This window comes from Cervus canadensis, chromosome 18 (genome assembly GCF_019320065.1).
Source record: "Cervus canadensis isolate Bull #8, Minnesota chromosome 18, ASM1932006v1, whole genome shotgun sequence".
In the NCBI taxonomy this organism is placed as follows: Eukaryota; Metazoa; Chordata; class Mammalia; order Artiodactyla; family Cervidae; genus Cervus; species Cervus canadensis.
Genome location: NC_057403.1, coordinates 51,388,208 through 51,527,523, shown reverse-complemented (window position 1 = coordinate 51,527,523; position 139,316 = coordinate 51,388,208). Strand labels below are relative to the sequence as shown.

Genomic DNA, 139,316 nt, shown 5'->3' with positions numbered 1-139,316 from the left:
GTGGGGGCACAGGTGGGCCTGCCCAGCCCTGTGGTCACTGGCCTGGGACTCTCAGAGACTCCATGGGGTTTGTGGGAAGGGTCTGGAAGATGCAGAAGACTTAGGGGTGTGCAGTGCCAGCTGCCAGTCCCGAACAAAGGGAAGTCATAGGGAACCGTTGTGCAGCCTGGGTCCTCCTGGTGGGCCCGCTTCCCAGCCCATCCCCGCTGGCCCGCCCACCTTGGCATTGTTCATCCTAGCTGTGCGGTAGGGAAGAGGTAGGGTAAGCACAGGAGCAACCCGCTCTTCTGCCCCGGCAGACAGAGCAGAGCTGGAGCCCAGCATTTGTGGATGGCCACAGTCCAGCCCGCTCTCCCCTGGAAGGCGCTCCAGGTCCATCAGCATACAGGACGCCAGCTCCCCCTCCCCACTCCTGGCCTGGATACTGGACATCCGGTCTCTCATCTCCACCGGCCCACCTTCCCCGTCAGGGTGCCCCCTCCTCTGCTCTGCCCTCATTCCTCCTGGCACCCCCCCATCACCTGTGGGCCTGCCTGTCTCCCACTCGCCTGTCCCCCGTGAACAGGAAGCTGATTCTGGTGCTCGGACCTCTGTCCTCCAAGCTGTACAGCGCACTCAGCAGTCCCAGCTTCTATTGCCAGCCTCATCCTGATAGAATTGGGGGCTGAACTGAGCATGGTGGAAGGAGGAGGGTAGGGGGGTAGTGAGCACTGGGAGACGTTCTTGCAGGTGCCTGGGGTCCCTCTCTGGCTAGTTTATCCTCACCTTTCACTTAGTGACCATGGCCAGGGTGGCAGACACTGTCCTTGGGGACTGATTGCAATCTTGTACTTCATTCAGTTCCATCATTTCCTTGGTTGGAAGGAAAGGTGGGCCTGTACGGTTGGGTAGGTTGTTCACTGCACAAGGGCACCCAACTATATACTATACTCTGCTCACCAGGCCTCCGCTTGCCCAGGCTGTGTCCATCCTGGGGGTGCCTGTTCTGCACTCTCAGAGATCCTGGAAGCGTGAGTGGTGGCCCCGCATTAGATGTGTGAGCAGTGCACGCAGAGCTGTCCTTGTTCCCGAGGAGGCCACACGCAGTGCAGTCACATGCGCAGCCTGGAAGCTGCCCTCCCATAGGACCAAGGCCTCTGTGCCTTCTGACTTGGGATTCCCTCCTCCCTCCTCAAACGCTGTCAAGTCTCTAGGCTCCTCAGCCTCCTTTGGTGTCCACATCACTGGCCCCCCTTGGCCTGGGTGTGTCCCACCAACTTGGAGGGAGGGTAGGAGGCAGGGTGGGGCCGCTCAGGGACCCTCCCCCAACCGATGTGCTGGGGGCCAGGGCCTGGCTGCGGTCAGCACAGAGAGTTCCTGCGTCCAGATGGTCCTTGGAGCCTACGGCCCCGCCCCTCACACCACGGCCTGTGGTTGCCAGTCCTGAGTCCTGGAGACCAGAAGTGAGATCAGTGACTGAACTGGCAGGACTCAGGGCTGTGACCCCAGCATCAAAACGTAGGCTTCCTGCGATTACTCATCCCAGCTCTTGTCAGGATTGAAGTGGTCTCTGAGAATTATATCCTTGTCTAAATAAAGCCAGCTTCTCAGAGCACAGCTCCAAATATAAGCTCCCTTTATGACCATGGGGAGAGCCTGAGAAGGGGGGTGAGCAGGCAGGGCTCATCTGGGGAACCCTGGGGGTCACCTACTGCATCCTGACACCGTCAGCCTAGGCCCCAGCCTTCCCATCACCCAGCACTTGAAGCAAGAGGGGCCACCACCTGCCACCCAGGAGCTGGCAGCCCAGCAGTTATGTGCCCACACCAACAGCTCCTCCCTTCCCAGGTTGGGGTGGGAGATCCTCCAGTGAAGAAATGAGTTTAAAGGGAACTCAGAGCCTACGGTCAAGTCCCACTCAGCCTCCCCAAGGCCAGAACGAGGCAGTGGCCCCTTGGAAGCCCAGAGAGGGCCAGGGGAGGTGGTCTTCAGGGTGTGGAATGCAGCTGTTTGTCCTGGTCTTGGCCACTCCACCTGGACCTGGGGTCCGCAACCAGTGGAGGAGGGCAGGGCCATGCTGGTGACAGCAGGAGGCGAACGTGCTACAGGTGGACAGAACCGGGCCCCGCGCCCAGGCAGCCTCCTCTGCCATCCCCAGGCCCTCCTGGCCAGCGGGAACCAGCAGCAGGCCGTCTGCTGCGGCCTCTGTCCCGACTCTGGGCTGTTCGCAGACTTGCATCCCAGCCAGCGGCCAAACAGACTCCACATTCATGAGCAGCCTCGAGTCTTCCCAAAGGCCCAGCCTTACAGAATGTGACCATTGCATTTTCCGAATTCCTCTGGGACGACGGGGCCAAGGTGGCCATGTGTAAGCAGGGCCTGCTCCTCTGGGCCTTGTATGTGTCCAGCAGAGAAGCTGCAGAATGGGGCCTCTCTGGGTTCCCGGTTGGGGGGGCTGGGGGAGCGGTCAGTGTCGGATGGCCACGGCCACGGCCAGACGGGGCGAGGGAGCCAGGCCCAGGCCCTGGTACTGGAGGAGGCAGCCCTATTGGTGGAGGCTGTGGGCTGGTGGGTGTCCTGTGTCCATCAGCCTAGCAGGAACCTTTTCTTTTAAAAACAAAACATAATTCGTGCACCATAAAATTCACCCTTAGAAAGTGTACACGTCAGTGGGTTTTAGTATATTCACAGGGTTGTGCAACCATCGCCACCGTCTTGTTCTAGAACATTCTCGTCACCCCAAAACGAAACCCGGACCCACTGGCAGTCCCTCCAGCCCCTCCCCCAGTCTTGGCAACCACTTAGCTGCTTTCTGTCTTTGCCCATCCTGGATGTTTCACACGAACAAAACCACACCGTGTTTATCTTTCTGACTCTCTTCACTGGGTGCTTGCCCGGCGCATCCACGTTGTAGGTGGGATGGGCACTTTGTTCCTTTTCATGGCTGAATAATATTCCAGACTGTGGATGACCACACTGTGTGGATGACACCGATATGAACACATGTGCACAGGCGTTTGTGTGGACGTGTGTTCTCGTCTCTCCTGGGTAGACGTCCGTAGGGTCAGGTGGTCACTCTAACCTGTCACTCTGAGGAGCTGCCGGAACATTCCTCATGGCAGCCACACCGTTTCCTATTCCCACCTGTGGGTAAGGCCGTGGGGACCCCGACCCTCTTCCTGTGACGCGGAATCCAGGACCAGGAGGTGGAGGCACTGACTCGGGTCACAGATTCAGCCTCTGCCTGGGTGCGGAGGCAGGATCAAGGCCAAGGGCAGCCGCCACAACCCTGAGGCCATGTCCTTAAGGAACAGCCCTGTCCTGCAGGAGGCTCTGTCCTCTGGCCCCACCAGTCCCTGAGATGTCTCCCCTGAACGAAGGGGAGACCCGGGCCCCTCCAGGGAACCCCGCTGCTCTGCCAGAAATGTGCGCTTGCTCGCCACTCCCGCCACCTTGCCCAAGGGGCTTTTTCTCAGGACGGGGGAGGGTGGTGCCCTTGGAGAGAGACCAAGCACATGACTCAGGGACCACTAGCTCTGAACCAATCCCAGGAAAGCCCGAAGTCACTTACTGAAGTCAGGTGAACCTGTAGAGTGTTAGCTCAGGTCCGTCCCAAAGTGGACCCCGTAACCCATCCTGCGGTTGTTTCCACGGTTCCAGAACACACAGCTGGAAAGATGAATCCGACAACTAGTGGCGTCTGGGACACCCGGGGAATGGGAGCAGGCGGTGTCCTCCCTGGCGGCCCTGCGACCCCTCTGGGTGCTGGGCTCCCTCTGTGCCCCATGCCTTCGTCCAACAAGCATTTGTGCAGGGCCGCCCGGGCTGGGCTGGGCCCCAGGCACCGCCCCACCTCACCCCCACAGGAGCTCAGCGTACCTGGGGCAAAGTTGCGAAGGGGACTTCTGTGCAGGGTCGGGGAGGCCACGAGGAGACGGTGTTCCGGGGCTGATCCCAGGAAGAGAAGAGCAGAACCCGGTGACAGGTTACCAGCCTGTGCGCCCAGCCCACCTCCTGGCCTGTAGAGTCCATGAGAAGCCAGAGCTCCGCGGCCCGCACCCCTGCCATGCGTGCCGTGTTCTGCTCAAGGGAGCCGTAGACCATGGCCTGCCCGTGTTGCCATGTGAGGCCCTGTGCAGCCATCAGAGCAGGGGCATGCGCATGTGTATGTGTGCACATGTGTGCCTGTGTGCGCATATGTGAGTGTCACGTGCTTGCATGACAGTGTGTTGTGAGTACTGTATGTACACGTATAGTACATTACCAGAGTAACGTTACCAAAGTAATTACTTACAGGGGTAAGTTTAACTGTTCTGAGAGCCACATTTAAAAACAAAAAGTGACAGGAGTGAAATTGATCGTATTTAATACGATATGTCCAAAAAGGCATCTCTCCAGCATGAGGTCGATACACGATCTGTGAGGCAGTTTAGGTTCTTGAGGTCTGGCGTGTGCTGGCAGCCGCCCTGCCCTGCTGTTCTCCAGGTGCCTTGCAGTTGTGGCGCGCCTGACACCACCCCCAGCACAGGGCCCTCCCCTCTTCAAGCCCACCTCACCTTCTCACCTGCTTCCTCCAGGAAGCCTCTCCAGACTGCATTTCCTTCTCTGGGCTTTGTGACCCCGGATCAGACCCTGTCTCACCCAGGCCTGCTGAATCAAAAATCACTAGAGGAGGACCTGGGGCCTGCGTGTTCATAAGCTCTCCTGGCGACTTGAAGGCTTTACCCACGTTGAAGTTGGAGACCCTCCTAAGCCCTTATCTCTTTGTTCCTAGGTGTCATGTTTTAGGTACACCGGACAGCAGCTGTCCACACACACAGCACTTCTTGCCCACTGCCATATCATTGCACGTGCTGTTTTTCTCTCTTTGGGACATTTGGAAAGCTCCTATTCATCCTTCTAAACCCACCACCAACATTGCCCTGCCTTTCCTCTGAGGTTTACCTCCCAGGGAAGCATGAGTCCTCTCCCCTCCATTCCTCCTCCTTAATTCCACCCTGTGCATGATGGGTCTACCTCTGAAGTCCCTGGTGTGCTGGGACCTGGTCCCAGCTCTCCTCTGAGCTCCCAGAGCCTGGCTGGGCCCCCAGCATGAAGCGACCTCCAAGCATGGATGTGGAATGAATCTGGGCATGCGTGGGTGGGTTGGTCTCTGCAATCTCAGTAAACATCTGGCCACAGGGCCTGGCAGGAAGTTGACCTCGAGGGTACCACTCAGCTGGCAGCCGTCTATAAATACATTCTAAACTTGGACCAGCCCACGTGCATTCCTGCTCCCCACCCTGGAGTGCCCTTCCCAGCGGAAGAAAGGCAGCCGGCAGCCCTGCAGGCCTGGCCAGGGTGGTCGCTCCCAGCGAGCCGGAGCATGTCCGCTCTGGGGTCAGCTCAGGGCCTGGCGCATCCGATTGTTATCTGAGCACACTGGCTGGCAGGCTAGTGCCCAGGCTGCATTTAGCTCTGAGAGAGGCTCCCCGTGCCGGCAGCATGCTTTTCTTGGATGTCTAGGCTATGTTTATGCCGGGCTGGTGCCTGGGGAGTAATTAAAGCTTCAGAGACTCCCAGAGGGGCCTGCCTGCCCTGGATAGGTGCTGGGTCTGTGCGCGCAGGCCCGAGGCCCTGTTCCATGCAGTCTGTTGAGCAGAGACTGAAGCTGGGCTGTACTCTGGTGGCTCTGAGCTAAGCCCCATCAGGGGACTCCGGTGCGTCGGGCAGGACGAGGGGTCTGGGGGAGGGTCAGCCAGCCTGGGCTTCTTCGGTGCGTCACCTCCTGGACGCTCAGCCCTCCTGCCCACAGTCCCCACTCACGGTTTTGCCACCCAGCACCTGTATGGCCTGCAGTGGGTCTGAAAGGGCTCTGGCCAGCCAGGCCTGGTATCCGGCAGCCGGCGTCATGCTCCCCAAAAGTGGAGTGGACGCCTCCCGGCAGCCCGGCCTCTTGGACACACGCCTTCATCAGGGACTGCCAGCCCCAGAATGTAGAGCAGTGATGGGGCCTGGGAACACGGCACTGTGGCTGGAACGCAGTGCAAGCCCTGGGGACCGCTCCACGTCCTGGTGGCTGGGCAAGGAGGGGGACAGGCGGCGCCAGCCTCCACGGTGTGTCTGACCCACATCTTACCTGTCGTCTGTAAGATCGACCCCAGAGGCACTTCTCATTTCTCTGGGTTTAGCGGGGGAGGGGACAGCACCGTGTGCGCCCAGAGCAGCCTGGGAGGCAGGGTTGGGGGTCACGCTCCCGTCCCAGCTCCCCTGGGATGTCACGCCCCACGTGTCCTGGAGCCCGGCTGTGGCTGGTGGGATCATGGCCCCAGACGTCAGGGGACTGGCAGGTTCTGGCGGGTAAGGGAAGGAGACACGCCGTGTCCAAGGGAACTTGGGGCTCAGGGACTCCCAGCCCCGTGGTTTCCATGAGGTTTCCATCCTCACGGTCCCCACAGGCTGCTGTGCCCGCCCCAGGCACCCACACCTCTCAGCCTGCCCCACACCGCCCCCCACCCGCTCCCCTGGACATCACCTCCACCCAGGCAGTTCCCCAAGCCTGGCTCAGCCTAGACCCTACCTGGGGCAGATCATGCAGGCAGGGCCTCAGGAAGTTGTGGCAAGGAGGATGTTTCTCTGACAGCCACAGCCAGCCAGTGGGGAAGCGCTGCAGGGAGTGTGAGGTGTCTGGAGGTGGAAGGCAGAGGTACAGGGGTGGTTGTATTAATGGATGATATTTTGTTACAATAGAGCACCATGCGTAACATAGAGTTGTATACATTGTATCATGCAAAGTGTAGAACCATGCCTTTAAGTATATACTTGATGTTTATAAACTGCACACTGGGGCTCCTGGGATGGTGTGCCATTCCCAGGCACCACCTGCCAGGCACCATGTTAGAACTTTGCCCGGATAACTGATGTTTCTCTCATTGTACCCCTCTGGGCAGATTAAGACACTATAATTCCCACTTGAGGCTCCAAGGCTACAGTGACTTGTCTGAGTTCGCACACCCGTCGAGGGGAGCTGGGGTTGGAACCAGGTGTCAGCTCCGGGAGGCTGTCTGTCCATCCCACCATGTGGCCCCCACCACCAAGAGCATCACTGCACGGAGACTGTCCCTCCTCTCTGGACACCTGTCCCCGAGGGCCACAGCCCTGGGCTGTCCCCAGTGGACTACGCTACCTCAGTCCCTGCTGGTCATCTCACACCCAGGCCCCTGCACAGGCAGAGTCACCCACAGGGATGTCCGCTGTCCATTCACTCATTTTCGGTTCCCATCTTACACCCCCTCTCTGAGCGCTTTCTCCTCATCATCCCACTTTTAGTTGGACCTTGTTGTGTGCACCAATTACCTTGAGTACAAGTGGCAGAACAACTCTTGACTGGCTTGTGGGGCTGAGAAGGCCCTGGGATGGTAGGATTCCTGGGCGATATCTCAGAAGTCTGCCTCTCTGCCTCTGGGCTCTATCTTTGCTGTGTGGGCCTCGAAGGAGACCCTCCTGAGGGAGCAGGGAGGCCTCTGTCCCACCTGCTATCCCAGCCTCTCCTTATGGAGGTGTGCCCACCATGCCCCGGTCTCTGTGGTCTGAGCATGCCCCGGGGCAGGTCTGGGTCGTGCGCCCTCCCCCGGACCGGCGGTGGGAGCGGCCTGAGTCTCTCCCTTCCCCATCCTCCAGCCCTCATCATGGGGTCTGGATCGTGGGTCCCTCTCCCAGCTGTTGGGGAAGAGAGGGTGAGGGCAAGGGAGGTGGGGAGGGCACAGCTGTGCACCCTCCTAAGTTAGTAATCTTTGCTCTGACACATAAACACGAATCCGAATATTTATGTAGGTGTCCTGTATGTGTGTGTGAGATAGACTGATTCTGTCTAGGAGACTTCTCTTAGACACAATTCAAGGTTTCAGTGACTACAAACATTGGAAGACCCCAGGCTCAGATGACCTCAGACCCTCGTTGCAGACACGCTGGCGTCCGGGCGTCTGGGAGTGATGGTCAGTAGAGGAGCCCGGCCCTCATACCCCAGCCTTCCCATTTGGGGTTCAGGCCCCTGGGCGTTAGGGTGCCCAGAGCCCGGGCACAGGTCAGAGGCATCCCTGTCCCGGCCAGCTGGGTGGCGCGTGGCAGATGGCGCCCCTCTCGTCAGCACACTGGGCAAAGCTTCGTCAAAGAAAACAAAACAAAGGCCTTAAAAGCACTTTCTCTCAGCAAATAAAGAGTGCCAGAGGAAGCGAGTGTTCTCTCCCTCGGACAGGCCTTTGATCCCTGCCTCCCGCTGCGGAGTCACAGGGGCTCCTGCAGTGACCGTGGGGGGCAGCAAGTGGGGCGCGGGGCCCTCCCCACATCTCTCTCAGGCCCCCTGCTTCCCCGCTCAGGACACATCTGAGTGCAAAGATGCAGTCGTCGGGGAGGAGAACAGGCTGACCGATGCCCCAAGGCAGGGTGACAGGAGTTCTCAGATGAACTTGGATCCGCGTCCTTGGCAGCGGCCCGGAGCGTCTGGGACAAGGATTGTGACCAGACGGTCAGCTGGGACCCAAGTCACTTTCCCACAGGAAAACGATCATTTTCACGGGTCCTGGGACAAAACCGATAAAGTCACAGCAGCTGTCGCTGGGCTGCGCTTACTGTGCCGAGAACTTGAGTTGCACCCTCCTGTTTAACCCACCCCACACCCCACTTAGAGAAGAAAGCTAAAGCTGAGAGGTGCCGAGGACTACAGCTACCCGCTGCCGCGTAACAAGCAGCCCCAGCCTAGGGGCTCACACGACTGTGATTTATCCGTGTTTGTGCTTCTGTGGGTGGGCAGCAGGGTTTCTGCTGGTCCCACCCAGGCCCCTCAGAGGCAGCATTTGGTTGGTGGGTTGGTAGGCAGCCAGCCGGTCCCAACTGGTGGTGCTCACGTGGCTGGTGGTTGGTGGTTTGGGCAGAGGCCAGCTGAGAACACCCCAGCCGGGCAGCCCCTCTCTCCTGGGTGTTCCTTCTCCAGGACCCAGCCCAGGGCCACCTAAGGGGGAGGGCTGAGTAGGGCTCACAGGCCAGCAGGCACCCTGGGACCCCCAGGGCAAAGCACCCAGGAGGTGGGAGCCACACTCCAGTCCCCACCCCTGCTAGACTCAGGGTGACAAGCATAGTGTGACCCCAGACAGTTCTGACCACCTCCCTGGACCTCAAGTCCTCCACGAGAAGCTGGGGATGACGTCATCCTGGCAGCTTGCAGGTTAGTGTGAGAATCAGCCCCCCGCCTGCCTCAGATGGATGTGGCAGGTGGGGTGAGCGGAAGATGCAGTGAGCTGCTTCCAGCAGCATCTGCTGTGGTGGCCATCACTGGGGAGCCCAGAGCCACCCGCCCTCATGGCAGAAAGGGACTGGGGCACCCCGGGCGTCCTTGACCGCCAGCATCGGCACTCATGAGCCCGGATTCTGTCCCAGCCCACGGCAGCCCCTGAACCTCAGGGACCTCCGGACCCTAGCTTCCACCTGGGTCTGGCAGCTAGAAAATCGGCTCTACTTTCCAGATGCGGGGGACTGAGGCACTGCCTGCTAGGAGAGGGGTGCAGACTCTGACTTTGAGGGTGACCTCTGCTCTCCCAGGCGTACCCCATCCCAGCCAGCACGGAAGGAGCAGGTCCCACGGCCTCTGTGGTTCTCGGAAGCACTTCACTGGTGCCTGCTTTCCGGAACCTCCAAGCCCAGCGGCCTCCTCAGGGCCCGGAACCCCGCCTCTCCCATCAGTCCCTCCTCTCAGCTGTGAAAACAGAGCAGCGGCCACAGGAGAGCTGGCTCAGCCCCGGGTCAGCTGGGGGCTGCAGTGCAGGGACCCCAGTCAGAGGCTGACAGTGAGCTGAGGTCACACCCCAGCTCCATCTGAACCTCCTGGCATCTTGGTAATTGGCAGTCACCCTGCTGTCAGGGTGCTGCAAGAGGGTCTTCTAGGACCCTAGCATAGCAAATTACTACAGCCGGGGGCTGAGCCTGCCCAGGGAAGGGCTAGGAATGAGATGGGGCTGGGAAGGGGCCTGGAAGCAGAAAGGCCGTCTGTCCCTCTGGGCCCTCTGACAGGCCAGGTCCCAGATCCAGTCTGGCTCCCGCACCCCCAGCCCCTTGCCACGTCTTTGGCCCCCAAGGCCCTGGGGCCCTCCATAGGCTCAAGCAGAAAAGGGGTCCAGACCTTCAGTGGTTTTGTATGGTCCCTCCACTACGGATCACAGAGCTGACCAGGAGTCACTGGGGAGAAGGGGGGTGTATCCCCTTCCCAGCCTTGGGACAGAGCGTTCGGTAACAGAGGTGGTGTCTCTGCTGTGGGCACCCGTGCCATGCAGCACCAGTCATGGTGGGTCCGCTCTCAGGGGAGGGGGGGTTCACAGGGCGGGGGAGGGGGGCAGTTGCTTACTCCAAAGCATCATAGCACCATCAGTTCTGCTGCAAGCCAGGGGTGTAATATAGCACTCAGGGCCCTAAGACTGGAATTCTAGTCCTGGTGATGGATGTGTGGTTAGATGATGATGGATGGTGAGTGGATGGATGGATAGATGGATATTGGATAGGTGGATGGATGATGGATGGATGGTAGGTAGATGGATGGATGGTGGGTGGATGGATGGATTGATGATAGGTGGATAGATGGTAAATGGGTGGGTGGTGAGTGGCTGGATTGATGGTGGGTGGATGGATGGATATTGGATGGATGGTGGATGGATGGATGGTAAGTAGGTAGGTGGATGGACAGTGCATGGATAGGTGGCTAGATGGATGACTCCTTTTGCCAGGCATTGTGCTGAGCAGCAGACACAAGGGTGAACCCTTCAGGCTAGTCCCTGCCCTCCAAGAGCTTCCCATCTGGCTCAGAAGGCTGAGTGACCAGGTGGACGGGTGGCTGGAGGGCTCTGGGCACTGGGAGTGGACACTGCCCTGCGGCACAGTGATCAACTCCCTGAAAGAGGGTGTGGTGGGACGAGGGTGCCGGATGGACATGTGGGGTTTGAAGAGTCCTGTGGATGCAGACATCCCAGTGGGGCCCAGCCCCTAGTCAGTCTTGACTCCTCCCACAGTCGACCTGGGCCCACACCTGTGCCCCAGGCTTCCAGCGTTCACCTCTCTCTGAGTCCTCACATCCCTACCAGGAGGAGGGGGTGCAGGGGTGTCCACACCTGCCTCAGGGCCTTACTCTCCTGAGTCCCTTTATCCAATCCGGCCTACCTCCCATCCATCACCCTCACCCAGTCTCCTCTCCTGGTGGAGAAACATCTGGGCAGGGTGGGGGGTGGGGCGCCCAGAGTCAGGCAGCCAGTTAAGCTTTTAGGACTCTGCTGATTCTCTCATCTGACCAGCCCAAAGGGAACAGAAAGGCACCATAAAAAGGCCAGTTTACCCTAAGAAGATAAGACCATAAATGCCAGCACCCAGCCACACATACCAGAGCTCAGATATGTGGGAGATACGTGTAGATCAGGACACTCAGCTTTTACAAGGTCCAGACATGGGGAGGGGAGGGCGGATGCAGTCAGGGCGCTGCAGAGCTGGCCGTGGAGGGCAGTCCTGGGGACGGGTGGAGTCAGGACCCTCAAGCTGTAGATCTCACCGAGAACGAGGCGCACCCCAGTAGGGGACCCTTTCTATTTTGCTATTATTATAAATTTATCACTTGGATTCTTTTTCTTTTAGTACCCTTTTACTCTGAGAAGTACCCAGTTTGGACTGTACATTCTCTGGTCTGCATCGAGGCCAGGAAGGGACCACCCCCTGCCGCCCCCTGCCATCCCCCACTGAGGGACCCTCTTTCCAGAAACCTTTCCTCCTGGAGCCAACAAAGCAGATTGCCCAAGATCCCTGGCAATCCTGGGGTCCTTAGAAAAACAGTTGGAATTTGTGTGGCAGTAGTTGTTTTATAGGATAGCTGTTTTCAGGTATCTATGTTGCACCTTTTTAAATGTCAACAAAGGTAGTGATAAAGGCACCCTGAGCGGCCCATTGGCCGCTGCGATGGTTACTGACACCTGGTCGCCTCCCCCCTCGGTTATCCTTGTTGTGTTTTTGAAGCAAATCCCAGATACAGCACCGTTTCATCTGCGAAGGTGTCAAGAAGAGCAGTTGGTCCTTCCGAGACGAGACAAGGGGGTGCTCAGTTGTGGGGGCATTTCAGTCAGCATGTCAGTGAGTTTCCGGCGTGAAGGGTTGTCTGCCTTTTTAACCTAAATGAGAATGAGTCAGTGGCTGTCCCGTTGCCATATCCCTGCACAGTCTCAGAGGGACTGTGCGCAGTCCTGCACAGAGGGAGGCCTGGGCCCCCGGAGCTTTGGGTGTCCAGGAGTGTGGGGGGATGGTTTGGACATCTCTGGTGGCAGGACGTTGCCTCACAGCCCATTGGAGGCAGGAGGCGTGTGCCAGTGTGTGAACCAATGCACTCAATGAGGGCAATGTTTCTTCTGAGTTGGCAGGTAGGGGACAGCGGGGAGCTGTGGGAAGGAGGTTCGGACCATGGGGAGAGGCAAGGCCAGGTGGCTGAGTGAGGAGAGCAGTAACGAGCAGATCACAGGGTGCTCTGGGCCGCTCATGAGAGCCAGCAGCTGATGCCCAGAACAAAGCTGTCGCCCAGCAGGGTAGTCTGTGAGTCCCCCACCCCACCCCACCCCATCAATATAAACCCCACGAGTTTATATTGATCAGGATGCTTTTCAGCTACCGGGTAACAGAACTCAACTCAAAATAGGTTAAATAAAAAGAAGATTGTTGGTTCACCTAACTGACTACGCAGGGCATGCTTCAGGCATAGCTGGATCCAGGTGCTCAAATAGTGGCATCAGAATCCAGTCTAATAGAACAGCGGAGGGTCAGCCCCACCAAAGTCACACAATCAGAGCACGGGGTGGGTAGAGAAAACCCAAGGTGCTATTGCCAGGAACAGGAGGATGTGCTGGGCAGGCAGGAAGCAGGTGTTCTCACCACGGGAACATCCACAGGTCCAGGGGTGGTCCAGGGCTAGAAATAGGGCAGAGCCAGAAGGGTCAAGCCCCAAACCCGGGGTGCGGCCACAAGCAAGATGGGCACCGCAGACTGGGAGCCCTGGGTCAGGTCCACCTGGTATGTTTAGTTGCCCACAGCAGTTTTAAAATCATAGAATTCCACAAGGCTGTCCAAGTTTCTGGTGGAAACCAAGAGATGCATCCACGCTGGGCCCATGATGCCACCAGGAAAACAGTCGTATCAGGGAATGCAGCCAGAAGCCCCTGCTGGCCGCAGTCTCCAGCGTTCCCTATTGCCCACCCCCAGAACACCCGCCTTGCCTGTGTTCTCACCCCTTCCATTTGGGCACTTGCGTCTGCACTTCAGGACCTAGAGGGGGTACCAAGGGTGGGAGAGGCTGAGAGAGTGTGGGCCCAGGGCCCCAGCCAGGTAGCATGAACAGGAACAGAACAGAGGGTGCAGGGGGCCCCACAGGCCCCCAGGAAATGCAGACAAAGTTTAGAGTATCCGGGCAGTGACGGCCAGCTCCTCCCAGCCACCCAACGGGGCCACCGTGTCCTGGCCATCCATCTCCTGCCCAGTCAAGCCCTGCTGGTCTGCTCCAGGGCCCAGGCCCAACGTGCCCTCCAGCCTGCAGCTCTTGGCCCCAGAAGCAGAAAAGCCCTGCAGTTCAACAGATCAAGATGGTTCCTACATTCTCCTCCCACCCACTCCCCAAAAGGCACACACTCATACACACACACGTCTTGGCAGCTGGCGAGCGCTAACGTGGCTGAATTGCTATTGGGGACTTTGAAGGAAGCTAATTAAAACCAGCTGAGATGTGAAAAGCTGGAAGGTGGCAGGAGCCAGGGACAACTTTCCATGGGGCTCCGGAGCCAACTCTCTGCCACCGCCAGCCGTAGTGTCCAGCCAGGCCCCGCGACAGCCCAGCCTGGCCAGAGGAGGGACCGGCCAGGAAACTGCCCCTGCACGAGGCCGAGAGCTGCACGCGGGGTTGAGGCAGGAAGGCAGGGTGTGGGGGTCGGGGTGGAGTGGCGGAGGGGCCACAAGGCTGCTCACCTCTGTGCCTGCGGGGTCACCAGCTGAGGCTCCAGGAGCAGTCCTGCCCTTCCCTGAGGGTGCTCTGCAGAGCACCCCACAGCCCCATCCCCCGTGGCCGGGGCTGGGGCCCCACACCTTGCACTCAGAGGAGCAGAGTGAGCTTCTTCAGAAGGTCCCTGTTGCACCCTGTTGATCATCAAAGCAATTGCCACTCCATGTCAGACACAGATGTTTAAAAAGTGAGCCGGTGAGGCCCCATCCCTTCCAATCCCCACCGCAGACTTCCAGAATTCTCTCCATGAGCACAGGCTGGCTTCTGTTTGCTTTTTACGAGATAGATCTCACTGCGCGCACGCCATGGGCACCTTGCTTCTCCATTAGGGTGGTACGGGGTTGGTACTGTTCCCATTGAGTGCATTTGTTCTCACACTGGCACACAACTCCTGCCTCTAGCAGGCTGTGAGGCAATGTCCTGCCACCAGAGATGTCCAAACCATCCCCCCACATTCCCGCCCCCCCCCCACCGCTGCTCCACCCTCATCTCTGCGACAGCCCCCCAGGAGCACCTGGGAGTCTGTGCTGCAGTGACCAATCCTGTCAATGGCGTTTGGGGCTGCCAGGTTGCTTTTCTGTTTCTTCCAATCTTTGCATAACCTTTCCAATCTTAGCATAAACATGTTATTTTAGAAAAAAAGGGGGGGGGGAAATCATCAGGCTGTGCCTACAGGCTTGGAGGTGGTTGCACATATCAGTCAGTCCTACCGATGCCCGAGGCAGTCTGTTGGGATGGCACCCGGCCTTTGCTCCCCAGCCGCCGTGACCCCAGCGGGTGCCGGCAGTCGGCCTCAGCGGGGCGAGTGGCAGAGCCTTAGGGGACCATGTCCCCAGGCAGAAACGGCTGGCCCAGAGCTCCCGTGTGCATGAGCCAGTGCACCTGCCTGCACGTGTGCGTGCACACCAGAGTCCCCCGCCTGTGTGTGCACACTCAGATGCATGCACACACACCGCCCTAATTCTCGCCTCCCCCAGAGCCTACCTGAGCAGGAACCTTGTAACAGGCACCATCTGCTGGACACTTGGGCCAGCGGAGGGAGTCACCAGGCCTCCAAGAACCGGCTCAGCCAAGGCACCACCACCGCCCCCCCAACAAGTGGAGCCCCAGGGGTGGGAGGGCCAGTGGTGTCATACCCATTTTTCTGGTGGGGAAGTGGAGTCCCAGAGAGATGCTTTCCTAACATCACTTTAAAACATCTACACTTTCTTTATCTTATAGCCAGGCCTGTCCATTCAACCTCAGGGCAATGGGAGAGATTAGCTAATATAAAAATGATGATAATGGAATAATAGCTTGCAGCCACTGAGGCATAGAACCAGCTCACTGGTTTCCATACAGTGTCTGATGTCACCCCACAGACCATGGGAGGTAGGGATGACCCGTTTACAGGTGGGTGAATGAGGCTCAGAGAGGTTAAGTCAGTTGCCTGAAGTCACACAGCAAAGAAGTGGTGGTGCATGTGCTCTCACCATGACACCATAATGCCTTTGGTCCCAGTCTCCCAAGAGGGGGCTGCCTGGCCTGGGCCCCCAGCTTGTGAGTGGGGCCAGGACCCCTCTCTCTGGGGTCAGCCGGCCTTGGGCTGCCACTCACACCATCTTCCCCTACAGATAATGGTCAGGGTGGTCCCACACAGGGGAGGCTACAGAGCCCAGAGGCCAAGGGCAGTGTCTGGCTTCTTAGTGCATGCACTGGGCTCCCTCCCACTGCCCAGGAGACAGAGAGGGGACCATGGGGACATGCTAGCTGGGCAGGCGATGGGACAGACACACTGTCTCCCCTTCCTCTTCTGTCCACTGGACCGGAGCCCATGACAATTGCATCGTTCAACCCCCGAGGCTCTGGTCCCTCACCCCAGAGCAGCGGTCCAGGGCAGTGTCACTCCAAGTGAAAGTCATCCCCAGGTCAGGGTCACTCCAGTTCAGGGTCACCCCAGGTCAGAGTCAGCTCGGGTCAGGGTCACCTCCAGGTCAGGGTCACCCCCGGGCCAGGGTCACCCAGGTCAGGGTCACCCCCAGGCCAGGTTCATCCCAGGTCAGGGTCACCCCCGGGCCAGGGTCACCCAGGTCATGGCTGCCCCCAGGAAGACCACCTTCCTGCAGCAAGGTGTGCACTGCCCTGTCCTTCCCTACCCTACACTCTCCCCACTCAAGAGCTTCGAACAAGCTGGGTCTCCAAGGTCCCCCCTCATGAGAGGAGAAGCCCCCAGTGGACTGGGAGGGCAGGACCCCGTGTGACCGGGCCCTGTGCCCACAGCCCCAGAGCTGCCCCTCTTGCTCTGGGGAGGGACTGACCTGGATGACTTGCCCCTCCAGGCCCACGGCAGCTCGGAGACCTCGGCTGGGCACACAGTCAGACACAGGCAGCACCTGGACTGGGGCTTCCCCTCCCTCAGAAGGGAGCGAGGAGGATAAATCCTGGCCACCAATGTCAGCACCAGCCTCCTGCTCTCACTGGCTGTGCCGTGATCTCGAAAGCCAGCTATTAGTACCTTCTGAGCCTCAGCATCCTCACCTGTAACACAGAGGAGGGAATTCACAGCCACTGAGCAAACACTACACCAGGCCTGGGACACCTGGCATCTCCTTTTGTCTCAGCGCAGTGCTGGGAGGTGGGGACTGGTCGGCAGGGTGGCAGGAAGGCTGTTACCGCGCATGTGCCGCACCCAGGCTGCCCCCCACCCCGGTAAGACAGTGGGAGAGACAAGCTCGCCGCGTCTTGTTCCCTTTGTAGCTTGGCGCCCAGGTAGCTCAGAGCTTAATTTGGCCCTCCCAACAGATTTTGGCTTCTGTCCTGACAACCTGTGGTGTAGGCACCATTTTTCCTGTGCCCCTTTTAGTCCTGGCTGGGGCAGAATTACAAGCTTTAAAGAAAGAAATTGGTGGGAGGGGAATTAAAGATGGAGGAAGAGAGGCAGGGGCTGCTGCCATCAGACCAGTGTGAGGGGACAGCCCTAACCAGCAGTCAGGGTCAGCACACTCCAGGGGCTCAGAGTCAGCCAGAGTCATTCCTGCACACACCCATGAGCACCAGCTGTATGCACAGCACTGCCTCCGGCATCTTCTCTCTCTCCTCCACGTGTGTGTGTGTGTGTGTCTCAGGCCCCCTTCCAGTCCCCAGTGCTTGGCTCACACAGGCTTCCTGCCTGGATGGGGCTTGCCCTCCTCCAACCGCTGCAGACCCTCACTGGCTCAAAGGCGGCCCCCTCCACCTCCACCTCGAAGGCCAGAGGGAGAAGACTCTGGGGCCGGGCTCCCCACGGCCATCAAAGAAACACATGGTCACAATGCCTTTTCAGTCCCTGCAAAATATTCCGCTGTCTTCCTTTCTTCCCTCCTTTTCTCCAGCTGATGAAAGAAAAACAGCCCGAGGGCTGGGGAGGGAGGGGCGTTCTGCGGGTCTCAGCCAGCGCCACCCTCGGAGGCCAACAGAGCCAGGACTTGTCTGGGATGAATATCCGCGTTATTTGGGCTGCACCCCTTAGGGCCGGGGCCCCTTGCTGGCCAGCCATCCACTTCGGGCCCCTCTGCAGGGAGGCAGGGACATGGGGGCTGTGTCTCCCAGGCTGCCAGCAGGGGTTATGACTCCAGAGACCCCCAGAGTGCAGTCCGTGGAGGTCCCCTGGGGGACCCTGGGCTCGGGCGTCCCTGATCTCACTCTGGCTTAGTTCCCCCCAGCTCTGCAGGTGCAGTGTCAGGGCCCCGGGGGCGCCACATGAAATGGGTGGAGGACAGAGGTGGGGACACGTGACTGTGGAGTCTGAGGTCACCCGGGCAAAACCAGGGTCTGTGATGGAGGCTGGCAGCCCGTCTGCTTGGGGAGCCACTGCAGAGCGGTGGGGGCACAGGGGTCCTCAGGGTGGCGATGTTCCCTCTCACATGCTGTGTGCGTGTCTTGTGTACATGCGCACACATGCTATAAAAACATACGTGCTTTATGAATGTAAGTAAATACACACTTTTATACGTATGTCCACTTCATGATGAAATTTAAAATAAAGCTGGATAAAGCAGGGCCAGGAGATATTAACAGAAAGTGCCGGGGACCCGGGTCAAGGTGGTCAAAGGACCCAGTGGTCAGAGGTGCCACTGGTCAGCCAGCACATGGGCAGGGAAGAGCCGTCCGCGGCTGTCTAGGGAGCAGGGCTCCAGCCAGAGGAGGCTGAGGTGAAGCCCCGGGCTGGGTGAACGAGGGCTCCGGGTAGGGCCCCTGCCCTGGAGGCTGTGGGGAGAACGGACTGGGGAAGGGGCAACAGGGGTGCAGGGGGGTGACCGCAGTGGCCAGTCTGCCCCCACCTTCATGTGGCATCTCCTCCAGGTCTGTCTCTCCTTTCTCTTCTAAGGACAGGGCCACCCTGACCTAGGATGGCCCATCTTGACCACCCCTACAGAGACCCTGTTCCCAGTAAGGCTGCATTCCCAGGTGCCTGGGGCGGAGGTGGGGGTGGGTGGTCAGGACCTGCTGACATCTTTGAGGGGACACAGTCCAGCCCACCCACCTCCCACCACTCACACTGCCTGGGTAAAGCAAGGGCACACAGACCTGAAGGAGAATCATACCCGTTCAGACTCTGCAAGGAGGGGTCCAGACCCCAGGCAGCCATGGCGGGGAGGTCTCTGAGGGACGTTCCCAGAACAGGGACCCTGGAGGGAAAGGCCCCAAGGCATTCTAGAAGGCCCAGGAGGCAGGACCCCGATAGTCCAGGGGCTCACAGCCAGGATGGGACTTGATTCCAATACCAGCAAAGCTGTGGAGCATTTGCAAAGGGGGATATGGCCCCCATCTGTGCTTGGAAAGACCCCCTGGCTGCTCTGGGGAGAGGGAAGTGCGAGAGGCCCCAGGGAAGCTGGGGACAGAGCATTGCAGACAGGAGATGGTCGCCTGGTCCAGTGAGAGAGGGGCACCAGGGATGCAGCCAGACGGAGACCAGCCCAGGTCTCCCGGCCTGCGGCCTGTAGGCTGTGTGTTCACGGGCAAGTGTCCCAGCCCCTCCCGGCCCATCTGCAGTGAGGATGAAGGTCCCCTTCTTGTCACACAGCTGGACAGGACCAGTGTGTCATCCAGGACTTCAGACCAGCCCCCCCGCCCCCAGTGTCCTGGAGACCGAGCAGACCCCTGCACCAGCCAACCCTGCCCTCCCCGGGGAGGAACCCCACCCTTACAGGCAGCTGCCAGCAGCAGGTCTGGAAAGGACCAGCCTGGGTGCTTGTGGTGGGCGGTCGGTGACAGACAGCTGCTGGCGCCTCCTACATGGGAGGGGAACCTGAACACATCTGTCCCTCCTGGAACCTAGGCCAGCCTCAGGCCAGGAAGATGCCCGGGTGCGGGCCTGGCACACCCCCACCCTCCCTCAGGCCACAGTGCTCAGCTTGCCCTCGGTCTGCAGAGCCTCCCCGGGCCCTGCCCTCTCTGCAGCCTGCTGTGTGGCCTGGGGCACAGGGCATAACCTCTCCGACCCCCACTTTGCCAGTGCAGGATTTTCCCCCTCCATCAGGGGTTCCAGCAATCCTAGAGCTTTCCAGGGCGTCGCAGGCCTTCACCAGACGTGGCGTCAGGAGACCTGAGTTCACATCCTGAGCACCCTAAACCTGGCCCCCTAGGGGGGACATGGAGGGGCACGGTGTCCATCCTTTCCCTGGCGCCTGGTGGGGAGCCTGGCCACAGATGAATGAGTGAGGGAGCCGGTGACTGAACTCATCCCCCCACTGAGGGCACAGCCTGGGGGGGCCTCCACCCACAGGAAGGTCACGGGAGACCAACCACAGCCCCAGTCGCCCCAGCCGCTTCAGCCCACAGTACTTATTTTGTCTTAGGTGAATTTGCTGCCAAAGTTTTAAAATGGGGAGATTTCACTTTAAAACCTGGATTTCTGGCCTTTCCTGAGAAATCAGAGGGCTGCCTCTGTGCTGGATTTCCCGGCTGAGCAGCTGCCCGGCGGGCGGGGCAGGCAGGGTGGGTGCCAGGCGCTCCTGCAGCCGTGGACCCGTCCGCGGGGAGGAGAGCGGGTGCCGGTGGTCTGGCCTCTTCCCCTCCGTGAAGAAACACATGTTGATGCGGGCAGGGTGCTTGGCTCCAGGGCACGGAAACGCTTATACTAAGGAAAAGCTCAGTCCAAGGGGAGAAACAGCCGAATCCACAGTGTGTCCGAGAGGATGGGACTGAGTGGTGAATCGCACACAGCCAGGTGAGCCCAGGGACTGCCCGACCTGGGGAGGGGCGAGGCAGGAGCAGGGGACAGACCCAGAGGGCTCCCCCTGGAGCCCCCCTTCCCTTTCTCCACCCTCGGGGGGGTGCGGACAGGACAGCAGGCACTGAGCGAGGGAGCAGCCGTAAATGAGAGGCTGGGACCGCGCCTTCCGGGAAGGGCCGTCGCTGCCCGCGGGGGCCGGCCGGCAGCCCTGTGTCTCAGCACCGAGTCGTGTGAGTGAGGGCCTGTCCCGTCGGCCTGCGGCCCCTGCTCCACAGCCCCTGGCTGTGCGCCCACCCTCGGGGTCTCAGCTGCCCCTTCTGTGCAGAGCTGGTGGGTGCGAGACGGGGCCTCCCTGCCCAGCTCCAGGCGAGGTTGCCGCCGGGTGTCGTGCCCAGGCAGGGGCGGGTGGCTTGGTGCTGGCGCAGCTCCGGCCAGCGCTGCCTCTGGCTCTGTGGCCTCGGCCTTTCCTTCTGTGGACAGCGGTGCCCCCTGCAGCCGGCCCTGGATGCGCTCTGGGGACAAACAGGCTGGGGAGGTACCCCGGTCCTGCCCCCTGCCCCACCCCCACCACGTTCTAGGAGGCGAGGTGACAGGTGCCATCAGGGGAGGGCTGGCAGGGAGGGCACAGAGGGGTCTTGGCGAGGCGGGGACCCTGAGCTCAGGCAGGGCAGCACAAGTCATGGACGGGGAAACAGCCTGAGGCTGAGGAGGAGCTGCCAGGCCCCTCAGTCTCAGACGCCGGGGCCTCTGGTTCCCTGCACTTGTCACACCTCGTGCCCCTCGACCATCAATCCCAAGGGTCACCAGGAGGAAGGAAGGGGCTCCCTGCCTGGTTCCCCTGCCAGCATGCATTCCCCCCAGAAGCCTTGGAGTCTGATGCTCCATGGCTCCCCAGTGCCCACGCTTCACCCCAACATGCTGAGTGCTCCCCACACATGGGCACCTGCGGGGTGGGCCTCAGGAGCCGGGAACAGATGTGGCCGACCTGGCAGGGATAATGAGAAGGAAGTGTGTGTTCCTCCCCTGCCCCCCGCCGGAGGAGCCCGGGGCCCCCAGAGTGCAGGTGTGATGCCGGGTGGGGAGTGAGCTGGCCAGGCGGCAACTCCCGGGAGACGGACAGACAGTGGCAGTGACAAGGCCCTCAGGTGGTCAGGGCCTGTGAGGGAGCAGGACAGAAGGTCCCACAGCTGCAGTGGGAGGCTGGGGGCCTGCAGGGCCACATCTCCCTCCTGCCCTCCACCCTCTGGAACAGCCAAGCCCCGCAGATGCCCTCAGGGAGGGCAGCCTCCTGCCCCTGGGACCAGGGGCTCCGTGGTGCCAAGCCGCTGCAGCCAGAGGCCCACAGCCACCCCGATCGGCCCCTTCTGAGCTCTGATCACCCACCACAGTGAGGGCACCCGGGGGAGGCTTTTCAGAGGGGCTTGGTCAGCCGGGTCTGGCTGGCCAGGGCAGAGCTCGGCCAAGCGCTTGGAGCCCAGCTGCCCAGAGACAGCCAAGGCCGTGCTGTCAGAGGACAGGCTCGCGGGAACGTGAGGGGATTGTCCTTTCCCGGGCCACTGCCAGCCGTGTGGGCACGGCTGGTCCCATTTAGGCACCAGGATGATGGCAGACGTCCCTCACCACCGAGGAAGCCCCTGGAGCAGCTGGGACCCGCAGCGGGACTCCAGCCCCCCAGGTCCTCTCAGGACACAGCCTGGCTTGTCCGCAGATGATAAGGCAACAGGAGAGTGGGCAGAGCTTGGAAGTGGCCGAAGCGGAGCACCTATCCCCCAGCATGGAGGAGCCGAGGCCCCCACATGCCAAGTCTCGATTTTCTCATCTGTAAATTGGGTTGAGTGCCTGCCTGCTTCCCAGCCGTGGGGCCATGAGCCCAGTGGGCAGCAGGCATCTCATTGAATCGATTGCCCGGGGTATGTCACCTGACACACGGCCCCCCACAACCCCCGATGCAGCAGATCCCCAACTGTCCAGGGCCCCCCACCTGGCTGCTGCCCAGTGGGCTTCACTAACCCTCTGGTTCTGAGGAATGAAATCATAATCACTTTTAATTGAGAAAGGAGGCTGATAGGATTCTGAACTTGATAGGACAGTAATTAAGCTGCCGAGGAAGCTCATTAATCTTGTCACTCAGGAGATAGCTCGTTAAAGCCCGCCATCCCTGCATCCCCGCCAAGCACAGTGACCTCTCCGCAGGCCCCTGCTTCTCACGGGAAGGCCCCGTGTGGGGTGACATGGTTGCTTCCAAAAGCCAGAAGGCTTCCAGGCCCTGTTTGGGGGTCTCAGGCACAGGGTGGGAATTCCAAGGTTGTGTCCCAGTTCATTTACTTCCCTCAGCCTCAGCCTCCTCTCCTGTAAAATGGGTCTGATGTATACTCCACCCCAGGCTGGCTGGCAGGTGAGATGATGGCCTGGGGCTCACTGTCCCGAGGCCTGGAAGAGCCAGGAGCAAGCCCGGCCCAGGGAGGCCCATAGAACATACAAAACAGGCCCGATGCATTACAGGGTCCCACCGCCCCTCTGCAGCCTGGTCCCTGCTGTCTGTCACACGTCAGGATCACAGGGTGTCCAAGCTTCCCAGGCACACTCTGGCCCCAGCCCAGGCTTCAGACCAAGACTCGGCCTCTGGGTGCTGGTCCTCGACCCACCCTGAACAGCGGAGTTCTGGAAGCCCGTCTCTCATGTGAGGGCCGTGGAAAGGAGAGGGTGTGGACAGAGCCCCTCTAGGCACCGGCGCTGTAACGACAGTGCCCGCGGACTCTGCGTCACAGGTTGACAGAGGACTGCCAATGTTTATAACCAAGAGTCACATGTGGATGATTGGAGGGTCAATTGGAGGCAAGGATGGAGACAACCTTTCCTACAAAATCAAAAGTGCCCAGAGCCTTGAACACCCTTCAACCTCCAGAATGTCTCAGCCTGGCCGTGACCCCAGGCTCCAGGACAAGGGCAGGCCCAGGGGCTGCGGGGGCTTTTTCAGAACCACTACACCCCATTTGGAGTGATGTCGCCCTTCCCTTCTCTGGGAGGCCAGGAGCTGGGCCTCCTCTGGCCCCCAGCTTCTGTTACCGGCTGATTCGAGTGTCGCTGGGCTGCTGCCCTCCTGGTCTCTGCTGCTGTGTGGCCTTGGGCAAGCTCCCCCCTCTCTGAGCTGCCATTCCCCACTTGTGCAGGGAGCTCCCTGCGCGAGGTGCTCCCAGGGGTGCTCATGTGGAGTTCTGGAACCAAGCTGCCCCCAGGTCCCTCTGAAGAAAGTGCCCCATTCAGCATGGCTTTCAAGGTGGCCTCCGCGGAGACCCGGCCACTATCTCTTGTGCTTGCAGCCCCACCACCCTCCCTGCCCTGAGCAGCCTGGCATGGACGAGCTGCCTGTCGGCTCTGGGATGGTCGGCGCTCACTCCATTCACCTGGGACTTGGGTGGGGGTTTCCCGGGGCCACTGAGCCCCAGTATGCTCCTGCAGATGGGACCCCGGCAGTCCTGACAGTGGTGGGGTGGGGGGAGAGACCCTCCAAGGCCAGGCAAGGGGCAACCAGAGTTCCTTGGACAGAGCTTGGTACACTTAACTTCTAGGGTGTAAGACCTGCTCCCAAAACATCAGCCTCACCAACAAACATTCCTGGACCCGGGCACTATGTGGAGAGATGGGGAGCCTGAGGGTGCTGTCTGTGCACCCCCACACCTGCCTCCCCCCAGCAACTCCCCACCTGCTGGCTGCTGCACACAGAACATCCTGAGGCCCCATCTAGAAATGCGGGCCAGAGGCAGAGAGCGGGCAGCCCTGCACAACCCTGGGAGGGGTGTGGGGGCATGCGTGTGGTGTGCGCATGTGCATGTGTGCATACATTCATGCGTGTGTGCAAATCCGTATGTGAGGGTGTGTGTCCCCATGTCCGTGGACTCATCTGCCTGTGGGTGCCTGTGGGCCCAAGCGTGTGCAGCTGTGTGTCCTGCACACCCCCTGGTGGCCCCCCAGACCCTGAGCCCCAGGTGAGGCCTGGGCCCCAAGGTCCCCAATGCGTGTTTCGTCCTGTTCCGTGACATTGTGCTTAGGTGGGTGGGGGCGCGCCCGCTAACAGTGACCACAGCGCTCCCGGAGGTGCCTGGCGAGGTCAGCTGGCGGGCTGGGCAGACCCAGCTCCTCTGCTGCCGGGCTGGTCTCCCGGGGGGTTTGCAGAGGGGCAGACAGTGGGGCCTGAGCAGCGTGACCTGGGCACCCATCGGGCAGCCTGCTTGCGGAGGCGTGTGGTTTGGCAGAGGCAGGCGGCAGGGGGGAAGCGTGTTCCCCAAGAGACTGACAGGTGGGCCTCGGGGCAGAGGCTTCCTGGCGCAGGTGGCCTTGGAGCTGGACCAGAAGGAGGGAAGGAGGGACACCCCCAAGGGCCCGGCCCGTGCAGGGGTCTAAGCAGGAGCCGCCTGGCATGCGGCAGCACAGAGGGTGGCAGGGGTGAGTAGGTACCAGGGAGGTGGCGGCAGATGAGAGCAGAGGGCAGGGGGGCGGGAGGGTCCAGGCAGCCTGTGTAGCCCCCTCGACGGGTGGGCACTGAAGCAGGCGCTCAGGAATGATGGCACGAGATCCCCCATGGCCACGGGCAGTGCTGAGGGCTCCTGCCTGGGTCCCAGTGTCCTGACCTCTGCAGACTGTTCACCTGTCTTCCTCTTGAGTCTCCAGCCCTTCCCTGCTCAGCCTGTGGGCCAGTGTGGTCCCTCCCATCCTGCTGTTTGGGCACCGAGGTCCTTGGAAAACTGCTGGTGTCCAAAGAGCACCAGTCAGCACAGGCGTCAGGGGTAGCCCTTCCTGGGAGTGGTGGCCAGGCCCAGAATCACCTTTGATTTCGGCGGCTCTCCTGAAGCCAGGTGGTCAGCTGCGCCAGCAAGCACGTCCATATCCACACAGGCCCTTGGGATGTGCCAGATGAGACACTGCAGTCCGGCAGCTGAGGCCAGGGCGCGGCTTCTTGGGCAGAGCCAGGCGTGGACAGATAGCCCTCATCTCTTCCTGTGTCCACCCTGCCCCAAATCGTTCTGCACCCCCTGGTCCATCCTCCTTCAAGGCCCTGCTTGGACTTCCAGGGCTCCCAGCACTGTCAGAGTTAAGGTCCTAGTTCTGCGTCATGTCCAGAGTGCAGCCATGTGGTGTCAGCAGGCTGTGGGACTTGTTCTAGGAGGAATCAGCCAAGAACTAAGTCAGGAGCCTTTTCACACCCCCCCTCCCCGCCCCGAATATGGGTCTCAGAGGAACAGGAGGGATGGAGGCATTCGCGGCTTCCGTGGGCAATGGGTCCAGCCTTTCAGCACGAACCCCTGGCAGCCCCGCGGCCGCCTCCCTGTCAATTGTGAAGACATCGTTTTCTCCCCACGTGCTCCTCTTATCTGCCTCCTGTTAAAGGATCTCAAATATGCACCCCGATAAGGTGGAACGCACCCCCGCTTCCCAGTCCCATCCAACACCAGCCTCCACTTTCCCCCAAAGTAATTAAGATAAATGCAGCTGATAATTTGCCCAGGATTCTTAAACAGACCCTCGGGCCATATCTCAGATATAATTTTACCTGCTAAGGTTTATCTGAGCACTCGGGTAACAGATAGTTTTTAAGCAAAGCGGCAGCTTCTGAAGCAAAAGGAAAGGGGAATGTTTGTAAAATAAATGTCACAAGGAGCCGCCACAGCAGCCCCTCAGTGTGGGCTGTGCCGACCGAGACCCCGCCTCATCTGGGCCGGCCACCCTGCTCCGCTTGCTGGCCAGGATTTGGAGCCCGTCGTGGGGCTGGCTGGGAAGGGAGCTGGGCTGGGCATGGAGGGGACACAAGAGAGCAGCGTGTGGGGGAGGCTGGTGGGGGGCAGTCATGGGGCGGTGCCCAAGGCTGTGCCCCTCATGCTTTTCCAGCCACACTAGTCAGGGATGACCTGGAGCGGAGATGATCCGGTTGAGCTGGCTTGCAGGGTGTCCATCAGGGATTAGGCTGGCGGGGGGTGTGGGGGGCGGGCTGGTCCAAGCCACGGGCCAGCAGTGGTGCAGGCACGGGTGGCCAGGCAGCAGGGCCAGTGTCCAGGGAGGCACAGCTCAGGGCACTTGGCCTGGACGGGCAGCCAGAGGCAGGCAGGGGTCTATAAAGGGGCCCGGGTTGGTGCCTCCCAGGGGAGCATTGTGTCTGGGGGTGGCAGAGGGTGGAAGGGGATGCCAGGGTGGGGGGCAGGGTCCTACTCCAGGCTCTGCCTTAGACAGGCCAGTCTTCTGGGACCCTCAGTTTCCCCATCCACACCTGGTCAGGCTGGAGCCTGGCTGCCCATCACAGCCTGGTCTACCTAGCAGCACCTACATCTTGCCTCCTGATCGGTGTCTAGGATGGGGGGGCGGTGGGCCTAGAGTGTGTGTGTCCACGGCATCCCTGATCCGCCAGTAAGACCCCCGGTGGCTGCCCCCTCGCCAGCCTGCTCACCAACCCAGTTTCACCACACCTCCTGGCCAGGGGACCCATCCCCCACACCGTACCTGAGGGACCCTTACCCAAGGCCTGGCCACACATGGCCGAGGGTCACCTCCTCGGAGGGGCTTCTCAGACCCCTGTGCCTGCTACTGTCAGCCGGACCCTGCTTCCTCCCTCTGCCGTGGTCACGACCGGCCACTGCAAGCTCCATCCCAAAAGGCGTCACGCCATGCTGCCCTCACCCCATGGGGACCAAACCCCTCTCCAAGCCTCTGTTCCCACCTGTAGCAGGAGTGAGCACTGACCACGAAGGGGGGCCATGAGGTCAAGGTGGTGTCCACACGGTCCTCTGTGGTCACTGCCGTTGCCTCTGCATCATCCCCTAAAGCTGCCAGCTCCTCAGGGAGGGACAGATGATACAGGAGAGGGGACAGCTGCCCAGCCTGCCCCCGCCCACACCTGCTCCCCATGCCTGTCCGGTCACCCAGTGCCCAGCCAGCAGAGGCCACACACGGGCGCCGCCAGGCCAAGGCCAGGATGGAGCAAGCGTGCAGCCTCCCCTCACAACCTCGTCCAATGCTGACCACTTCCCATGGCCAAGACAGGACAAGGGGACGAAAGGGCAGACGCCTCTACCCCACCTCACTGTGGGCCTCGCCCCTCACAGGTGGAAACCAGAAGGGCCAGGTTCCTGCCTGTTTAGAAGGTGTGGCCCCACCCTGATGAGACAGACATTCTAACGGGGAAGTTAAACACACCCACATCTGGGCAGGTCGGCAGCAGGGAGACCGAGGAGACCGCAGGGCCAGAACCAGGTCTACTGCCGGCCAGAGGTCCCGAGTCACAGAAGATGGGCGGCCTGAGGGGTCAGCAGCCCCAGCCCCTCATCTAGAGCAGAGGAAACTGAGGCCGCAGGGCCCGGGGAGCTTTGGCAGCAAGGGGGGTGGTGGAGCAGAAAGCTCTGACCCAGCAGGGCCATCTGTGCTGAGCTGCCCAGACACCAGGTGTTGGGGGACAGCCCCCTGCCGAAGGCTCCCAAAATCATTCCTGCTTCACCAGTGGACATACACATAACTGAAAGGGCTTCTTGGAAGAGGCAGGCTGTAGAGGAGCCTGGAGGAGCAGTGACTGCATTCAGAGTCAGCGTCTGCGGGCTTAGTGTGCGGTTCCGTCCAGCCTCCCAGCCACAAACCTTTGAGGCCAGAGCTGTGGTCATCCCATTTTATAGCCAGAAGTGCTAGAGCCAGGATTCAAGTCCGGGCCGAGCTGACCCCCTTGCCAATGGTCTCCCTTTAGAAGTGAGTGGGAATTGGGAAGGTGGGGGAGAAGGCGGGGGCATCTGCGCAGGGGCACTGCTTAGACAAAGGCCTGAGAGGGTCCAGGGGAGTGGGCAGGAGTGGGCAGGAGGGCCCGGATCAAGGACAAGAGGCCATAGCTGAAATGGGGCAGGTTGAAAGGAGAGGTGAGGGCAGAGGGTCAGGAGCAGAGCCTGGACTCTGCTGCAGCCTGGGGTCCATGGGGAGGGGGCACCGGAGGGCAGGGGCCCAGGCCTGCAGCAGGACACCCCTCACCAGGAGCTGCCACCCATACCCAGCTGGAGCCAGCCAGCACCACCGAGGGCTTGAGTTACCCAGAGGCTGGGGCCAGGTGGTGTTTCTGAGTGAAAAGGAGACGCCTGCACTCCTGGAGTTCCCGGGGGCAGGCCAGGGTCTGGGGGATTGGATCTCCCCACTTCAAAGGGGCCCCAGGCCTGCTGAAACCCACACCGGCCAGAACCAGGGGGCTTTGCCAAGAGCCTGGGCAGGGATGGGAACCCAAGACCAGGCAAATGCTGCCCCCTGCCTGCCCCACTGTCTGAGCACCCAGGACGGGCCGTCAAGTCCCTGAAGGGGCAGCCAGGCTGGGGTGCCCTGGGTGCTGCAGGCAGAATGTGTGGCCCATTAGCTCTGCCCACAGGTCCGCACATGGAGCAGGGCCACCTCAGGAAGAGAGGGGCCCTGAGGTGGGGCCAAAGTGCAGAGCCACTCGGTCCTGCACAGGGCAAGCATGGTCCCCGGAGCCCTGCCTCACATTGCCCCATGTTTGCTGCATGCTATGTGACTTGGACAAGTCACACAATCTCTCTGAGCCTCAGTTTCCTCATCTGTGGTTCCTGTTGATGTTTCACAGCAGAGGCAGAGGCAGTCACTCACCACCATGTGACAGACGCCTGACCTAGTGTCTGGCAGAAATGGTGAAGATCTCTGAATGCATGAAGGAGTGAGTGACTGAATGAAGAAGTGAGTGACTAAATGAAGAAGTGAGTGACTGAATGAAGGAGTGAGTGAATGAATAAGTGAATGAGTGAGTGAATGAATAAATGAATGAGTGAGTGAATGAATAAATGAATGAGTGAGTGAATGAATAAATGAATGAGTGAGTGAGTGAATGGGAAGCTGCAGGGAAGATCTCTGCCTCCTGCAGGCCCTCCCCAGGACTTGGCCTGCCCCACTCCAGGCAAGGGCACGCTTCCCGCCCTGTGATGCCAGAAATCTCCACATCTCAGGATTCTCCACATCTCGGGGGTGGGGGGGGGATGCAAGTCGGCACAACCACCAAGAATTGTCCTAGTTGTTCCCTAATGCTGTGTGACACATAGCAGCTTGAAATCTACGGGTTTCTGTGGGTCCGGAATTTGGGCAGGTATTCTTTTCATCAGTCGCCAGTCGCCACGTCCAGCCCCTGTTGCAGGGGAGGGACTTGGGCTCCACCTTTTGGAGGGACGAGGATCAAAGAATTTGTGGCCAAATGTTGAAACCACAACAGTGGTTAACCTGACCATGTCTTTAGATCACAAGTGCATTTGCCCTTGACCATGCTGTTTCTTCCTTGTGTTTGTTCTGCTGGTCTCCTTACACATGTTCATTGCTCTACTACTTATAAAGGCCCAGAGAGGACAACCCAGCACCTGTCCACCCAGAAGGGTCTGGGTGTAGGCGTAGCTGTTCCGCAGAATGTTCCATAGCTGTGTGTTGGTGGAGAGGTGGATAGACAGACATCAGCCAGGAGTTGCTCTAGGGGTGCTGTGGAGGTACCACCAAGGTTCAGATGCAAAAAGTAATGCACAGTGGACTGTGTGTGCAGTGGACTGTCTCTTGAAGAAAGGGGGAGAATGGAAATATTTATTTACATTTGCTGGTATTTGCATCAAGAAACTCTGGAAAGAAACACAAGAAGCTGCTTCCTGTGCTGACCCAGCAAGGCAGGGAAAGAGTATCCGTGGGCTGGGGGTGGAGATGGGGGCATTGTGGAGACCTCTCACTTCAGACTTTCGAACCACAGGAACCTGTGATCTATGCACATGAAATACCACAACAAGAAACGTAAAATCACCCTTAACCCAGTGCGAAGGCAGCCAGCTGACCCCAGCCCTGCAGCCCAGCCCTGCCCCCGCCCCACCAGGGCTGGGGGTCCCCCAAGCTCACCCAGCTCCCCACAGCCCTGCCCTCAGCAGCTTTCCGGGGGCTCTGCAGGCGCTATGCTCCCTCGCCAGCTCCCCCTGGGGCTCTTGGTCCCCAGCCAAGCACCAGAGTGATGCTGACATGCTCCCCATTTTCTTTGCAGCCAAGAAATCCCCACCCACAAGGAAGCTGCGCAGCAATCCAGCTGAGGGCCGACTCCCAGGTTTGTAGAAGGGATGGCCGGCGTGGACACCAGAGCTGCCCGGCCCGGCCCCCACCTGCCCCACTGCCCCGTCTCCCTCCATCTTGCTCGCTTACTCGGGAAGTGCATCTCACCCATAAATCAGGGGTGACAATAACGCTCTGACCTCTCAAGCCACTGAGAGAACGAGAGGAGTGATGGGACGCACTCTGTGCCCTGGTCCACAGCAGGGCCCACGGGAGCTCAGGCCTCTGTTCTGCCATCATTATCCGTTCAGCACACGGCACCCAGGAGCCCTGCCCCCAAGGGCTGTCAACCCTTGGAGACCTTGAAAGGGGAGCTGAGGACTCGCCTGGGGCAATGCAGCCCAGAGCAGGGGCAGGCCTCCACCTTGGAGGGAGGACCTCCCCAGTAGGCAGGACTGGCCTGGCTGAGGAAGGGGCAAGGTGGGTGACAAGATGCCCTCTGCTGTCCGGCACCTGGACCACACCCCCTGAGTCGAGGAGTCCCTGCCCTGACCTCAGAGCTGGCGGCTGACCTCCCTGGACTGCCCCAGGAAAGCCAAGGAAATAAGTGAGGTGACCAGCCAGCCCCAGGCTTCCTCTGAGAATGAGACCCCCAGCACTGGGGTGGGAGTGGGGTTGTGGGGTCACAGAGACAAGAAGGGGGGCCTGGGGCTCCCCTCACCCAGCGTCTCCCTGCACTCCAGAAGCTCAACGTTTGGGGTGGGGCTTTTCTCCAGAGGCCTGTGGGGGCTGAGCTTCGCTTGAGGGTCATGAGCACACGGCACACACGTGTGCCCCAAACAGCAGGTCAACTCAGGGCCCAGGAAAAGGAGCCATCAGCTTCCGGAGGCTGGGGGTCCGCTGCAGGGGCAGCAGGTGGGAGCCTTGGCCAGACCCACCCTCTGTCCTTCCTGGGCTGTTTGCCCTGGCATCTAGTGCCCATTACCCGCACTGTGAGGCCTCTGCAGGTCTGGAAGCAACGTGCCACATGGGGCCTTCCTGCTCAGGGCCCGGCTGGCGCCCCGCAGGGCTGCTCGGGGGTGGCCAGGGTCTTCCCACACCTCCGGCCCCCAGCAGCATTCGCTCTCTTTGCCTTCTTCCTCCCCACCCCCAGCCCACCCCCACCCACTAAGCCCTTCCTCAGTCTGGCAGGAGCTCATCTTCCCTCATCTCTCGAGGGACCATCGGAGCCAAGCCGCCACCCCTAAAAGGGAAGGCTGTGTGCCCACCACTTCTGCTCCAGCCTGCCACACCACCACAGAGCCACAGAGCCACTGTCCCCCACTTACTCTGTCCTTTTCTTGCAGGCTCATCAGGACCATGCGAGCAGGCTTCTCCAGGGCTCCTCGAGGGGCCAGGATGGCCACCCAGCCCGCTTTCTGCGGCCCTCCTCGGACCACAGCATCCTCCTAGCGCCCAGGACGGAGGGGCCATGCCTGGGGAGCAGCCCCTCGGAGCGCCACCCCCAACCATGACTGGAGACCTGCAGCCCTGCCCGGCGGCCAGTGGCACGGGGGGCCCCCTGCGGCCCCCCGGAGAGATCAGTGCCCTGGCCAACAGGACCACCAAGGCCATGGGCAGCAGGACCCAGGCCATGGACGACCCCAAGACCCAGGTGCAGCAGGCTGGGAAGGGGGTGGCCGAGGCCCCGCTGCCCAGAGCGCAGGCCCTGAGCAGCGGCCCCGGCAAGGCCAGCGGCCCCCAAACCCCAGCGGGGAGCAACCTCGTGCAGGCTCGTGTCCGGCGGGCAGGCAGGGCAGCCGGCAGCCCCCAGCAGCTCTACAGTTTGAGCATCGCCAGCACAAGGCCCAAACCCACCCTGGATGGGAAGACCCCTGAGGGCCTGCAGCCCAAGGCCCTCCGGCCCCTAGACGCAGAGATGACCCCAAGCCAAGGGACCAGAGCCGGTCTCAGGCCCGGCCGTCCCAGGGCCGAGGCCTCCCCTGCCCCGGAGGAGCTCAACTTCCAAAAGTGCTTCCAGGAGACCCCCTCCAGCTTTACCTCCACCAACTATACCTCACCGAGTGCCACCCCTGGGCCCCCACCCCTCAGGGCCCCCCAGAGCAGGGGCACTAGCCCCTGTCGGCCAGCCTCCTACCTGGAATTCCAGGCCGGTGGGGCTGACGCCTGGCCTCCCCCAGCTGAGAACAGCTTCCCAGGTGCTAGTTTTGGGGTCCCCCCGACTGAGCCGGAGCCCTTTCCAGAAGGCAGCAGCCCCGGGGTGGCAGCCTTTCAGTACCCCTTCCCAGAGCTGCAGGGGGCCGGCCGGAGACCCTTCCCAGAGGACACGGCCGGGCCCAAGTACCCCGAACGGGCAGTGGTGCTCGCCTTCCACCAGCCTCGGGGAGCATGGCCGGAAGCAGTGGGCACGGGCCCGGCCTACCCCCTGGCTACCCGCCCGGCCCCCCCACCCCCACCCTGCTACTCCAGCCGACCCGGCGGCCTGGAGGCCCCCAGTGACCTTGGCGGTGTGCTCCCTCCCCCTAGTGCTGCTCATCCGGCCTCCAACCCCTTCTCGGAGAGCACAGCCACCTTCCGGGACAGTTTGCACGAGACCATGACCAAAGTGCTCCCTGAGAGACCTCCTTCAGCCCATGAAGGGCTAGGGAGCCCCAGGGGGCCCCCAAACTCCTTGTCCCAGAGGCAGTTTCCAGGGCAGGCCTATGGAAGCCCCGGAGCCAGTGGAGTGGGCACCAGCCCAGGGCCTCGGGACACAGAGCTGGCCGCCTCAGGGCCTCCCACCGCCAGACTGCCCCCGCTGTGGGACCCCGCCCCGGCCCCTTACCCTCCACCTCCCCTGGGTCCCCCAGCCACCACGTTCTTCGAAGCCCAGCCCAGCCCAGGCCAGCGGCTCAACCTGCCCCAGAGCCCCCCGCTGCCCTGGCCCCAGGTGCTCCCGGCCGCCGGACCCGGCTCCCACCGAATGGAGATGCTGAACCGGCTGCCTTTCCCCCCAGGGGCCCCCGAGTGGCAGGGGGGCAGCCAGGGAGCCCCGGGTGCTATGGGCAAGACAGCCGGGCCGGGCGAGAAGCTGGCCGTCCTGAGAAACAGCCCGGGCCAGCACAGCAGTGGCTCCCCTGGCCTGTTTGCCTACAATGGGCTGAAGGACCCGGGAGCCCAGCCCCTATTCTTTGGGGCAGCCCAGCCACAGGCCTCACCCCGGGGACCCCCCGGCCTGCCCCCACCCAGGGTGGTGGGAGCCTCCCCCAGTGAGTCCCCCTTGCCCTCCCCGGCCACCCACACGGCCAGCAGCACCTGCTCATCACTCTCTCCACTGTCTAGCAGCCCAGCCAACCCCAGCTCGGATGAGAGCCAGGTGCCTGGGCCGCTCGCACCCTCTGCTTTCTTCCACCCGGCCCCTCACCCCCAGGAAGCTGGCAGCCCCTTCCCATCCCCTGAGCCCTCACACAGCCTCCCCATCCACTACCAGCCAGAGCCAGCCAAGACCTTCCCTTTCCCCACAGAGGGGCTGGAGGAGACCCCGTTCCCCAATTCGGGGCTCCAGGCGGGCAGTGCAAGCCTGGAGGGCTTCCCCCAGGGGCCGCCCCCCTACTCCGCCCACCACTTCCCCCTCAGCAGCGCCAGCCTGGACCAGCTGGACGTGCTCCTCACCTGCAGGCAGTGTGACCGGAACTACAGCAGCCTGGCCGCCTTCCTGGGCCACCGGCAGTTCTGCGGCCTGCTGCCAGCCAGGGCCCAGGACAACCACCAGCAGCCCCCGGGTCTCCCCGTGACCCCCAGAGTGCCCGCCGGCAGGACCCCAAGCCCACTCAGCCACACCAGGACAGCTCCCTTCCTGCTGGGCGGAGACCTCCGGCCCGATGGCAGAGACGACCCCATGAGGACGAGCTTCCTGCCCAGCTCCACCGCCACCCCCTTCCCGCTCCCCACAGGGGACCTGGACTTGGAGGACGCTGCCAAGTTGGACAGCCTCATCACGGAGGCACTCAATGGCCTGGAGTACCAGTCTGACAACCCTGAGATCGACAGCAGCTTCATTGATGTCTTCACTGACGAGGAACCTTCAGGGCCCAAGGGCCCCGCTGCCGGGCAGCCCCCCAAGGCCAGGCTGGGGGCAACACCAGATAACAAAGCCCCAGCCCCAGCCCCACCCCCAGCAGCGGATGTCCCGCTGGAGACCCAGCCCCGCCAGCCTGGGGATGGGGGCTACCCAGCCGGCCCCAGGCCCAAAACCCGCTCCCTGGGCCCAGCACCTGCAGAGACAGATGGGGCCAGCCTGGCTGGCCAGCAGAGGAGAGGAAAGCGGTTCAAGTTGTTTCAGAAAGAGCTGGACACAGTTAACACCACCAAGAGGCCTGGCAGGGGCTCCAGGGCCGCCCGCCTGAGGCCACGGAGGAAAGGCCGGGCTGAGGCCCGCCCACGGGATCTCAGAACCCAGGCCCCCAAGAGCCACACAGACCCCGGGGGCCGGGCCCTGCTGGTGGAGACCAGGAGCTCCCGGCGCCTCCGACTGTCCCCCGGCCAGGATTGCAGGCGGAGGCGGGCACGGGGCGGCACCTGGAGCAAGGAGCTCATCCACAAGATCGTGCAGCAGAAGAACCGGGCAGGTGGGCGCAGCCCAGCCCCAGGTGCCTTGGATGGCGGGCCCCAGCACTGCGACTGCGCCTCCGAGTCTGAGGAGGAGGACGGACCGCGGCCCCCGGGCTCCCGCTTCAGAGGCCGGCCCCGCCCCAGCGGCCGGCGATGGCGCCGGGGCGAGAAGAGGAAGGAAGTGGACTTGACCCCAGGCCCCAGAGAGGACGGGCAGCAGCAGAAACCCAGGAAGGTGGTGAAGCAGGAGGCTGCGAGGTCTGGGGGCTACCCGGGCCCCGAGGAGCTGGGCAGGCCTGAGCCAGGCCCCAGGGCCCAGGGCCCGTCGCACAGCCCAGAGGCTGGAGTGGACCCGGAGGAGAAAGGCCCCCAGCTTCTCCTACAGGATCTCACTGGTGCCGAGACCCCAGAGGAGAGTCCTCCGCCTCCGGGCTTCCCTCAAGACACTGAGACCCCTGAAATCGCTGATGACCTTCCTCCTGATGCCATGGAACTTCACAAGGAGGCTCCAGACTCCTCTCCAGCTCCCTGCAGGGGAGGCGGCCCCTGCCCCCCAGCCCCCGAGCGACCACAGCTCCACAGGGAGGACACAGTGCTGCCCCTCGCAAGCTCACCCACATTGGGTGCACATCGGTGCTTGGAGCCAGTCACCTCTCAGGACAGAGAGGACCTGCCTGCCTCTCCATCCGGAGAATCACTGGTGCCTGTCGCTAACGCTGTCCACACGGTCCACTTGGACCCTAGCACCCTCTTTGTGAAGAACCCTGGTCTTGGAGAGTCCATGGAGGCTCCAGCTGCCAGAAAGGGGCCTCAGCCCTACAGCAGCCCCCGCAGTGAGCTGTTCCTCAGACCCAAAGACCTGGCCGGCTGTTTCCACAAAGACCTGGGCTCCCACTCCTCAGCCCCAGACAGCCCACAAGCCATTAGGGCACGCCTACGCCAGGATGACCACAATGCCAGTTCCCCAGATCCAAAGCCACCCAGGAGCCCGCCCTACACAGGTGTCACAGACCCAGGCAGAGACCAATCAGCGCTGGCCTTGGAGCCCACGCCCCTCCCCTCGGGGCTGCCCGGGGACAACTTCCACCCGCCAACCTACGGCAGCCTCTCTGGGCACAGGGACACCCCTGAGCTGCGTGCGTGTGCTGCCACTCCCCCGAGGAAACCCCAGCTAGACCCACCGTACCCCTCGCTTCTGCCTGAAAGGGGCTGGTCCCTGCTGGAGGAAGTGTCCCCGGTGCCACCCAGCCATCCGGGCTTTTTTCCCAGCCTCTTGGGGGAAAAGACTCTCAGTCAGCAGTGTCCCAGTGAAGGGTCCGTGGCCACCAGCCTTAGCGCTCTGCCCGCCAGGGCTGTCGAGGGTAGCACCACAGCTACCTGCGACCTGTCCGAGGAGGAGTTGGAGATCAAACGGCTGGTCACGGAACTGGAGAGTCAGCTGCAGAGCAGAGAGCCGTGCAGGGCCAGCACCACTGGTCCCGGGGAGTCGAGTCCACACGGGGAGGGGGCAGACACCACGGGGGGCGCCCTGGCGAGCCCCCAGGAGGAGTGGCCCTCACCCTTGACCCTAGGAGAAGCAGCCTTGGCCCCCAGCACCCACAAGGACATGGTTCCTCAGGGTCCTTCCAGCCCCGTGGGGGCCAGCCTCAGTTTCCAATTAGTGCAGAAAGCCAGAGTCTCAAAGACAAGGCTCCCCAGAGCCGAAGGAGGCCAAAGGGCCCACCAGGAAGTCTGCGTACCGGACCCCGTGTCAGATGTGGGGAGTTTAGCGAAGCGCTGCCCAAGCCTGGAGCCTTCTCTTCCTAAGGGTCACGGGGCTCCCAGAACACAACATGGCCAAAGCCTCCCGCTGCTCCTTCCCTGCCCACCGAGAGGGGGGCTTTCCCCGGGACCCCGCAAGGCACCTGGGCCCTGTCAAGATCCTCTGGAGCTGGAGGCATTCAGCAGCCCCACTGCCCACCTAGCGCCTGGCTTGGCATTTCGGGGTGCCGAGCTTCTGCCTCTGGGCGCCACCCCATCTTCTGCTGCCATCCATAGCAGTGTCCCCAGGGGACACTCTGTAAGCAGCACAGGTGAGCCAGGAGGAACAGGTCTCCTGCCCCTTGTCGCAGCAGGCCCTGGCCATGAGGGCAAGGAGGAGTTTGTGCCAGAAGGAGTCTCTCCAAGCTGTGCCTCTGCGCCCAACCCCAGCCCGGGCAGGAGGCTCCAGGACCCAGCCTCCAGCCCACTTCATCAGCTGCAGCTCCTGGTGGCCAGAGCGGCTGAGGGGGGAGATGATGCCCAGGTCTCAAGGGCAACCCCCCCTGCTGACACCCAGAGCCCTCTGCACAGCAATCCCTCAGATCTGGGAGGTGATGGCAAGGAAGGAGGGACAGTGGCCCACAGCCCTGCCCTGGGCTCCCTGGGAGACATGCAGATGACCACCGTGGCCGGATGTCAGCTGGAGCCAGACGAAGATGGACATGCAGGCACACATGGCCAGGCCGAGAAGCCCAGGGTCCAAGCCGAAGCTGGCCACCTGCAGCCAGGTGACCGAGGGAGGCCAGGGAGACTGGACAGCTGCACCACAGCCAGTGCCGACCCTGAAACCACACCGGCCGGGCTGGTCAGGGCTGCAGACCAGCTGGGGGCACAGCTCCAGGGAAGCAGGGCAGCCATGGGCCTTTGCAACGAGGCACAGGACACCCCAAGCCCCACCTCCTCTGAGACAGACTCTTCAGTCCCAGCCTTGGTGGCAGCCCACACCCCAGACAGGCCCGGGGACTGGACTCTGGATGCAGTGGCAGCTGGCCCAGGCCATAGGAAGCATCTGCTGTTCGCTGGGGAAAGCCCAGAGCCCCCCACCAGGGACCTGGCCAGCCGCACCCCTTCGTCCGCCTCTGCAGGCCCCTCTGATCCCTACGGCCTCAAGCCCCTACAGCAGGAAGGCCCTCCCGCGGCACCTTCAGGGGAGCTCAGGGACCTGCTCCCAGCGTCTCCATCCCACGGGGGCGCTGCCAGCCCTCAGCTTCTGTTGGCCTCTTCTCCCACCTGGACACCTCCAGAAGGGGCCAACTGCAGCCCAGCACCCACAGGCACTGCGGCACCCCTGGCAGCGTCCCCCTCTTTGAAGACAAGCCACTGTGGCCTCAAGGAAAGCCTGGCTCACCACCCTCTCCTGGGGGACGGCAGCCCCCTGGAAGACCCTCCCAAGGAGCCCAGCTTCATCAGCATCGTCAGCGCCGCCCACAGAGGGGCCCGCCCTGGAGGTCATGTGTCAAAAACCCTAGAAGCTTCCAAAAAAGAGAGGCCAAGAGACTCCCCTGCCCGTGCCACCCCTCCCCACCCAACGACCATCAGCACCCCAGGAGTGACTGTCAAGGCTGCTGCCCTGCCCAGCATCCGCACCACTGGTGGCCTGGGGGCACTCAGAGGCCCCAGGGCTGAGTCGCCAGACCCCAGGGGAGTCCTGCCCATCACGCACCCAGATGGGGTGCCCACAGGCTCCTCCTCTGAACCCCTAGGCAACAGGGAAGGCCAGGGTGTCACCACTGTGCCCACTGACCCTTCCACACGGGGGGCCATGTGGCCAGATCCCCACATCTGCCAAGAAGGCAAGGCTCTGGCCAGCCTCCAAGGACAGAAGAGCCTGGAGATGCCTGGGGCCAGGCCCCCTGCCATTACCAAGGCATCCGAGGCTGGTGCCAGGGGTGTGCCAGTGACCTGCCCTTCCACAGAGCTCTGCCCAGGCAGCACAACCAACGATTCCAGAGCCCACTCCCCCCAAAGTGCCCTCCACCAGAGACCCCAGGCAGATGTCCTCAATCCCCAGAACCTCAGACAGAAGCCGCGTGGCTTTAAAAAGAAGCCGGTGTTCACTGAGAATGGCCACTGGAGAGGCGGAGCCCCCAGCGGGCGGCCAGTGACCTGCGAGGTCTGCTCAGCTTCCTTCCGCTCCAGGCCAGGCCTGAGCCGCCACCGAGCCAGGAAGCATGGGCTGCACAAGGGTGCTGCGTCCCAGCCAAGCCCAGTGCCCCAACCTGCTCCCCAGACGTGCCACCGCCCCGGAAGAAGAATCGCAGAGCGCTGGGGAAGGAGGAACCTGGGCGCTTGGCGGGAGACCCCAGCCAGGCCCGGGCGGCACCCCCTGTTCGTGGCTCTACAGCCCCTGAGGATGCCCTGGGTCCCGAGACATCCAAGGGACTCAGGCAGGGGCTCAGCCTTCTAGGAGCTCCAGGCTGTCCCCCAAGCTGGGAGCCGTACACCCCAGATACAATCAGGCAAGGGGTGGACGTGAGGCCTACAGAGCCCAGGAAACAGGACCGGCTGGGGAGGGAAGAGCTCCGACCCAAACAGGCAGAGAAAGGCGGGGGCCAGAGGCGTGGCAGACCGCCCACAGACTTCCCCAGCGAGTCAGAGGGGAAATCTAACAAGAAAGCGAGGAAGCCCAGAGCAAGAAGGTTCCGGGAGGAGAGCAATCCCCAGGTCCCTGCCAACGTGACTCCAAACGGAAGCTGCTGGAGTCCATCCACCTCCACTGCCAGCTGCCGCCGCCCCTCACCCAAAACAGAGCAAGAGACCAAGGCCACGGACCTGGAGGAGACACCTGCACAGAAGCCACCTGGGGACTGGGTGGCTCGTCCAAGGATGGTGGAGGGGGCGCCTCCGGGAGAAGGGCCAGGGGAGCAGAAGGCAGCCCTGGTAAGAGGGTGTGGGGGACCCAGAGAGACCAGGACATCTGGCATCTGTGAAGAGCCACTGAGGGAGACTGGGGGTAAGCCTGCAGGGGACAGTAGAGAGGCCAACAGCAGATCAGGGCATGGTGTCTGGGAGGGGCAGGAGCCCCCCTGGGCCCCCCAGGGCCCCCCTCAGACTCATGGTTCTGAAGCAGGCGGCACCATCAGCAGTTCTTGCTCCCAGGCCCCCCTGCACAGCCCAGGAGAGGGTGTCTCAGAGCAGGAGGGCATGGCTCCTAAAGCCCCCGGCCCGGAGCATGGGGACCCTCTGAGCTTGTTGGATGATGAGGCCTCTTTTTCCCAGCTCTTCCCCTTGGGAGACCGCTTGGCTCGGAAGAAGAACCCCCGTGTCTATGGGAAGCGCTGTAAAAAGTCGGAGCCCCCGCCCCGGGCGGAGCCCAGTGGCCAAGTAGGGGGCAGTGTCACTCTGTCCTCTGCCCGCCTGCCCACAGACCTCAGTGACTCTGGCTCGCTCTGCCTGTCCCACGAGGACCCATGGGGTGATGAGGCCACCGAGCTGCCTGAGTCCTTCCTCCTGGAGGGCTTCCTCAACAGCAAGGTTCCAGGCATCGACCCCTGGGCCCCAGGCCCCAGCCTGTGGGCCCTGGAGCCCCACCTGGAGGCAAACCCCTGCTGCGCTGAGGACCACCCGTCGGAAAACATCCCCGAGCTACACATGGTCCCGGCAGCTTGGCGAGGCCTGGAGCTTCAGGCCCCCGCGGACGAGGTCACCTCTTCTCTAGGAGATGTGAGCCCTGAGCCCCCCAACCTGGAGCGAGAGCACTACGACTGTGGGGTGCCCAGGAGTGTCATGGACCTGGAGACGCTTGGCACCAAACTGGAGATACAGGACCTGTGCTTCCTGGGACCCTGTGAAGACCCTGTGGGTCTCCCCAGCACCAGCTTCTTGGATGTCAAGGCTACGGCCGGTTCCCAGGGCCCACGGAGCAGGACAGAGGAGGCGGACAGGGCAAGAAGGGCCGCAGGCGAAGGCCAGCATGCCAAGGCCAGGAGAGCATCCTACAAGTGCAGGGTGTGCTTCCAGCGCTTCCACGGCCTGGGCGAGCTGGACCTGCACAAGCTGGCTCACAGCCCCTCCCCTCCCCCCACCTGCTACATGTGCGTGGAGCGCAGGTTCGGCTCCCGGGAGCTGCTCCGGGAGCACCTGCTGGAGAAGCACGTGCAGAGCAAGGCAGGGCTGTGGGCCTGCGGCATGTGCCTGCGGGAGGTGTCCGACGTCTGGATGTACAACGAGCACCTGCGGGAACACGCCGTGCGCTTCGCCCGCAAGGGGCAGGCGCGGCGGTCGCTGGGGGACCTGCCCTCATGCTGGGAGGGCGGCGACGTAGTCACGCACTTCCTGAGCGGCATCGCGGGGCAGGCCTCCAGATCCCACCGGGGCAAGCGCTCAGTCTCCGGCAAGGCAGGCGAGGGCTGCGCAGAGGCGTCGGGGCCGGACGCGGGAGCCGGGAAGGCGTTCCCGAGGGAGCGGCGGAGGCCCCAGGCCCGCAGCCGCGGCTGCGACGCGGTCGGCGCTTCGGCGCAGGGCAGCCCTTCCGCCTGCGCGCGCCCGATCCCGGCCGGCGACGCGTCCCCTGAAGCCCGTCCCCACGGCGAACCCCCGCTCCCGGCCGTCCCGGTGCACCAGGACTGCAAGGACCCGGCCCGCGACTGCCACCACTGCGGGAAGCGGTTCCCCAAGCCCTTCAAGCTGCAGCGCCACCTGGCGGTGCACAGCCCGCAGCGCGTCTACCTGTGCCCGCAGTGCCCGCGCGTCTACCCAGAGCACCAGGAGCTGCGCGCGCACCTGGGCGGCGAACACGGGCTGAGCGGGGAGCTGGAGCTGGCGCACACGCCGCTGTACGCCTGCGAGCTCTGCGCCAATGTCACGCACATCAGCAAGCGGTCCTTCGTCTGCAGCTCCTGCAACTACACCTTCGCCAAAAAGGAGCAGTTCGACCGGCATATGGACAAACACCGGAGGAAGGGGCAGCAGCCCTTCACGTTCCGCGGCGTGAGGAGGCCCGGCGCCCCCGGGCGGAAGGCTTCGGCCCGAGAGGGCACGCTGCCTAGCAAACGGCGCAGGGTGGCTGCGCCCAGCAGCCCTGCCAGGTCCAGCGCGAATGGGCCTCTGTCCCAGGGAAGCAGCCCCACCCCGAGTGAGGGGTCCCTCCCAGCCCTGCTCCAGCCCTGCCCAGAGGCAGCTCCCGGCACCACCGCCGGGCAGCCCGGGACCCCAGAAAAGCCCATAGACCCTCTAGACCACCAGGAGCTCCTGCCCCCATCCTTGTCTCCTTTCCCAGCGGCCTCGGCTGATGGCAAAAATGGCCACAAGCCGGACCAGGCCCTGGAGAGCTCCGAGGATGAGGCCTCCCCAGGCAGCCCTGAGCACCTCCTTCAGCAGGCTTTCCTGCCGGGAGGCTCTCTGCCCCTGCTGGGGGCCGTAGACCAAGAGGTAGAGGAAAAGAGGACAGCTGGCCCGTTCTCAGGGAAACACAGGACCCCAAGTGCACCTGGCAGATGTGCCCCTGACAATCACCCGGAAGCCCCCTCTCTGCTCTGGAAGGAGAAGCAGGTGTCCACGTGTCATGCGGTGCCTGCAGGGGCGACAGGGGGCCCCTCCCACAGAGGCAGTGCCCCCAAGCCTAGGGGCTGCGGGAGTTTATCAAAGGACAGGTCAAGCTCATCCACCCCCAACAAAGCACCCAAGGTCCCAGGACAACTGAAGAAGGCGGTAGCCAGCCCAGTGCCCGGTGAACTCCCCCGTGGCACTGAGGAGAGGCCGAAGCCCACCCCCCTCAAAGCCAAGCCAGGCTCTCAAGGTGCTGGAGGCCCCCGGCAGGGCACCAAGGCAGTGGGCGGCAGCCAGCCCCAGCCAGCCAGTGGACGGCTCCAAAGCGAGACAGCCACCACCCCAGCCAAGCCCGACTGCCCAGGCCAGGGCCCTGCCCCAGACAAGGCCCTCCCTCGTGCCCTAGCCAAAGGCTACCCCAAGGGACCAAGGGAAGCTGGTGGCCAGGGGCTGCGAGGGAGCCTGGGCCCCAGGGAGGACGCAGACAGCAGTGAGAAGAAGAGAAAAGGCCGGGCCCTGGAGCCAGCCAGGAGCGAAGGTGTGGGGAGCCTGGGCAAAGGCCCCTCGGCCCCCAACAAACCCCCCCGGGCTCCCCGGAAGCAGGCAACTCCCAGCCGCGTGATCCCCGCCAAGCCCAAGCCCAAGCCCAAGCCCAGTAGCCAGAACAGCTCGATGCTCCCTCAGTCCTCAGAGGTGCAGAAGCGGGAGCCCGGCCATGCCCACAGGGACCTCAGATACAGCAAGGAGGGGCTGAGCAAGGCCCTCCCCCAGACAAGACCTCTACACAGGCCCCCCAGGAAGGGTGGAGCTGTCCACAGTGCGGAACCCCCTAACCCCCGGGCCTGCCGCACAGCCGAGTCCCAGAGCCACCTCCTCAGCCAGCTGTTCGGTCAGAGACTAACCAGTTTCAAGATCCCTTTGAAAAAGGACTCTTCTGAGTAATTTATAGGAGCCAGCAAGTGCCTGGGAATGGGATTGGAGACAAACTCACAAATGGGGGACCCTGGCCTTTTTTTGAGAAGCTCCAGTCGTCTGAGAGTTTGCCTGATGGCCACATCTTAATCCATCTGATGTACCATGAAAATGCTCAGACTTTAGTGTTAGAGCTGCAACTGTGATGCCTTGAGCAGAGCCTGGGGTGGACAGCAATCCCTTTATAGCTGGTAGGTGAGGGTGAGGGTGAGGGCTGGGCCAGCTGCAGCCTCTTTGAGGCCATGCAGCTGTTTATCCAGTACCAAGAAGTTAAGGAGAGAGTGGCGCATCCCCCCAGCCCCATGTGCCCCACAGTTAAGGCCCAGTATGCCACAGAACCCCTCGCTTTGAGGATTTCCACAGGGCCCCCCCACCCTTGTCATCTAACAGGAAGTCAGTTGAGGCAGCTGCCAGTCAGATGGTGGCAGCCTCCATCTTAGTGTCGTTGCTGCTGTTGCTGGAATTCCAAAGCGACCCTAGAAATCAGATGGGGGCCAAAGAGCCATCTCTGAGCTGCCCAGCCCCATAGAGCACAACAGGCCTCTGACCGCAGTGTTGTGAGGCCACTGTCCGTGCTGCTGACAGAAAAGCTGGTCTCTAGTGCACCTTGACCCCTGGTCCTCTGTCTCCACCCCCACCACCTCCACCCCAGCCTCCGCAGTTGCCCTCTCTAGAGCCTGCCTCCTACACGGAGCTCTCTGCTGCAAGTATGAGCAATTTTACTCTGAAGTTTCTGGTGCTATTTTCATGTAATGTGAATACAGGCTTCCTTGATTTGTTTTACCTGGGGGATGGGGTCGGACCAAGAGGCGCTAGGGGTCACGCAGGCTGCCCAAGGCACCAGCGGCCCAAGAAGCCCTGACTGGCTCCCAGCCGCCTACGTGTGGCTCCAGCCCCACGGTCAGGTCGGAGCAGCCAGATGGGACCCTCAAGGCCGGCTCATGCACTGACCCGACCAGGGGCCGGCACGCATGTCCTTTTCACAGAATCGTGTCTTCACGGGGGCAGGAGGTGGGGAGAGGCTACCTTCTGTCCTTAGGTGTCTCTGAGGTTTGCGGTTTGTTTTGTTGTTTCTTCATTTTAACCTTAGGTACAGTGTGTATGTCAAAAGTTCTAATTTTGATATTTTGAGAGAGACCAAATCAAGCCCAAACTGCCTTTTTTTGTAGAAGGTGTGTGTGCCACTCAGAGTGCCTCTTTAGTGCTGATGAATAAACCTGGGGTGGGGGGAGCTCTGAGGTTGTACTGTAAAACCGTAGCAATCCGTGCTGTCAAATATATGCCCACTGTTGTCACAGGGCGCCTCCGCCGTGGCCTCTGTCCTCCCACCAGCCCCACCCTGCTGCCCCGCCGAGCCGCCTCCCTCGTCCTGCTCCAGAGTCACCTGGCCCTGCAGAGCCTACCGGCAGTGCAGCAGTCCCACCAGGTCCCAGACCCGTTAACACGGCGAAGATAATGCCTCAGTGCTGCGGGCCCCTCTGGGTTAGGGAACCGGAGGTCAGCACAGACAGCAGGGGGGACCAGACCCGGAGACCGCCCCCCACAGGCTCTGACCCCTAGGGACCCCGAGTCCTGAAGATGTCTCCAGAGACCCCTGTGTTGGGGACAAGCACTTGGAGGTCAGCAGATCCCTGTCTGGCCCCTGACAGCTGCCTGGGCTTGTTGGGGGCAGAGTGGGGGAGCATCTCTCAGAGCAGGCCCCCAACCACACTTGCTGCTGGGCAGTGGGAGGGGAGCCACGCCATCCACAGGGAAACTGGTCCTGCACACGGCGCAGGACCACCTTGCCCACAGCCCCACCCACCCTACCACTCCCCTCGTCCCACCAGGCCCTGGCCCCACACTTCCATCCACCAGGGACACTCTGCCCAGGTCCTTGCCCTCAGTCTCAGCCCCTCCCATCAATGCCCCCTGCCCAGCAGGCTGCCTCCCTCAATCTGGCACTTACACACCTACTGTGGGCTGCAGAGCAAGCCAGCAGCTGACAAGGGGTGCCAGCTGGGGGTTGGGGTTGCAGTGGGTGGAGTCAGTGGGCTCAGAGCCGCACTTGAGAAACACCATCCGGGGGCTTGGTGGTGGACACCTTGTGGGGTCGGCCAGGTCTGCAGCACTAGGTGCCTCTGCCCAGCTCGCCATGCCTCGGTCAGCCTCGGGCCAGCCTCCACGTCTCTGGAAACACAATGGGGCGTCCAGGCCCTGCCACAGGCTGTGATTGGTGGGGGAGGGAATGAGCCTGGCGCTCTGCAGGGTCATGTGCCCATGGGTGCTGAGGCTCACAACATCGGGGACCCCTCAGCTCTAGTGTTCGGGGCGGGACATGAGTGAACCTGCCCTCCTGGGTGCTGAGCCCACGGCGGCGCTGTGAGCCCATGTGTGGACAGTAGCAGCCTGGCCAGCAGGTGGCAGCATTCGCCAGCCCGGTGGGGCCAGGGCAGCTCGGGTACCACAGGCGCACATCACGGGTACGCGGGGCACCCTCATCCTCACCGAAGGGCTCAGAGACACGCTCACAGCACACAGGGGTGCACTGTTCCCAGGCCTCACACACACCACCACACACACAACCACAGACAGCCACACACACAACCACACACACCACACATACAACCACACACACAACCATACACGCGCACCCACACACACAGCCACACACAAGCACCCACACACACAGCCACACACACACAGCACACATACAACCACACACAACCACAGCCACACACACAGCCACACAGACAACCACATACACACAACCATACACAAGCACCCACACACACAGCCACACACCTGACTGATTCTGGGCATATCTGTGGGAACCGGCCCAAGCGAGGGGTCCGGGGTGGGCATCCTGAAGGGCCCCATGTGGGCTGTGGGAGCTGGCCGGATGGGGTAGGAGAGGGTTTGGTGGGCACAGACCCTGTTCAGGGGCCACAGCTCCCTTAGGACCCGAGTAGTCAGAGCCCAGCCCCCACAGGCCCACCATCCTCAGGCAGAGCCCTTCTGCCTGGGCCCCAAGGGCCTGGCTCGCCCCCTCTAGGAAGCCAGAGTGCCCCTCACCCCGAGACTACCAGATCCCCCAGAGCTGCCAGGCAGGGGGCAAGGAGCAGGGCAGCCTGAGGGTCAGCAGCAAGGTCACGTGAATGCTGTATCTGACAACTGCACTCCACCAGGTCCCAAAGCCTGACCCCAGTGACCCCTTGGCCCCACCAGTCCAGACATGGGCCCGGAGAGAAGATAGTGCCTGGGAGCAGGTGAGGAGTGGCAGGTGGCAGGGACAGCCCGGAGAGCACGTGGGGGTCTGCTTGGGCACGTGGGACAGGGCTGCGGGAGGGAGAGAGCCGGCGGTGGAGCAGGCGGCAGGCCCCATCCCCGGGCCCCGTCCCCAGACCCCATGAAGCGGGAGGCTTGCCTGGGCGGCCAGAGGGCATGTCCACCAGGAATGGCTGGAGAACGTCCTTAGGATGGGCTTGTCTAGGCTTCGGGGCCACAGACAGCTCAGAGAACCCAACCTCCCAGGGAGAGGATGTAGAAGGCCATGCTCACATAGGCAGAAGAATCCGCACGTCCGGAGTCCCACAGAGAGGGCCACCAGCGATGGGCCAGGTCCATGTCACCGGGATCCCTCCAAGCACCGCCATGGGGGGACAGGACCTGGAGGCTGTGGGTCCTGTCCATGTCACCTGAGAATGTGCCACAGTGGGCTCTGGTCTTGAACCTGAGGCTGCGCCCCGCGAGACGCCATTTCTCTGCCTGACTGGTGGGTGGTCAGCAGGCCCAGGGTCCTGCTACTGTGGCTACAGGACCACTGCCCAGAAGCAGCCACGCCAAGCATTCCAGCCTGGGCCTGGGCACCCAAGGCCACAGCCCCTTCCCACGGGCCAATGGCTGCCTCCCTGACCAGCTGGCCTGGCCTTGTGGGCTGCAGCTCAAGGCCACCGGCCTCCTCCCTGGAGCCCCCGGCTGAGAGAGGATGCAGACAGGGCCCTCCGTAGGTTTAACTGGGCCTGAACACGCCTCTGTCTCAGCTGCTGAGAGACCCAGGCCCATTGCTGGGCCCAGACAGGAGGGCGAGTGCCCAGGGCCTCACCATCCCCCCTGGGTGCAGCAGTCATCAGAAACCTGTCCAGCCCTGACTCTTGGGCTCCCTCCGAGGTCTAAGTGCTGGGGCTCACTGGCTCTGGCCAGAGCCTCTCCCCACGCCGTCCACTTGGCTCCCTCCCTCGCCTCCTTCAGGGATTTGCTCAGAGGCAGCCTCCCTAACCACCTGCCAAGATGACGGCTGCACCCCAGTGCCCAGGCCTGAGGCTGCGGGACTGAGACGCATCTGCCCTGGGGCGCCCACGGCCCGCTCCTTAATCCTGGCTGCTGTCCTGCCGCTGGACTTGAGTGCCGCGTCCTGTTGCTGTCCACAGTTGTACCGCCAGCGCTGGAATGGGAGGAAGGGGGAGGGAGAAGGAAGGAGGCGGATGGGGAAGTGTGAGCTTCCTGACCCCTACTCTCTTCCTTCAGAAACGTCCAGATAATATTTCCTGTCTGCACCAGGCTGGTAAATAGGCCACACCTGGGCAGCTGCACGAGGGGGTGGGTCACTAACCCCTCACGACAGTGTCCAGGCAGAACCCGTGTGTCCCAGGGCCTTGGAGGGCACGGCTTGTTAGAGATGCTGTTTCAGAGAGTCTCGCCGAGCCCAGAGGGGACCAGCTGTGTCCCACCCTCTGCTCCCCTCAGACAGGGAACACCTGAGCCTATCCCCCAGACCAGAGCCAGCCCCAGCCCCCCGCAGCAGCCTGCCCCGGACACCTCAGGGTGGCATCCAGTTGTCCCCGGCATCGCCTGGCTCCTCCCTTGCCCATCCTGCAGGCCGCCTCTGATCCCTAGCTTAATTTATTTTGACATCCTTGCTGCTGTGTGACCTCCTTGTGGTATCACGTGTTGCTCAAAACTCATTATCCCCCCCAACTTGAAACAGGAAGTTAATTAAACCCTTCACAGAGCCAGTGTTATGACGAGTGTCGGCGTGGGCCCCCAGCATGGCTGCCCAGCACTCCAGGGCCTGGGGCTGACGGGTGGCAGGGGAGAGAGGCCTGGGCCCCCCTTCCCCACAGGGCAGCCGCCAGGGGTCATGCTGGAGCAGCAGGTGTGGATCTCCAAGGGAGGCTCTGCTCCTCACCTGCTGTGTGGCCTGGGAGGGGGTGACTTCACTTCTCTGAGCCTGTTTCCTTGTCTGGCAAATAGGAATTCTGAGAGTCCCTTCTTCAGACAGTGCTTGGCACAAGGTCTGGCAGTGAGGAGCCATCCGCTGCTCTCTGCCCTCACCCCACGTGTGAGGTAACAGAGTGCTGAGAACCACAGAAAAGGCACCCGGGCCCTGCAGGCTGGACCAGAGAGGAGAGGCCCACCGTGGTCTGGAAGCAATCAGGGCCTCCTCAAGGAAGGGAAGGTGGGCGGGCAGTGGGAGGGAAGGGTGCCGCTAGTGGCAGGAACAGCGTGAGGGGCCGCAGGACACCTGGACCTGTTCAGGGAGGTTCAGAGGAGGACTGAGGGGGGCCGGCTGAGATTATCGCAGTTGCTTTCGGGAGGTCCCACTGGCTTCAGCCTGCAGTGGGGGCAGGAGTGGCTCGGGGCCAGCAGCGGTCAGGGTGGTGGGTGAAGGAGGCTTAGAGCTGGGTGGGGATGATGGCAGAGTCCCCAAGGGGCTTCTCAGGGCTATAAGGAGGTGCAGTCAGGGACACTCGGGGGGGGGGACAGTGAGGCAGAAAGAGGACTTCCGGTGCAGCCTGGCAGTCAGAGCCCCTTACCTGACCTGGGCTAGGGACACACTCCTCCTAGTCTGTCCAGCCCTCCCAGCCTTTGCCCCTGCTCCTCCCTTAGCCGAGAATGCCTTTCTCCTACCACTCTTTCCTGAATCATCTTCATCCTTCAGTGTTCAGCTTAAGTTTCTAGAACATTCTGTGGCTCCCTTGGCCTAACAACCAGGACAGAGCTGGCTATGTGGGAAGTGCCACAATCAGTCCCCTCCCCACCCACAGCCACTGCCCGCTCCCGGGCAGTCCCCCTGGGACAGGGCAGCACAGAGCATGCCCATCAGCAAAGCCAAGCCCCCAGACTGCCGGCCCACAGGGCAGAGGTGGAGCAGATGTGAGCCCGGAACCACAATGGCATCTAGACTAGAGGGTCCTGCCCCACCCACTTACAGATGAGGAAACCAAGGGCTTAAGGACTTGCTCGGGGTCACAGCCTCCTATGTGGCAGAGCCAAGATTTGAACCTGTTCTCCCAGGGCCCAGCCAGGGTTAAGAACGTGGGCTGTGCCCTGTGGCTGCCTGGGATACAGGAATCATGACCATTTCTGAGCTGTAGGGCCACTCTGAGCCTCAGTGTCATTACCACCACGACAGCCTTGATGCTGTATCCTAGGCCCAGCGCTGCCACTTCCTGCCAAGGGACCACCAGAGGGTTGCTAGGACAGGATGCCATGAGAGACCATGAGCCAGTCCCAAAAAGGACCGGGGAAAGGCTAGAGGTGCTGATAATGATATGACCCTAGTGTGGGCACCCAGAGCTGTCCCTAGGAGCCTCTCCTGGGCCCAGGTACCCTTGGCACCTTCCCCAGGGCCTCCAGGCTATTAGGGCTTGAAATTCAGCAAAGCAGGAAACAATCAGGCCGTGGTCAGGGCAGCCGAGCTCCACGCCGAGCCCTTCCCAGCTCCAGGGCACGTGTTGCAAATGCCCACGTGCACTGAGTACGGTTCTGTTTCCACCACCAGTGATGTTTGCATGTGAATCGTGATACTCCCCCAAGGAATGCAGGTGGCCGCTAGGACCCCGCAGCAGCCCCTCTCCCAGCTCCCCCTCTGCCATCTGAGCAGGGACTCCTGCTGAACCCCACAGAGATGACGCCTCCTCCGGTCAGCCTTCTTTGACTTCCCCAGGCAAAGGTGGTGACTCCTGCTCTGTCCTAAGCCAGGCCTTCCTTTCTTCAGTATTTCTTGCTACTCTTTCCTCAGTTTATTGTCGTGATCATAGAGCTCTGTGGAGGGTGTCATGGCCTGTATGCGTCAGGTCCAGTGACCCCCCCCATTGGTCATGAGGAACCTGCAGTGTCATTATCTTTTCAGTGGTGGGAATAACAGCCCTTGCAAGGCAGACAGAGTGGGCTGAGCATGGAAGCAAAGTTCCCCAGCACCGGCCTGAGTCAAGGCTGTCATGGCGTTTCACAGGCAGGTGTCCTCCGGCACAGGTACACGGAACTCTAGCCTTGTTTTAAGGTTCCTCTGAGGCTGCACAAAAATGTTTAATTTTTGAACAAGGGGCTCCATATTTTCATTTTCCAGTGAGCCCTGAGAATTATGAAGTGGGTCCTGGTCAGCAGGTTCTGTTTCTGACCTGCCCCTGCCCTTAAGTCCCTGGGTAATGGGGGTCTTAGGAGCCTAGAGCAGCCTGAAGTGCAGTCCTCTCTCCCCTCACCCTCAACATGCGTACTCAGTCGTGTCTGACTCTCTGCAACCCCGTGGACTATAGCCCGCCAGACTCCTCTAACCATGGGATTCTCTGGACAAGAATACTGGAGTGGATTGCCATTCCCTCCTCCAGGGGATCTTCCCATTGAGGGATCGAACAGTGTCTCCTGCGGCTCCTGCATTGCAGGCAGATTCTTTACCACTGAGCCACAAGGGAAGCCCCCCCAACCCCCGCAGGGATCAGGCATCACTAACTGGTCGTGGTTCTTCTGCTCCTGCTGACCCTCAGAACCCTCCTCCACACAGACCTCCTGCCACTCCAGCAGTGGTACCAACCTAGGTGCCACTTGCTGTGCATGGAGCCTCAAGCCCGGCAGAGGTCCAGTTCGTGGCCACCTCTTCCAGGGATCCCTCTGACTGCCAGGTGCCCATCCTGTAAAGAGGCTCCCCACTTTGGGAAGGCAGCAGGCCCAATGGGAAACCCAGACAGGTGGAGTCCCTTGTCTCATTGACAGACATAGTGGGAGCCCCGGGCTGAGTGAATCAGTCAACTATGAGCCACGTACTCCACAGAGAAGGGGTACAGCACCATGGCAGCTGCAGGAAGGCTGTACCCACTGGGCACAGCCTGGGCAGGGAGTGGGAAGTGTGGGCAAGCTCATGACTCTGGACAGGTCTCTTGGCCTCCTGGCCTCAGTGTTCTGGCCTGTCTGGGGGCAGTGGCTTATCCTGGGGGGACCTCAGCCTTCTGCCCCACCTGCCAACCTCCTGCCCTCCTGAGAGCAGCAGCAGCAGGGGAGAGTGCCCAGGTCCTGGGGGCAAATTCTTCATCTTCTAATGGGGAAGGGCAAGGGCAACAGGAGTCAGAATGAGGGGGTCTAAGGGCAGAGTGCTTAGCACCCAGCCAGCCCCCACACATGACTGTGAGGATCACCTGCCATCGGGTGGGTGGGTCCAGCTTTGCGGACAAGCATCCAGACACCCTGTTTGCAAAGCTCTTCCCCTTAGCCTCTGGCCCCTGCTAACTTCCCATTTCTTGTGAATATGGGGTTGGGGACGGCGGGGTGCACCAAATGCAGGCCAAGAATATTAAAGGAATACAGTTGAGCTCCCAGGAACCACTCTGATGCTGTGTGACCTTGAGCCTCCTGGAACGTGGGGGGGCCTCTGGGATCCCATGAACATACTCCAAAGGACAGAAGGGCTGGCCTCCGTGTCCACCGCCGGAACAGGCAGTACTAACCGTGGGAACCTCGCTCCTTTCTACTTCCTGGGCCTCCAGCAGGGGCGCCCTGGAGAGGCATGGCCTGGGAAGGAGAGACCCAGAGGGGCAACGCCTAGGGGCTGCCGCGGCGGGGCCGGAGAGCAGGCACAGGCCTCTGGCTTCTGCGGCCTCCCGGATTTCCAGCCAGATCTGAGCCCAAGGGAGGAGGGCCCGAAGTCCCTCGCTCTCCATTTGGGGCTCTGGTCACCGGAGGCGGCGAACCCCGCGGATGCTGCTTCCACCAGTCTTGGGTGGAATCCCCACCGTGCCAGAGCCGGCTCCACACCCCAAATCTGGTCCCAGGCAATGTGGGACGTCAAGGCCTCGGGCTGCTTGACCCGGCCCTCATTGTCCCATATCCGGCGGGCCGAGGAGGGTGGTCGCAGAGCCTAGAAGTTCTGGGCAGGTCAGAGGCCCTGAAGACGGAGTTATAGAGCAGCGGGGCGGAGTGATGGAGCGGTGAGCGGAGCCCAGGCTTTGGGGTGTGCTCTGGGCGGGGCCTCGGAGTTTAGGGGCCGAACCAGGTCAGGTCAGGCTTGGGGGCGGAGCTGGCATCGGGGGGCGGGCCCAGAGGGAGCTTGAGCCGGGTCGGGCGCGGTGGTCCGGAGCGGCGGAGTGTATTGGGTCGCAGAGCCTGAGCCAGGCCTGGGGACAAAGCAGCAGGGCCAAAAGAGGTGTGGAGGAGGCCACAGGTTCCCCCAGAGCGGGGGCCAGCTCCCTCGGGGCGGGGCCAGCAGGCGGGGCGGGACCATTTCAGCGTAGAAGCAAGGGGGCGAGTCAGGGTGTCGGGGCGGGGCCTGCCGAGGCGGGGAGAGGCCAAAGCCGCGAGGAAGCAGGACCGCCCGGGGGCGGGTGCGCGCTGCGCGGGCGGGGGCGGGGCCGGAGGCGGGGCCGGGGCCAGAGGCGGGCCCGGCGGCGGGGCGGGGGCGGGGCCAGGGGGCCGGACCAGGCGGCGGGGCGGGGCCGGAGGCGGGGCGGGCCCGGAGGCGCGGCGCCGTGACGCGCACGCCCCGCCCGCACGCCCCGAGCGCCCAGGCAGAGGCCGCCAGGTCCGCCGCGCGCTACCCGCAGGTTCCATTGAGAAGAGCCGAGCAGCGGCGGCGGCGGCGGCGGCGGCGTCTGCGCGGGAGCGGAGAAGCCGGCAGCAGCCCGCCGCCCGCCGCCCCCGGCAGTCTGCGCGGCCGCACAGCAGGGCCGAGACTCCGGCCTCCTCAGCGGCGCCGGGCCGGACGCGGCGGGCTGGGGGCGCGGGCCGGGGCGGCCGTGGAGCCGAGGGGCCGGGGGCATGAGCCGCCCCGCGGCCCCGCCGCGCCCCCGCCGCCCGCCGCCGCCCACCAGGGGCTAGAGGCGGCCGCCGGGAGGGCGCGCGGCGCCGGAGACATGTCCAGGAGGAAACAGAGCAACCCCCGGCAGATCAAGCGTAAGTCAAACTTTGCCCGCTGGCCCCGACCCCCGCCGCCCCCCCACCCCGGCCCCCGGCCCGCCCCGCTCTGCCCGCGGCGCCCGCGACCTTCACCCCGCGCCGCGCCCCCCGCGCTGTGTGCCAAGCGCGCCGTAATCTAATCTCTGCCGGCGGGCCGGGCCCCCGCGTCTGGGCTGTAGCACTGGGGGTCCGGCCTGGAGGGGGTGTCCGCCCAGAGGGCCGGAACGGGGTGGCTGGGGGCGCGGCCACCTCGCGGCCTGCCCCTCCCCCGCATCCCAGAGATGGTGCAGTGATAAGGCGGCCCCGATCTGGGCTCAGATAAAGTTTAAAATATTCCATTCTGCAAGTCCCATCCTGATAAGATCGCTCTGTCGGGACGGGCTGAAATTGTGATCTTATCTTGCGCGGTTGACTCTCCCAGGCTTTGTATCTAGAGGGAGAAAGAGAGACCTGAGAGGGAGAAGGGGCACCCAGGGCGCGTGGAAGTGCAGGCCAAGTAACAGAGACCCGCGGGTGCCCACCACCATGCCTTCTGGCCACAGAACCTCCTGGCTGGGGGTGGGGGGCGGGGGTGCTGCTACCACAGCTGGGCTCCAGCCCTGTCTACCGGGTCTCCAACTCCAGCTTTCCCTGCCGGGGACAACCTCCTGGAGGCCTTCTCCCTGTGTCCCAGCCAGGACCACAGGGGCTCTTGCGCTCCTAGGCTTGCGGTCACACACCCGCACTCGTTCTATCCGAGGGGCTGCTCCTAGTCAGGGAGGGGTCTCCCGGGACTCAGTCCTGGGCCAGGTGTCCAAGTTTCTCACCCATCTGGATTAAAGGCCATTCCCCAGGGGGGAGCCAGGCAGTCACTGCTGATGCCCAGCCCCCAACCCCCTACCCCAGCGATAAGAGCGCCCTGAACTCTTGGGGCCACTCCGCTGAAAGAGGGCAGTGCACAGGAAGCAGGACTCCCCACCCCACGCCAATAATAACTTCACGCCTCTGCAGCCAGGGCCAGGGCTCAAGGCTTTCTACCTGGGTTACATCTCCCGGGCCAGCCCGTCAAGTCCTTGGGGCAAAGAGGTGGCCAGCCCCACGCTCCTGAGCACTGCCTCTTCTGTCCACCTGAGCTCTGCCTTCAGGACCCCTTGTGAGTGCTCCTGGGGGAGTGCCTAGTCCCCAGATCCCATAGAGGGGGAAGGCAAGCGTGAATCCGGGTTCCCGTAACCTGACTCCTCAGCGTGTAAGCGGGACTGTTTTCCGAAAGTCGCCTTCTATCAAGTCAACTCAAGTATTAAAACCACCCACAGGTCCCGATCTGCGCTGGTTCTCTGGTTTCTTTTTCCCCTCCTCCCCTGTGTGCCTCTGTTGGGTCTGTTCTCGTGTGTGCGTGTGTCTGTGTTTCAGCGTGATGAGAAATGCAGATAACGCGGGCAGGGAGATTGCAGGTTGGGAGCCGATGCCAGTGCCGATAAGGCCCAGAGCAAGGCGAGTGCCCGGGCTGGGCTGGTTGGGCTGAGCGGAGCGCGTTGTGGACAGGGACCAAAGCGGGCGGGAGGGCGAGCCCCGCTGTCCCCTTTCAGTACGCCCGGGAACCAGGCTAGGGAGGGAGCCGACCCTGGGAGGTGGAGCTGGGGAACCATCCCTTCAGCCTGCGGCCCGGGGCGTCTCCACCCCCGGGCAGATCTAGGCGCGTTAAGATGCGAGCGCTGATTGTCACCAAGCGGCGGCGCCCGCACGCCCGCCCTCTGCCCGGGGCTGTGCGTACGGGCCCTCGCAGCTGTGTGCCCGCTCCACTGGCCTTACCTGCGACCAGGCCGCGAGCGGGGGGCGGGGGGGGGGGAGAGCGCTTGGGGCGCCGCCCCCGTGCCCCCACCAAAGCCGGGGCGCAGCTGCCCGCGCCTCTGTACGCCTTTTGTTCCGCGCGCAGATAGATGTGCCGCGCTGATAAGGCGCACAACCGATGGCGGAGGCGATAGGCGCTCCCATTTATTAACTTCAAACGTGGGAGCGGGGGAGGGCGAGGCGGGAGCGCGGCCTTGGCCGGCCAGATGGCTGTGAAGATAGGCCGGGCCGCGCTGGCGGGGAACACGGGGCGGAGCGCAGCTAGGGACCCCCGGCGCCCCCGGCCCGCCGAGGTTTCCTCCCGCCCGGGTCGATGGGAGCTCAGATAAGCGCCGGGGCCGGTCGGCCGGATGGCGATCTCCAACAGCGATAAGACGCCTTATCTACGGCCACCAGGCCCGGCAGGGTTGGAGGCAACAACAGCGCGGGGGCGGCGCGGCTGGGGCGAGTGGGGTCCTCCGAAGGCCGCAGAGGGGTGGAGGGGCATGCGTGCCTGGGTCCGTTTGGGCGAGTTTTCATCCCAAACACACTTCATTGCCAAGAAGTTGATTCTCCCCCTGCGGGTGGTACAGTCCGTCAAAATGAAAGAAAACTGACTTTGCAGCGGCCAGGAGGTGGGGGACACCCAACCCTGATTCCTATTAGATGGTGTGAGATACAGTCAGAGGCAGAACGAGAGAGGATGTTTTCCCCCTTGAGTCACGTTGGGGTTGGGGGTCTTCCTAGCAACTGGTAGGTATAACCTTGCAGTTTTTGTCGTTGTTGTTGTTTTTGAGAAAAGAATCAGAGTGGCTTCCACTGCCGGGTTGAGGTTGGGGGAGCCCAGTGTACTAGCTTTTTTTGAACGGGTCCTGAAAATCAGAAGGGAACGTCTACTCGGACCTGCCTTGATTCATTCAGCAGGTCTTGATTGAGCACTTGCTGTATGCAAGCACTGGGTCACAGTCACTGCCCTGGGAGCCAGAGGTGGGGTAAGCGAATCAGAGGCAGAGGGAGAGCAGTGTGGGAAATGGGGGAGGGGGCAGATGGGGCTCTGCCTGCAAGGGGGGGACCTCCAGCAGGGGTCAGGAAAGAGCCCAGCATGGTGGTCCCTCCAGGGACAATGGGGTAGCTTCAGTTTCCAGCTCTCAACACTGGGGACATAGAAAGCCCCCAGATCAGACTGGGGGTGCTGAGCCCCTTTGCAGTGGGAGGGTGCCCAGGGGCCATGATTCCAGATGGCGAGTGGAAACCAAGGACAGCCAGGCAAGGGGTTCCCTGAAGAAGCCCTACCGGTCCATGCGCCAGCAGCTGGTCCATGCCCCAGCAGCCGCTCCATCACAGGTGGGGGTGTTTTTCACACATCCTCAGAGTTTGATTAAGCAAATTATTGGTGGCCACAGGATGACTCATTCACTCCGAGCTTTAAGCTACCTACCCGCTCCCCCTAGCAGCCCAACGCCCACCTAGGGGCTGGCAGCATCTTCTGGCTGAGCCAGTTCCAGGGAGAGCCTGAGTGGGGCCGGAAGGGGCTGAGGTGGTCTCTATCTGAGTTGTTAGGAACTTAAGAGGGATCATCTTCACAGAGCCATGCACATCCCCTCCAGGTGTGGGAGGCCGAGGGAGTCACCTGGTTCTAGGGGCCACCTTGCAATACCCACCACCGCACCATAATGGCCAAGAAGCAGGGAGAGAGGGGGCTTTGGCTACACAGCTGCCCCTGACTGGAGCCCCAGCTGGTGGGCTGCGACCCAGACTGGGCTCGCAGACCCTAAGGTTGGGCCTTCACACTGTCTCCAAGCAGTTCTTGGTTTTCCTGCGTCTGAGGGAAGACAGCTCTTTTGCTTATTAGGCAGTAACAGTGATACCAGTAGTAGCTACTGCTTACTCTGCGCCAGGCCACACGGTGTCTTAGGGTGGGTCCCCTTCTTACCATTTACCTTGTGGGGCAACGGAAGTGCACAGAAGTTCTCACCCAAGAAAATGACAGCTGGAGTTGGAAGGCTGGCAGCGTGGCCCTACCCTGAGCAGCACACTGCTCAGAGGAGTGAGGAACCACAGCTCCTCACTTCTGTCTGCCTCTGGGCTTCCCAGCCTCAGTCTCCACAGCTGTGCAATGGGCCCCTGGGAGCAGAGGTACCCAGCAGTCTTTCCACAGCCCTGCCCTTGCCAAGTCTCCCACGGCTCCTTCCTGAGACGTTCACGTTGACAGGAGTGGGCTCCCAGGAGGCTTTAGCCAGCCCTGCCCGGGGCCTGAGCCCAGGTCTTATCCCGCCCACCTGACCAGCCCCTCCCCAGAGGTCACTGGGAGCCCAGCATGGCACCAGCACCGCCAGGGATTTAAATGGGTCAGTTGGGGAAGAAAGGAGGAGGGAACACGATGCCATTAATTGTACCCCTTATCTCCTGTTTCTATGCCAACCAGACGTTCCTGGGGCTTGACGGGCTCGTGAATAATACTCCCGGCAGCCTATCTGCCATCGACAGGCCTCCTCCTGGAGGCAGTTGTTGCCTTGCTGATGGGTATCGCCCCCCCCACCCCCAAATAGACCCAGGCCTGTCCCCGCACGAAGGCTGGCCGGGCAGCGCTTGGGCGCCTGGCTGGCTCCTGCCCACCAGCCATCATCCTATTGGTTGTCCTGGCCCTGCTCCCCATTCCTGCAACAGCCCTGTCCCCATTTCACAGAGGGGGAGACTGAGGCCACCATCGCATATTCGCTCTCTGGACCTTGCCCGCTGTTCCCTACTCTGGCAGGAGTGGCCTGGCCCCAGGAGGGTTGTAGAAGTGAGGGCCAACACCTGCCAAGTGGGCCTCCATGTCCTCGACTGTGGCAACGGGAGGCAGGTGGCCCCACGTGTAAGGACTCAGCTACCCTCAAGCTGCATGCAGTGTGTACGGTCCTGTGAGGAGAGGAGGGCCAGCCCCCATCAGGGCTGACCCCTCACTGGGGCCTGGGCTCAAGCCGAGATCTGGAGGGTTTCTCTCTGGCTTCTCTTTTTACCCCCTTTTGGCCTCAGTTTCCCCGTCTATGCAATAGGGATGATGACACTGGTGGTCCCTGGGAATCAACGTGAAATACACATCACCTCAGACAGCTGCCAGCATCCCCATCCCCCTTCTCCGAGATATCTTTGTGGTCCATTGGTCAAGTCAGATCTGTGGTTTCCAGTTTATCTGTGAGAGACAAATCTCTTTTCCCAAACTGTCTCCAGAGAGTAAAACACATACAAGGACCCTGTCCAGGAAGTGGGCACCCCAGCCTCCCCGAGTCCTCTCACTCCTCTTCGTGGCTAGTTTTTCCCTCCAGCCATTCCAATGACAGCTTGCCGAACAAATGCCCAGGCTGTGCAAACCTGACATCAGTTGTCCTCTCTGAGCTGAGGTTTCACCATCAGAGAAGAAGGGCTGCATTGGGCATTGGCACCAATGTTCCTCTCTCCCCCACCCCTCCCCCCTCCCCCCCTCCCCCGCCCTCTCTTCCCCTCCCTGCCTGAGCTCTGGATGGGTTTGGACCAAGCCAGCCCAGAGTTGAAGGGCTGTGGGGTCAGGTAACCAAATGAGAGGACCCTAGGGCCTCCTGCATCCCTGTACCTACCTCACAGATGAGGAGCTGGAGGCCTGTAATGAACAGGGTCTTGCCGAAGGTACCCGTTCAGCATCAGTGTGGTGTCCCACCGTTGCCTCAGTTTGCCTACTGGTTCAATGGGCATATCCCAGCCCAGTGCCCCAATGAAGATGGCAAGAGGCTGGACCTTGAGTCCTGCCCCGCTCCCCAACTTTCCATTCCAGCCCTGTGGGCCTGCCTTCAGCTCCGGCATCACAGCCGCCAGCCCAGGGGCCTCAGGAGACATCTTGTGTTTTCTCACCTGTGGAAGGAGTGTGACCATGCTCTCGCAAGGCTGGGACACAGAGGCGATGAGCAATGCGTGTGGGGCATATCTGGCTCCCACATCAGAGGGGGGCTGTTGTTGCTGGGTGGCATATTGCTGCCACCCACCCCAGCCGTCCCTGGGGCCAACATGTGGGCTGAGGACAGGACCCTTTCACTCCGGGTCCCAGGGGTTCCATCTCTACCCCACCCCACCCGGTGCCCCGCAGCAGGGCATGGGAGCTCTGAGATCCAGGCCACTGGCCAGCCCTTGACTCTGCGTGGGCTGCCACATGGCCTGAGTCCTGGCCTTGCTGTGACCCTGTGGTCAGGGGCCTGTCTCCTGCCTCAGTTGCTGCTTTTGAAGTGGGAGCTTAATAAGAGCACCTCCTCCTGGGGCCTGTATGTGGGGTCTGTGAGATCCCAGATGCAAATTGTAAAGTGCTGTCTGGGGTCAAGTCTTGGGTGGACGTGGCAGCCTTGGGAGCTGCTGGCTGCACTGCTGATATTTTGCCAGAATTCCCCAGGGTTGGCCGTGTCACACAGAGTCCTGCCTCCTGTCTTCTTTTCCTTCATGTGTTAGTTTTTGCATTGGGGGTGAGCCACGGGCCACGTGCCCTGACTGCAGGACAGGGCTGGTTCAGGCCCCCTCAGTCCCTTTCCAGCCCAGATATCTTACCTGCTGTTAATAATCATCAGCCTTATGGACTGACCCATCTTACAGGCAAGAAAACTGAGGCCCTGGGAGGCAGTGACATGCTCAAGACCTTGTGACCCAGGAGCTGGGGTCTGTGGGCCCCAGAGGTGGGCCCAGGTTTCTCTGGGCACTGCCCACACAGCCCCCAGCCACCGGCCCTGCCCTCCTGAGTTGTCCTGTGTCCTCCTGGCCCAGCCCCGCCTCCCCCCTCCTCTGGTCTCCTGTTTGGGAGAAGGCAGCGCCCGCTCGGACAGGAATGTGGTGGCTGACCTTGGGCCAGAGCCGGGCAGATAGGCAGGCCCCTCCCCTCCCCTTCTGTCCCTCCGTTCTGCCTCTCCTGGGCCTGCTGGCCGGGGAGTCACGGTTTCTGCTCCCGTGAAAGAGGTGATGGGTGTGATGTGAGCTTCCGTGAGCCCCATACCGTTGGAGCTCAGCCCTGGCCCAGGTCCCCAGGCTGGTCCAGGGACAGAGACCCAGCCAGCCAGACTCGACTGGGGTTCTCAAACCATTTTGCACCAGAAAATGGAGGATCAGAGAGGGTGGGTGGTTGCACCAGGGCCACACAGGACATGAATGATGTGGAGAGGGGATCAGAGGGGCAGTCTGTGTAACCCCACGCCAGCTCCTGGGCACCCCCAGAACTAGGGTGCATGTTGAACCCTGGGCAGGAGGGGCCGGCCATGGTGGGGGCTCTGTATGCAGGTGGCAGGTGGCAGCAGGAGCACCCCGGGGGCGGGGGGCTCTTGGGCTCTGCAGGTCCGCAGACATCATGCTGCCTTCCTGAGCCTCAGTGTCCACCTCTGCAGCGTGGGGACGTCGTGGAGACACTGGGCTGGGTGCATGCCCAGCCCCTGCCCCGAGCCTCAGTTCCCCTGCAAGGTTTCAGTAGAACCATTATGCTGAGCTCACAGGGCAGCGAGGCTGGCAAGACCTGACGGCAGAAGTCCAGCCTGGGCCAGAGCCCCTGCGTCGTCTGTGTCATTTGGCAAAGTTAAAATGAAGAGGGGGATGACATCCCCCCACCTCCCTTGCCCTGCTTCCTGCCAGTTCCTCTTGGCTTCTCACTTAAAGCCGTCCAGCTTTCCTGACCTGCCACGTGCACCTGCCGCAGCCTCCTGCGTTAGTCTCCCTTTTCTCCACCCTGCAATATGCAGCAGGAGGGAGTCCTGGGTGCAGGAGCGGGAGAGGGTGGGGCCACCGGACAGGGGTCTCGGCTCCGTCCTGCGGTGGGCAACGGGGAAGAGCTTCCCAAGGGCCCACCCCACAGGTCATCCAGGACACTGCTGCGTTCTCAGCCCCGCTCTGCTTTTCAGGCACCCCTGGCATCAGGCACTTGGCCCCGTGTAATGGGAGAGAAAGCCACAGCATCCTCGTGTGACCCCCGCTCATGGGGCCCCAAGCTCATCCTGAGACCAGCAACAGTGTGGGCACTGGTCATGACAGCAGGCGTTAGCTGAGCACCCACTAAGCCCCTGCTGGGTGCCCAGCTCTTGCAGCCGTGAGCTCACAACCTGGGCTCAGCAGTTAGCTCAGTGCTCAGAGGGGAAACTGAGGCTTAGTGATTGGAAAGGTCATACTCCGGACGGCAGCTCAAGCTTCCCACCCTGGAGGGAGCAGAGGATGGTGACGGTCGTGGTGTCCCAGTCCAGAGCTGTCCCTGCTGGGACAGCACCAGGGCGTGGTGCCACTATGTTCAAGTCCAGGAAACTGAGGCCTTCCCGCAGTTCCAGAGAGCATCCAGCTGTGGTCTCCTTGCTGGCTCTGTGACCTTGGGCCAGTCCCTTCCCTTCCTGGGCCAGAGAAGCCGCAGCCCAGCCCCCAGCTGCAGGAGGGAGACCAGAGCCAGGACTGCACTGGCACCTGGTGACTGAGCCCACCTGGGGCAGTTCCCAGTCACACGGGGCCCCCGGGTGAGCCCCTTGCTCCGCACCTCGGCTATAGTGTTCCCCAAGGAGTGAGTGGCCGTGGGGACCCCTGCTTCTAAATGGGCAGAGGTGTTCTGTTTATGAGCCCTGGTGCCCCATCCCCCAGGGTGTCCCACGTCGGGACCTGCAAAGCCCTCAACATTTTAGGGCCATGCTGAGCATACCCCGAACCCCAGGTCAGGACTGGCAGGGGTAGAGCCCACCAGGGCTGTTTTATTACTGATGCTTCCTGCTCCTGGGGCTTGGAACCTGGAGAAGGCTTTGGGGGTGGGCGGGGTGGAGACCCTGAGGGCTGCAGGCAGGAGGGCAGGCTGCTTGCACCCCGTCCCCGCCTGCCATGCCTCCACACACCCACCCTTTTCATGTCATAGGCCTGGTGTGGCTCAGGAGGGCCGAGGCCACCCAGCCCCACTGGGACCCTGAGGTGGCCTGCTGCCTCAGTTTCCCCTCCTGCACAGGATGTCTATGTTCCGCTCCACCAAAACCGGATGTTTTCCCAGAGAACAGAGGAACCCCCTCCACTCACTGCGGGGGCCTTGATGGTCAGGGTTCCCCGGGGGCCCCAGCCAGGTCCTCCTCTCCATCCCGGCTTTGCCGGCCTGGGCCTGGGCTGCCCGAACTGTCTCCTGGTCCAGGCCTCTGGCGGGCGCAGGTTTCAGCTCCTGTGATAACTGGAAAGTTGAACTGGCCCCATTACCGCGCCGAGATGGTTGGGGAGATACGGCCTTGATAATGGGGGAGATATGGCGTCTCCGTGGCCAATAGCCCAGCCTCTCCACCCATTAACATTCCCCACCAGCGATCCCTCCGCGCTATCTCCTCCATTTCCACTCCTCCCGCAGATAAGAATGGAAATTCTGACTTCATAGCTCACTGATTAAAGTGTCTGGATTTCTTGATAATACACAGATAAATTATGTTTTTGAAAAAGAAGGTAGGGAGGAGGGTGGGCAGGGTGGGAGCCATCTCTCCCAGCCTCTCCTGGCCCCCCCGCGGGCCATGAACCTTGGCATGTCCGGCCTGCACCTCCCAGGCCTCTGTGTGAAGACGGTGTCCTGGGGCCAGGGTAGCAGGAGTGGTGTTGGGGGGAGTGAGGGCCGAGGGGCGCCCTCATGGGGACGGAGTCCTCACCAGCTCCTCGCCAGAGCTGGACGTCTGGACCATCCGCCTGGCGCCAACTCCTGGGACATATCTCTGGGCCTCAATGTCCTCTGTCTAGTGGGCCAGGTGTAGGATGAGAATGTGGGAAATTTGCCTGTCTGGGTCTCTGCTCTCTCTCCCCGACCCCTGAAATGGGCCATGCCTGGTTATATAGTAGGTGCCCCGTAAATGTTGAGGGACCCAGTGGGGCAGCTGTCTCCCCGCCCTGCCATCAGAGGCCTGCCGGCCGCCACATGTGACAGCTGGCGCCCAGGTGGGGCTGAGGTGCCATCTCCGCGTCTGTCTGGATAAAGCCGCCTCCTTCAGCTGATCCGAGATCCAGCGCTGATGGTGTGATGAGCGCGATTAGGGCCGCCATGGGGCTAATCCTCCAGCTGAGGGACAGGTGCGGCAGCCGTGGGGGAGGCGGGGGCGGGGAGAGGTGGCCAGGCACCCCGCCCTCTCCACGCAGAAAGCCAGCAGAGGGGCTGCCTGGGGCTCCTGGCAGGCTTGGGACAGCTGGCCGTCTTCCCTGCTCTTTGCATTTATTTTTTAAGCAACTCTTGAGAAATGAGATCCTAGAGGCAGGAGGCCTGACGGGATAGTCAGTGACATTTCTCGGTGAGTCAGGGGCTCCCCACTTCCCATCCAAGTGGAACCCTTGTTAGCTGACAGCTCCATTCACTGCTTGTTGCATGCCAGGCCTGGACGTGACCCGTGTTCTCCTGTAACATCCTCCCGACATCCTGGCAGGGGCCCCAGCGACCTCATTTTTTTCTTGGCGGACTCGAGGCTCAGAGAGGTTCCGTAACCCAGCCAAGATCACACAGCAGAGGAGGGAACCGTAGGGACCTGAGGTGGAGGCCTGGTCAAGGTCTGGGTCTCCATCCTGGAGGTTCTCAGGGTGTTGGTACCCGTGGGCTTCCACCTGCCCTAAGGGGGCTGCCCGCTAATTGGGAAGTGCCCGGACACAGAGAGTATGAGGGCCGCACAGTCCTTTCCAAGAGTGGGTGGGGGATGTCGGGGCGACTGCTCCCGCTTACATGTGGGGGTCATTTCATCTGTCCTCAGAAAATAGGCCCCTTTGGTGACTATTTGGTTTCTTTCTGTCTTTGGGTTTTATTTCGTTTCAGTATTCTAAAGGAAGTCAGCTGTTTCCAGTAAAATGGATGCATATGTGGGGGAGGGGGCCCAGAGTGGTGGGCGTTGTCTGAGTTTGAACCCTGCCCCCCAGTGGAGGGGGGCATGGGCAGGTGACTCACTGCTTCCTCACCCGTGCTGCGAAAGGCAGGATTGCACTATAGCCTCCTCGGCCTTTGAGGGAGGAGAGGGGGAGAGGTAGGGAGAGCATCCTGGGTCCCATGCAGCCAGACGTGGGGTTCCCTGGGGCGCCTGCAGGGGCCAGGGTCCCCGAAGCCTCCCTGCTGGCGGCAACTCCTCCTCCATCCTGCCAGCATCCTTCCGGGGTGCTCTCAACAGCAGCCTGGGGGTTCCAGAACGTCTGTCCCGTGGGCCCAGCAGTCCTCCCCTCGGACCCTCTGCTTTCACCAGGGCCAGAGAGAATGTGGGGGTGGGGAGGGGATCCAGCCTGCCCATCGCTGTGTTCATAGGCACTTCCCTGTCCTGAGCCTCTGTTTCTACGTCTACAAAAACAAGGCTGAAGACACTGAGGCCTGCCCTGCAGGCACTGGGCTGGGAGTCAGTGGCTTCTTTGGTCATCTCCCTGAGGGCCCCTGTGCCCACCTAGCCCTACCCTCCCGGGGCTGGCAGGACTTCTCAAGGAAGGAACTCTGTATCCACTCTCCAGATCCTGGGCCCCAGCATAGCCCAGCCGTGTCGTCTCTCTGGGCTCCCTGCCCTCATCCTAGAATGGGGGTCAGCCTCCTCGGGGCCCTTTTGGCGTGGCTGGTGAGAGCGAACTGGGTCCGCTCTTGAGAGCAGGTGCTCCCCTGCATTCGTCACCCACCGCAATGCTGACACGGACCCTGGGGACCCCAACCCCTTCCAGCCAGGGGCTCCGGGCCTGGGCACTGGGTGTGTTAAAGATGCGGAGGGAGCACGCCTGAGAGGGAGGCCCCCAGCTCAGGTCCCAGCGTGGGGGTGGGGTGGAGGTGTGTTCCGCCCTGCCCCCCAAGCAGAAAGAAAGAAAAGGGAACTGCGATAGGAGCCGATAGGCCTGGTGGTAGAGCAGCCCTATCGCGTTATCTATCTGCCTGCCGCTCCCAGCGGTTCTGTTGTTTCCTCTTATCTCACCCACCAAAATGCCAGGAACAAAGCCTGTGCACACACACACGCACACACCCGCCAGCCCACCACCCTGCAACTCAGAGCCACAAACATGGTGCCACCAGATCTAAGGTGAAAGCCGGAGGACTGGGTCCTCGTAAAGCCGTCATCAGTGTCGTCACCACTTTGCAAGGAAGCCAAAATATAGCCCTCCCCGAGACAAGACGAGGCAGCTAAAAATAAGATTGGCCCTAGAGGGCCTCCCTGGAGGGAAGGACTCAGCCTTGCGGTGGGAGCCAGACTGGAAGTGAGGTCCCAGCTGTGCTGCTGCGTCCTGGCTGTGTGACCTTGGGTCGGTATCTTTCCTGCTCTGAGTCATCATAATGGGTAGGAGGGGGAGGATTTAAGGAAGAGCCCGCACCATAACCAGAGTTCTTATGCAGCAGGTGGCCCTTTGGGACCCAGACTTGAGGTTAAGACAGGTCACCCTGAGCCCAGCACCCACCCACCCCACCTAGAGCCTGCTCCCCCACCCCCATCAGAGCCCCAGCCCTTAGCGCTCAGGCTCCCCAGAACGGCCGGCAGAGGCAGTCTCCCCCAGAGGTAGCCCCCACTCCAACCTGCCAGGTCCCCCAGTACCCGCCGGTCCCTACAGTCAGGTAACCGAGATCCTAACCTGTGTGTCCTCAGCCAGTGGAAACGCGGCATGCAAATGAGCAGGAATGAGCGCCGGGGATTGGCTGAGCACTGTGGGAGGAGCGGCCTCCTCAGTGGGCGGGGCCTCCAGGGGAGCCCTTAATATGGGGAATAGTGTCCTGGGCAGGACCTTTCCCCAGTGCTGGAAACCCCAGTCCAGGCCTCACATTAGTCTGGACGTTGGAGGGGGATGGACAGGCGGGCCTTTGGGTGACCTCCTGCTGACCCACAGAGCCCAGACCCCCACACCCTGAGTTGGGGGCCCAGGACTTAGGTGTTCCTGGGATCAGGGCAGCCAGCCGACTCCCGGATGGGAACACGGAGTTCAAGAGCAGGGCGGGACAGCTCAAGGCCGGCCAGCTCCCCCTCCCACTGCATGTGTCTGGGGCACCTCCAGACCTGATGTGAGCTGCCCCCTCTCCCTCCGCACTGCCCACTGGGATCCTCATCTGGACTCTCACTCTGCCAGCTCCATGTAGCCCCAGGCTGGAGGCAGGGGCCTCAGCATCATCCCGACGCATCACAGACCAACCCTTTGGCCAAAACTGCTAAGTGGTCCGTAAGGCAGGCAGACCTGGCCTGGCTGCCTCCAGGGTGTCTGTGCGCTCCCTGGGGCTTGCCCTGGGGCTTGCCCTGTCCGCACAGCGAGAGCTCACCCAGTACCCTGTCTGGTGTGGGGGCTTCTCTCCTGTCTGTGGCTGAGTATATTCTGGAAACTGGGGTTCCCTGCAGCTCCCATCCTAGAAGTTTACACGACAATGGACCATGTCTCTAGGAAGCAATCAAGAAACTTTGGAGAATTCTCACCGTGTTGAGGGCAGTTTGCATCCCCTGGGATGTCTTGTTGGCAAGATGGGGCCCAGAATCCGGCCAAGGCCCCCCCGGCTCCCACGGCACCCACAGGGCTCCATGACCTGAAAAGCAGTCACAGGCGTGGGTGTTTTTCAAAAATGCTTAAGTGGAAAATTGAGGTGAGGAGGGAAGGAGTTTGGGCTGAGATCAAGGAGAAGGAAGCGGGGAGGGGGCCTTTGGACCAGAACTGGAGTGCCGCCGGGTGACTGCAGCAGAGCTGCTCTGTCTCCCCCGACAGTGCAGGGCATACAGCAGGCACTCCATACATGCTCCCTCAACTGAGCTTCCCTGGCCCAGGGGAGCAGAGTGAACCCAGGGAACAAAGAGAGCTGGAAGAGGGAGCTGTCGTGGGTCATGGCCACCTGGGATGTGGACACGTGGGTCATGGGCAGGGCTGAGGCTCGCTGCTTCAGGACGCCTGGGAACGGACAGGGATGGACAAGAGACACGCAGAGGTGCACGGTGTGTGTGGGGCAGAGGGAACAGCAGCCCTACAGGGAGACAGACAGCTGGCTGAGGGGAGAGGATGCTGGCTGAAGGGGGTGTATCCAGGCCAGGGAAGCCTGGCCCCTATTAGGAGAGACCAGCAGGGCTGGGCCATGACCGGCCACAGAGATTTGCCCAGGACCGGTCAGCGCACCCAACCGCCCTCGTGGACTCGATGCCCTCCCCAGCATCCCCAGCCCCTACCCGTGGACACAGGACCATACCCCGCCGAGGCCTGGCCTGTCTCCCAAGCTAGCATGTGGCCTGGGGCAGCATGGTGGGGCAGGCTGTGGAGGGGTGTGTGTCTGAATCCGTAAGGGAGGGAACAGGCACTCAGGTAGCCCCACTATTGCTTGTGGTGATAGGTGGCAGACCCACATGTATGTGTGTGTGTGTCTGTGTTTGGTAAATTCACGTGATGTGAAACACCGTGTATCCATTTCAAGTAACTCAGTGGCAGTAAGTCATTCACAAGTCCATCACCACTTTCCATTTCCAGAAATTCTCCATCTTCCCAATGAGGCTCTGTCCCACTGAACCCTGACCGCCCCCCCACCCCCCCAGTCCCCTAGCCCCCGCAGCCTCCTTCTTTCATCTGTGAACTTGAGGCTGATGGTTAACTTCCACTTTACACCTGAGGAGCCAGGCTCAGGGTGGTGAGTGGCCATCTGGTATCCCCGCCCCCAGCTTCCTGGATGCTGTGGCTCCAGGCCCCACAGGCCCCACAGGAGGTCGGGGCTCAGGCCCTGCACAGCCACCAACTCCCCGTGGGCCCCGGAGCCCAGCCACTTCTGGCCTGGGTTTCCCCATCTGTGCAGTGGGGGCAGAGGGGATTGGGCTACTTCTGACCAGGGACACCAAGCAGGAAAAGAGGCCCTGCCCCCAAAGGACTGTGCTCCTTCCTCCCTCACTGCATGCCATCCCCAGGTGCTGGAGAAACACCCACGGCGCTGGCCTCGAGTCTGGACACTAGAGTCTCACAGGCCCAATGCGCATCCTGGTCCTGGCTCTCCAAGCATCCAGAAGGCCTGCCTGGAGGAGGAGACACCTGCCCCCGCCCTCTGGGTTCCTGGAACCCAGAGCCCAGGTGGGTGCGGGAGTCCCCGTGGCGAGAGGGCCCTCTGCAGCGTGGGACCAAGGCAGTTGTGCCTGGGGGCAGGTCTGGCCATGGGCCTCTTGGGGCCGCAGCCCCCAGGGGTGAGAGTTGAGGAGGGCTTGGCGCCCAGCCCATGCCCCCCAAGTCTCCCACCCCCCATCAGATGGCAGGGCCTGTCACACGGAGCCCCAGCCGGGAAGTAGTCTGCCTCTACCCGTCTGACGCAGGCTGCGCGGCGACGGCTCCATTAGCCGCGGCCCCGCTCCCATCTGTCAGCCTTATCGGCCCATCTGGAGAGAATCTCTCCGCGGCCCCGTCCTCGTCCTCGGGCGCTCCTCCTGTCCTCTCCTCCCCCGCCCCCCGCCCGCTCATGGCTGTGCCACAGCATCGGTCGCCCTGCCACACGCCACGGCCTTGACTGCCGCTCCTGCCCCGCGAGTGGCCTCACGCCCTCCTCCTCTCCACCAGTCATCCGTGGGGTCTCTGCCACACACGCCAGTGTGTTCTGGAAAACCCCAGCCCTCCCCCCACCCCCACCCCTGGCCACGTGGTCTGCACCCCTCCCCCAGGAGCGTCTGTAATCGTAATCGGTTCTCCAGAGTGAAACAATCTCGCGTAATCTATCAGCAGCTATCAGGCCCATCGGAGGGCCGGGAGTGGCCAGGCCCAGAGATGGCGCCAACCTCTAGCGTTGATAAAGTTTCCGAGCTCAGCGGTGATGAATGTTGAGTAAGTGCAGGCCGCCGGTAGGATGTGGACTTGGCAGGCGCGGCTCTGGCTGAAACCGATCTCTCCTCTATCAGTCAGGCTGGGCTTTCTCAGGCCCCGTGCTTTCTTCCCGCCCCCTCTGCCTTGCCCGCCTGGGCCTCTGCCCCCAGGGACCAAGGTGGGGGACCAGCCCACTGGCCCTGATCTGAGAGACGGGACAGGCTCCAGGCAGGGAAGAACCCAGAGCCGACCTGAGAAGGTGGCAAAGAACCAGGGGCAGCCTGGAGGTGGCTGCCGGGCCATGGCAGCCGCTACCTGGGGTCCTTCCTGCAGTCCAGGGTCCACATTCTGCTGTGTCCCACGGTGCTGAGAATAAACCCTGATTGGCCGGCCTCTCTGCCTCTCTCTCGGCCTGGTGCTCCATCCTCGGCTGCAGCAGCCAAATCACCAAACTCTTCTCCAATCCCGGGATTTTGCACGGGCAGTTCTCCCTGTTCACAGTCACAGCTTAAATGTCACCTCCTCCGAGAAGCCCTTGGTGACCACTCCATACCCACCCACCATTCTTTTTCCTGCACCCTTCCTGGCCCTTCATGGTATCTGAGGTGTGTCCCTGGTCTGGGCCTGTTTGCCCACAGTTAACCCAACATGTGGCAGGCCTGGTGGAGGGAATCACGGTGCTCCTGGGAAGGACACCCCCATGCAGGGGGGATCTTTATCTCCTGAGAAGCCTTTTCCTGTCCACCTTCACGGCAGCTCTTCAAGGTCCATGAGTGGCCCCCTGTCTCTACAAACAGGGACAGCGGGTTGGGGGCGTTGGGCCTCGGGGAGAATACAGGACTCTGGGAGGGAGAGCACATGGCAGCCTATCCACTACCCCAGATGCAAGGCCTTGGGCAAGTTTCTTTACTTCTCTGTGTCCTGGTTCCCCCACCCTCCCCGGAGGATTGGGTCACATCAGGGGTCGTTACAAGTGTCATGATGGTTGTGGCATTGCTCCTCCCTGGCAGAGATCCCAGAGCTGCTCGTGGTCCTGCCTGCCCAGTGCAGCCTTGAGGGGTGATGCGTGTGTGGGGGGGGTGTCCAGTCATGGTCCTTGGACAGGGGCAGTTAAGACCCCCAAGCTCACCTGTCAGCTCCAGGCTGGCTGCAGGAGGAAGTGATGGTGGCTGGGCTCAGGGCCCCGTGGGTCTTGGTGTCCTATTTCCCACAACTCCTCCCTGCCGGCCTGTAACCCCCTACTCACCAGGACTCAGAGACCCAGGCAGGGCCGGCCAGCTTATCTTCCACCAGTGGGGGCAGGTGGCATGCTCAGGGCTCCCGGGACTCATTCCCTGGTCACACCCACCCCCCAACAAGCAGGCTCAGCCCCAAGGCTCCCCCCCAGGGCTAACCAGATGCCCCCATGCCCCCACTGTGCCCTGGCTCCTCCCCTGGGGGCCCCGTGGCCCCCAGCCTGTTCCCTTCCCCCACCCATTATGTGGTCACCAGAATCCCTGAGCACCAACTGTGGGCCAGAGCTGAGGGTGTCCCAGTCTCGGGGCTCAGACAGAGGAGGGGTGATGGAACAAGTGTGCCATGAGGAGACAGTGCTGCCTTGCCAGAGCCAGGGGCAGGCAGGCACTGGTGTGGTCACGGTGGGCCATGGCCCATGGGAGGTCTAAGTGAGCATCACCAGGAACCAGGGACGGGGAGACAGGTGGAGACAGTCACTCAGCATCCGTGCTGACGACCCCAAGAGAGAGGCTGGGGGAGCTGACGAGTGTGGCCAAGGTTAGGGAGGAGGCCTGGGGTGGTCCTCCAGGCTCAGCAGCTGCAGCGGACAGCAGGGCTCCCGTGTCCGGGGCTGGGGAACAGGGGATCCCCAGGAGTGGGCCTGCTGGGCTCACTCTGCACCCCCCACCTACCCGCTCTGCTGTCTTCTGGGCACCCAGGAATTCCCTCCACAGCTGACAGCCCAGCTGCAGACCTCCTGCAAGGGCGTCAGCACATAAGTCGGAGGGTCCTGGGAGTGGAGACAAGGAAGCTGGGATCAGGACCCTATGGCCAGAGGCTGGGTCAGCTGAGGGTGTGGAGAAGTGACTGAGAAAGGTGTTCGATGCCATAAAGGGGCTAAGATTGACCCCTGCAGAGCTTTGGGGAGAAGCCAGTGGGCATTTGGGCTGCTGGAGTATTTGCACAAGCCTGAGCCACGGGAGGCCCGGGTTTCATTTGAATTATGTAGGACTGTCCTGTTCCTCTTTCTTTTCCTTTGGCTACAAGGGGTCTCACTTGCAGCATGCAGGATCTTCCCTGTTCATTGTGGCGTGAGGAATCTTTAGTTGCAGCATGCGAACTCTTAGTTGTGGCATGTGGGATCTAGTTCCCCGACAAGCGATCGAACCCGGGCCCCCTGCTTTGGGAGCATGGAGTCTTAGCTACTGGACCCCCAGGGGAAAAGTGAAAAGTGAAGTCGCTCAGTCGTGTCGACTCTTTGCGACCCCATGGACTGTAGCCTACCAGACTCCTCTGTCTATGGGATTTTCCAGGCAGGAGTACCAGAGTGGGTTGCTATTTCCTTCTCCAGGGGATCTTCCAGACCCAAGGATCGAACCCAGGTCTCCTGCATTGCAGGCAGATGCTTTACCCTCTGAGCCACCAGGGAAACATGTCTTTAAATGAACAGGCTTCCAAAAGTTGAGTGATACCTAAAAGGACGAATGTCACTATATGCGAAAGCTATCTCCTTGCAGTGTTTTAATTTGTTAAAAGCTGGGGTAGATCACAGCACTCTATTCCTAGGAGTGTGGGGCCCCCATTCCTAGAGAGTATGGCCCTGCTAAGCTCGGTTCTGAGCACCCAAGTCCCTCCTTGCCCTCCAGTGACCCAGAGTGGGTTGTGACAGCAGCCAGCCACCTCCTGGGCCTGCCTCGCTGGGGACACCGTGCCCACCAGCACCCCCAGGGTCGATCTGGGTGCCCTGGGGGCTAGAAGGCCTCATGGGTCAAGTCCAGCTCTCAGCCTGGAAGCAAAGGCAGGTGACCCACCGCTCACAGCACCACAGCCATGGAGGGGGGCTGCGCCGAGGGTGGCCCTCGCCCACACCTGCTCCTCTGCAAGGAGTTGCGAGCCCCCCAGTGTACGGTGCGCCTGAGTGCGTCCTGCTGACCCTTAGCAGGAGTCAGTCTGTCCCCCCGACCCCCGTCTCCTCTGTCCTCAGGGCCATGCCCTTCCTGGGCAGGTCGGGGGCGGGGGGGCGTGCCAGGACCAGCGCAGGAGGGCGTCTGGGCCCAGGCCCCCAGCGCACAGAGGTTCAGCCCCTCACTGTCCCATCCGCAGGGCAGGCTGCCCACTCAAAGAAGCCAAGATTATCTCGCCAACATCCTCTTTGTGGTCGCCCTGGCTGTCAGCGGGGCCTGATCCTGGGTTGATGGCGGCTGGCGGGTCACCGCGGGGGCGTGTGCGCCCCTCCCAGTCCTAGCCTCCAGAAGACCAAAGGCCTCTCTGCACTCGCAGGGAGCCATCCCATCATCACGGCTGTGGGCACACCTTCAGCCTGGGAGCAGCAGCCCGCTAGGCCGACTGCGGCAACGTCTTCCGAGACGTGGTCTGCAGCAGGGTCGGGGGTCTCCCTACTGGGGGCACTGCGGGGCAGCAAAGCATCAGAGCACCCCACCCCAGGGAGAATTGCAGACAAATGTGAGGCTGCAGGGCCGACCTGGACTTGGTGGGGGGTGGGGGGGGTGGGGATCTCACAGAGGGAGGAGGAGGCCTCAGCTGGGCGGGGGGTGGGACATCGTGGCCAAGGGCCCCTGGTGGGAGGGTGGGTGTGGGAGGACCCACGGGCGCCCAGGCTCCCAGCCTCCTCCAAGGGGCCTGTGCCTCTATGCTGTGCAAGCCTCTTAGGGCCCAGGGGCCGGGACCCACCTCCCTGCTGAGTGTTGGCAGAGGTGTAAGAAGTCCTGACTTAATGGGACCCTCCAGGCCTTGGTGATCTTCCCTGGGCCCGAGACTCTGTCTCTACCCCGCTGCCTACCGCTGTGCCTCTTTCCTGCCTGGGCTCTGAGGCGTGGGACAGCCCTGCCCTTCACCCTGGCCCCATGCGCCAGGTCCGCCCTGCTCGCCCGCCCCGGCCAAGGGCTCCTCTTCTCACTCGCTTTGCTCCATCCAACTCGGCTTGGCTCCTTGTGAGAACTGGGGGTGAAGGAGGGGTCATGTGGCCCCAAGGGGCTGGGGCAGCTTCTGCACTCAGGGCTTCGGCTCCCTCCTCCACACAGCTGCGCCAGAGCCCCTCCTGCTGGGGGTGGGTCACCAGAGGTCCCACGGGCCCCCCAGGGGTCAGGCTTCAGACCCACACAGTCTACGAGTGTGGCCTGAGCCCCCAGGACACAGCACAGCCCCGCGGGGAGAGCGGGCCCGTCCCTACCGCCTTCTGTCCCCGCCGTGGCCCGAGCTGCCCTGCTGCCCAGCGATGGGAAAGTCTGAATCTGTTGCTATTTTCTCTCTGTTATCGGGCCCTTATCTGGTCACTGTGCCGCCCAGAGGCCAGGGTCTCTCCCTGGCAGCCCCGTGCCTCTCCTGCCCGCCAGCTGACCAGAGCCAGCGAGACAGGGGGCCAGGCCTTCCACCAGCCTGGGGGGCAGTCTTTCTCCTCCGCCCACGATGCCCTGCCCAGCCCCCAGCCCCTCATATCCCTCCCTCTGCCACGCCCCTCGGTCTTTACCCCCATGCACCCTGAAACCCGCCCAGAGGAGTCCATAGGGCCCCTCCCTGGGGAGCTCAAACCGTAGCAACAGTTGTAATATAGTCAGGCCTGTGCTCAGCACCCACTGACACCACCTCACTGAGCCCTGACCCCAGCCCCGGACACAAGCTGCTCTCGCAAGCTGCTTTCCACGTGGGACCTGGGCTGGAGGGGTGGGTGGCACACAAGGCCCAGGCCTCTGCTCTTCCTTCCTCCTGGAGTGCTCTTCCCCAGCCCCACTTGCAGGCAGTCTTCTGTCCCATCCCAGATCGCCGCTTACTTGTCACCTCCTCCAGGAAGCCTTCCCTGACTGGCCTTACCACCTCTCCTTGGTGGCAGTAGCCACACTTGCATTTTTCACATCTTTTTTTTCCTGGGGGATGGGGGGCAGGCCATGTGTTGGCTGCAGGGTCCCCAGGGCCTGGTGCAGGAAGGTGGACTCAGGGGAGGTTTCATGAGTGAATAGAGAACTAGGGAGTGAACAGCGGTTGAGCAGGAGGCTGTGGGCACCCATGTCCACCGCACTCCAGGTGGGGACCTGAGCAGGGTCGCGTGCCCACCAGTGTCCATCCCACCCCTGGGCCAGTGGGCCTGTGAGCATGACCAGGCCCCGGCCCCAACACTGAGGGAGGCCTGGCAGTCCCACCTCCCCTCCTCCTCTGTGCTTTCGGGACACAGAGGACCGCCCCACAGCTGTGAATGACTGTGTAACACAGCAGCTGCGTGGGGGGTCTCGGGAAAGGCCCACATCCGGGTCACGCATGGAGTCCAGGTGCGAGGCCGCCGGACTTGGCCCCAATTCTTTCACTTAATGTTTCCAGTGGCCTTGGGGGTGAGCACGGTCTGCAGAGGCCGGCAGGGTTCACCCGGGGCCTCTGGACTTCCCGACTCTGCGCCAGCTCCCTTGGGGCCACCTCGGGGGCTTTTGTCCCCCTCAGCCGCCAGCTCCAGCTTTTTTCTGGGCAGTCATTCAAAAGGACCCCCAGCTGTCTCACCATCAAAGCTGGGAGGACCAGGCAGCCCAGGACTTGGAAGGAGCAGGGATCGTTCCTCCACACAGAGTCTGTCTCAGTAATTCAGTTTTAAAGCATGAAAAAAGGGAGTTGATGAAATTCCACTATCAGCGCCAAGCCAATATGCAAAATATCTCACCCCCAATCAAATAGCTATTATGTTTTCATTTCCATTTCGGCGTCCGGCTTAATGAGCAGGAGACAGATCGGCTCGCGGGGTGTCTGCTTGCCGTGATAACCGAGGGGCTCCGGGCAGCGGGGGCTGCGCCCAGCGCAGGTGACCAGCATTGTCCCGCGTGGATGCCTCCAGACAGGTGCTCGGCCTTGGACCCCGCTGTCCACCCCTCCGGGCAACGGGGCTGGTGTCACCCTCACCCCAGGTCACGGGAGAGGCCTGAGCAGCAGCCAGGAAGTTGCAGTGTTGGGGGGTTCTGGCCGAGGGCCTCTGTTGACTCACCTGCAAAGTGGCCACGACTGGGGCTCAACTCTGGGGCGTTGGGAGGCCCCCAGGCACTTGCCCGTTGCACCTGACATCCGGGCCTGCCTCCCGCTGCTGCTCCCCATTCACACCTTCCCCACTGTTCTCCACCCCTGGGTTACGAGGCCAGGGAGGGCTTAAGGGGGAGACGTTTGTAGATGCTGAGCGCAGGGCTCAAAGACACGTGAAGCTCCATAGGAGCAGTACGCCTCCCCACCCTGGCCCCGTTTCCCAGGCCCTGCTGGGTGCAGGGCGTCAGTAACTGTTAATGTTGGTGTGATGTTGATGTTGGTGATGTTGGTGTTTCCTGCACACTTACTGTGTGTCAGGCCCTGATCACGGCTCCATGCAGATGAAATCAGGCTTCATGATGCGGGGTTGGAGCTATTACGATTTCTGAGCGCAGAGAGGTGGAGCGACTTGCCTGAAGTCACACAGCAAGGACCCCGCCTGCCTGGCCGAGGGCTGGCCTGGCCCAGCTGCTGGGGTGTCTGGGCAGAAAGGGTTCCTCAGGGATAAGCGGGGTCTTTTCTGGCCCAGGGCGCTTCAAGAAGCAGCAGTGTCCCTCTGGTCAGTGGAGAAACTTTCCTGCCCCCCTGCCCCCTCAGGTGGAGCCGGGACCCAGGTGCCCAGGTGGCCCCTGGGGTGTCACAGCGGCAGGGAGGCTCCAGCAGAGGATCCAAGGCCTCGTGGGGCAGGATTCACAGCATCACATCCCATCACATCCCTCTTGTGGGCCTGGAGCCACTTGCTGGTTGGCGATTGTCTCCCGTGTTATCAGAGCATTAATTGTGCTAGAATGAATTAGCGCCATTAGGATAAATTGCTGCGGCCGGCAGCCTCTTTCTTCACGCTCCTGTCACGCTTTGTGCCAAGCGGATGCCTTTGTTCTTTCATAAATGGAGCCGCCAGGAGCTGGGGCCTCCCTGGGTGGCTGAGGCCCACCTGGGCGGGAGAGTGGGATGGGGAGAGGCAAATGCCCAACCCCAGGACTCTGGTCCCCGCAGTCCCTGAAAGCAGGAGCTTCGCACCCCTTCTCCGGAGCTGGCCACTGAGGCCAGGAAGTCCCTGCCATCTGCATGAGGGCCCACAGCTTCGGGGCCCCCTCTCCACTCTGAGTAAGCTGCCGAAGCACCCGGACTCTAGAAAGAGGCCGGCAAATGGGCCGACCCCAGGCCTGTGTGCTGCGCCCTGCAAGGCGACCGGCAGTGCTTGCTCCAGCCAACCCCACGGGCGGGGGAGGTCACAGAGGGTCAGGCCACCCACTCACCCCAGGGGCACGAGTCGGACCCTCCCAGCCTGCCGTGGAGCCTCCCTTGTGGGCGCACGGAGGAGAGTGCGCCATGCCATGAGGGTTCACCCCAGGGCTGGTTCTGTGTCTGAGCCCCACGGCCACGAGAGGTGAGCGCCAGCCGGCCCACCTCCTGTCCTTACAGCTCCATGGGGGCCTGGAGCTAGAATCCAGGGGTGCAGCTGAGCAGTGGGCGGGGAGGGGCGGGGCAGGTGTCCCAAGGAGGAGCTGGGAAGGGGGCGGGGTGAGGGTCTGGGGGATTGGCGGCGGGTGAGGTGGGACAGCTGCTCTCCACCGGTCTCGTGCCCCCTGCACAGGCACCGTCCTGACTCTGCCACCCTGGCCTGCAGGGTGGGGACCCTGCAGTGGGGACCCCCGGCAGGTTGCTCAGGTGGTCTGGGGTCAGGCTGCCTGCTCGGCTGTCAGAAGAGCCCTGCAGGGCGCCGCCCGCCCCCCCCCCCGCCCCCCGCAGGAGCCTCTGAGGGAAGATGATGGGCTGGTTGCAGGCACCTTCGTGCCCACCTGTGCCTCATCGGCCATTGCCCCTTGAATCGGGTTGACGAGCTCCTCCTGTGGGCCAGGCCCTGGGGCACGTCCCCGGACTTCGGAACCCTGAGTGTGGGGACTTCCTGCAGGAGGGGGCCCAGGCATGGGGGCGACTGCGCAGAGGCCGGGGTGATGTCTCCCTTGGGGGGCCCGGCGAGCAGACCCGGGCAGCGGGTGACTGGGTGACCCCCAGGTGTGGGAACCGGTGCAGGGCTTGGGGTGGGTACAGGGGCGGGGTACACGCATCCGGGGGGACGCCCTGCTCGTGGTCGCCCCCTTGAGGCCTCTGACCGCGTAGGGGCTGAGACTCCGCCTGGTTCCCGCTGCGCCGGCCCCCGGGGCTGCGCCAGTTCTGACAGGGTCAGGGGGCCGGTGGTGGGTGCACTGTGAGGGGGCAGCGCCTCACGACTCCTCTGGGGCTGTGTCCGCAGGTTCCCTCGGAGATATGGAGGCCAAAGAAGAGGCCCAGGCCGCGGACTCCAGCCTTCCAGAGCGGGAGGCCACAGCGCTGGAGCCCGAGCCCGCAAGCCCTTCCAGTCCAGGTGAGTTGGGCAGTGGGTCCCGCAGGCCTGGCCCCGGCCTCCTGGGCTGCCCCCCATCCTTGCCACTTCACATGAGCCGGTGCCCGCCGAGGACTCAAGTTTCCACATGTGTGAAATGGGCGTTGTGCTGAGAGGTGCCTGCGGGCCGGCCGTGCCCAGCAGGGCCAGGAGAAGGCGTGGAGGGGGTCGGGGATGGGGGTCTAGAAAGCTGGGCCCTTCATGGCGCAGATGGGGAGAGCGAGGCCCAGAGGGGGCAGGTCTAGTCCAGGCTGAGTTGGGGTCACGTGGGCTCCAAGTGACCTCCCCGACTCAGTGAAACACAGACGCTTGCCTCAGCACATGGGCTCCCTTTACAAACGAGAGAATGAGGCCCCAAGAGGCTAAGTGATTTGCCGGGGGTCACCCTGCCTGTGAACTCCCAAACAGAATCCCACCCTAGGTCTGGATTCAGGTGGACTCCCCTGCTCTCTGCCGGCTACCCTCACCACCCCACCCCACCCTGGGCACCTGGAACCTTTCCTTGGGCCCTCCTGGTGGCAGCGTCCCAGGGGTTGGGGATGTGTTTCTGAAGCTGAGGACAGGACTTGGGAGGAGAGATTCCCACACACACCCAGGGGTGGATTAACTGACACCAAGGAGTCTCCTCTGGCCAGGTCCCTGGAAGGACCTCAAAGCTGGACCAGCCTCTCGGGCCAGCCACATCCTCAGATTGCCCCAGAGACCCCGAGGAGGAGGGGCCTCCCTGAGACGGAGGCCCTGGGGGAGGTCAGTGCCCTCACCCCTGTTTTCCAGAAGAGGGGCCTGAGACTGGGGGGCAGTCAGTAGAAGGTTTGGGGGTGGGCTCTGAGTCCTGCTCACCTCACCCCGCCCCCCTCTGCCCTGCTGGCCGTGGGTGGAAACCTCACTCCCACCCCTGCTCTGTGCCACAAAGCCTGGTGCACAGAGGCAGAGTCACCCCCAGGCCATAGTGTGATGGGGAGGCAGTCACAGGACTGAGTGGTGCTGTGACCCGGAGTGAAGGCCAGATGGGTGGGGGCAGCTGTGAGCAGACCTGCAGGATGTGTGGAGCTGCCTGTGCAAAGGCCCTGGGGTGGGACACAGAAGGACAGCAGGACAGCCCAGCAGGGCTGGGACTGAGGGGCAGAGATTCCAGACAGAAGGTGAGGGGGCTTCTCACTGTGGACCCCCCACCCCCCTAAGGTGCCAGTGTCAGAGTCTCCCAGGGATAACCACAGGCCCCCAACAGGCCCCATCCTCTGAGACCTGCAGCCTGTGTGCCCTTCCCCAACGCAGCCCGTCAGGGTCCCGGCCCCTGCAGTGAGGCCAGGCCAGCAGGACTCGAGCCCAGGGCCAGGGCTCCCATCATCTTGAGCTCCCCTGAGCAGAGCGCAGAGCAGAGGGGCACAGGCCTGGACTCTGACACTCTTGTTCATGGCTATTTCTGTCTCTGCCTTCATCATCTCCATCAGTCACTTAGCACTGCAGCCAGCACCCGCCCCGCCCACCCCAGCCTGGCCGCGGCCTCAGCCCTCTCTGAGCCTTGGTTTCCACATCTGTAACTGGGCCTGAGCCCCTCAGTGGCCCAGGGCGTGGCGGGGAGCCCTCACCACCACCCCCATCACCATCAGGTGCTGCGAGCTCACGGGGGCCTCGCTCTCCAGAGGGCCAGTGGCTGGTTCCTGGTGGACTTTGCCCCTGGGAGCCGGGTCCCTTATCTGATCTGGGAGCTGGGCTGCATGGAGTGGGGGCGGGCCCGGGGAGGAGCTGGAAAAAACAGTCGGGGTTGCACCTGGCACAGACTGCAGTGATAACGCGCTGATGGGCGCGATAAGGCGGCAGGAGCAATGTCTGCCTGTCGGGCAGGCCCAGCGTGGCTCCCGCGCAGTGGCTGGAGCTCAGATGCCAGCCGCGTTGATTTATAGCCAAAAATAATAGGACTTTTATACCGTGTGATTGATTTATTCGATGTTAATCACAGCCCTTATCACAGTATTAATAATCTGCCTAGTGCGTGACGTCACCAAGGGGGGGCTTTTATGGGACCTCATTGATTGGGGGCCGCAGTGGTTATCGGTCCAGCAGGGAAGGCAAATATGCCCTTTGGGCTGGAATTGGGTGCGGGGCTTGGCGGAGGGGCCCCCAGCTGCCAGCGAGGAGACCGGGAGCCGGGCTGCGCGTGTGCCCGCTGGCCTGGGCGTGCCGAGAGGCCATCCACACTCTAATTATTAACAGCAGTGGGGAGGGCACCTATCACTGCTGCAGTTAATGAGGGGCTGAGGGTTTTTTTTAAGGCCGGGGGGGCAAAACTGAGATGTCTGATCGCACCCCAGTTTGAAGAAGCCTGGGTGAGGGGGCCACTGCAGCCACACGCTCACCCACCTGGCTTCAGTATCCCTCTCGGCCGCGGGCCGGGGTGGGCAGACACCTCGGTGTCCTGAGGCTCCAGGGAACCTACTGGTCTTCCTTTTTGCAGACGCTAATCCTCCACCCCCTCCGCTGCCGCCAGCCCCCACGTCCCCAGGAGGCCCTGAGGAGCCGGAGCATCGGGAGCCAGAGATGAGGCCGGAGGAGGAGGCAGCCAGCAGCCCCTGGAGCGGGCCAGGTAAGTGTGCCTGCAGCCGGGTCCGGCAGCGTCACCTCACAGGGCGGCCCTGGGGCCCAGCCAGTGGGGGGTCCTGAGAACCGGCCAGCTGACGGCGTGGGGTGGGGCGCGGTGGCCAGGAGGTGGGTGATGAGCTGTTGGGCCCAAGCCTGGCGGCTGTTCCAAAGTCCAGCCGGCCTGTGGGTCCGCAGGTTCCCTGGAGGGGGCACCTAGCTGTGCCGATGCTCAGAGCTAAACCAGGCCCGCGCAGTGGACGGGCCTCTGAGGGTTCCTTGGAGGCAGGGTGTGGTCTGGCTGGGACAGCGGAGTAGCCGTAAGACGGGAAGGGCATCCGCCAGGCGGGAGCAGCAGGGCCAAGGCAGGGTGGCAGGGGTGTGGATCTGGAACTGCCCGCGTGCCAGGCCCTCGCCAGCCAGGAAGGGGCTCTGGCCTCGGGGGGTGGGAGGGACAGGAGACTGGAGGCGGCTCCAGCCCCCGGGGGTTCCTGGACGAAGGGCGTGTCTTTGAAGCGGTTCTGTGCCTCCCAGCACTGCCCCGCCCCACCCCATTTGTAGCTGGAACTGTGAGCTCGGGGCCCACTAGGCTCTCCCCGAGGCGCCCCATTTCCACCGGCTTGAGTCGCAGGCGGGCTGGGCCCATCGCCTATTGCTGCGATTCCTAATCGGAGCTGATGGGCTCACCCGGCACAGTGCGGCTGGCCGTCTGGGCCCTGCGTGGGGGCCGCTAGGTGAGGGCGGGCGGGCGTGGCCCTGGTGAACACAGGGCCTGGATGGAGGCCGCACTCCCGGGCCAGGTGCGTGGCCACATAGCAAGCACGTACTGAGCACCTGCTGTGTGCCGGACGTCAGCTCTGAACAGACAGGCTCCTGGGGAACTGGGACACTAGTGCGGCTAGCAGCGCGGGGAGGGAGGTCGCAGGGGACGTGCAGCTAGGGCCTCAGCTTGTGGGGGCCGGGATGACCTCACCCGGGCAGAGAGGACCCCCGTGGTCTCCCAGGGGTGTTAGAGATGCTCTCCTGCCGTTCAGTTCTAGTAGCCCTGTGAACCTCGTTGTGATCCCGAGGTGCCAATGAGACAGTGCTGGATTGATTAGTGGTGTCTGCAGGACACCAAAGAGATGAGGGCTTATGTGTTTTCCGGGCTCCCTGCTGTCTTCACACACCTCTTTCTGCTGTATGTGCACGTCTGAGGCCCAGAGAGGGCAGGGTTGGCCATTGGTCACAACCAGGATGGGGACCACGACCACAGACTCAAGGCCAGGGGCGAGTCAGTCCACTGAGAGCGTGGGTGGGCCATGGAGCACCCTGGGTCAGACAGGCTGGGCCCCCGTGCTAGCCCAGGACGGGAAGGGGCGTTAGCACAGCCCCTCTGCTGCGGTCAGGACTCCTCGGCTGTCCCCACGTCACCCTGGTGACCCAGTGACAGGCAGGGAGGGGCCCCGGGAGCCCTGGCCAGCTGTGCCCACAGCGCACGGAGCACCTGGCCAGGGACAGGCCTCAGGCCACGTGTCTATGCAGCCCGCACCACCGGTCGGGGATGGCTGAGCTGGACACCCCCCTGCAGGGCCAGGCCTCTCCACACACAGGGGACAGAGCCGTGGGGCTGGGGCCGACTCTGCTGCCCCATTTTCCTTGGGTCTAGGATGAGGTAACAGCAAGGCACCTAAAGACTCCAAGTCAGCCCTGCTTTGGCCCCATGGCTCCCACACTCCAGGGTGGTCCAGGGACCACCACCAGTCCAAGGATTGGACCCTTTGCAGGCGGGGGCTGAGACTGCAGTCTGGAGCGTGACTGCAGTGACAAAGGGGCTGGGCTGTCCTCACACCAGCCCCTGAGGCAGGTGCAGAGCAGCCCTGGGGCTGGTCCACGTCACCGCCCAGAGGCAACACACCAGACTTCAGCCCTGGAGCTCTGGCTGTGCATGTGTGGACGCCGGCCCAGCTGTCCTGCGTTGGCCCCCGCCCACCGTGCGGCCTTCTTAGCATCCGCATCCATGTTCTACAGACGGGAAGGCAGAGGCCCCTGGAGATCAGGGCCTGGCCTCAGGGCGGCTGTGGGGGCCGTGGCTTGGGTGGGTGCACTCGGGTGCTTCCTGCGCTATTTGCATCTTCGGGGGGCCATGGGGGGGCTCCCTGTCAGTCCCCACAGATAGGAATTTCTGTGTAGTGGGCAGCGATGGGCCGATAAGCGGTCGCTGGCCAACCGCCGTGGTGGCCGTCCTCTATCAGACCCCAAACAGGCCACACTTATCGCCTGGCCGGGAAGCCAGAGAGGCCCCGTGGGCTCTTATCTTGTAGGGACCGCCCCACTGGTGATGGGAGGCAGGCCTTGCCGGGGCCGGCTGGATCAGCGTCCCCAGGGGCAGCGCCCGGCCCAGGGACCGGCCAACCAAGGGAAAGGGGTGTGCAGCCAAGCCTTCGCCAGGTCCTGGTGCCCTGGTGGTTCCCTGGCCCCTCCCGCACGGTCCCTCTGACCCCTTCCCCAACTGAGGATCTCTTGAAATCCAGTTCCTCCTGCCCCATCCCACGTGAGGACTGCCACCCTGGGGACCTGGCTTGTCAGGCCAGGGATGGTGGTGGGGGACTACCTTTCCTTCTGGGATGGAGGCGCCAGCCGGGACCACGTGCACCCTGTCCTGCCTGGCTCTGGGGGGCCACTGAGCCTCAGTTTCCCGTGTGAGGCCCAGGGCTCACACACATCTGGTGCGGCCCTGGCAGGGGGTGGCCCCCCACCCCTCGCCTTCCTGGCTACTGTCTTCTGCTGGCCAGGACAGCTCCTGGGTCAGACCCATGCCAGGGGGTGCTGAGACCGCAAGGTCCCAGGGCATGTGAGTCGACCCGGCAGAGAGGCTGGGCCACACGCCTCTGTTCAGCCACGCGTGGGTCTGGTGCAGCTGCCCTTCCTGCAGGGGTCCAGGCCCTGAGCAGAGACCCCAGGAGATACCTCCACCCCAGGCAGAAGGGAGGCCTTCCAGCTCCTCCTCCCCGGGGGCCCTGGACGTGCGCCACACACACGGTGAAATCTGGGCCACAGGGTGTTTGAGGGGCCTGTCAGCTCCAGCCTCGTTACTGCCCCCATGCCAACTGCCCCCCACCCCCGCACCCCACCACGACCCCAGAGTTCCAGAAACAGGTGGGGAGGCACTCAGGATGTCACTTCACTTCAGACGTCAAGAGCGTCGTCAGCTGCCGGCGGCTAGTTCTCAAGTGCGACTGCTTCAAGCGGGAACCCCATCCAGACCCGGCTGTTCTGAGAGGCCGGAAGCTGCCTGCCCAGGCCTGGGGCCAGCTTTGCTGAATGACTGGGGCAGCTTGCCTGACTTCTCTGGGCTTGGTTTCCTTGCCTTTATAAGCACGCAGAGCAGAGCCAGCTCCCCACTCAGTGCCAGCAGTCTGCCGGGACGGCCCAGGCCCCTCTGGGCCAGGGAGGGTCTGGGGGAGAAGCCACTGTGTGAGACCACGCAGCAGGGAGGGGCCCCTGCTGGTAACGGGCACCTTGGCCAGGGGTCCCTGCTGACCGTCAGGAGCCTGGGGTCCTGGCTGGGTCTGCAGAGAGGTCGCTCCCCTCCTCCGAGCGGCAGGGGCAGCAGCCCTGGGGGTGAGGCTGGTACGGAGGCCATACCAGCTGGGCAGGGGCACCCCCATCCTCATGGAGCCCAAACACCACCAGCCCCGTGGACTGTCTGGGAGGGGAGGGTCCTCGCCAGAAAAGTGACCCCAACACTGAGGTCAGCAGTTCCGCGTGGATGTGGGAGAGGAGAGTGCCCACCAGAGCACAGCCCACGCCAGGACCCCAGGGAGCTGAGCCGGGTGCTGGGGGGAGCCTCTTGTCCCAAGAGAGGGGGTCCCTGGGGCTGCCACTGGGAAAGTGAATGAGAGCAGAGCAGGGGACCCACCCCGGCCATGAGTCTGTGGGGCGGCTGCAGTCCACAGTGGGGAGGGGGTGTTGGGCACGGGGCTGCCCTGCCTGGTACTGTCCTCATCTCCCGCTGAGCCACCAGCCCGAGTGAGAGGGCAGAGGAGAGGGGTGGACGGCAGGGTGTTTTTATCTTTGAAATGACCTTGTTTGTGCAAGGGGCTGGCTGTTTAGAGTTCCGATATGCAGATGGCTGGGAGCTATAATCTGAAATCCCCACCTCGCATCTGTGATGGCCCTGCCCTACCTCTGCTCCGCGGCCCCAGTGACGGGCTCCCCCTTTGCCTCCCCAGTTAACGTGCAGGAAAAGCAGAGGGGTGGGTACACAGGCAGCCCCAGGGAGGGCTGCGAGCCCTGAGGGTCCCCTTCAACTGTGGAGGGTCCTGGCCCTATCACCCGCCTCATGGCCCCCGTTGCAGTGGCGGTTGGCGTGACCTCAGCCTCCTGGCCGGGGCATGAGAAATGGAGGGCAGTGAGTGGGGGCTGTGCTGGGTTTGGGCCCCCAGGGACCCGAGAGCCTCTGCAGCCAGACCTCGTGGGGGTCCCCTCCCCCCAGGGACTTGCCTGGGGCAGACCACATGAGCACTTCCCATCCAGTTCTCTGCGTGCCTGCCCAGGAGGCAGCATGGTCCAGACACCCCTGAGTGCAGGGCTGTCCACCTCAGGGGCAGTGAGCAGCTGGGGAGGGAAGGAGTGAACCTAGGGGACCCCAGGGCTCCCCACCAGCTCTGGTGGCTAGTCAAGTGGCCCTGAGCATGGCCTGGGCTCCACAGATGGCCAGGCCCGTGACCTGACAGTGTGGTCAGAGCCCCAGGAACAGGGTCCCTTCACCTGTAAGTGTATCGGGGCCTGGAACTCTTTCCTGGTGACCTGTGTTTACAAGACAAAATTCAGATGACCAAACATGAGGTGTCACCTTCTTGGTTCTCAGCTTCATCCCAGGCCCTTGAGGCCAAGATGGGAAGGCTGGCCACGTCCCCACTGCACTGCAGGTCAGCAGAGGGGACAGCCAGCTTGTCAGGCCACGACAGCACCATAGGTGTACCCCACCCCCAAGGTGCAGCCTAAAGAATACATTGGAGTGGGCCGAGGGTGTTCAGTGAGGAGCGGGCACATGCAAATGCCCTGAGGTTTGAACAGCATGGGCGCAGCTGGAGCAGGGTTGGGGAGAGACAGGACAGGCCACAGATGGGTCAGGGTTTGGGCTCAAGGCCATGGACTGTAGTGAGATGCCTCCACCGTCTTGGCTGTAACATGGGGTGGGCGTGAAGCAGGGTGTTTGGTTGGCCGCTGCCTGGAGAGTGGGCTAGTGGACACCACCTCTGGGAGCAGGGAGCGGGTATGACGGCTGCTGTTTTCCACTTGGGCCCCGGAGCGGCTTCTTCTCTGTGCAGGGTCCCGGGGTCTGCCGGAGGTCTGGCATGCTCGCCCAGGAGCATGCGCAAGGGTGTCGGGCTAGCCGTCTGGGTGCACTCAGTGGACTAATCTTGCCGCCTGGAGTTTCTCTGCAGACCTCAAGGTTTGTTATCGGGCGGCGGCGGTGGGCAGGCGGCTGAGGCAGGACGGCCCGTCCTGATGGACAGCGGGGAGATGGGCTGATACGGCCTGGCCACACGGCCCCTCCCGCCCGCTCGGCATGTGTGGGTGGGAAAAATCATTTCAGCTATTTTGTGTTATCACTGGGCCTGGCGTTGCGGCCCAATAGGCCCATTTATCTTAGATTAGCGGGGGGGGGGGGAGGGGCACAGGAGGGAGCAACGGCGGGCGGTGGGGGTCAGCCTGGGTTCAGCTCAGAGACCAGAGCCAGGAGCGCCAGGAGCCACCTTCTCTCCGTGTTCCACGCCAGATGTCCCCAGAGAGATGTGTTCCCTGAGACCGCCCCCCTACCCCCGTCCAGAGGGCCCTCCACCCATCCTGACCCCCTTCGCAGCTGAGTGGACCAGGACTGGAGCAGTGGGGAGGGGGCGCACCGAGGAGGGGGTCGTTGGTTTTTGGAACCGCCATCCTTGCCAGGTGGTTACTACGTACCGCCAGCTGGAAAGGGGAGGTGTGTCTCCGGTGATGCGGGCCGTTAGAAGCAAGTAGTGGGGGTCTGCAGTCCAGGAGTGGGCCAGAGAAGGGGGTTGTTTATTCACTCAACAAACCCCTGTGCTTCCTGCACTTACTCAGTGCCAGCATCATCCCGGCCCCCCAGGGGACTGTTGTTTCGATCAGGGAGACAGAGACTAAATAATAAGTAAAAGCATCACATGTCCAGGGGTGTTAAGAGGGTGAGGCTCTGGAATGAACTGAGGGGCGGCCTGAGCCGCGTTTGAGCAAAGACCAGAAAAGTGAGGGGAGCTGGCTGCCGTCTGGGGACTGCTGACCAGGACGGTCTCAGAAAGCAGGCGGATCCCACTCTGTAGGTGGTTTTCATGGAAATGGGGTTCAGGGTCACAGGCTTTGGCTGGCTGTGACTCTGACGGGCCCCCTTGAGTTCCTCCTTGGCTCCCTCTCAAGCCCTTCCCTAGGGCATCAGTCCCCAGGCTAGGGGAGTGGCCTGAACCCCCAGCCAGCGTCCAGCAGCACAGCTCAGCGCTGCCGTCCCCTGAGCAGGGCCCTGTGGGAGAGCCCCAGAGCCAAGGCTGAGCTAGGGCCATCAGCCTGAGGTCCCTCCTTCTGGCTGGCCTGGCCCACGTGGATGCCGCGTCGTGTGCCGCCCAGTGGGCACCAGAGGCCCAGGTGCCAGGCCACACACAACACCCCAGGAGGGCCCTGAGCAGAGGGCCTGCACCCACTCCACCCTTAGTGGGGGCTGAGGCCATGGCCCACCGCCCCCAGACGTGATGCTTCAGCCCAGCTAGTGGAAGCCGCCCTTCGGCCCCATTCTGACTTCAACCTCCGCCCCGACAAAGGCCCGGGCCTCGGGTCACTCAGGGGGCCAGGACCCATGAGCAGGGCTGGCAATCCATGGGCCGCTCTTTAGCAAGACTTGCCCATCATCCCACTGGACTTGCCCGCCACACAGCCTGTCCACTCACTAACTTCCATTTTCATTCATTGAGCACCTACTGTGTGCCAGTCTTTGTCACGGACCCTGGGGGAGCCCCGGCCCTCCCAGGGCCACGGACTATGCGGAGAGCGGTCAGCAGGGGCCCAGAAGCTAAGCAGAGAAGGTGACCGAGAAGGGGCACGCATGGTGAGGGGTACGTGCCTCTTGCCCTCGGGGATCTGCACCAGGAGGTCCGCGGCAGGGAGCCGGCCCACCTGTGCGGCTGGTGCGGGCCCGGCGGGGAGACCACACGGGCCAGCCCGGCAGCCTTGTGGCAAGTGGACTATAGGGGCTCCGGTGTGGACACGAGAGACCCATGGAAAGGCTGACACTGAAATGTGGTGGCAGGCACCGTGCTCCCGTGTTTCAGGCGAGGACAATGAAGCCCAGAGAGATTCGGGGGGGACCCGGGCTGGGCCCTGCAGTCCCGCCTCCCGGCCCAGCCCCACAGGGTTCTCCGGGCCCTTTGGTGGGCGGCTGTGGACCCTGTGCCGGCAGAGATGGAGGGGGCACGGGGTGCCCTGCAGGGAGCGTGACCAGGCCCAGATCCCCCTCTCCCAGCGGCGGGTGGGGGCCCAGGCCTGGCCACTGACCTCACCGCCTTCCGGGAGTGGCTATCTGCGGCTGGGCCGCCTATCTCTGCCGCGGGTGCTAATCGAGCCGGCTTCCTCCTCCGCCCTCCCGCCGGCTTCCTGCCCTGGCTGCCCCCAACCCCGAGGCCGGGCGTCTGAGCGTCCGCCTGTCCCGCCAGGGCCTCCAGACATCAGGGCTGCAGGGCCACCCGGCCCCGGCTGGAGCCCCTGGAGAGGGCGGCCCCTCCCGGAAGCATGCTTCCTCATCCTCCTGGGCCCACTGTGGCCTGGGACGCCTCAGCTCGCCTCCCCTCCCACCCCCCATCCCCCACCCCCCACCTCCTGTGGAATGCGCAGGCCACACACAGGACGCCAGGCCAGCTTCACAGCAGGAGGTCAGGGCCTCGCCGGCTGTCACTATCATCCGTGCCTTCGCTGGCGAGGGACCTGAGTGGCCGCGGTTACTGCCACCAGCACCGGTGACCATCCAGCTACTCCCGGCTGGGGGAGCCCACTGACCACGGGCATCAGGACAGACTGACTTCTTGCCGTCCCACTCCTACTGGGGTGTATGGCTTGGCACCTGGGCCGCGCGTCTATGGGACAGGAGCCCGGACACTCGGGCCATCTGGAAGAGCCAGGAGGGCTGAGGACGGTGGGCGGGATGGCAGAGCGATGTGTGTGCTGTGGGGCCCCCTCCAAGCCCTCACGGGGGACACCTTGGGGCGGCCTGGGGCTCAGGGCCCTGGGGGCGGAGGGAGACCGGGGCAGGGCCACCCTCACGCCTTCACGCCTGACTCTGCCTGTCTCGGGATCTCCCTGCAACCCAGGGAGCGGGCAACTCTGGCCGGCCCACCTGACAGGTGAGGAAGGCGAACTGCAGAGGGTTGGCCAGACCAGGAGGGGAGCCGCCCCTGGCCTTCCCGATCTAACAGTGTCCCTGAGCCCCTCCCACCCGACGCTGGGCTCCTTATTTATTTATTGTTAGTGCTCTGTCTGTGCGCTAACTTCTTATTTCCTCACCGCGTGTTTCCATTACTACGGCAGTGGACGCGACCGATAAGATCGGTGCCTGGAGATGGGACAAAGGGGCTGCCATCGGCTCGAGGGCTGGTCATATCCTGCCCGAAGGGGCCGAGCGGGGCCTGAAATGAGCGATGTTATCAGGGCATATTGTGTGTGGGGGGGAGGGGTCCTGCTGCCTTGGCCACCCCTCCCCTTCCAGACAGAGGCTCTGTGTCCACCCCTCCCTGACCCCATCCCCATCCCCACACACACAGCCCCTCCGCTAGGTGGCCCTGGCATCTAGTCAGCCAGCCCAGGTCCCAGGTCCGCTGTGGTCTCCATGGGGCTGGGAGCTGCTGGGTGCAGTGGGTGCCAAGTTGGCCACCGCAGCCCCGCAAGTGCTCACACAGGTCCAGGTGCTCAGGCCAGAGCCTCCTGAGCCCCTCAGGGCGCCCAGATGCCCCTGCCTTGACTCAGCAGTTCAACTTCTAGGAATTTACCCCAGAAAAAATAATCTCAAATGCAGACAGGCGTAGGGTGGTGTGGTGGTGTGGATAGTCATCGCCGCGTGCAGAAGATAGTAAGCCATCAATGTTTTTATTTCTGCTGCTCTGCAAAATGTCCACATGAAAGGGGAGAAATGATTCCCAAAGAAACAGATTGCGCACAGACGCCCTGCCGTGCTGTGAGTGCGCCTCCTGCCACCGCTGCCTCCCCGGGCCCAGGCCTTTCTGCCTCCCCTGCGGGCCCGGGACCTGGCAGAGAGGGCAGGAGCCATCACCTCAGCAGATGAGAGGGGTGCAGGTCCCGAGGCAGAGACCCGGTGGAGCCCAGCCGTGGGGTGCAGACACGCGTGCTCTGTGGAGGGTCAGCGGGGGCGCCCTGGAGGCTCCTGGGCAGAGGCTCGGGGAAGGGCGCTGTGTCTGGAGCTGGGGCCGGCTGGGGCCCGCTGTGTGCAGGAAGCAGGGTCTTCTGTCCTCTAGCCGCTTCTTCCTTGCCCCTTCCCCACCCTGCCCCACCCCATCCGCCCACCCCCAACACACGGGCAGGAAGAACAGAGCGCTGGACAGGAATCAGAGTCTGGGCTTGAACTCCGTCACCACCGCGCTGTGTGGCCAGATCCCCTCTGACCCTTGGTCTCCACCTCTGTGAACGCAGAGAATCGCCACCCCCAGGGCACGTGGTAGCTTGAGGACTGAGTCATCCACGTCCTGGGTGCAGGCATCTGCAGGTCCGCACGGCTCCTGAGAAGGGCTTACAGTTCTCGGGACCGGCCTCATGCTGGGTCATCCTCAGGGGCCCCGGGCCTGTGCCCCAGAGCCCTGGGGCCTTGGGTGACACAGCCCTCCCCAGGCTCAGCCTCCTCCATGGGCGGAGTAGCCCAAGGGTGTTCACACAGGGTCTGCTAGTGCTTCTCCCAAGGGAGATTCTTACTCCCTAGGGGCTGGCCCTGCGGGGTGGGGTAGTGTGGCAACTTCCTCGATGGTGTTGGCCAACCTCAGTGCCCACCACTGCCCTTAGGGCCGGAGTGGGCCCCTGCCAGGCTGGGATGGGCACCCTCCCTTTACCCTCTCAACCACCCAGCCTGGGCCCAGAGCCTCAGCTGCCTTCATGCCCACCTCTCCTGCCCATTCACAGTAGAGAGACAGGGCCCGAGGGGCAGATGGGTGGGACCAAGGCACGGGGCAGCGGGGCCAGCCGGGCCGACTGAGAGGTGGTGAGCTGGAAGCCAGCCGGAAGGAAAGGCCCTTGGTGGCGTTGGCCCCTGGAAAACAGGGCCGAGGCCAGGACGCCCAGGCTGATAGGAGCCTGATAAGCTGTTTGCACAGGAGGTATTTTCCTTACCTTATCACAGGTCCTGCTTCCAGCCCACCCCTCCAGGACCAGGCAGGGCTGGGGAGAGCCAGGGACCCCCTCCCACCCGGTTTCTCAGGCCACAGGGTCTCTCCCGAGATCAGAGTCCCAGGGCCTGGAGCTGCTGGGGCCCTCTGCCCACTCTGCAGGTGGGAAGGCTGAGGCCTGGAGACCAGGACAGTTCTTTTTTTCTTCTAAGCTTTTCGAGAAGGCTGGAGAGACCATGCGGCCACCAACTTTGCGGCCCTGGGGCCCCGCGGGCCGGTGGGCGAGGGTGGTCCGTCGGAACCCTGGTGTGGGGCCGGCCCCACCCTGCACTGCTGGCTCTCCCCAGGCAGTCCCAGTCTGCCATTAGCCGGGGCCAGGGTTCAGCCCGATAGAGATAGGCTGTTGTTCTGTGTCAAAAAATCAATAATCCCAGTGATGTCCCAGCGATAGGAAGAGAAGTTCACAGCACCAGCTGGCAGGGGCGGGGGGGCAGGGGCTCAGCGCCTGGGGGCTGGCGTCACCCGCTGGCGGGTGGGGCCAGTCCACAGTGGACTCCAGGCCCAGGGGCCAGCGTGCCCCCCTCCTCGCCCATCCTGCGTGCCAGCTCTTCACAGATGGGAAGCAGGAGCCTCAGGGGCGGCTCTGAGCCTCCATGCATCTGGGGTACCAGGGCAGGTACAGGCGGGCTGGGGGACATACCCCACCCCCGCCCTACACGACCAGCTGCCCCTTCTCCCAGGCCTGTGGCTCGTCAGCAGGGCCCGGGTCCTCAGCCCCAGGTCCACCCCCCTGCCACCATCCTGCAGACAGATGCCCGCAGGGTGGGCTGCACCCAGGCGCTCTCAGCACAGCCAGCAGCCAGTGCCCCCTGCCCAAGGAGTACATTCTAGGGAGAGACTGAGAGCCACTGAACGCACACGTGGGCCCCTCGGCCCTGGAGGCAGCTCAGGGCACAGTGAGCTGGTGGAGGCACCCCCACTGCACGCATGAGGGGACTTGGGAACAGAGGCCCCCAGCCAGGGTGTCCAGGGTCCTGCCTCCTGAAGGGCCCTTCCTGGCCTAGGCCCTGCGGTGTCTGGCACCACCAGCCCACAATGGACGGGCCTCCGTGCCGCCCCCACCAGCCCCCTCTGCCGTCAGCTCCAGGGAACCTGCCTGCCTGCCGGCTCCACCCCGCATTAGGCGGGCCCCATGAGGCACAGCCACCCCACCCCAAGGGAGGGGCTTGAGAGGGGTCCTCTGAGTCTGAGCTCCAGCCCTGCCCCCACCGCTGGCCACTGTGAGTGCAGGGACTGTGGACAGCTTCTTGGGAAGGAGCTTCTGGGCTCAAAGCCCTTTGAAAACCTCTGGCCTGGAATGAGAAGGCCACCCCATTCCAGGGAGGCTCAGCCTCTGCCCAGCCTGGAACTCAGGGATGCTGGCAGAGGGCACCAGGCTGGCAGACCAATGGGAGACCCACGAGCGGCAGTGCGCCACGGGGGCAGCTCCCAGCAGTCCTCTCGTCTGACTTCCCTGTCAGTGAATCGGGCATCGTCTTGGTCACCGCCACAGCTCCAGAGTCAGGCTCTTGGTAACGTGAACTACACAGCGGAGATCTGATGGAGCTCGGCCCCCAGAGTGGGTGTGGGATAGGGTGGCGTTTGAGGCCAAGGGGCGGCAGGCTGCACTGGGCTCCAGCAGGTCGTGGTCCCGTGGGAACCAGAGCCTGGCTCTGTCTCAGCATCCAGTTACCCCCACGAGGCCAGAGACCCTGGTGTATGCCATATGATTCTTAACTCGTTGCAGCCCGTCACCATTTTCATACGTGCCCCCAGCTCTCAGCCCCTCCAGCTGTTTCTGCTGGTTCTAGGCTCTCCTGCCAGGGTCCAGGTACTCCAAGGGGCTCCCTGGGGGCACCCAGGCTGGAGGCAGAGGGGAAACCCTCACCCGGCCCCAAAGAGCCACTAATCCTCCGAACACTCAAGTGGCTTTGTTCTGAGCCAGTGGCTCCCTGAGCTGTCTTATCTAGAAGGCGTGCGTCAGGTTATTCCTTCCATCTTGTCCATGCTGCTGCTGTGGGCCCAGGGTTCCAGGGTTGGGCCTGACAGGCAGGACTGGTGTCAGGATGGCTTCCCACCCTGCTTAGCTCCCCTGAGGAAAGGGGACAGGGACAGGATAGTGCCTAGGGCCCAGAATGCTCAGCCTCTCCTTGTGCTGGCTTTGCTGTGAGCGAGAGCATACTGCCTGGGTCGGGTCGCAGGTTGGGGTCAGGGAGATCTGGGCTTCACCCTCCTGTGCTGCTTGCTGGCCCTGTGACCTAAGACCATCCCCTGACCTCTCCAAGATGTGTTCTCCACGCCTTGCAATGAGTGGCAGAAATAGACCCCACCAATTTTACCCCAAAGCTTAACCATGTCCCTTTGACACTTTGTCCTTGTGAGTCACAGCTGGGAGCCTAAGTCTGTACAAAAGGCACCATGGTCACTAGTGACTGCAGAGTTAGGATCAAGCTCCGCCCCTTTTAATTTCCTGATGTGGGATTCAGGTGTGGCCTGATTCAGGCCATCTTCTGGTCCTGAGGCCTGGAGGGCGGGACAGCTTAGAGAAGGCCACCAAGCCTGTCAGCAGCCAGGGTGAGAGTCTTGCCACAACCCAGCCTGGGGCACCAGCCCAGGTGGGAGAAGCCACATGGCTCCAGCAGGTATGTGGGCCTCCTGCAGAGCAGCTGGCTGCCCACCATGCACTTCAACCTCGCTGGCTCACCCAGGCACATCCCACAGCGCTGCTCATGCCGCAGGACCTGGGTCCCCCTCCTGGCCTGTCCACAGTCCCCTCCTCTGGGCCTTGTTGCCCCGTCGGTAAACAGGAATCAAAAGCAGGCCGGCAAGTGGGACCTAGGGTGGGAGCGTTCGGAGGAGATGATGGGAGTTTGCCGTCTGCCCCTCCAGCCAGATCACAGGATAGCCACACACGGCCAGGGCCTCAGCGCCAGTATAGACAGACCCTCCCCTCCCAGCCCAGAGACTCCATGGTCACAGAGCAGGAGGGAAGGTGACCAGCTCCGGGTCTTGTGTGTCCAGATGGGCCCCCACAGCCTTGGTGGTGCCCACCCTACCTGGTCAGGCTAACCCCACCACCTGGCCTGCTGCGTGACCTTGAGGGAGGCGCATGCCCCTTCTGTGCCTGCTTGCACGTTGGTGCAGGACATGCTGCTCTGGGACCAGGCCCTTGGACACTTCTAGAACCCGCTAGGGCGGAGCCTGCTCACTCTGGGGTTTTCTTCTTCTCCCTCTCACTCCTTCTGTCCCTTTTCTGTGACTTTTATCAAAGGCAAACAGCATGATCCCTGAGATAGGGCCGCTCCCGACAAAGCCGGGGCCAGCTGGCCCCCGGGAGCCGCAGGGCGGGGCCGGGCGGGAGCGATGAGGCCGATTAGATAAGTGGGTTCTGGCAGTGACCCCAGGGTGGGCACCCACACACTGATCCCAGAGCCCACCGTTCAGGGCGGGGACTGCCGGGCGGCTGGCCTTTGTACCCTGGAGGCCACTGGCCATTAGCACAAATGGAGCCCGGCCCCTGGAAGGAGGGGCCAGCCAGCACAGCGTGGGGCAGGCCTGAGCTCACAGACACTCCTGAGGACATCAGGGCCCTTCGGGCAGAACCGCCAAGCGGCCAGTGGGCCGTGGTTCGGCAGGACCTGGGGGTGGCTGGGCTTGCGGGCTCTGGAGCCAGATGGTCTGGGTTGGAGCCCCGGATCCTTCCTCAAGAAGGAGCTCAGGTCTGGCCAGATGGCTGCAGCCCTTGCTGAGCATCCGAGCTCTCTGGGCCATTCCAGTGGGAAGCACAGGGAGACCAGAACCTTCTCACTGTTTCGCCTGCTGTTGAAGGAGGTAGCCAAGGACTCCAGGCTGTGGGACAGAGCTGGGGGCAGGGCCAAGTCTGAGGACAGCCCTTTGCAGCCCTGGCAGGACCAGAGGTGTGGAAACACCCAGGCGCAGGGGAGGGGGCGTGCCGGGCCCACAAGCTGACGGGCACCATCTTTACTCTCGGAGCCACCAGCCCAGCAGGTGACCGGAGGCTCAGCGAGAGCCAGGCAGTGGCAGGACTGGCCTGTTTGTAGACTCCAGACCCCAGTGCTCCCAGCCGCCACCCCATCTTCTGGGCTCCCACTCCAGGCCTGGGGTGGCCATGCCCAGTCCTGCCTCCTTTCTGTGGCCTCTCAGGATGCCATTGAAGCGGTTTGAGACCTAAATAGATGTTTAAATCATGTAAATATGCAAAGGCTGAATTTTCTCATCTGGACTCTCACACATGCTTTGGGGGTGAAATTGAATCCCAGCGTGGCATGTTTGTTCTGGAAATAACATGTGTGGGGTTGTTTGCCAGAATAAATTAGTCTCTGTCCCAACACTGTGCCGGTAGTGATGGCCCGACCCCCGTGGGGAGGCCCACCCAGGCCTGCCCCTCCCCCACACCAGGAGGAGCCAGCCTGCGACAGGAGAGCAGGGGCTGCCCACTGCCCCCCACTGCCCTCCAGCTGCCTCTCCCCACCCTCTCTTCTCTATCGCCTCCTGCCTCCACCCAGAAAGACCCAGAAAAGGGTGTCAGGGCCCTGACCGGGAGCGTGCTAGGGCTCTGGTCAAATCCCACCAGCCAGCTGTGTACCCCGGGCTGGTCTTTTAACCTCTCTGAACCTCGGTCTCTCCCCTTGTACACCTGTGGGGGGACAGCTTCAGCGTGGCTGGGAGGAATCCCAGTGATTTATGGCAAGCGTTTGGCTAAGGCTCAATAAACAGAAGCTGGAAGCTCCATGAAGACCGCGTCAGTTCTCAGGGCAGATGGCATCATTCCCCCACTGTCCAGCTGTGGGGACAGGGCCGTGGTAGGTAAGGCAGGGAGGACTCCGCCAGGACCTTGCTGGAGCTGGAGTCCTAGCTGCTCTGCTTACTCCATCTTCTCTGGACCTGGGAGGAGGAGATGGAGACGTGGTCACAGGAGGCGCCCAGGGCGGAGGACACCTCCACCTGGAAGTCCACCCTGATTGGCCCACCAGCAGTGCTGCCACTGCTACCCATGTTTCCTGGGAGTTCTGATGGCAGAGGATGTGCCACTCTCAGCTCTGCCCCAGGTACCTACCTGGGGTTCTGTTAAGTTCAAAGACGGTTCCGGTCCCACCTGGCCAGGCCTCACTCCTGGGCCTCCCTGGCTCCACGTTTCCTGTGAGTGCAGTTGGGAGCTGACCATCTCCAAGGCCACCAGTGTCTAGATCCTCTGGAGCTTTAGGCGCTGTTTAAAATTAGCTGTGTCTTCCTGTCTGTCACTTACCTGGTCAGCTCCCACCCCCAGCCCCTTCCTTGCTCATTCGTACTTTAATTCATTCTCAGTTTTGAATGGAGCTCTCACCGAGTACCCAGTCTGCCAGGGGTAGGTGGCCTCACCCACCCTCCCCCCACTTTTTTGGATACAGTTTTATTTCTGGTTGGGAAAGGGTCTCTGATAGGTGCTAACTGGGCTTTAACACCTGCTTGACTTGTGCTTGGGGTTAGGCAGGAACTGGGAGCTGAAAATAGGTTATCTGAGTGTTTGGATGCAGAACATCACCAGGGCCATCGTGGACAGTTGCACAGGTTGTATACCACACAAGTGCACTGAGTAAGCTGAGGCTGAGATCTAGCCATGTTCACCCCACCCAGCTAGGCACCTGCTATGGCCCTGACTGCCCACATGGGGTACCCTTTCTAATGCCCAGCCTCTCAGGGGTAGCCTCCCCTGGACTAGGGAAGTGGGTTCTGATTGACCGTTGCCTGATCCTCAGCTCACATCCCTCAGGTCCCTGGCCTCTGTGCCTTTCCCAGGCCTGGGCCTGCCCCCAGCAAGCCCAAAGTGGTGGGTTCTACCTCCTCATGCTGAACGGCTGCCTTTATCAGGAGCCGTCCTCTCTGGTGGTGCGTGATACCCAGGAGATGGAGCGGCTGCCACGGGAAGCACCAGCCATGCTGTTATCTGGGAGCGGGGGCCGCCAGCCCTGGGGTGCGATTAGGGAGCCGGCAGTTTGTTGTGGTACGGCGTGGGTGGGTGCTCTCTCTGCCTCTTCCTCCAGGAGGCCGCCAGGGCTAGAGGGGCTTCAGGATCCCACAGCTGTAGCAAGTCAGGGGTGACTGGGAGCCCAGGGCTGCATCCCATCCCCCCCTTGGAGGGGGACCTGGGCCAGCCACCCCCGTCCCCGCTGTGTCCCCAGGTCTGGGTGGGACTCGGCCACTCTTGGGAAGACTGAACTGACTTCCTGCTCCTCCTCCCCCGGGGAAGGTGGGTGCTGGCCTCGGATGGACAGCACTGTCTCCTGCAGGGGGCCCCCAGCCTGACCAGCCAGAAGCAGGCCCCGGACAGTGAGCGGACTGCCCCTGGCTTCTCCGTGGCCCCAGCAGCAGAGCTGAAGTCCAGGGAGGGGCGTGGACCTCCCTGCTCCAGAGGCCTGTGCATGTGCAGACCCCACGAGGCTTGAAGGCTCTGGCTGTCTGCACATCGGGGTTCTGAAAGATTCCTCCTTGACCCCTGCCTCCAGTGGGGGCAATGGGAGGGACGGGCAGTATACCCTAACCCTGGTGGGCTCCCCCACCCTCGGAAGCAACACCCACGAGGGCCCAGCAAGCTCGCCATTAGGCAGCCTCTTCTACTCCCCACATTCCCACCCCCTGGGGCCAGCCAAATGGGGCACCAGAGACCCAGGTACACCCTGGAGAGCAGGGGCCTGGGCTCAGATCCTGACCTCCCACTGCCAGCCTCATGACCTCTCAGGGCCTGTTTCTTCATCTGTACTGGGGGAGGGAACAAGGGGAGGGCCAATGTCACAGGGCCGTTTGGGCAGGAACAGGTGACCGGGTGCCGGCCAGTACCCTGCGGAGCCCTGGCCAGGACCCAGGCCATCCTGGTGCGCGGGTAGAGGACACAGCCCCTTGTGGGCGGGCCACAGAGCAATGGGGCGGCCTCTGCCCCTCCCCACGGGGCCGATAAAGGGCACCGCCTCCTGGCCTCGTCCTGGTCCCCTGCCATCTTATCAGCCCTGGGGAAGACAAGGACCCAGTTAGAACGTTTTAGCCAGGCCTCCTGGCGTATTTGCACGTTATCTGTGCCATTAGGCCGGCAGTTATCTGATAATCAGGCCCATTAAGGCCACAGCCTGCCCGATCAGGGATCCAGGAAGTGGGGCCGACACGGCAGTGCTTGCTCGGGGCCCAGGCCAGGCCACATGAGGCTTCTGTAGGCCCAGGTGGCACCTAAGGGACAAGGTGGCCCCGCCTTCCAGGGCCGAGGGCATGTGGCCTGGGGAGGGACCGCCCTGTCGGGGCGCGGCCACCATCATCCCCTCCCTGGTGAGGACACTGGGTCTAGCGGGCGGGTAACTTGCCACACGTGTCTCTCCCGGGGCGGCCCAGGGAAAATCACACAACCTTGGTGCCTTGAAATGTCCGAAATCTGCTCTCTCACAGCTCTGGAGCTTCAGTCCCGAGGCTTCAGGGACAGTGTCCCGGCGGCTGTGTCACTCCAGTCCCTGCTCTGTCTTCACAGGGGCTTCTTCCTGTGTCTCTCTCACAAAGACACCTGTCGTTTGCTGCAGGGCCCACCCCAGGTTGCGGCACAGGTGTCTTTAGGGGCCGCCCTGTGGTCCGCCCCATGAGGTTATGTGTGTCGTGCGGCAAGGCCCGGCTGAGCCTGGGAGCCTGACTGCAGTCACTGTGCAGCCCTGAGGTCCTGCCCCCTGAGAGGGACTGGGGAAGCTCCCGGCAGAGGCCGGCAGTCCACATCCACGGGACAGAGCCCTGCGGTGGCCGCCCCGGCCACAGCACAGGCGGCCTCAGCCTGAGGGCCTTCGACCCCCAGTAGCGCAGCAGACTGCTCAGAAAGGCAGCTGCTGACCAAGGGCCACAGCAGGAATCCGGTCCAGACCTTTCCAGAGAGTGGGTGGGGGTCCTGCAGGGAGTGATGGCGCCACCTGGGTGCACGCGGTCTGGCTGTGCCAAGGACCTCGGGGGCAGGACCCTTGGCTCCTGGCCCAGCTCCCCTGCTGGGCCCTGTGCTCGGGTGCTAAGAGGGCTGACTCACTCAGCCTCACCCCAACCCCAGGAGGTGGGGGTATGCAGTCCCTGACTCACAGTGGGAAGCCAGCATTTCCACCGATGCCTGCACAGGTGCGCTCTGCAGACCTCGGGACTCAAGCCGATGGGGGACGGCCGGGAGGACTGTGTGGCGGGACGGGAGGTGGGTCTTGTCGGCATCGTTGTCCTTGGTGGTGTCGCCCCCGTGTAAGGCAGAGGGGGTGACCTGGCTCTGTGTGCCCGCCCTGAGCTGTGCAAGGCACATGCGTCCCAATGTGGCAGGCGTGGTCCCTGAGCTGTGCGCCCACCTGCTCAGATCCAGTGGCAGGCGCCCCTTGCTGTCTGGTTGCTGCAGCCTGCCATCCCCCATAAAAAGTCTGAGCGTGGGGTCTGGCCTGGCCCCCAGGACCCAGCACCACCCTTGTAACCTGGGCCGGGCCACAGGGCCACCCACCCGTCGCCCGCCCTCCTCTACCCTCAGTTCCCCGAATGCTCCTGGGTGAGGGGGGCTGCAAGGATGGACTGAACCTGGGCAACGGGCCTTCCTCACACCTCTTACATCTCTCCCTGTAGACGAGCTGGAGCCGCTGCTGCAAGATGGACAGAGGTGCGTGCGGGCTCGGTGCAGCCTCACCGAGGGCCTGTCCTGGGGCCCGTTCTGTGGGAGCATCCAGACCAGAGCCTCATCCCCCAGGCAGGCAGAACTGGTAAGTAGCCCAATCTCAGTCACATAGGCCAAGGCAGTGTCCAGGGCTGGGCTAGACCCCCGCCCAGGAGCTCCTGCCTCTCTACTTGAAACAGGTCAGGAGATGCAGATATGAGGTGCTGCGACCTGGAGGGAAGAGAAGAGGTAACTTTGTGGGAGCACAGGGAGGGCTGCCTGGAAGAGGTGGTGCAGGGCCTATGGGGCCTCAGGGTGCAAGAGGAGGGCTGCCCGGAGGGGGGGTGTGGAGCTATAGCCCTCAGGGTGACCAAGGAAGGGCGGCCTGGGGGAGGGTTCTTTACGTGGGCCTTCAGTGAAGGAGTAGACACTGGTGAGGCAGAGAAAGGGAAGGGCATCTGCGGGGAGGAAGCAACAAGGAGCCAAGTGGTGGGGCCGGGCCTGGCCTGTGCCCAGGCAGGCAGGCGGCGCTGCCCCCGGCACTGGACTTCAGGGGCGGGGCCACCCCCATTGGCCAGTGAGGTGGGTTTCTGGATACAGCTACCACCCAGGGCGAGCGACCGTCCCTTCCCGTGCCTGTGGGTCCTCCTGATGACAGGGAGCGGGCCCTGTCGGTGCCCGAGCGCCTCCAGTACGGGCTGATGACCACTGGGCGACATGTCACCTGTCTCAGGGCCACTTGTCCTTAAGGCAAGTCTGTGCAGCGTCCTCTCGCAGGGGGCACAAGTGCTCATTTTAGAACCTGTGTGAGTTGGTGTGTGGGCGGTGGAGTGGCCACCTGCTGTGATGGGGAATGGGGTGGGGAGGGAGGCTGTGCATGATGAGTGTTCGGGAAACACCTCCAGCCGTGGTGACGCTGGCCTGGAAGGCCAGGCAGCACCCAGCTTGGCTCACCCAAGTCCAGGGCCCAGCGCCCCGCATGTGCAGGCGCAGCCATGACCTGGGCCCTTGTGATTGCTAGTGTGGCATTCAGGTGAGGCTGGATCCAGGGTGCTAGCAGGTGCCCTGTGGTGCTGGGCCTCTGGTCGGCCTTCAGTGGCAGTGCGGGGCCGTGAGGGTGGGCTTGCCCCCTCCCCACAGCCCTAATCAGCTCCAACCAGACAGAGCCCGTTTCTCTGCAGAGGGAACCGGGCCCAGGCACAGGGCCTGCAGCAGGGCTGGCCAGGAGTGTGGGCAGGATCCCCAGCCATGCCCTTCGGACAGTGGCTCACGGCCCCTAGCCACGCTGGTGAGAAATGAAGCCTGAGCATGGGTCACACTGGGGCAGAGGTCTCAGAATCAGAACCCGGATTTCAGGAGCTTGGAGACGGCTCAGCAAGGTGGTGGGAGGCTGGCCCAGGACGCAGGGCACCCACCTTCAAGGCCAGGCCATTACCATGGCACAGGGTCAGACCCTGGGGTCTCCCACCCTGTGGCCGCTTTGCCGTGTGCCCCACCTCTCTGAGCTGTTCTCTCCTCAGCCCAGGGAACCTCAGGGGGACACACAGGAGTCCCGTAGGGTCCTTGAGGCCTGAGCCTGTACTCCCGGCAGTGAAGAGGGTGGCAGAGTGGCAGCTCGTCTGTAAGGCGGGGAAGCCGGCTTCCCGGAGTTGCTGGGTGAGTTAAATGAGGTGATACACGTGCGGCGATTACCCCAGGCCACACCACCAGGGGAGCATGGCCGGCACCCTGTGGAGGGCGACCCTCCTGTCCCAAGGCCCCAGGCAGGTAGGAAGCAGCGAGAGTTCCAGCGTGGATTTCAGCAACTTGGAAGGAGCCAGACTTTGGCTCCACTGTGTGATTGAGGCTGTGGTGCTTACCGCAGTCCCTATGGTCAGGAAGCTCCCTGTCACTGGAGGGATGCAAGCAGCAATCTACCCTCGAGAGGGTAGCTGTTAGGGGGGTGTTGGTGGGAGCTCTGTGACTATCACATCTCAACTCTCAAGTGTCGAGAAAAGCCGTAGGGGTGACGGCACCAAGGCAGACTGACTGGCTCCCTCCGTCTGTCCTGAGCCGGGCCCCCACCTCTCCCTCCGCTCCTTCCTCCTTCCAAGGGACAGCTGGGTGTTCCAGACACAACTCTAGGCACCTGTCTTTAGACTTGGCCCCTCGTTTTCTCCCTGCCGGAGGGAGGCACTGCTGTTCCCAATGTCCAGATGAGAAAACTGAGGCCCGAGAGGGGAGGTAACGTGATGCAGTCACCAGGACCAAAGAGCAGAGACCCCTGAAGGTGGGGCTGGGGGACTGGAGCCCCGAGATCCCCACTGCACCCCCACCCCCAGACCCTCCCCTCCCACCGGCAGCCTCCCCTCTGGAGGTTCTTGTACTCCTTGGGCCCAGGGCACAGGTCAGCCTGGGGAGACTTGGCATGAGGCTGGAAACCCTCTCCAGGCAGAGATAGTGTCCAGGGAGCACTCCTCTGAGACTTGTGCAGAGGAGCCCAGGGAGGAAGGGCAGCCCGCTCAGCCTGCGACTTTATCTCCTGCAGAATTAAATCCTTGATTAACCCTTATCTCCCCAGCAGGCGCTATCTCCGCCTTGGCGCCAAGTGTCCAGACACGCGTACAAGATGATTGATTTCTTAAAGATATGCGTGCCTCTCCGATACTTCATTTATTGTCTAAATATTTTCGCTAGTGTTCCAGCGGGCCCCTTATCGAGCTCAGTTGATGGGCCCAGCTCTCTCCCCCGCGTACCTCCCACCCCAGACCATCCTGTCGCCCGCCACGCAGCTTGTCTTTGCTGTTTGGAGGACGAAGTGGGAGAGGGGCAACTGGGGTGCGGCAGCACTTTCCCACGATCGCCCTGGGCCTAGGCCGCCTGCAGAGCCGAGGGGAGGCACGGTGGCGTCCCTGCACACGCCGGGCCTTGGGGATGGGACCGAGGAGAGGACACAGCGCACAGAGCCTGCCAGGAGTCAAGTCGGTTCACTGTGGGACCTCAGGGTACCCCAGGATGCAACTGTGGCCTTTGCTGAAAACCCAGGGGTTGGAGGCCCAGCAGTGTAAAACATGTACTCAGATGCAGAAGAAATGTTCAGGATGGGTGGTGGGTGGATATGTAGATGGGTAAGAGAATGATGAGTGGAGGATAGGTAGAGGGATGGATGGATGGGTGGACAGGCAGATGGTAGACAGATGACCTGGATGGTAGAATGATGGGCAGAGGTGGATGGGAGGGTAAGTGGATACTGGCTAGATAACTGGATGGATGTGTGTACAGGCAGGTAGATGTTGGATAGAAGGTTAAGTGCTGCATGTATGGGCAAAAGGTAGATGGATAATAGAGGAAGAATAGTAGATGGACGAGGATGGATGGAAGGCTGAGTGGACACTGGATGGATAAATGGATGGATGCATGTACAGGTAGATGTCAGATGGAAGGTTGCGTGCCGGATGGATGGGCAGGTGGATGGTGAATGGATGAGTGGATACTGGATGGTTAAATGGAAGATAGATGGACAAGTGAAGGATGGATAGGTGGGTGAATCTGTGGGCAGGTAGAAGATGGGTGGATGAGTAGGTGAATGGATGGATAGGTAGGTATGTAACTATGTGAAAGGGTAAATGGATGGTGGATGGATGAATGAACAAGCAGGCCTGCACTAACCTGGCCCATCCATCTACCTGTCCAGCTGCCCTCCCAGAGCTCATCCACTTTATCTGCAAGGCCACCGTGACGTCAGTGAAAGGCAGGAGGGACCCTCTGGAGGAGCAGCAGGTCTGGGCAGGCAGCCCCTGCCCATGAGGCTGACATGAGGTCAGCTGGCTCCACACAGATGGGGCTGGGCCATCGGGAACAACAGCTTCTGAGCGGCTCTCCCCATGGGATCCCCCCCCCCAAAGGCTGTCATCAGTGGTCATGGCCAGGCAGAGCCAAACTTTCAGCAGGACAAGCCCTGCCTGGCCAGAGGGTGGGGTGCTGCAGTGCACCGGACCAGTGCCCTCCCGGTGAGGTCCCTCTTCCTGCGGCTGCCATAGGGAGTGATCCCTAAGGGAAGACGCCCAGCCCGGGCATGGCACATGGTGGGTCCCTTGTGCCTCTCTCGCCTGACACACCTGAGCCGCCCCCAGGGTGGGGATGCCTCTGGCAATGGTGAGTGGGACGGACCGACAAGACAGGGGTGCAGGCCTGGTCAGAGCCCACCACAGCCTGCGCCCCTGACCTCCCATGAGCCTGCCCGTGGCACCCTGGGAGGCCTTCCGCGGGCCGTCTGGCTCCCTGAGCCAGGACCCCGCCACCCCTGGACACTGCTTCACGGACGCAACGCAGGTTTGGGAACAGCCTGAGATATGGCTGTCACAGCGGATGCGGTGGAGATAGGGTTTCTGATGGTTATCGGCGGGCAGAGAACCCAGACACTGACCTCTTTGTTGGGGGAACAAGGAGGGTTCTCAGATGCACCCAGAGAATTTAAAGGGGCCGCCCGCTATCCCGGGGCTGGGTGGGGAGGCCTAGTCAGGAAGGGACCAAGCAACCCCCACAGCTAAGGCAGGGTGGGGTACCAAGCTTCTTGCTCACTCTGGACCTAGCCTGTCCAGAGTGAGCTAGACCCAAACCCCCCAGTGAGCCTGGGGGCACCCGGGGAAGGGAGGTAGCCAGTCTCTGATAGTTTTGGCAGAAGGGCCAGGCTCACACCCTGCTGCCCACAGGACCCTCAACCACCAGAGAAAAGGGCTCTGTCCCAGGACTGCCTGGAATTAGGGTGGGGGCAGAGGGGAAGAAGAAAAGATAGAATAGGGCAGCTCGAACCGTGTCTGCCTCTTCACAGCAGGGGAGGCAGAGACTGAACTCTGTCCTTACCGCCCTGGGCTGGGCGGGGGGCAGGCTGCAGCTGCCGGGACAGGGTGGGTGGAGGCGTGCTCCCTTCCCTGGAACTGTGGTTGGGGCACTGGTGCCTGCACGCCTAGGGTCCAAGCGCAGGAGGGGAGGCCGGGGTGGTGGGCTCAGCCTTCCCCATGTAAGTGGGGGCCAGGCTCCCCCAGAGTATTAAGGGCCAAGGGAATGAGGGGGAAGGGTCCTAACACTGGATCTCCTGGCCCCTCTCCCTCTTGGAATTCAGGCATGGGGTCCCCATGTCCCCTGCCCTTCTCCCACCCTCATGGGCACCCAGCCAGTCCAGGGCAGCCACCGGGCAAGGGGCGGCTCCTGGCAGGAGGCACAGAGCCCCCGGAACATGGCGCTGCCTCCTGCCCTCCGCGTGGACGGACGTGGAGAATCGAGGGTTCTGCAGCGTCAGCAGGGCTGTGCTTTTATCATGCCGCGAACACGCCGCTCCCGGGAGTGATAAGCACTAAACCGACCGGGAGGCTGTCAGTCTCAGTTTGAGGGTTTAGAAATATTGGGACGAATAATTAGATTTCATATCGTTACCGCAGCACCCATCGGAGGATCAGGCAGATTAATTTTTTTCTCCCTCCTCCACTCATTAATATTCATTAGAGACGCGGAGAGGCCCCCGCCTCTGCGAGCTGCCGGCCCAGATCGGGCCAGCCAGGATGCGGGAGCTGCCGGCCACGCGCTGCTGCACCCACTCCACTTTGGCCCCGGCCTGTCCCCAGCTGTGGGTGGCAGAAACCTCCCAGCGGGGAGACCCCCGGCTCTGCGGCCTTCCCTCAAAAGCCAGCTCCTTGGTGGAGGCCCTTGCCTCCAGTTGATGTCTGGCGGTTGACAGCCTGGTGGCCTCCTGGGCCCGGAGGCACAGCCCCTGCCTGCTGTGTCCTGCCGGCCGGAGGGAATGGAGGAGCAAGGGTGGCCGTGCTCCTGTTCTTCACTTGCCAGGCAGGCGCTGTCCAAAGCTGGGGGAGCGCCACACCGACGGTGACTGCCCGGTGCCCCAGGGGAAACCGAGTCACAGAGAGGGACGTGACCCAGCCCTAGAGCAGGCGGCAGCACAGGGTCAGTCAAGGGGGCAGGCGGGCTCCGGGCATCACTGTCTGCAGAGATGCTGAGGCCCAGGCAGGGTGGGCATGGTGCTGGCCAGCTCCACTCCCATGACCCGCCGGCTGACTATTCTCCGCTCGACTGTTCCACGACTGAGCTGTGAGGCTGGTCCACTGCTGCGCAAGTCCACACAGGAGGAGGGCAAGGCGCGGAGGGGTATGGTGAGGCCGCTGTGCACTGAGGGCCAGTGCCCTCCCAAGTCTCCCAGTCAGGGAGTCTGGACTGCACCCCAGTACCCAGCTCTGGAGCCCACGTGGTCCCTGCATGCAAAGCCCAGTAAAGCCGTGGGCTTGGACCAGACGTGGTGGTGCCCACAACCCATCAGAGGAGCCCCCCAAGTGCTACTTGCCCCAGCCATCCCACCATGTAGCATCCTGGCCAACTGCCACGTGTGCCCTGGGGTGCACAAACATCCCCATCCGGGGGGCAGCAGGTAACACGGTCTTACAGTTAGGTCAACACAGTTTGCACATGGCACCCAGGGACTGAGCTTGGCCGCCCCACTGGAGAGGAGCAGTCCAGAACCCACCCAGCCCTTGGGCTGCAGCCTGATGGGCGGCAGTGGTCACTCCAACCACCTGGGGCCAGGCAGGGAAAGCTGGCCCTTGCACTGCTCCCTGCCGGGCGCCTCAAAGACCAGACTCTCAGGCCAGGCCACTGGGGGAGTGAGCTGGCCCCCTTCCCTTCCCTCACCTGTGAAGTGGAAGGAGGGTGCTGCCAGCAAGGTGGGGGCGAGGGGCTGACCACGCTCTGGGAGCCACGAGGAGGCTGGCTGCTCAGCCAGCAAGGCAGGGGTACATCTTGCTGCCCGGGGTCCTCATGGGGCTGCTGGGCCCAGGCAGAAGTTCCTCGCGTGTCCGCCATCCGCCAGCCCCGGGATGGACCGGACAGAGGTGCGCCGGCGCACCCCAGGGCTGGGAGGGAGGACAGGGACGATGCCATCTCCTCCAGGCCAGTCCCCTGGTCACTCCAGGGGTCTGTGCGCCAGAAGCCTGAGCGTGGGGTAGCAGCCCACTCAGGAGGGGGCGGCTGCAGCGAATGGAGGTCTGGGCATGCCTCTACTCTGCCACTCACTGGCTGTGCAGCCCTGGGCGAGCTGCTCGACCTCTCTGGGCCTTAGTTCCCCAGTGAACCCAGCACCTGACCCGTGGAAGGCACCGGCTCCCTGCGGTGTGCCTGTTGCTAGCGTAGTGCTTGGCGCAGCCTGGACAAGATACCCATGGGGTGGACTCTCAGGCTTCTGCCCACGTGGCCCCTGGGGACGCTCCTGGCCTACCTCTTTCTCTGCTGTGTCCGGGAGCATGACTGAGTGCTTGCTGACCCTTCTTCCTGCCCCCAGAGCCCAGCCCTGACCCTGCTGCTGGAGGACGAGGCCTGCTGGCTGAGGACACTGCCCCAGGCCCTGGCTGAGGCTGAGGCCAACGCGGAGATCTACCGGAAGGGTTGGTATCCTGGCGCTTCCCTCACGGCTTCCGGAGGAGGGGGTCATGCTCTCCCTGGGGCGGCCCTTAAAGGCAAACCAGCCTGCCTGGGCCACTGCTGCCATGCCCCAATCAATGCCAGTCTGAGGCTGGACAGGCGTCTGCCTGGGCATGGAGGAACAGCCCCCCAATGAGGCCAGGACTGCCCTCAGGACCTCTGGGAGACCACCAGGGCAGCCGAGGAACCAGGCCTGGTGGGCTGCCGGGTCTGGCAGGGGCTGGCAGGTCCATGTGGGGTCTCTGTCTTGTGAGGACAAGGAAAGCACTCGCCCCCATGTCCCTCCTGCGCCATCCAGGAGTGGCCCTCAAGGGAGGGGGGCAGGCTGGGTCCTCAGCACCCCTGGTGTTCTCGTCCTGCCTGCCCAGGTCTGCCCAGACCAGCCTTCCCAGTGTGTGACGATCTGGGTGTCAAGGCGGGGGCCCTCCCTTTACAGATGGAGGCTCTGGTTCCAGGGTGGGTAGGGGGACAGACTCATGACAAGTTCTACACCTGAGCAAGGGCCAGCCACCACAGCCTGGACACCTAGAAGGGCCATGTGCCTGCTGACCACAGGAAACCCACCTCCTTCCCCGACAGGGGGCTCCACTTTGGTAGAATGTTCTGGGGGTGTCCCCCTCACCTGAGTACAATGAATTAAGTTTCCTGGGGGCAAGAGGGGACCAGGCTGAGCTGCTGCTCCAACACCCACCCTAGCCCCTCCCCATGTGGGGTCCCCGGGGCACGAAGGCCCAAGCGGTGGTTGAGATCAGCACCCAGGGACTTGAGCTTCCCCTCTGCCCTGTGCTGACCCATGGACCTGGCTAACATGGCCCCCGTGTACCCCTCTCTAGAGGACCCTGACCCCTCCTCCCTGCTTGAGGGTACTCTTCAGGGCCCAGAGAGCACTGGAGGGCCCGGGTTGGCAGCAGGTGACCAGCTAGGGGACTGGACACCTGACTGGGACATGGCCTGGTTAGCACTGCCTGGCCTGGTCAGCAAGGCACATCTGCCTGGGTAGGACAAGGGTCCCTGAGGGTCTCATAAGGTGGCCTGGGGTCGTGCCTCTTAGGGAAGGCAGGCTCCTGGCAGCCTCTGAGCTGGACTGAGTCCTGTTAGCCGAGGCTGCCACCTGCAGGCCGCTGTGGAAACAGCCATGTCGGCTGAGCTGTGAGTCCTTTCCAGGGCTTGGTGAGTGGCTACCCAGCCCTCCGGTCTGCTCGACTCCCCTCTCCTGGAAAAGGGCCCTCCCACTCAGACAGGCTTGGGCAGGGAGGCCCAAAGAGCAGGCACACTCCGGGGGACCACTCAGGAGCCCCAAGGATGCAGGGGGCACCATGGAAACTAGCTGGCCACAGCTGCCCACCTGGTGTGGCCTCTCTCCGGCCCCCATGCCCGGCTGCGGAACCCAGGTGTCTAAGATGGGGTCGTGCAGAGGCGCTCAGGAGGATAAGATTGAGGCGGGTGGGTAGTCTTTGCAGAGGCATGGCCGTCGTGGCCTGGAGCTGCCGGCCGCCGCGTCACAGCTGCCCTCCCCCGCAGATGAAGCCCTCTGGTGCCGGCTCACCAGGCCGGTGCCTGCAGGTGGACAGCTGAAAGTGCTCCTGGTGGCCAAGCCCCCCAGCAACCCCAGCCACCCTGTGAAGAAGGAGCCGGCGGAGCCCGAGAGCCCAGCCCCCTCCCACCCTGACATCCAGCTCCTGCCCCAGCAGGCCGGCATGGCGTCCATCCTTGCAACCGCGGTTGTCAACAGTGAGTAACCCACTGCCACTCACCCCCTCTAGAATGCAAGGGGTGCCCAGCTTAAGATCTGCAGGGACCAGTCACCTGGTCTGTTAGCTGACTAGAGGAGGCCTGGAGGCCTGGCTGTGGGGTTCCGGGGAAAGCCCCAGGATGCAGCCCATGGGTGAGGGGGTCTTTCACCTGGCATGTCTGGCACACACAGGTTCTGCAGCTCCTCCTCGGCCAGCCTTGTGGGGCTGGGGTGGGGCCTCTGATGCGCCCACCCTGGGGGCCCTGCCTGAACCCACTATGTGCTGGCCCCGCTCCCTGCCTCCCAGTTGTGAGGGATGCGGCCGTGTCCCTGGGACAGAGCTGCTGGTGAGACCAGCTGAAGCAGAGGGACCCTCCCCACAACCAGCAGAGGGTCTCGACTTGCTTATTCCTCAAATCCTTGTTTGATGTCCACGCCACACCAAGCAGTGGGGGGACCTGCCTGTGTTGAGGGAACCACTACCACCCCCAGGGCAGAGGCAGGTGGCCACGGGCAGGTTCACGATGGGAAAGCAGTGACGTGGGCACTGGCCGGGGCTGCCTCAGTCAGGGTGCTCAGGAGACCCCCAGACCAGGGAGGGCAGCTGTGCAGACAGGCAACCCAGCAAGACCATCACCTTGGCCACAGCAAGATTCCGAGAGTGGTCCCATGTGAGGGTGGGGTCCCTTCTGAGAAATGACCCCAGCAGAGGGGTTTCAGGCAGCAGTGTGTATGCAGTTGCTAAGTCAGGGATCCAATTTAGTTCTAAAATTGCATGGCTGTTAGATGGAGAAAAGTGGCCTTCTTCTTAAGCAGGTCAAACATGATGACCTGAAGCGGGTGGAGGCACCGAGGCAGAGGCTGGAGAGGCGGTGGAGCCCGAAGGCCTGCCGGGGGAGGAGGCAGCAGCACGAGGCCAGGACTGCGGCGTGGCCGTGGACTGTTCGTCCATCACAGGCAGGGAGGAGGGCCCACCCAGCAGCCTGACCCGAGGCGCCTGCTGGGCACTAAGTGGACCTGTGCTGGGACTCAGGGTGTGGCCAGAGTGGGGAGCTCTGGGTGGGATGAGGCCCCAGGGAGAGACAGCATCTGCGGACACTGGAACAGACAACATGACCCAAACAGTTGCAGCCAAGTGAGGTGGGTGTCGCCAGAGGGGAGGGGGACAAGCGCAGGCAGGAGGCCCGTACCCAGATCCCGCATGGAGGGACTATACTGGACAGGGCAAGGCCACTGCCCCAGGGAGAATGGGTCCTGCAGGGGGCTCAGGGCAGTGGTGAGCACAGAGGGGTCTCATCTAAACACGAGTTTCAGGAAGGAGGGAGGCTGAATGGAAGGGTCTCTAAGGGGCCAAGATGGCCACTGCACCTGGGCAGGAAATGGCATCCGTTGCCCAGCAGGGCATCTCCCCTCTGTTGGAGGGAGGCCCTCCAGGAGCCCCCGTGCTGGAGGACTTCCTCTAGAGCCAGCCCAGAGGCAGCCTCTCTGGGTCTCCGTTTCCCTCCCCTTGAGTTTGATGTTTCATCTGTGAGGCCATGGTGGGCTTGCTATCGAGTTTACACCAACTCCACCCCAGCCTCAAGTGGGTCTCCAGCTGGTGGTCTAGAAAGGTCCTCAGATCCTGAGCTCCACAGTCAATCAGACCCAGTTTAATTCCTGAGACTAGCGCTCGGAGCCTCCGTTTTCTCACTATGAGAGGAATGGAGCTGATGCTCATCTCAGGGCATCTGTGCAGGTCACGGGGCTGTGTCCACCCAGGACTCGGGTCACCCCTGGTCAGTGGGGCCGTGACCGTCCTCGCTGTTTCAGGGCTAGGGCTCACCTGGGGCTCCAAGGTTCCCACCCACTCCCCGTGCCACAGCCAGCCCCCCACCCCCCAGGACTGAGCTTGCAGATACCAAAAGCCCACCACCAGCTCCAGGCCTCCGCTGGTAAGAGAACAGAGCTGCCCTGAGGCCCCCAAATAAAAGGGAACTTGAAAACCAGTGGTAACACAGTGGGAAGGTTGGGGCCAGTGAAACTGCAGATACTGCGCATGAAGGGACGACCTCAGCCCACAGACAGGTACTACATTCCTGAGAGCAGGGCTCCCCAGCCTCTGGGATCTAACACCTGATGATGTGAGACGGAGCTGATGGAACAGCAGAAATGAAGTGCACAATAAATGTGATGCATTTGAATCATCCCCAAACCATCCCCACTCCACCCCCATCTGTGGAAAAATTGCCTTCTATGAAGCTGGCCCCTGGTGCCAAACAGGCTGGGGACTGCTGGTTTAAAGGAGGCAGAAGGTGGAAACTTGGCAGCACCCGCGGGCGGTGGGGAGGCAGCCACCTCTTCAGTAACTGCCAACCAGCGGGATGAGGAACACATCCTAACCTACAGAGTTTAAAACCCCAAGAAGGGGTCCCAGCCTCCTCCACCCCACATCAAGGTCAGGACACAGAACAAAGCCTCCCCCTCCCTGGGTTCAGCCACAGAGCAGGGCAGAAACGACAGGACATTCCTTAAGGATCTCTGAGAACCTGAGGGCTGCTGAAGCGCCCATCAGAGAAATCCTCACCAGTTGGCAGGTCCACCCCCACAGGCCACACTCCCATAAACCAGAAACGCAGAGGCAGCCCAGGCGGGTAAGTGTGGCAAGTCAGCAAAGCCTGACCAGTAACACATGGAGCCATCAGGTGGGGGGTGTATTTGACTCGGACGCTCTTCGTCCCCCGCAGCTCCTGGCCTCCACCTGCCCCCAGTGCTTGGGGACACGTGCACCTGGATGCCCACCCATCTGTCTCCTCCTCCTCCACGGGCACCCAGCTCCAGGCTGTCCCCCATGTCCTGTCATCCCCACCGACCACATTCCTTCCATGGGCACCCACAAGACCCCAGCATCTCCTTACAGGGCTCACTGTTGGAAAGCAGTGCAGGGGCCATCCTGGAGGACCCCATCCACGTGTCCCCATGGCATCCTGGAGATCCACAGAAAGGGGACACGGTGTCATCAAGGGACACCTGAGAAGGCACAGCCCAAGTCACAGGCCTCACTCCCCTGAGCTGGAGGACCTCACAGCACAACCCTCGTGTTGCAGAGGGCCAAGCCTGCCCTGGGTGGGAGGTGGCCACACTGCTGCCGGGGCACCCCCTCAGGCTGGGCCCGACTCTCCCCTGCCTTCTCGTCCCCTCAGAAGACGTCTTTCCCTGCAAAGACTGTGGCATCTGGTACCGTAGCGAGCGGAACCTGCAAGCTCACCTCCTCTACTACTGTGCCAGCCGCCAGGGTGCTGGCTCCCCTGCCGTGGCCGCCCCGGAAGAGAAGCCCAAGGAGACCTACCCCAATGAGCGGGTCTGCCCCTTCCCCCAGTGCCGCAAAAGCTGCCCGAGCGCCAGTTCCCTGGAGATCCACATGCGTAGCCATAGTGGTGAGCACCCCCCCAACGCCGTGTCCTCCCACCCAGGCTCACCATGCCTGTCCTGGGGTTGCATGCCAGCCATGTGTGTGCCTGGGTGGTTCTCTCTACGACTCCCTGCTGCCTCCCACGGGCCCCAGGGTCCTGGGAGGCAGAGCTTAGGGGTCTTTGGCCAGTGAGGCTCCCTCACAAGGCCTGTGTTCCAGGAGAGCGCCCCTTCGTGTGTCTCATCTGCCTGTCCGCCTTCACCACCAAGGCCAACTGTGAGCGGCACCTCAAGGTGCACACAGACACGCTGACCGGTAAGCAGGCTGGGGATGGAGGCCGTGGGCAAGGTCGGTGGGGCCCAGCGCCTAGGGCCCTGACTCCATGGCCCTTCTGCAGGAGTCTGCCACAGCTGCGGCTTCATCTCCACCACAAGGGACATCCTCTACAGCCATCTGGTGACCAACCACATGGTCTGCCAGCCAGGCTCTAAGGCTGAGATCTACTCACCAGGGGCGGGCCACCCAACTGCCAAGCTCTCCACAGGTGAGCCCCTGGGAACTGGGAAGAGGGGTGGCAGTTTCAGACTTGGTTCTGTACCACGTCCGCCCAGCCCCGTTCTCCCTTCTCACCCTCCCCGCTTCAGGTCTGGCCCAGGCAGGTCCTGCTCCAGCCCTGACAGGTGGCCCCTGGGCTCTCCCCACAGACAGTCTGGCCACCTTCCAGCAGCACACGGCACTGCACGGCCCCCTGGCCTCTGCCGACCTAGGCCTGGCGCCTGCTCCCTCGCCAGGAGTGGACAGGAAGGCCCTGGCCGAGGCCACCAACGGAGAGGCTAGAGCGGGTCCCCAGAACGGGGCCGGCGGCGAGCCCCCAGCGGCCCCCAGAAGCATCAAGGTGGAGGCAGCGGAGGAGCCCGAGGCAGAGCCAGGGCCCCTCGCCCCTTCACGAACGCCTTCACCACCTAGCCCTGACCCCGCGCGGGTGAAAGCAGAGCTGTCCAGCCCCACGCCTGGCTCCAGCCCGGGTCCCAGCGCACTGTTCCTGCCGCACCTGCCCGCAGCGCCACCGGCCTCCGAGATCCTGGCCAAGATGTCCGAGCTGGTGCACAACCGGCTGCAGGCGGGTGCGGGGGTGGGCGCGCCTGCCGGCCTCTTCGCGGGGGCCCCCAAGGGCGCCACGTGCTTCGAGTGCGACATCACCTTCAACAACGTGAACAACTTCTATGTACACAAGCGCCTCTACTGCTCTGGCCGCCGGCCGCCCGACGACGCGCCCCCAGCCCGCCGGCCCAAGGCGGCCCCCGCCCCGCCTCGCGTGCCCCCTGCCCCGCCATCCGCCGAGGCCGAGGCGCCGCGCTCGTCGCCGGGTCCCGGGGCACGCGAGGACGAGGCGGGGAGCGCGGCCACGCCCGAGGCCGAGGCTGATGCGAGCGGCCGGGGCAGCGAGGGCAGCCCTAGCCCGGGCAGCGGGGCGGACGAGGATGACGACCCCCGCCGGACGCTGTGCGAGGCCTGCAACATCCGCTTCAGCCGCCACGAGACCTACACGGTACACAAGCGTTACTACTGCGCCTCGCGCCACGAGCCACCGCCGCGCCGCCCAGCACCAGCCGGGACACCCGCGCCCTCGGCGCCGCCAGTGCGCACGCGCAGGCGCCGCAAGCTCTACGAGTTGCACGCGGCCGGGCCCGCCCCGCCCCTGGTCGGATCTGCCCCTCCCTCCGCGCCAGGTCCCGCCCCTACGCCACCCGGACCCGCCCCCACACCGCCCGCTTCGCCGCGGCCCGGAAGCGGAAGTGGAGGCGGAAGCGGCCTGGACGCTGCCGAAGGCCCTATCGACCTAAGTAAGAAGCCGCGACGCCAGGCTGCTGCAGCCGTCCCCGGCCCTGCGCCTGGCCTGGCGGCCCTGGCCGATTACCACGAGTGCACGGCTTGCCGCGTGAGCTTCCACAGCCTCGAGGCCTACCTGGCGCACAAAAAGTTCTCGTGCCCCGCCGCCCCGCGCCGCCTGCGTGCGGCCCCCGAGGACCCGCCCGCCGTCGTTTGCCCCTACTGCCCCCCGAACGGCGTGGTGCGCGGCGACCTCATCGAGCACTTCCGCTTGGCGCACGGGCTGTTGCTGGGCAAGCCCCTAGTCGGCCCCAGCGCGGAGGCCCGGACGCCCTCGCCCGCTGCTCCCCGCGATGGCCTCAACGGCCAGGACCTGCAGGAGCCGCCTGCCAGCAGCCCCCGGCCCGGCCCGCCCCCAGCCGCGTCCCCGGAGGCGGTGCCGGCGCCCCCCTCGCATTCGGACAAGGGCGTGCAGACCCCCAGCCAGGGATCCCCGGCCCCCGTGCCCAACGGCAACCACAGGTACTGCCGCCTGTGCAACATCAGGTTCAGCAGCCTGTCCACCTTCATCGCCCACAAAAAGTATTACTGCTCCTCCCACGCGGCCGAGCACGTAAAGTGAGCGCCCGGCTGCTGCTGCCCTGCCGGGGCCGGGGAAACCACGCACATGCCTCGGCAGAGGGGCTGCAGGGGACAGCGCCCGCCTGGACCTTGGCACTTAATAAAAAAGTTCAGTTTGCTGAGCACAGTGGTGGAGCAGCCTAGTTCTCTGAGCAGAGGGCCCTACGGGGTGGGCGCACATAGGGCCAGCACCACACCCGAGTACACACTGGCCATAGCAGGCCAGAGTCACATGGTTAGTGGCCTTAAGAGCTGGATCTCGGCCAGGGTCGGGCCTGATGACACTGCTCCGGGCCCCTGAGGCATGGGGAGAGCAGGTGCTGGCCTTCCTGGTCTACTGCTGCCCTCCAGGATCCAGCCAGCAGCTCTCGTTTGGGCACCAGATGCCAAAGAGAAGCACTTCATCCTGGCCAGCTCACAGCTCTTCCACATGCTCAGTGCTGATCGCTGGATGCCACCTGTCTGGTCACAGGCCACCGAGTCATCCAGAGATGGAAGCACCATGCTTGCCAAGGCCGATGGGGGCAGAAGGGAGATGGGCAGCCGAAGCCCCAAGCTGACAGTGTGTCATGAGAGGAGCCAGCTCTTGGACTGGGGGCAGCAGGCACCTGTGGGGGCTGCAGTGGGCATGAGGTTGGGGCCACCCCACTCCCAGTCTGCCCTGCTGGTGCTATGGAGGCTGCATGCACCATGGCTGACCATGACCTGGCCCAAACCCAAGCAAGGAATCCGGCTGTGGTCTTGGCACTTGGAAGTGAGGCCTGACTTTTGGCCTTTTTCTCCTTCCAAATATCTGAAAGGCTTCCTGCCACACACCCAGACTCACTCTCCTGCCCAAGGCAAGTTCCATCCCACCCAGTCCTCAGTGGTAGAAGGCTGAGGAGCCTGTGTCAGGACAAGAAGAGCCCCCTCCTGCTTGCTCTCGGCTGACCCTAAGTACCAGGGTGTGACCAGAGTTGCTGGTCAGGGCCCCCAGGGAGCCAGCTAGCTTCCTGGTAGATGCCCACCTTGTGAAGACCATCCCACCTGCCCTCCCAGGCTGGGGAATGGGAGGCCCAGTGCTTCATTTGCACAGACTTTGAGGTGTCACCTCTGAGTGGAACCACATGAGGCAGAGGCCATTAAACCTCAGGGTGAATGTTCCTGTGTGCTGATGAGCACAGAGGCTCAAAGCGGGAGGATGGGATCAGCGTCCTCCACCCTCCCACCCCTCACTGCATGAGTGGAAGGCAGCACCACTCGGAAAAGGGCCTCAGGGTCCATGCCCACGGATTGAGTGTGGTGCACTGCAGGATCCCAGAGCCGACCTCCGACCCCTGCCCCAGGCCTGAACTGCTGACCAGGCCAAGCTCTGCCCAGCCAAGGTCCCCAGTGCTGGGTCCACCCACCCTCCTAGGACCCCCCCGCCCATTTCCCACACCCTGCCTCGAGTCACCCCTATCTCCCTGAGAACACTACCATCACCACAGTCGCCACCCAGGGACACCCATCTCCAGAAGCCATGATGCTCCTGAACAACCTCCAACTGTGAGGGCTCAGGGCCACCACCCCCATTCGCAGCTCTCCATTCACTATCCTGGGCGGGCATGTGAGTTCCCATGACCCTACCTCTCTCCAGCCCAGCCATGCCCCTCGGCCCAACCTGTGCCCCCACTACGTGTCCCTCAAAGGCCCTGACTCGCCCAAGACTGAACTCCCACCCGTCTCCGCCCTGCACCTGAGCATGCACGGATCTGCATGTCTACTCACCTCACTGTCACAGCAACTTTGATTCCACCAAACCCACCTCTGCCTGCTCTGGCTCCCAGGTCACCTCCATTCTCCCCCAGCCACCAATTCCAAACCTTTCAACCTCTAGGAACAGGTGCCTCCAGTTGCACCCCATCTGATGGACTGGCCACTGCCCCGGCCAGCACCGACCGCCCTTCACTGCAAGGACGACTGGCTGGGAGACCAGATGGCGGCACGCCCGGCTTCAGGCCTTCAGGGTTCCTGCTGCACGGAGGTAGCCGCCATGCCGTCTCCCAAAGCCCTGTTCACGCTGCTCCAGCCCTCCTCGCATCTGCTCCTGCGAAGGGCTGCTCCTGTCATGCGGCTTAGAGAGTTTCCCTAACCCTGCATCCTAACACCTGGTCCTCTCCCCAGAAGGGCGGTCACTCGGGATCTCCTGGTTTTATTTTCTTATCTCCTTCCCCCACCCCCACCGGCCTCACCTGGCTTGACTACTGCCTCCTGGGCACCTGGCCTTGGGGAGGAGCACGTGATCAGATAAGCTGGGGGAGTGAAAGGACTGGCAGGGAAAAGAGAGGCCCCCCCACCTCACGGCCTCCACGAAGCCGGCCCTGCCTGGCCATCCCCTGCTCACTGCCCTCCTGCCTTTGGCCGCCCCTCCACTGAGCCAGTTTCGCCTCCCGAGGCCAGGTCTGACCAGACGACACTGCACACACCATACACACAGCGTGCGGTCCACGTTCAAGACCACAGGCCACCCTCAGCTCCTCCTAACTGGGCCGCCCACCCAGAGTGGTGTGCAAACCTCACCCAGATCGTTACTCTCCACAGCCCTGAGCACCCCGGGGCCAGTGCTGCCTGCACATCTCTGGGCACAGCCTGGCACCAGGAATCACTGCATATGGACATTCCTGGCACCAGGGGTCAGCAGCGACTCATTTACGTGGGCCGGCAGGCCAGGTGACAGGAGCTCTGCTGGCCGGGCTGTCTCCTGAGGGGCGGGAGCGGTGGGCAGCAGCCACGGGTCCCAGTGCAAAGGGATCGGAGAATAGGCAGAACTTCAGCGCACAGCTCGCGGCCCCGAGTCTGGAGCTGCATGGTCTCCACCGAAGGGGAAGGAGCTACAGAGGGGACCGGCCAGTGCAGGAGCACCCCCGAGGGTTTGGCCCTGTGTGTCGGGGTGTGTTGGAGAAGGTGGGGGTCCCCAGGCAGAGCCCCAGCAGTATCCCTGGAGGTACAGCCTCGCCCCCACCGCTGTCCTCACAGGAGGGACATGGCCGGCCATACTCAAGCTGGCGCAGGGAGCCCTGTGGCTTAGTGCATTCACGGCCGCCATCCACAACCAGGCTTCCCCTGACCCCTGTCCAGCCTCACCCGCAGGCCTGCCCTCACCTGGCTCACGCTGGCAGCAGCTGAGAGCACTGACCCTGGGCCTCCCGGCCGCCCCAGGGACAACTTAGAAGGGAGTTTCTCTGTGACAGCTCCTAGTTCCCGAGAGCACTCTTCTCCAGGACAGCCACATCCCATCACCCAAGTCGGCAGAGGCCCTGAACAGGCCAGGGCCTGGGAATCAGCACTGATCAGCGGCCAGCAGAGTGTTCTCTGGCAAGTTTGAGAAATGCCTGCAGGGCAAGTGCTCCGGTCTTCGCGCCTCTCTGATCAGCCCAACGGGTGCAGGACGGCCCTGCCGAGGGGCCTCTCCGCTGGGGCAGGACACAGTCAGGAGGGGCCAGGCCCAGACCTCCACCCTTCAGAAGGGCAGGTGGCTGGGACTCTGCAGGGTCCAGTTCACTAGGTTGCTCGCGGGTTGGAACCACGGCCAGTGGCGGTCCTGGAGGGAGGTGCCCAGCAGCCTCCAGAGAAGGGACCCCGCCCTGACGTTGTGCTGCGGTCTGACCCTCCCTCAGGCAGCGCCCAGGCCCGCGGCCCCTCTGCTACCACACAGCCGTCGCTGCCACACTCCGCCCCGCCCCTGTGGGGGACAGACAGCGTCCCCCGGCCTGCCCCCGGGGCACAGAGGCATGAGACCTAGAGGCCCGACAGCATCAGCCTGAGCACCGGCTCCCCATGCACCTAAAACCCAGGAGGTGCGCACACACGCACATGCCCACACGGGCGGCCCAGATGCTGTGTTTGGGGCCAGGGTGGGGGACAGGGTCCTGTGCTACTCTGTTGTGGGGGCCGCCCCATCCCGGGGAGGCTGACCAGGGCACTTGCAGAGGGAGGCAGCCACTGGGACGTCCATGTGACAATATGTCAGGTCACATCAGTGGCTGACAACAGGGAATTAGAAATGGAAACTCGAGATTCAGACATGTCTGGAGATTCAAAATAGTGCAGGACTTTGCACAGCAGGCCGGGGACAAGGCCACTAGGTGTCACGACACCAGCTCATTGCCTCTGAGATGGGGCCACCAGCCAGTATTTCCAAGGGGTCCAAATTGCAGAGCCTTTAAAAGACCCCCAGAGACTGAGGACCAAATTTTGGAGGGACACACGGGGGTGACCCGCCCCCACCCAGCTCTGGGAGAGTCAAAGCAAAGGCTGCAGTCAGGAGGCCCCGGGCTCCACGACGAGGCTCCTCAGGACACAGAGCCAAACCCCAGGGCACCGGCCACGCAGGCTCGGGAGGGGTCCTCCCCTGCAGACGCGGCGCCTGGTCCTCAGCCAGGGGTGTCGCCACTCGGACGCAAGGAAGCCAGTGGGAGACACTGAACGAAGCCCGACGCCCCATCAGGCCATGTGTCACATCTCCGGCCCTGGCAACCCCCAATGGCCCTGGTTCCACCCACAGTCTTAGGAGGCCCCAGCGGACCCCCAAACCCGAGGATCCCAGCAGCCCCTTTGTGACTCCCGGGTCCACCTTTTTTTTTTTTACACTAAAGCCTGATTGTGATTCTCACTAGCACTGGACTCTGGTCCTCACTACAGCCTCACTCTGCTGCTCACTATAGCCTGACTCTGGTCCTCACAAAGCCTGACACTGTTCATTACGAAAGCCTGACTCTGGTCCTCACTAAAGGCAGAATCTGGTCTTCAATTAAGACTGAGGCCGCTCTTTAATATAGCCTGACTCTGTTTCCCCACCAAAACCTGCCTCTGGCCCTCACTACAGCCTGACTCTGGTGCTCACTACAGTCTGAATCTGGTCCTTAATAAAGGCTACCTTTACTCTTCACTAAACCTTAACTTTACTTTTCATAAACCCTCACACTAGTCTCCACTAATCCCTGACTCTATCTCACTAAAGCTTGACTCTGGTCCCCACTACAGCGAGACACTGCTGCTCACTGTAGCCTGATTCTGGTCCTCCCTCAGAATTGGGTTTGCGTCCAGCTCTCAGAATTCTGCCATCATCCGCCCTCTGATCAGACTCACAGCAAGAAATACAGCTGAGACCACCAATGTGTCCAAGAACACTGAGGAATGAAACCTGTTCCCCACGAGGCTGTCCGTTCTAACCCCCAGAACCTCTGCCTGCTTCCCTCCAGGGTGAAGGGGCTTCTCAAGGTGCTGCTGACCAGATGACCTCGAGATGGAGAGGCCACGCCAAGGGGACAGGACGCAGAGGGAGCAGGGCCAGCCGGCAGGGCAGACTGCCAGGCAGGCAGAAGAGCAAGCCCCTGGACCCTGAGAAGGACCACCACCCACAGCCTGTGCGTCAGGTCTGGACCTGGGCGTGCCCGGGCTCAGCCATCTCCCCAGGGGTTCCCTAAGCCACATCTCTAACCTGCGGTGGGCAGAGCTCAGTCCCAGGGCCAGGAGCAGAGCGGCTTGAGCTCACCTTCCAGGACACTCCTGCCACCCGACAGACGGCAGGTGGGAGGGAGTACGGACACACAGACACACTCCTGTGCTTTTACACTAGCAGCTCTGAGGGTTCGCCAGGGGACCCACGGGTGCCCCCATCCCTTCCAGAGGGCCAGTGGGGCCCTCCTTTGATGAAAGTTGTGTGAGTTGTGGCAGGAAAGCCAAGGTGGCTGTGACAAGTGAACCTCAGTGCTGACCTAGCCCCTCCCGCCCCATCTCTCAAGAAAGCAACAAAAAGCAGTTTCAACTAAGAATGTCCCTGATGGAGCAGTAAAAAAGAAAAAAAAAAAATTAAGTCTATCAAATCTCACCCACTGAGCACCGTCTCCTTAACATTCTATGTGAGGATGGAGGAAGAGTGAACTGGTAGCCCCAAGGAGAACCCTGGAGGACAGAAAGAGTCCCCAAGATGGACCCCCTGATGATTCCAGGGAACACTTGGCTGGAAGACTGGATGCTGGGCACGTGATTCCCGAAAACGGAGCAATCAGCCTGTCTAGTGGGGAAAACCCATGAGCATTTGTTGCCAGGGTTAAAACTGGATCTCTGAAGTGGAGAGCAGAAATTGTGCCCATCACTGTCGGCTTGACAGCTTCTCAATATTTAAAGATTGTTTTGAAGAGACCGGTGATGATTTTAATGAAAGGGAATTTTCTAGGTTGTGAGATGAAAGGTGCTGGTCTTCCGAGGCCACGTGACTCTAACAGCGATGGGGGAGTCTCACAGAACCACGCAGGAGACGCGCTCACCAGAGGAAGCAGATTCCAGATGTAGGGCAGGCGCTGAGCCTGACTGCTGACTGCTCTTCCCCAGATAATGGAATGCAGAGACAACATGTGTTTAGGTGAACCAGGAGACAACACGGTCAGCACAGAACTCTACACGCAGCAAGAACATCCTTCAGGGATGGTGATGGAAGTGTCATTTGAAGACACACAGAAGTGGAGAGCGACGTTCCCAGCGCTACAGGGACACCACGCCAGTGGGGCCCACATCCACGGGAGGAGAGGAGCACATGGAGATGCAGGAAACCCGTCCTCCTTCTGGCCTTAAACTTTCTGAAAGTCAAACTCAAAACTGACAGGGAGGTCTCAGGGTTTATAAATACCGAGAGGTGAAACTGCATTCACTGAGTACAAATCACCCCAAGTGAAAAGGCAGAAAGCTCACAACAGGACACTGTGGTGAAGGGGGGGACACGGCAGCCCAAGGGGACCTGAAACTACCCACGAAGGTCTCCTGAGCAGGGCCCCGTCACGTCTCAGCCTTACTTCCGGAGCATCCATCTGTCTGTCCCCACGGACGCTGACCACACACTTGCAGCCTCAGTCCCAGAGCCCAGGGGGGTCCCGTTGTGTGGACAAGGGACCGCAGCCCAGGGAGGGGGACACCCGCACGGAAACCACACCCAGCTGCAGTCTTCCCGCCGCTGCCACGTCACCTCTCCAGGAGCGGAGAAGTGCTCTCCCACAAAGGGCCACTTGTGCCCAGCGGTGGCGTCTATAAAGGGCCCGTTGGTGGCAGACCGTCTGCCTCCTCAGAGCAAAGGAGCCCTGCGTAAGCGCCTGGGAATCATTTGGAGAGAGATGACCAGACCGTCTAAGTACCAAGGCGCTGAGTTCTGGAGCCTTGAGGAGTTGACAGGCATTTGAGAAACTGCGGGATGCCTGCTGGGACGCAAGATATGGAGGTGGCGGTGTCCTTGGATGGATGGTGGTAGCACTCTGCTCCCCGGGACGGGGCGGCTGTGCCAGGGCGTGCGTGCTCCCTGCAAGGACTGAGCCCACGGGCCCTGGGAGGTGCAACAGCCAGTGACAGGCACTCCATACCGCCGGGCCGAGGGTGCCAGCAGGAGGCGAGGAGGGGCCAGAGAAAGTCGGCCTGGGAGAGGTGCTCTGCCTCTTCCTGCTTCCCACCCCGGTCCACTCCGCCCCACCGCCCCATGAGTATCCTGGGGCATCAAGAGCACAGCACCACAGGCTGGGATGCCAAGGCAGAGGTGAAGGTGTGGGCAGGTGCCCCTCCCGAGGCTCTGGGACAGGTCTGTCCTCCAGTGCCTTCGGGCACTCTGCTTGCTCCCCAGGACGACTTGCCCCAAGGTGGGTGCTGCTTAGCCCTCCGAGCCCCAGGCTGTGGCCACTCCCCTCAGGGGTCCCCAGACCCCTGCCTCTGCCCTCTCTCCTCAGTGTCTGCGTCTCTTCTAGGACCACCCTAACCCAGGGTGACACCCAAAGGCAAGGTGTGATCTTTACCTTAATCATTTCTGCAAAGATTCTTCTTCCAAGCAAGGGCTCAGCATGAGGCTCCAGGTGGGCATGAACTTGGAGGACACTGACCCAATGCCCGATGGCTCTGGGGAGACTGGCCTCCCTCCTCCCCAGAGCTCCTGAAGTATCAGAATGACCACCTTCCCACAACCTGGCCCCATGGGGTTGAGAACAGCTCAATTAATCCCTTCCCCTCTCCGGGCACCAGTGGTTTCCCTTGAGGGAAGTGCCCCACAGTCACGGAAGCTAAGGCCACGACAGGGGTCTGCGGTCTGAGAACCACGGTCACCATGTGTCCCAGGCCTGTCCTCACGCTGGGCCCCAGGTGGGCGCCGATCCCAGTCTGGACCTCCTGGCTCCAAGTTCAGCCATTTCTGCACTCTATAGCGACCCTGATGGTGACCATGGTATCAACCCTGAGACCCCAGGGGAGACTGGGGCACCCCTTTTTTCAGTCTGAGAGAGAAAAGCAGAGCCTGATAAACAGAAGAGCCACAGAGAGATGGAAAGTGGAGAGTGACGGCAGGACAGGAGCCAGGCTGGCGTGTCCACGTCATCTGTCCCCCTAGCTCTGTTCACAGCTCCCCACCTGCACCTAAGTGGGCTCCGAGCCTGCCTGCAAGTCCCCCCAGGCAATCTGCCCCCCACCCTCCTGCACCACTCAAGGGAGGGGCACACCTGGGGGACTCTCTCCTTGGAGACGAGCACGCGGAGGGCACAGCGTCCTGGGGGTGTGCAGGGGCCTGGGGGCGGCCCCCACCTGCAAGGCTGAGGGCGTGTTGGCGGCCTCCCCCACCCTCCAAAGGGACAGCCAAGCCCCTACCCTGCACCACCCAGGCCGCCCCGCACCCAAGGGACTGTGCCGAGTCACCTCGGGACAGCCCTGGTGGTGGGGGTGAGGGGGACAGCTGATTGTTGAGCAGCTTTATTGAGAAATAGGTCACACGCCATACACAGAATCACTTAACGGGTGTCCTTTTCCATCTAGCTTCTCTCAGGTGCAGCCAGGCTTCAGCCTATGTCAGCGCTTCAGTCCCTTTAAGGATAAGTAGAATATTCCCCCAAGTGGATGGATGTGTTCTGCTCATTCATTAGGTGATGCACACTTTTTAGCAACGTGAACAGCATGGCTGCGAACATCCACGCACATGTGTTTACACGGGTGTGTGCTTTCATGTCTCTGGACAGATGACCGGGTGAGGGATGCTGGGTCTGTGCCAACTGGATATCTAAGCTTTTGAGGGACCTGCTGCCCGGTCTCCATGTTTGACACCCACCCCCAGAACGAGAGGGTCTGCTTTCTCCTCCTCTTCTTAGATGGACACTTGCTACCACCCGACCTCCCGCTTAGCTGACCTCTATCCTCCGGGTGTGGGCGGTGCCTCGCTGCCGGCTCACTTCCCCGTGGCTAATGCTGCTGAGCGTCTTTTCCTGTCCTTGCTGGCCGTTCCTACAACCCTGGAGAAATGCCTCTGCAACTCCTTCCCTCACCCCTACGATGTTTTTATGTTCTCTGAAATGAAGAAGCTGAAGGTCATCCGAATCTAAAAGTGACAGGATGGGACTCTGGCGCCTCAGACGCCTGGACTGGATCCCACCCTGGTACTTTCCAGACATGTGGCCACAGGCAGGCCTCCAGGACCTTCAGTGCCCTGGCCAGCCAGGAGGGTGAGGGCTCGCCCACAGCGGGTGATGACCAGGATGAGCCACGGCAGGTGCTCAGGAGTGAAGCACATGGAGCCCCAGGGCAGAGCTAACAGCCCTTCCGGACCCAAGGCAGACCAAGTGGCGTGAGCGTGCCCCAAGTGTGCAGGCAGAGGAGTGGCCGAGCACCTGAAGCCAGCAGGTGAAGGCGGAGTGGGGGGTGAGCCACTTTTCCCTGAGGGGACAGAAGCAGAGCTGGGGCTCACCCCACGGGAGGCAGAAAGGGCTCCCGGCCCCCAGCCCTGGCAGCAGGGAACCGGTGTCACCTAGGGGGGCCACTGCCCCCTTCCTCCCACACAGTGTCACCCATGGAATCCCAGGTACCCTCCTGACTCCACCCCAAGCTCATGGCTGTATCGCTTGCCAGTGGATCCCTGAGTGGCCCAGTCTGAGGGTCCCTGCTCTGCCCACCAGGACCACCCCCTCCGATCTGGCTGGACCAACAGCTCAGCCACCAGTTCCTTCCCAGGGCCTCCAGCCCAGCATGTGGCTGGTCCCAGGGGGTCATTGCTGGGTCTCGGAGCTGGAGGCTGGAGAGGATAAAGCTCCCCTGCAGAGCAGGGTCCCCCAGCCTTTGAAAAATCACAATCCAAAACTGTCAACAATGACCTCCAGTCTTTCTCTTCTGTTTCTTCCTTCCTTCCCCCTTTCCTTTCCCAGATACTGACATTCATTTTCTAAAACTACTGTTTAATCATCTCAGTATTTCATAAAAACACACTAACATAAAAAAAAAGTCAGGAGGAGGACATAATCTCAGAACAAAAGGCAGTCTTTTACATGAAGCAGGTTTGACTTCACAAAACCCCCGATTTTGCTCTAGTTTTTTCCATTTGACTGCTGACTCTTAGAAATATTGTCAAAGAGCACCCATCCCAGGTCAGGGCTTCGGAACCTCTGCTCCCATCTGAACCTTCCCACCCTGACTTCGTTTCACAGAAGAGGAAACAGAGGATCAAGGGGTTAAACGCAGGGTCACTAGCAGCGCCCAGCAGGACCCCTGCTGCTCTGAGTCACAGCGTATGGACCCTGATTTTAGCCAGAATCCATGCCAACTTGCATGGCAAAGAGCACAAAAAGCTTGGGAAATATCAAAGTACAGTAAAGGCAGTCAATTTCTGAATCTAAAAATAGGTATCCCATCAGTGTCAGCCTCACAGAAGGAGTCATTGTGCTCTGATTTTAATGGTAGTGTCTAAAATACTTTAGTGCTGGTTTTTAAAGTGCTCATTCAAAAAAGAAAAGTGGCAAGTCACTTGGATCCACGTCAGACTGTCAGAAATTTAGTTTTCAGGCGAACACTCATTCAGACAGGAACAAGAACTCCTGGAGCCATCTGATGCCGGGGAGAGGATGGGGCATTCCAGGCAAGGTCAGTCTGGGCTGAGACATCAGAGCCCAGGCCCTCGGACAGCTGAGCCCCAACAACCCCAGCAACCCTTGAAGGCTGGCCCTCTCCTCCTGGTGTTATGGTCAGCTGGGAACTCCACTGTGAGGCAAGACAAAGGAACTTCCCAGTACTGCAGCCCCACAAGGTCCCCTCCCCAAAACACTCGATGCATCTCTACTCCTTGTCCAGTGCTCCCTCCCTTCCAGAAGGCACCTCAAGGGAGCAGGGGCCTAGGCCACCTGGTCTGGAGCTGGCCAATGAACCAATGTCCACCACCAGGTGGCCCTCTTCCCTAGTTGGGCTCCCAGTAGAGCGGAGTCCAGGTCCAAGCTCAGAGGGGAGAGGCTGCCCAGGACCGACCTGCAGGGAGCCATCTACTGACTTGAGATGGTCCTTATACCACCCCCGTCCCTAAGACTGGAATCCCGGAATATCCCAGTTTGGTCTCAGTGAGATGAGCCTTGAGGACAGGACAGGGTGGGGGACAGGAGTCAATGGCGATGGACCGCGTGTTGTTAAGTCACCAAGCGGCATCTGTCAGGCTACCCTAGCCCCCCACCCCTTTATTTAATGGACATGGCACTCACAGGACACTTCAGCGGCATTTGACACTTCAGTGGTGTCCTGTGCAGACATCCCCGTTTCCACTTTGAGGCGATGCTTCCTCCCCTGAGGAAACTTCTGCACCAGTCCTCACACCCCACTCCTCCCCATCTGCCCACCCCAGCGGCCTTTCCTCTGCTCCCCATCTGTAGGGATATGCCTGTTCTGGGCGCTTTCTATGAGTGGAATCCCACCCCCCGGCCTTGGGCACCCGGACCTGTTCACGCAGTGTGTCCCCGGGACCATCAGTGCTGCACATGTGTCCAGGGCCTTCTTCAGCCTGGTCAACATGCCGTGTGTATTGGCCGAGCTCTGTGGATACCCCATCCAGGGAGGGGCTTCTGTCTTGCTTTGCTTTAAACGTGTTCATGGCAGCTAGTAGCAGCTCTGACTCGTGAGGCTGGCAGAGCTGAGCTCTGTAAGTACACCCCCCTGCCCGCTGTGTGGCTTGACCTGCCTCCCGTCACTTTCCCTAAGACGATGCGCAGGAAAGCCCCACCTGCCCTGGTGAAAGGAGTCAGGCCGTCATCTCTCCAAGAAGCAGTGACCTTGCCCAGGGGCCATTGAGTGACACCTGGCCGGCAGCGTTCCCCCCAGGTGGAGCTGTCCCCGCCTGCCCCCACCCCACAAACCTGAGCCTCACCCCTCTCTTCCCCATACCTTCCTGTATGCTGTCCCCTCTGGGAGCGCCCTTCTCCCATCTTCCCCACACCCAAGTCCCACTCATTCCCAAGGATCCCACAAAGGGACCGCAGTAACTGCTCCTTCCTTGAAACCCCCTCACTAGGGGCCTGCTGTGGGCTGAATTGTGTCCCCTCAGAAGATACATCCACGTCCTGACCTCCACCTCGCTGGCCCCTGCTTATGAGGCCCTATTTGGAAACTGGGCCTTTGCAGATGTCTGCAAATTAAGCTGAGCTCATCCTAGGTTAGGTGGGTCGTGCATCCAATACAGGGATTGGTGTCCTTGTAAGAAGAGCTCAGGACACAAAGAGACCCAGAGACACAGCGGCCGGGAGACATGGAGGCAGAGATGCGACGGATGCAGCCAGGAGCCCAGGACACCAACAATCACAGAAGTGGAAGAGGGAAGGAGGGACCCGCCCCTGGGGCCTCTGAACACCCTGATTCCAGACTTGTCACCTCCATAACAGGAGAGAATAGATGTCTGTGTTGTAAGCCCTCTGCCTGGGACACTCTGTCAGCTGAGTGAAGCTCATGGGGGCCTTGTATTTAATACTGTGAATTATCATCATTTATAAGTGGATTTCACCTCCTGTGTCAGGCAGGAGGCTCCTGCGCTCATTAAAACTGCACTCCCAGCCTGGCACTTGGCAACAGCTGGAGGACAAGGGTAGGGGGCAGCAGATGGCTGGGGAGTGAGTTCTGGACCCTGCACCACAGATGAGGAAGGCCTTCAGAGGCCAGTGGCCCCAGGAGTCATCAGCCATAGCATCTCCTGTTTTCTTAACTCCTTTCTTTTTTCAAACTGCTTTTTATTTATTTGGCTGCACTAGATCTTTGCTGTGGCATGCAGGCTTTGCTAGTTGAGATGCACGGGCATGGTAGTTGTGGCAGGCAGGCTTAGTTACTCTGTGGCATGTGGGATCCTGTGGGATCTTAACCAGGGATCGAACCTGAGTCCCTTGCTTTGAGAGGCAGATTCTTAATCACTGGGCCACCAGGAAGTCCCTGAAATGCTTTCTTTGCTTTTCTTTTTTAAAGCATATTTCTTTTTTATTTATTTGTATCCTGGTCACGCTGTACAGCATGCAGGATGGTTCCCCGACCAGGGATCGAACCTGGGCCCGCTGCAGTGGAAGCGCCAAATGCTAACCGTGAGGCTACCAGGAAACTCCCGTTTTCTCTTGAAGCCACAGATCAAGCACTGCAGGGGAGGTGCTTTCATGTCCCTCCCTTGAACCTGCCGTGAAGAGCAAGGTAAGTAGGCACTTGGATCCCAGTAAAGTCACACACACCTCACTGCAGCTGCTGTAAGCTGAACTTATCAGTGTTCAATTAAAGGGTCATTTCTGGGGAATTGGGGCTGTGTGGGGCAGAGGACCTTCCCCACTGAGTGGGATTGAGGCAGAGGGATGCAGCCCGAGTCAGGTTTCCCTGGAAATGGGTCTGCAGGCTCTGGTTAGGCTAGAAGGACCCAGGCTATGCAGAGCTGGGACGGGTTGTTGTGCTGGGAGGGGGCACCCCCGGGACTCCTGCTGGCATTCGAAGTCGTCTCCTCCACTCCGTTAAGAGGGAGAGAGGGGCTGGGTGGTGGGGGTCTTCAGTAGGTCTAGGGCCTCAGTGAAAGCTCCAGTGTTTCCAGAGGCCTCAGCCCGGGCTGGCCATGGCCACTCCATCACCGCAGGATACCACCCATCTCATGCTGGCGGCCTCATCACATATGTAAGATGTTTCCAGCTTGGAGGGGGCGGGTGTCTGAAGGGGTCACCCGGAGGCCCGGGCTAGGCCAGGACTCTGTCCCTGCACGTGTGCCACGTGGCTGTCATGACCGATGACCACAAACCTCAGGGTTTAGAGCCACAGTCCAGTGCTGACCTGATGGGGTGAGAACGCAGGTGTTACCAGGATAGTATTCTTTGCAGCCAAAGACGGAGACGCTCTATACAGTCAGCAAAAACAAGACCGGGAGCTGACTGTGGCTCGGATCATGAACTCCTTATTGCCAAATTCAGACTTAAACTGAAGAAAGTAGGGAAAACCACTAGACCTCTCAGGTATGACCTAAATCAAATCCCTTATGACTATACAGTGGAAGTGAGAAATAGATTTAAGGGACTTGATCTGACAGACAGAGTGCCTGATGAACTATGGACGGAGGTTCGTGACATTGTACAGGAGACAGGGATCAAGACCATCCCCATGGAAAAGAAATGCAAAAAGGCAAAATGGTTGTCTGAGGAGACCTTACAAATAGCTGTGAAAAAGAAGAGAAGCGGAGAACAGTGTGGAGATTTCTTAAAAAACTGGAAATAGAACTGCCATATGACCCAGCAATCCCACTTCTGGGCATACACACCGAGGAAACCAGATCTGAAAGAGACACGTGCACCCCAATGTTCATCGCAGCACTGTTTATAATAGCCAGGACATGGAAGCAACCTAGATGCCCATCAGCAGATGAATGGATAAGGAAGCTGTGGTACATATACACCATGGAATATTACTCAGCCATTAAAAAGAATTCATTTGAATCAGTTCTAATGAGATGGATGAAACTGGAGCCCATTATACAGAGTGAAGTAAGCCAGAAAGATAAAGACCAATACAGTATACTAACGCATATATATGGAATTTAAACAGATGGTAACGATAACCCTATATGCAAAACAGAAAAAGAGACACAGATGTACAGAACAGAATTTTGGACTCTGTGGGAGAAGGTGAGGGTGGGATGTTTTGAGAGAACAGCATCGAAACATGTATATTTTCTAGGGTGAAACAGATCACCAGCCCAGGCTGGATGCATAAGACAAGTGCTTGGACCTGGTGCACTGGGAAGACCCAGAGGAATCGGATGGAGAGGGAGGTGGGAGGGGGAGCAGGATGGGGAATACATGTAAATCCATGGCTGATTCATGTCAATGTATGACAAAAACCACTATGATATTGTAAAGTACTTAGCCTCCAAGTAATAAAAATAAATGAAGGGAAAAAAAAGAAGAGAAGCGAAAAGCAAAAGAGAAAAGGAAAGATATTCCCATTTGAATGCAGACTTCCAAAGAATAGCCAGGAGAGATAAGAAAGCCTTCCTCAGTGATCAGTGCAAAGAAATAGAGGAAAACAACAGAATGGGAAAGGCTAGAGATCTCTTCAAGAAAATTAGAGATACCAAGGGAACATTTCAGGCAAAGATGGGTTCGATAAAGGACAGAAATGTTATGGACCTAACAGAAGCAGAAGATATTAAGAAGAGGTGGCAAGAATACACAGAAGAACTGTACAAAAAAGATCTCCACGACCCAGATAATCACAATGGTGTGATCACTCACCTAGAGCCAGACATCCTGGAATGTGAAGTCAAGTGGGCCTTAGAAAGCATCACTATGAACAAACCTAGTGGAGGTGATGGAATTCCAGTTGAGCTATTTCAAATCCTGAAAGATGGTGCTGTGAAAGTGCTGCACTCAATATGCCAGCAAATTTGGAAAACTCAGCAGTGGCCACAGGACTGGAAAAGGTCAGTTTTCATTCCAATCCCAAAGAAAGGCAATGTCAAAGAATGCTCAAACTACCACACAGTTGCCCTCATCTCACACGCTAGTAGTAATGCTCAAATTCTCCAAGCCAGGCTTCAACAATATGTGAACCATGAACTTCCAGATGTTCAAGCTGGTTTTAGAAAAGCAGAGGAACCAGAGATCAAATTGCCACTATCCGCTGGATCACGAAAAAGCAAGAGAGTTCCAGAAAAACATCTATTTCTGCTTTATTGACTACGTCAAAGCCTTTGACTGGTGGATCACAATAAATTGTGGAAAATTCTGAAAGAGATGGGAATACCAGACCACCTGACCTGCCTCTTGAGAACCTGTATGCAGGTCAGGAAGCAACAGTTAGAACTGGACATGGAACAACAGACTGGTTCCAAATAGGAAAAGGAGTACATCAAGGCTGTATATTGTCACCCTGCTTATTTAACTTATATGCAGAGTACATCATGAGAAACGCTGGCTGGAAGAAGCACAAGCTGGAATCAAGATTGCTGGGAGAAATATCAATAACCTCAGATATGCAGATGACACCACCCTTATGGCAGAAGTGAAGAGGAACTAAAAAGCCTCTTGATGAAAGTGAAAGAGGAGAGTGAAAAAGTTGGCTTAAAGCTCAACATTCAGAAAACTAAGATCATGGCATCTGGTCCCATCACCTCATGGGAAATAGATGGGGAGACAGTGGAAACAGTGTCAGACTTTATTTTTGGGGGCTCCAAAATCACTGCAGATGGTGATTGCAGCCATGAAATTAAAAGATGCTTACTCCTTGGAAGAAAAAGTTATGACCAAGAGACATATATTAAAAAGAGACATTACTTTGCAACAAAGGTCCGGTCTGGTCAGCTATGGTTTTTCCAGTGGTCATGGGTGAGAGTTGGACTGTGAAGAAACTGAGCACCGAAAATTGTGCGCTTTTGAACTGTGGCGTTGGAGAAGACTCTTGAGAGTCCCTTGGACTGCAAGGAGATCCAACCAGTCCATCCTAAAGGAAATCAGTCCTGGGTGTTCACTGGAAGGACTGATGCTGAAGCTAAAATTCCAGTACTTTGGCCACCTGATGTGAAGAGTTGACTCATTGGAAAAGACCCTGATGCTTGGAGGGATTGGGGGCAGGAGGAGAAGGGGACGACAGAGGATGAGATGCCTGGATGGCATCACCGACTCGATCGGCATGAGTTTGAGTAAACTCCGGGAGTTGGTGATGGACAGGGAGGCCTGGCGTGTTGCGATTTATGGGGTCTCAAAGAGTCAGACACGACTGAGCTACTGAAATGAACTGAACTGACCAGGATAATCCCCCCTGGAGGCTCCGGGAGAACCCGTCACTGCCTCTCCCAGCTTTCAGAGGCGCCACGTCCCTGGCTCAGAGCCTCTCCCCTCTGGTCTGACCGGCTGCCTCTGCCTGCCAGGACCTTGTGATGACCCTGCTCACCCAATACGTGAGGACCATCTCTCCCCTTCAGAGTCCTTAGAGGCCCCTCACCTGCAAAGCCCCTTGGCTACCAGAGGCTCTGCCTCCACAGCACCTGACCCAGGACAGGCTCACTCGGCCCCACCCATGGGAACAGCTCTTGATTTACAAGCACCTTTACATCTGCATCCTTGGTGAGCCTCACAATGACCCACGAGGCAGGGACTCTCCTGTCTTAGGACCACATGCTCAGGCATGGCCCAGGTTACCTGCTGAGGCCCCACAGCAGGACTGGGGCCAGTCCCTGCCTGGCTCCACAGTGGGGCTCCAGGTGGGGAGAACCCCGGGGGGGGCCAGGCAGGCATTGTCCTGGGGCAGTGCAGGCATTCAGAGGAAGGAGACCACCAGATCCCCAGCCTGGGCCCAGTGGAGAAAGATGGCAGGTGAGACCTGAAGCAGGAAGCCTCAAGGTGAGAGGCGACCCAGAGAGAGCCAGGGAGGGGAAGGGAGAGAGGAAGGGAGGGGGGCCAGGCTGAGTGCTGGGGGCCTGGAGTGGGGACACGATGGAGACTGGGCTGTACCGCCGGTGGTGGAGATGCTGGGGGAGAGGGGGCGGCGAGGAGTGTGTGTGTCTGCAGCTAGTGTGTCCCGGGGGAGAGAAGGGAACCGGGGTCACGGTGAGTTTACAGCCACGGGCTGGACTCCTGCAGGGGCGAGGTCCTGAGCCCTTATTCTGGCTGCTGGTCCCGCCCCAGCTCCCCGAGAACACCTGGCTCCCGGTATCCTGGCCACAGACCCCTCAGCAGCTCTCTGCAGCTGGCCCCACCCACCCCCCCACTCCCAGTCCAGGACAGGCCTCCCTAACACAGCCGAGAGGGGCTCCACCTGGGCAGGTGTGCCTGAGCTTGCTCATCCCATTTAGCACTGGTGCAGACGGCGCACACACGAGTGACGGGCTCCTGCGTCGGGCTGCTCTGTCCCCTCAACCCGGCACCACTCCCCACTCTGTCTCTCTCTCCTGACCTGCCGCGGCCAGCCGCCCCCCACCCCCACTCCAGGCCGGCTCTCTACTTCCTCCACCTCCTCCTGCAAACCCTGACCGTCTCCTCTTGGAGAAGTATCGCTGAACAGAACACAGAATCTGTGAGCAGAACTTCAGTGTCATCGGCCTTGTCGGCTCCAGGTCTGCACGCGTCCTCTCTGGGCCCCTCCCTGTCTTATTCATCACCCCGTCTCCACCCTGCGCATGCGACTCAGAAGTGACTAGAAGCTCCCCATGAGCCGCCAGCATCTGCGAATGGCCCCACGGGGCGACCCAGCACCCTGAGGGTGGCCAGTCCTGGTTTCAGAAGAGAGGAAGTGATGTACCATCCACCTGAGCACCTCTGACCACGCTTCCTTTTTTCATAAACAAACTTTTTTCACTTTGGTAACATGTACACAACATAAAATTTACCATCTTATCCATTTTTTAATGCACAACTCTGTAGCATTAAGTACCTTTACCTGTTGTGCAACCATCATCCCATCGTCTCCAGAACTCTTGCAACACTCCAAACTGAAACTCGGTCCCCATTAAACACCAACTTTCCATCTCTATCTCCCCAGCCCCTGGCACCTGCCCGTCTACATTTTTAGAAAATATTTATTTATTTATTTGGCTGCATCGGGTCTTAGGTGCAGCAGGCGGGGTCATTCCTTGTGATGTGCAGGCTTCTCTCTAGTTGTGGCATGGGTGGGCGGGGGGCTTACTTGCCCTATGGCATGTGGGATCTTTCAATCCCGACCAGGGGTTGAACTTGCTTTCCCAGCATCAAAAGGTGGATTCTTAACCACTGGACCACCAGGGAAGTTCCCTACTCTTCTCCTTTCTGTCTTTATGGATTTGACTCCTCTAGGGACCTCATCCGAGTGGAATCATACAGGATTTGTCCGTGACTGGCTTATTTTTCTTAATATAATGTCCTCAAGGGCTTTCCTGGTGGCTTTGTGGTAAAGAATCTACCTGTCAATGCAGAGGACCTGTGTCTGATACCTGGTCCAGGAAGATCCCATGTGCTGCAGGGTAACTGAGACAGAGTGCACAGTTACTAAGACTGTGCCCTAGAGTCTGGGAGCCATAGTACTGAGTGCCCAGGGCCTGTGCGCTACAGTCAGAGAAGCGACCACGGTGAGAAGCTCCTGCACCACTGCTGAAGACTAGCCCCTGGCTCACCCCAACTAGAGAAAAGCCCACACCGCAATGAGGACCCAGCACAGCCAAAAATAAAAACAAACAAATAACATCCTCAAGGTTCATCCATGTTGGAGCATCCATCAGCAACTTCATTCCTTTTCAAAGCTGAATAATATTCCATTGTGTGTTTATACCACATTTTGTGTAGCCACTGTCAGTGGATATTTGTGTTGCTTCCACTCCCTGGCTGTTGTGAACAATGCTGCTGTGAACAGGGGTGTGCAAATCTCTCTAAAGACGCTGCGTTCAATTCTGGGTACACACCCAGAGGCAGAGGTGCTGAGTCATGTAGCAATTCTGTTTTTTAATTTTTTTGAGGAACCACCATACTGTTTTCCACAGCAGCTATTTTTAGTCTTCTATATTCCTAGCAGCGCACAAAATTTCCAGTTTCTCTATATCCTAGCCAACACTTATCTGGTTTTCTGATAGTAGCCAACCAATATTGCATAGGAACCTGGAATGTTAGGTCCATGAATAAAGGTAAATTGGAAGTGGTCAAAAAGGAGATGGCAAGAGTGAACATCGGTATTTTAGGAATCAGCGAACTAAAATGGACAGGAATGGGCAAATTTAATTCAGATGACCATTATATCTATTACTGTGGGCAAGAATCCCTTAGAAGACATGGAGGAGCCCTGATAGTCAACAAAAGAGTCCAAAATGCAGTACTTGAGTGCAATCTTAAAAATGACAGGATGATCTCTGTTTGTTTCCAAGGCAAACCATTCAATATCACAGTAATTCAAGTCGATGCCCCAACCAGTAGTGCTGAAGAAGCTGAACAGTTCTATGAAGACCTACAGGACCTTCTAGAACTAACACTGAAAAAAGATGTCCTTTTCATTATAGGGGACTGGAATGTAAAAGTAGGAGATCAGGAGATACCTTGAGTAGCAGGCAAGTTTGGCCTTGGAGTACAAAATGAAGTCGGGCAAAGGCTAACAGAGTTTTGCCAAGGGAAAGTACTGGTCATAGCAAACACCCTCTTCCAACAACACAAGAGACAACTCTACACATGGACATCACCACATGGTCAACAGAGAAATCAGATTGATCGTATTCTTTGCAGCCAAAGATGGAGAAGCACTATGCAGTCAGCAAAAACGAAACCGGGAGCTGACTGTGACTCAGATCATGAACTCCTTATTACAAAGTTCAGACTTAAATTGAAGAAAGTAGGAAAAACCACTAGGCCATTCAGGTATGACCTAAATCAAATCCCTTACGATTATACAATGGAAGTGACAAATAGATTCAAGGGATTAGATCTGATAGACAGAGTGCCTGAAGAACAATGGACAGAGGTTTGTGACATCGTACAGGAGGCAGTGATCAAGACCATCCCCAAGAAAAAGAAATGTAACAAGGCAAATGGTTGTCTGAGGAGGCCTTACAAATAGTTGAGAAAAAGAAGAGAAGCTAAAGGCAAAGAAGAAAAGGAAAGATATACCCATATGAATGTAGAGTACCAAAGAATAGCAAGGAGAAATAAGAAAGTCTTCCTCAGTGATCAACGCAAAGAAATAGAGGAAAACAGTAGAATGGGAAAGAGTAGAGATCTCTTCAAGAAAACTGGAGATCCAAGGCAACATTTCATGTAAAGATGGGCGAAATAAAGGACAGAAACAGTATGGACCTAACAGAAGAAGAGATTAAGAAGAGGTGGCAAGAATACACAGAAGAACTGTATCAAAAAAGTCTTAATGACCCGGATAACCACGATGGTGTGATCACTCACCCAGAGCCAGACATCCTGGAGTGTGAAATCAAGTAGGCCTTAGGAGGCATCACTATGAACAAAGCTAGTGGAGGTGATGGAATTCCACCTGAAGTACTTAAAATCCTAAAAGATGATGCTGTTAAAGTGCTGCACTCAATATGCCAGCAAATTTGGAAAACTCAGCAATGGCCACAGGACTGGAAAAGGTCAGTTTTCATTCCAATCCCAAAGAAGGGCTCAATTGTGACATCCGCTGGATCACAGAGAAAGCAAGGGCATTCCAGAAAAACATCTACTTCTGCTTCATTGACTACATTAAAGCCTTTGACTGTGTGGATCACAACAAACTGGAAAATTCTCAAAGAGATGGGAATACCAGACCATCTTACCTGCCTTCTGAGAAACTTGTATGCAGATCAAGAAGCAACCATTAGAACCGGACATGGAATAATAGACTGGTTCAAAATTGGGAAAGGAGTATGTCAAAGCTGTATACTGTCACCCTGCTTATTCAACTTATATGCAGAGTACATCATATGAAATGCCAGGCTGGATGGAGCATAAGCTGGAATCAAGATTTCCAGGAGAAACATCAATAACCTCAGATATGCATATGATACCACTCTAATGGCAGAAAGTGAAGAGGAACTAAAGAACCTCTTGATGAAGGTAAAAGAGAAGAGTGAAAAGGTAGGCTTAAAATTCAACATTCAAAAAACAAAGATCACGGCATCTGGCCCCATCACTTCATGGCAAATAGAGGGGGGAAAATGGAAATAGTGGCAGACTTTATTTTATTGGGCTCCAAAATCACTGCAGCCATGAAATTAAAAGCTGCTTGCTCCTTGGAAAAAAGCTACGACAAACCTAGATAGCACATTAAAAAGCAGAGACATCACTTTGCCAGCAAAGTTCCATCTAGTAAAAGCTATGGTTTCTCCAGCAGCCATGCTACAGATGTGAGAGTCAGGCCACAGAGAAGGCTGAGTGCTGAAAAATTCATGCTTTCAAACAGTGATGCTGGAGAATACTCTTGAATGTCCCTTGGACAGCAAGGAGATCAAACTAGCCAATCCTAAAGGAAATCAACCCTAAATACTCATTGCAAGGACTGATGCTGAAGCTGGTTCCAATACTTTGGTCACCTGATGCAAAGAGCCGACTCACTGGAAAAGACCCTGATACTGGGAAAGATTGAAGGCGAAAGGAGAAGGGGGCAACACAGGATGAGATGGTTGGATAGCATCACCATCCAATGGACACGAATTTGAGCAAATTCCAGGAGATAGGGAAGGACAGGGGAGCCTGGCATGCTGCAGTCCATGACATCACAAAGAGTTGGACATGACTTAGCAGCAACTAAACAACAACACATATAGATGTATGTGTATGTGTGTGTGTATATATATATATAAAGATTCCACACAGAAACCATTAGAACTGCTAAATGAATACGGCAAGGCAGAAGGATACAAGGCTAACATACAGAAATCAGTTGCATTTCTTTGTATCGACAATGAAATCAGAAGGGAATGTAAAAAAAAAAAAACTTTCAAAATCACACCTCCAAAAATAAAATAATTAGGAATAAACCTGATCAAGGAAGTGCAGTTATATACTGAGAACTATAAAATATTGAAACTTAAGATGGTTCAAAAAATGGAAAGATATCTCATGCTCTTGGATTGAAATAATTCATATTATTAAAATGGCTATATTACCCAAAGCAATCTGCAGATTTAATGCCATCCCTATCAAATTACCCATGACATTTTTCACAGAACCAGAACAAATAACTCTAAAATATGGAACCTTAAAAGACCCAGAATTGCCAAAGCAATCTTGAAGGAAAAGAACAAAGGAGGAGGCATAACCCTCCCAGACTTCAGACAATACAACAAAGCTATAGTAATCGAAACACAGTGGCACTGGCAGGCACAAAGCAGACATATGGATCAAGGGAACAGAACAGATAGCCCAGAAATAAACTCACACACCTACAGTCAATTACTATTTGACACAAGAGGCAAGAATACATAGTGAGAAAAAGACAGTCTCTTCAGCAGGTGGTACTGGGAAAGCTTGACAGCCACACACAAATCAACAAAGTTAGAACACACCCTCACGCCATGCACAGAAATAAACTCAAAATTACTGAAAACTTAAATATAAAAGAAGGCACCATAAAACTCCTAGAAGAGATTATGAGCCAAAACATTCTCTGACATAAATCATACCAATGTTTTCCCAGGTCAGGTTCCCAAGGCAAAACACACACACACACACACACACACACAAATAAATGAATAGAACCTAATCAAACTTACAAGCTTTTGCACAGTAAAGAAAACAAAAGATAAAAACAAAAAGACATTGTACGTAATGGGATAAAACATCTGCAAATGATGCAATTGACTAGGGCTTAATTTCCAAAAGATACAAACAGCTCATACTACTCAACAGCAAAAACAAACAACCCAATAGAAAAACAGGCATAAGACCTAAGCAGACATTTCTCCATAGAAGAAATACAGATGACCAATAGGCACATGAAAAGACAGGCAACATCACCAGTGATTAAATAAATGCACATCAAAACTACAATAGGGTTACCACCTCACACTTGTCAGAATTGCCATCATTAAAAAGTCTACAAATGACAAATGCTGCAGAGGGTGTGGAGATAAGAGAATCCTCCCACCCTGTCGATGGGAATATAAGTTGGTGAAGCCACTGTGAAAAACAGTATGGAGATTCTTCAAAAAACTAAAAATAGAATTACTATATGATCCAGCAATCCCATTCCTAGGCATTTGTCCAGACAGAACTAATCCAAAAAGATACAGGCACCCACTATGTTCATAGCAGCACTATTTACAATAACCAAGACATGGCAACAACCTAAATGTCCATCAAAGAAGATGTGGTCCATATATATACAATTAAATATTACTCAGCCATAAAAAAAGAATGAAATAATGCCATTTGAAGCGACAAGGTTGCAACTAGAGATTATCATACTAAGTGAAGAAAGATCAAAATACCATATGGCATCACTTACATGTGGAATCTAAAATATGACACAAATGAATCTGTCTGTGAAACAGAAACAGACTCGGGGACACAGGAGGACAGACTTGTAGTTCCCAGTGGGGAGGGGACTAGGGAGGGGGAGAGGGGGAAGCTGGAGTTGGCTGGTGTAAACTGTTACATGCAGAATAAACACAAGGTCCCACTGCAGAGGACAGGGAGCTATATTCACTATCCCATGATGAACCATAAAGGAAGACACTAACAATAAACACGGATGTATGTGTGTGTAACTAAATCACTTTGCTGTAAGCAGAAATTAACACAACACTATAAATCAGCTATACTTCAATTGTAAAAATGAGAAAAATAAGAACTGATGAAAGACTCAACAATATAATCAGAATAAACACAGGGTGAGATTTTTTACCGAAGCAGAGTTTATTTACAGTATTCAGTTGCTTTCAGGTATACGGCAGTGATGTGGTTACCTTTTTATTCTTTTCCATCACTGGCTATTACAAGACACTGAACGTAGCTCTCTGTGCTATAGAGCAGCGGCCCCAACCTTTTTGGTGCCAGGGACCGAAGACAGTTTTTCCACGGACGGGGGTGGGGGATGGTTTCAGGATGATTCAAGCTTATTACATCTATTGTGCACTTTATTTCTAATATTATGACACTAGCTCCACTTCAGATCATCAGGCATTAGATCCAGGAGGTTGGGGGCCTCCCTATACAGTAAATCTTTACTGTTTACCTATCCTGTATACAGTCATGTGTAACTGTTAACCCTATAACCCTAATTTATCCCTCTCCCTGCCCCTTTGGTAGTCATGTTTGTTTTCTCTGTCTATGAGTCTGTTCCTGTTCTGTACATGGATTCATCTGTATTGTTTTTTAGATTCTACATGTAAGTGACACGGCATTTGCCTTTCTCTGGCTGACTGACTTCACTTAGGATGATAACATCTAGATCCGCCCATGTTGCTGCAACCCCTGCACAAGCCAGTGGCCCCCCAGCTCCACCAGCACCCTTGGCTCTCAGCCCCTAGTCAAGGGGGGCCGGCGCTCTCAGACAGACAGCTGACACCAGCCAGGCCCCCGCAGGCTTGATGCTCCTGCCCGTACACATACCTCATCCCCGTTTCTCTGCGACCCCTCGGCTCCCAAT

The 139,316-nt window shown here is 60.8% G+C and overlaps 2 protein-coding genes across 7 annotated transcripts; both read left to right on the top strand.

Annotated features, from left to right (window-relative positions):
• The first annotated feature begins 31,588 nt into the window (after positions 1-31,588).
• On the top strand, positions 31,589-44,386 carry ZNF469 (zinc finger protein 469). Its single transcript, XM_043436688.1, is given in 2 exon segments — positions 31,589-39,036; positions 39,039-44,386. Coding segments are annotated over 2 exon segments (11,346 nt in total). The 5' UTR covers positions 31,589-31,713; the 3' UTR covers positions 43,062-44,386.
• A 6,282-nt stretch (positions 44,387-50,668) lies between these two features.
• Positions 50,669-114,120, top strand: ZFPM1 (zinc finger protein, FOG family member 1). Of its 6 annotated transcripts, none has more exons than XM_043436686.1 (11): positions 53,107-53,231; positions 67,859-68,018; positions 77,218-77,328; positions 79,802-79,930; positions 98,940-99,073; positions 106,289-106,391; positions 107,950-108,159; positions 111,340-111,573; positions 111,768-111,863; positions 111,946-112,092; positions 112,160-114,120. In XM_043436686.1, the coding sequence occupies exons 3-11, from the start codon at positions 77,232-77,234 to the stop codon at positions 113,998-114,000; spliced, it is 2,991 nt and encodes a 996-aa protein (XP_043292621.1). In that variant the 5' UTR covers positions 53,107-53,231; positions 67,859-68,018; positions 77,218-77,231; the 3' UTR covers positions 114,001-114,120. The 6 variants fall into 6 exon arrangements, with proteins under 6 accessions (XP_043292622.1, XP_043292621.1, XP_043292617.1 ...); XM_043436682.1 differs by lacking the exon at positions 53,107-53,231 and adding an exon at positions 64,129-66,907 and having other exon boundaries at positions 111,343-111,573; XM_043436681.1 differs by lacking the exon at positions 53,107-53,231 and adding an exon at positions 64,468-66,907.
• Positions 114,121-139,316: the final 25,196 nt, after the last annotated feature.

What these genes read in the sequence shown, in the direction of transcription:
- ZFPM1 (XM_043436681.1), top strand. Translation starts at nt 66,800, where the DNA reads ATGGCCACCTGGGATGTGGACACGTGGGTCATGGGCAGGGCTGAGGCT. An exon ending in CCCCCAGGCAGGCAGAACTG is followed by an intron (nt 99,074 to 106,288) that starts GTAAGTAGCCCA and finishes TCCTGCCCCCAG; the next exon opens with AGCCCAGCCCTGACCCTGCT. An exon ending in AACTGCCAAGCTCTCCACAG is followed by an intron (nt 112,093 to 112,159) that starts GTGAGCCCCTGG and finishes ACGTCCGCCCAG; the next exon opens with CCCCGTTCTCCCTTCTCACC.